Below are 141009 nucleotides of genomic sequence, written 5' to 3' on the forward strand. Positions count from 1 at the left end.
GGCCTGCCACTGACTTTTTACCAGCATGAGGTCTAGGAGCACAGTACGGCTTGCTGGGTGGTTGTTTTCTGCCCTTCATAGGCACACAGCTCCTGGAGAGGTGATCTGACCACAGATGTACCAGTCCAGAAGCCTCCCTACCTATAGTGGGTGTCCCTATTTGATATCACAGCCCAGTCCTCTGCCCATCCAGTGGTTGAGCCAATGTCACATTTCTGGCTGGGAATGTAACTCAGTGAGAAGCAGGAAGCTCTGGGTTCACTCCCAGCACCAGATAAACAAGCTATGGCCCCGTATGCTTGTCATCCAGGGAGATGGAGGCAGGAGAGTCAATTCAAGATGCCCTTGGCTATGTAGTAAATTTGAAGCCAGCCTAGGAGCACATGAGACCCTGTCTCAAAAACGTAAGGATGAAGGAAGTTCCTTCTGTGTTCTCTCATGGCTCCAAATACAGATCTTTCCCTCTTTTGCTTCAGAAGTGACCTCCAGAATCCATGACTGGCACCAGCTGGAGAGCTTGTGCTGAGGTTTGACCTGGCCCAGACAGAAGGCCCCTAATTATGAGAGACCCCTCTGGTTGGTACAGTGTGTCTCGGCCTCAGCTCTTGGACCTTGAAGTTGTGTGATTTCAGAAAGTCCCCACACCTCTTGAGACAGCCTTTGTTCCTGGAGTTTGGGGGCATCACAGGCTCTGAGTGTGCCCCTCCACATAGAGACAGTTGGACTCTGAGAGGTTAGCTTGTGGTAGAACTGGCTACCCTGCACAGTTCAGTCTGAGATGGACCCAGGGTTTTCTGCCCTCTGCCATCAGCTCCTCCCTCCACATGTGAGTATAAGGCCCTGAGTAGACTTGCCTACAGGGGAGCCTGGGCGGACTGCCCCATGGCTGCCCACTCACCCCTCTTGCCTGCCAAGCTGGCCACACGCAGCCTGTGCCTCCCACCCCTGAAAGTCAACAGGCCCGTTTTAGCAAATGTGGAAGCCACAGAAGCAGAAAGGTGTAAATAAGCTGCCCGTTCCCACCCCTGCCTCTTCCAGATCATTCCTTCCCACCGCTGCTGTTCACCATCAATGAGTGCCGCGATGAGCCAGCTCAGTTCCAGACACACCAGGACCTCTGTCCTCACACAACCTATGACGGTGACAGTCATCTCATAGATGAGAAAACAGGACCCAGTGGCTCTAGGGCTCCAGATAGTATACCGTGACCTCTGACCCCAACTATCCGGGCAGGCATGAGAAAACCAAAGCACTAGACCAGTGAGTGTGTGAAGGACGGGAATCCCAGTCTCTAGCTCTCTGTGTGTTAAGAAACTACAGAGTCCCTTGCATTTGTACCTGGGGTGCCCAGTGCACCAGAGTTCTGCGTATGTGAGCCACAAATACAAAGAAAATATGGTCTGGATCAATTTTGACACTTGTAAAATGAACCCAGCAGGCAAGCATTCCTCAAGGGTCCTTCTGGGGATCCGTGACTGGATGCTGTCAGATGTCACATGCAGCCCAAGTGAGACTTTCTATGGTGGTTCTGCAAGTTACCACAGTCCCCAAGACAGCATCTCACCCCCATTTCTATTTGTTCTTGAGGCTGTATCACTGATCACTGCCCATAGCTACATCAGGCAGGGCCACTGCTGAAGCTCCCTCCTTAGTCACCCCATGTGGCCGCAGGGCAAGCTTGCAGATCACACCATCTGACCCCACCTTTCTTGCCCACTGTGCCCCTGGGAAGGTATGTCTCCTTTCCCTCCTGGCTGAGCCTCCCTTCGGTGTGCCTTCCCAGCTCTATTAACCAGATAAGGCTGTCTTCCAGGTGACTATTCCTCAGAAAAATGACTTCATTATCACCTTCAGGGCCTGGTACTGGGGGAGGGAAGCGTGTGTGGCTAGGAGACGTAGGCGGGTGGACACCCCCTCCAGGGGCTCTTCCAGCAGCTGGGCCCAGGGTAACGGGCAGGGACCCCCCACTTGGAAGGCCTGATGGAGACTGATCTGTGGGAGTCAGGGGCTGGAGGGAAATATTACATTATGATAACAAATCACTCAGCTGATTGGAATTTAATTACGTCTCTTTTATCTTGGTGACAGTCTCACACCTGGGATCCAGGCCCTGGCTGCCAGAGATAGGCTAGGCTTGGGCAGAAGGGATGGGGGAACTCACCCTAGGGGATTTATAAAGCAGGGACCTCTCCTGCCCCTGCCCAGAGCAAGACCCAAGCTGTTCTCTCTGCCTCTGCCAGGTGGGGGTACAAAGGGCCTGCCTCTCCAACAGGGGGATGGAATCCTCACAGCAGGCAGTGGTCACATGGGTCTGTCCAGGCCCAGGAGCAAACCCAAGAGCAACAGAGACAGAACTTCTCTTTCCCCCTAGCTGTATACCTCCATCAGTGTCAGGTTCAGAGGGGTTTGGAACCTAGAAGGCCTTTTGGTGTTGGCCTGTGGAGTGGGGCAGACCAGGAAGCGGGGTGAGCAGTTCCAGTACACCTTCCCCACCCTCAACACAACAGACCTGTTTCTTAACAACAGCAACAGAAGATTTATTTCTTTTACTTTGTAGGTGTGGGTGTTTTGCCTATATGTTGGTGTGTCATATGAAAGCCGGAAGAGGACATCAGATCCTCTGAACTAGTTGTAAGCTGTCACATAGATGATGGGAATTGAACCCTGGTACTCTGAAAGAACAGCCAGTGCTTTTAACCACTGACTCATTTCTAGCTTGCATACTCGTGTGTGTGTGTGTGTGTGTGTGTGTGTGTGTGTGTGTGTGCGCGTGTGTGTGTGTGTGTGTGTGTTAGCCTCCAACTCACATATCCACCTGCCTTTGCCTCCTGAGTGCATTAAAGGCTTATACCACCACTGCCTGGCTTAAAATGGCTTTCTTTGCTCTCTTTTTCCTATCTAACATCCTGGTGTGTTTCTACAATGGGTGGAAGGGGTGGATGCTTCTATCCTCGAATGGATGAACCATGACTGTTTCAGTGAGTATGGCCTGGGTCCTTGGTGAGTGGTGTGAGCCTCATGATTCTAGGTTATGTCAGGCCCAGGGATCTCCTGGATTTTGTTGGGTCCTCTCGTGGCATGGGCTTGTTCTACTTGGATCCTTCACTCTGGTGGAGAATATGGTGCTTAGAGGGGCTTTGACACAGGGGCTGCCTGGTCCTGGGTAAAGACTCAGGTCGGCCTGGGCATCCTCTTGACCTTCTGTCAAAGGTTTGGGAATGACCACAGGTGCCAGTGTTGAGTGGACTGTGTTGGGGCCACCCTGCAGCCCTGGCAGGATGACTGTGGTTTCATAGACCGGTCAGTGGTTGATGAATCATCACAAGGGTCTGAGGTGACCCATCAGCCTCAGCTAATGGAAGGGAAGAGAATGATGATATCATTGCTTTGGGGACCGGGAAGAAACAGATGGGCCTCTTCTCCGACCCATGCCAGGCAGAAGTTAGACAGTTATGTGAGGCTGGGGCAAAACTGTGGTTCAGTCTCAAGGTGAGCATATGTGGGGTTCATGTGTGGATTTGTGTGTGTGGCATAGGCTGGGAGAATGGGGACAGGCTCAGGTAGACTGGACAGGGAATCCTTGCCCACCCCTTACTGCCAGCAGAGTGATCTTCTATTTTTTTTCTGTGAAGACTAGGAAGAAGGTTGAGTGAGGCACATGCTTGCTGAGATGAAGTTGAATTCTGCCGGGGAAAGTTGTGGGCTCCAAGCCTGTGTGGTTGCTATATGACTTGTGAGCTGTTTGTTGGAATAGCATTTTGGCCAGGGTTCTCCAGGGAGACAGGGCCAATAGAATTCTATATAAGTCCTGGCTCATAGGACAATGAAGCTCCTGAGTCTCAGGATCTTCTCTGGTTTCCAGGGGAGTCTGAAGTTCAGTTGAGCTGAGGCTGGAAACCCTAAATCAAAGGGAGTCAATGCTGTGAGCCTTGTTCCAATGACAGGAACAGATCCGATCCCAGCTCCAGCAGGCAGGCAGAGAAAGTGGGTCCACTTTCTTTGGTCTCTTGTTCTATCTCCCAGCCTCTGTAGACTCATGAGGCCAACTCCCACTGTAGATTTCATGTAGTCTACAGAGCCATCTTGTGTTTCCTCAGGACCCACCTTCACTCATGAAGAAAGAATGCTTAACCTGCGTTCTGGGCACTCCAAGCCGTGTGCACAAATGTGCATCTGCTTGTGTGAGCTTGCTCTTTGCAGGTTGGAGTGAGTTCCTCAGTTATCCTAGGAGATAGGTGCATATTCCACTACACTGTCTTCATGCTTATGCATATTTGTTTGAGCATGTTTGTGAGCATCTGTGATCTGCTGGGGGTGCATGCTTGCATATTGTGTTTGTGGGCCCATGCCTGTATGCTGGGCTGTGTGTGCAAGGCCTGTCCACATGTGGGCCCCAGTGCAGAGATACTATGTCTCTACTGACCTCTGGATGTCACTGTGAGTGATACCTGCTCTGTCCTGAGGTTCACCAGTGACCTGAGCTTCTCTGTGGCCAAGTGATGATGGATCCTGGAGTGGCACTTGGGGCTTGTGGCTCCAATGGGGTGCTAATACCTACTTGATTTACTTCTGTCACATTTACACAAGGCACGTTGTCCTTCCGGGAGGATGGAGGCTCCTGGGAAGGACCATTTCATCTAGCCCAGGAGGTGACCCAGCCAAATAGAGCAACAGGCTAGGGAAGTAGTTCAAAGCTCTGTGACGCCAAGCCTTGCTCAGCCCTGAGCACCCAAGTCCTATTGCCACCAGCCCCGTGAGCATTGGTCAGTGCTGATCTTGGAGCAGACATAGTGCTCTCCGAGGCCACCAGAAGGGGCAGAGGCCCTTGGAATCAAGATTTCAGTGTCTGGGCTATGCTGGCTAGCTCACCTCCAGTCTCCACTCAGGGTCCATACGCTCAGACGGAAGCCCATCCTCTGTGCCGCACCCCCCATCCCAAGTGGAAACAGCTGTGTGAGTTCCTCCGAGCCCAGCCACTGTGAACTGCCATCAAATCCACATCCTGCTTCTAGAGAGAAAAGTATGAGTGACAATAAGCATAAGAAGAGGGGAATTTCCATTTCAAACGAGCAAAGCAGTTGGCACTCCAGCAAGCCCTGGGGAGTCGTGCAGCTGGGAGGCAGAACACAGGAAAGCCAGGGAGGGGACAGAGGGCTCTTCCTCGATGGAGTCTGGGAGGGGATGGAGGAAGCTTTTTTTTTAACTTGGTGATGATACAGGGGAGTAGAAGGGCTTTATTTTCTTTCTCTCACCCATGTGTAGCATACATGTGTGTGTGTGTATATATACATGGAGCAGATATGTCAACATACATGTGCATGTGTAGGTTGGGCCAGAAGCTGATATTGGTTGCCTTCCTCGGTCTCTCTCTAGCTCATCTTTTGAGGCAGGGTCTCTCACTGAGCCTGGAGCTCACTGATCACTAGACAGGCTGGCCAATAAATCCCAGAAGACCACTCATCTCGGCCCCTAGCTCTGGGGTTATAGGCATACTGCCATGCCTGGCTTCTATGTGGCACTGAGGATCTATATCCAAGTTCTCATGCATGTAGAGTAATATTTTACCGACTGCGCCATTGCCCCAGTCCTGGGAGGGTCCTCTTCTTGATGGTGTCTGCATGCTACCCTGGGGCCTGGATACGGTTTTGGGGACTATTCCCAGAAGAAGCTGTAAAAGGCAGATTGTGGAGGGTCCATTTCCCAATGTGAGGTGCACTTAGAGTGTGCCCAAGTTATAGAGAAGCCAGAGGCTTCTCCTCTCTCCCCTAGCTGGTAGCTGGCCCCTGTTTGTCTCAGAACCCTTGAGAATTAGAAAGGTACAGGCAGTCTGCCATGTGACTGAGCCCACGACCAGAAAAAGGCAGCGATCTCAAGGCCCAAATTATTTATTAGATAAGACTGTGTCCTAGGATAAAGAAAAGGGAAATTTGTGAAGGTGATAAGTCCTGGCCTATGGGAAGAAAAAAAAATGGATTTCTCGGGATGTGGAGAATTTAAAAAATACTGTCTTGAATTAGAGAGATGGCTTAGTGGTTAAGAGCACTTGCTGCTTTTTCATAGCACCCACATGGTGGCTCAAACGCGCCAGAATTCCTGGGGAACCCACGTGTGCACTATACATACCTAGCACAGGCAAAGCATGTACATATAAAATAAGCGTGTCTTAAGAACACTTGAGATTGCTGTCTTTTCTCCATGCCTGTGCCCCTCTCTTCAGAACTGTATATTAAAACCTGCTCTGCCTGCTCTGTTCTCACTAGTCTCTCGGCTTTGTTAGCATCAGCTTGTTTCTGACAGGGCTGAAGCCATCTCTGCTCCAGGACCCAGTGGAAGCTCAGCTTCCTTGTTGATTTTTCCTGCCTGGTGAGCCGGCTCCCATGTTAGCTGCTGCTAAGGATATGAATGTGAGCGAGAGATCCCTTCCAGTGGCCCCTCTGCCAGGGGACGTGGGCTGGGATCCGGAAGTGTGCTGATGTCGCCATATGCCTTACGGAGTCTTGGTGAGCACTGTGTGTCTCAGGTCTCGCCTGAGCTGATAGGTACAGGTGATGGGAAGGCATGACACTTACATCCCTGTACTGATATTCTAACCATCCTGGAAACTTCTTCTGACGCCACCACCAACATGAAAGGCAGGCAGGGCTGTCTCCTGGTGCACTCTGCAAAAGTGGTCCTGTTGTCTCGCGATCTCTGTCTTCACAGCCTGAGATCATTCCTACGAGCTCATGGTGGGAATCGGCTGGGTAGATAAGCAGGCCCCACAGAGAGCCCTGACCTCTAAGAGGTGAGGTGGGTGGGACAGGCCTTTATTTGATACGTGGTGTTAATAATAGACTCCGGTCAACCTAAGGAACCCTACCCTGCTCAACATGGAACTTCTAGATGATTCTCCAGGATAGTTTTCACGGACACCCGATCCCTGAGGACCTGACCTTCCCAGAAGGGTGCAGTCACCCAGGGGTGAGACAGAGCTCTGCGGGCTCTGGTGTGCACACCTGCAAACCATGTCAACCCCAAGTCAGAGACAACAGGTTGGAGATGCAGCCAACAGTGGAGAAGGGGCTCTGCTGGTACCTTATGAGGCAATGCAGCTTGCCACTGTGGCCTTTATGCTGTAGCAAGCCTTGTTCTCAAAATCATGGGGTTGCATCTTCAGAGAGGAAGGGCCAACAACCTGGACACAGAGCTAATTAGATGGCTGTGTTATTTAAGGAGGGACTTGCCATTGCAAATCTTGTACCTGGGCTTTGCCTCCTCCCCTGCTCCCCAGCTGGTCCTACCCAGAGGTAAGACTGTTTGCAGCCTGCTGTCTTGGATCAGCAGGTGGAATGCTGGCTTTTCCTGGAGAAGAGGCAGATGGAAGGCCTTATGTACTTTCCTAGCCACCAGCCAAGAGCCCTCTGACTACACATAGGCTGGGCAGCTCCAGAGGTGGGAGAGACAATTTGCAAATTCTTTACAAGCTCCAGGGGATCACAGAGATGCTCGCTCATGCACTGATCCTCAACCTATCCTTCTGTGTGAAAACCTGTCAAAACTGATGTACCTAGGGGATGAGCCAGGCGCACCTTTCCTTTTCAGGGATGAGCATCCCAATGTGGCCTTTGCACCTAGGAGCCAGCTCTGCAGACTATGGCCCTGGGCCCCTCTGGGTTCTGTGGAGTAGCTCCAGGTGGGCAAACCCTGATCTTGCCAGAGCTAGCCTGGAGGCTGGGATCCTCAGAGTCCCAGGTTCTAGGGCATGAGTTTCTCATGTTGCCAGCAGTCCAAAAGCCAGGCATCCTAAAACACCAGATACAGGAGTGAAGGGATGGGTCTGTCGGGGAAGTACATGTAGAGTAGGTGTAAAGACTGGAGTTCAAACCTTGGAGCCTGTGTGTCAGAGAGCTGGGCTTGTGCCGTATGCTTCTGATCCCAGCTCTCAGCAGAGACAGGACGATTCCTAAGGCTTGCTGGTCCAATAGCCTAGCTTACTTGGAGGGCTCCAGGTCAGCAAGAGACCTTGCCTAGAAGAGCACACTGAACATCAACAAAGGAAAGATAGCTGAGCTGTCCTCTGGTTCTCTTGTGCACTCACCTACACTCATGTCTTAGTCATTGTACCCTTTCTGTGAAGAGACACCATGGCCGAGCGACTCTTACAAATGAAAACATTTAATTAGGGCTGGCTTACGGTTTCAAAGGGTCAGCCGTGCTCATCATGGTGGGAAGCATATAGGAATGGTACTGTAGCTAAGAGACTCACATCCCGACCCATAGACAGCAAACAGAGAGACACTGGGCCTGGTGTGGGCTTTTTATGTTTTATCTTGTTTTGGGAAATAGGGTTTCTTTGTGTAGCCCTGTCTGTCCCAGAACTCGCTCTGTGGACCAGATTAGCCTCAAACTCAGAGACCCACCTGTTTCTACCTCTCAAGTGCTAGAATTAAAGATGCCCACCATTGAGGTTTCTAAAAGCTCAGAGCCCACCTGCAGCAGGACACTCCGTGACTCTTAATACTAGTCTTCTCAAACGGTTCCACTCCCCAGTGACTATAGGAACCTTTCTCAGCACTGTGCAACACACACACACACACACACACACACACACACACACACACACACACACACACAGTGAGAGACACATAACCAAGAACAAAATAGCAGAAGTATCCCAACGCCCAGCTCTGGAAACCAGAGGTAAGAAGCCAGGTGCCACAGGCTTCTTTCTGCTCCCCTCAGCTTCTGGTAGGATTCCCAAACTTTGGAGTCACTTGGTTTATGGTTACCTCACTCCAGTCTCTAATTCTGTGTGGATGTGTTCTTCCTCTCTCTCCTCACATGCTATCTTCTTATAAGGACACTGGTCACCCTGGAGTGGGAGTCCACTCATTTTTTAAGGTGTATGTATGAGTAGTACGTAGGTGTGGGTTCATGTATGTACATGTGTGTGGAGGCCTGAAGTTGAGACCAGGTGTCAATCACTTTTCAGTTTATTTACTGAGGCAGGGTCTCTTGCTGAACCTGGGGGCTTCCCAATTCTGGTTACTCTAGGCATCTCCTGTCTGTTCCTGTTAGTGCTGGGATTACAGGCAGACATCATATCTGCCTGGCTTTTAATGGGTGCTGGGTATTTGAACTCTGAACTCCAGTGTTCGTGCCTACATGACAAGTACTTTTATCCAATGAGCAGTCTCTCCAGTCTGAGTCCATTCATCTTAACCAATATCATCTCCTCTTAACCAGTCAAGCCCACAGTAATAACCCCACTGCTAAGTGATGTCACAGTCTGGGCTCTTAGGTCTAGGACATGGGCGGACCACTTGAAAGTGCAGTGATAGTTTTGAGAGGCCCAGAGGTGATGTTCCTCACAGGCATGGGCTGAGGGGAAGCTGGGTCTGTCAAGGGGCTTGGCTTTCCCGCGGACCATGAGCAGTGTGGGCTGTTCTGCTTCTTCTCTGGGGGCCGTGTTTGTTCCTTTTGTCCTCCCTGACTGAAGAACTGAAAGGAGAAATGCTTTCTTTTGGTTTCAGAGGTCTCATCCACCAAGGCATGGGAGGCATGATGCGATATGATATGACCGTTTAGTGGGTGGGGCCTGCAGCAAGCTCGCTTCACAGGAGATGGGAAGTGAGCCATGTCGAGCCTTGCCTGCCCTTAGTAAAGGACTCCCACCAGCTGGACCCTTAGCCCCCGAAGATACCACCTTGTGGCTGGGAGTGCAGGGTTGAGAATATCACCCACAGGCTCTTCAGAAACATTTACAGAACCATTTTTTTTTTTTTTTATCAAGCCAGCATGTAGTTTCTGTGCCCCACGGAGGCCATCAGAGCCTGCGGCTCTGCCCCAGGTCTCAGAGCAGCTGGCTTGAGGCTGTGCAGCTGCTTCTGTGGAGGGATGGTTCCCTCATCTGGGGACCCAGGCAGCTGTGTGTTTGAGGTTGCTGGTGGTGGGGCAGGCCCAGGCAGAGGCAGCTTGTGCCCCGGGAGCCTCTCTTCCCCACCGGGTCAGCTCAGAGCTCCACCTCCCTGCCCAGACTGCAGCCGCCTAGGGCCCCTTCTCTCCTCCTTCCCTCCCTGCACGAGGTCTTGGATGGGGGGAGGGACAAACAAAGGCCCAGCATCCACATCATTTTTCTCCCCTTCACCCTCTGGCCCAGCCTTTTCTTCCTTTTATTATGTATTTTAATAGGAGCTGACCAAGATGGATGGCCTGAGCCGGGATGGGAAAAACCTCTACCCAGCTCAGCCCTGGAGCTTTGCTGTGTCTGTAGAGTGCATGAGGGCCCCAAGGACTGAAAGCAGGATACCTGCTGGCTTGTCTCCTGGGGATTCCTTGCTCAGGACCTGGTCTGTGGCTCCCTAGTTATCCAAGGCCCTCTGTTTCCTGCTTCCTTCTGTTTTATCAGGAGAAGGCCATTTGCAGCTGGAGGAGCCAGTTCTGTGGCGTGTGTGTGTGTGTGTGTGTGTGTGTGTGTGTGTGTGTGTGTGTGTGTGTGGTGAAGGGGCAGAGAGAAGATGCCTGCCCAACCCCTACTGGGGCAGAACACACTCAGTGAGGTTTTGGTCTTCTGACCATATTCCGCAGGACTGAGGCAGTGGCAGAAAGGTTACCTAGTACATGCATGAGTCTGTAAGTCAGTCCTCAGCACCCGGCACTTGCTGGTCTACAGCAGATTTCTTGTGCGCCTTTTATTTGCATCTGTGTTGAAAACACAAAAGTGAAGCTCCCTGGTGTCACTGCGCACACCCCAGCAGCAGAGCCTCAAGTGAAGCAGCCGTGTCTGCTCTTCCCATAGGAAAGTGAGGAGTCTGAGTCACAGCCCCGAGCTTCTTCTGTGGGCAGGAGCAGGGTCCCTGCCTGGTCCCTGGGGCTCAGGGGCTCAGTGACTGGGTCAAGTGCTGAGGTCAAGAGAAGCTTTGTCTTGACAAGGGTCCTTCCTGACCCCTGACCTATTGGTGTCACTCCATCCAGGCTAACAGGGGGATTTACCATGAAGAAACAAGCTCTTTGCCCATCCTGTCTTTTTTTACTCAATAAAAAAAAAAAAAGTGCCTTTAAGCATCCCTCCTCTCCTAGGCACAGCTCTCAGATTAAACTTGATCAAAATATAAATTTAGATCCATACTATCTTGGCTAGAGAGTGGTTCTGCAGCTTTTCCAACTCTGTGGGTGGGACACCTCTAGTCACAATAACCAACAGCAACATGTGGCTGGGGAGTAGTGTTCAGCACTAAAGGGACACGCATTTCAAGCCTGCACAGAATGTCACTCTGTTCTTAGGAATAAGAACAAACGAATCCACAGTGTACAGTAATAGTTCTCGGAGACCAGTGGGGTGGGGGCAGGATGGGAGTAGTGGCCAGATGTGGAGACTTCTTTTGGGGATGGTGAAGCTGTTCTTAAACCAGGTAGTGAGCATTGGTGCATAATTCTGTGAATATTCTGGGCACCCCTGCCCTGAGCTGTGCTTTGGATAATGAATTCTCTCTCTCTCTCTCTCTCTCTCTCTCTCTCTCTCTCTCTCTATCAATCTTTTGACCACTCCCATGTTATATCTCCATTTCTTTAAAATGTCCTAAATGGGATGCTATGACCATTTTTTTACATGTCTGCTCAGCTGGACTGAAGGTTGTTCATTTACCCAGCAGGAGCAGGGAAGCAGCCAGCCTGAGGTTCTGGGACTCATCATTTCTGGATGAGATTAGCATTTGGATGGGGACAGGGTAAACCAGTGACCACCTACACTGGGTGACATCACACAATCCCAGGAACTGAACACAACAACAACAACAAAAAAGTGAAGGAAGGGGGTGTGGTTTGGGTGTTTACCACCCAAAGACTTGTTTGCTAGAAGTGTGATCACTATCGTAAGGCTTTTGAGAGGTGTGGGACCATCAGAAAGTGGCCTCAGTGATTGAAGTTTCAGTCTCAGAAGGATCTAATGACTTCTCACTGGGGTGGGGCAGGTCTCCTGGGACTAAATTAATTCTCTCAAGAATGGACCTTCATAAAGTACGTTTGATTGTCGCAGCTCTCATGGAGAGTTGTAAATGTCTCACCCTAGTTAATTTTATTCTCAGGGGTTGTATCAGAGAAGCCTGGGCAGAACTGAATGGGGGTGTTTCTAATGGATTCACCCTAATACCCAGAATCTGGACTTTGACCCTTGGTCTCAAATTGTGCAGTTATGTCTTATGGCAGCCATCTATGCAGCTCGCTCGTGTAGACACGATTCCTTTTATGAGAGTGACGCCAAACTGCAGTGACTCATCAGTTTTCCAAGTCTCTGTGGCTCAGGAGTCTGGGGTAGTGTGACTGGATATGTCAGCTGGACTGCCAGGGCTTGACAGATGGAAGACCCTCTTTCTAGGGCTCACTCACGTGGCTAGGTGGCTGCAGTGGGCTGTGCTCTGCGCCTCTACCCCATCACCTCTCCATGGGGGCTCCAGTGTCCTTATACCATGGCACCCTATGTTCTCTGGAGCAGATGCTGAAAAAGAAAAAGCCATATCCTTGTCTATTCTTCAAAGGCCCATGTCTAGTGACCCACTTCTTCCAACTAGGCCCTTCTATCTCCTGTTTCCCATCGGTCTGTTCAGTTAGGAACCCATCTGTGGATGAAGTCAGAACAACCAGTCACCTCTGAGCACTGCTAAACTCAGGACCAAACTTTCAACATGTGAGTCTTTGGGGGAACATTCTAGATGTAAACATAATAGGGGCTACCTGGTGTCTGTGGTTAACACAGGGACACAAGGCAGGAACTCTTGATATTGACCCCGAAAGCCAGACTCTTTTAGAGCTGATATGTGCTGCCCCTTCAAGGCCTTAATACTGCCACTGCTAGAACTTTGGGAAAGATTGACGATAATTCCCCATGATTACCCATGCAGTGCCGATTCCAGGAGCGCCCCAGTGCCAGAGGCAATGTTTTTAAATCTGCCTAACGCTGTCTGCTTAGCAGGCCAGCAGGCTGACAACCCTGAGATGATGGCAGAAATGTCCCCCTGCACGTGGCTCACATAGGACAGTGGCAGGAGAATGAGCTGTGCTGAAGGTGCTCCAAGGTGGGTAGCACCACAGTTATAAAGGGAACACTGACCCCCACACATGTCTCTGGTTCCTGGGGTCTCTCTCCTGGTTCCTTAGGACCTAGCTCTTCAGAGGCTGGGCCTGAGGGTGAAGATGACAGCTCCCTGCCCTCCAGTGTCAGGAGGAGCCAGCAAAGCAAGGTCAAAAGGCTGATTTCTCCAGTTCCTCTCTGCAAGCATTGGCCCTCTTTTAGGTCATAGCATGCTGACAGTCCCATGTACAACACTTTACAGTTTTTGGTGGGAAAGACAGGAACAGGCCCCAGATACCTGGGCATCTTTTGTTTGCCTTGGGGTTACTCTGAGCCTGGATAACCAACCCCTTCCCAACACCTGGGTTAGATTGTCCCTCACATTGTGTCGGATGCCTCCTTCAGGATCATCTTCCACCTGCTGTTCTCTTGAGTTCTGTCTCTGCAGAGCTATCTACACTAAGTCAGGAAGAATGTGTCACCTCGAAGGGCCTGAAATCTTCTGAGCAGAGTGACATCTGGCTAGGAAGACAGTAGAACTCTCTCTGTCCCCAAGAAATGCTGATTGCTGAGCACCGGAAGTCAGAACTTTTCCTGGAAGGAAAAAGAAGCTGAATCAAGATGGAGAAGGTGAGGTCAACAGGCTGAGGGGAAGGTTCATTAGGAAAAAAGCTTCCCATGCAAGTACAAGGACCCAAGCTAGTGGCTCAGCTGATTCGCATCTGTAGTTCCCCATCCTGGGATCAGGGAAGGTGGGCAGGTTCCTGGGGTTTACTGCCCAGCCAGCCAGGCCCAAAGTACAACTCCCAGGTTCCAGCTAGGGACCCTGTCTCAAAAACTAAGGTGGATGGTGACTGAGGATTGGCACCTGAGGTTGACGTCTACATGTACATGTATAGACACACATGTAGATATGCACACCAGAGTGTGCATGTACATACACACACACATTCTCACACTCACGATAAGGTCAACAAGGAGGGGCTGAGTGTTCAGATACCAGGGACAATAATGGTAAGATAATGTCCCATGATTGTGATCTAGAAGGTTAGAGCATGTGGGTGAGGACAAGGGCATTAGAAAGATTTGGTGAGGAGGTAAAGGGGCGTGCAAGGGTTGGGCTGCCATGTGCTGACCAGATATCATGGTCCTAGTTAAGTCCACACAACCCCTCAGTCTCTGCTTCCCTCTCGCCTCAGAAGGAGTTTGAAGGAAGCTCCATTTATTGTCAACCTTCCTAGACCCTCTCAGTCCCCAGCCTTCAGGTGTGGCTCTCCCCAGTGGCAACTTCCCCTTCTTTTCCTTGGCCAACCAGAGGACTCCGGACTCCCGACTTTCTCGGGAGACCTCTATGACTGCCTCGTCCAGATTTGACCTCTTTTCCTTGTCAAACCCCCAACCCACACCCCTGACCCCTAAAGTTAGGATCTTTCCTGGAAGGAGAAAGGCATCAGAAGTTGAACTAAACACCCGTCACCCTGACTCACCCTTCACTGTAGGCCAGGAGGAGCCCAAGGAAGGGACAATAGTGTCCCCCAGCATCATCCAACTAGGGTGTCCTTGGAATGCAAGCTTCTTACCACAGGGGTCCCCAGCCTGAAGTCATGTGCCCTCCCTCCTCCAGGGAGCCTCTGTTCTTACTGCTTCCTCCCTCTGTCCTTTCATGGGTACCCCTGGTCCCCCTCTGTCCACTCCATCTAAGCAGGGGTGTCTGCTGGCTTCAGCCTATGCTTGAGACCATGTCCCTCCCCTTACTCTCATCACCCCTCCTCACACAGCCAATCAGGCCTTGTCTCTCTGCTTCTGACTCATCACTGCTGATGATATCCTATTAAGAGTTGGAAATGTATTTTCCTCCTGCCGATCTTTTTCCTTTTCATTTAGCAAACATTGATTTTTCCCCCCTTCCTGCAGATAGAATAGAAATGAAATCACACCAGTCTCTTTGGGGTGATTTACTTGTCAGAGCCCGAGGCAATGGGTAGTCACTGGGCTCCTTGTGTCACCTCATCCACGGGTCACTTGGTGACCTTAGATGGCCGTTTAGCCTTTCTCCTCTACCATGCGTGTCCCATCAGTGAAAGGAGATATTGGGGTCCTTGGCTTGGGGGAGCAGGAGGCTTTCTTTACCAGACAGAGCTGCCTCCTCTGGAGGTTTAGACAAAAGCTTCTGAAAGAAATCCAAGTTCAAGGTTGTGTTAACACCAGACACCATGAAGTGGCAATTATCCAATTACCATGATTAGTGTAGAGCGCACCAGCAGTGTCTGCTCTGTATCCCCCTGCCTTCCACCTCAGGAGCTCTGTCAGCTGCTCAGCGGAGAGGACACTGAGAACAAGGGGCTGGGCCTCTAGAGACTCCAGACTGCCCTTCTCTGTGCCCGGATTCCTCCCGCTATTGTTTGGAGATAAAGACCTTGTGGCCATAATAAGCTAACTATAGTGGGAGACTCTGAGGAGACCAGAGGTGCAGGATGAAAGAGCTCTCAAGGAGGGGCCGGGTAGACCAACCTGCAGCCAGGAACTTCTCATAGGTGGGGAAGCATATGGGGATGAAATATAGCCATGTTGTGCTTGCATTTTCATGAGTCCAGAGCACACAAGACAGGCTGATTTTGCACAAGGAAAATTGTCACCACAACAGGGACGAGAGTGTTCCTGCCAACGGTGGCAAGAATGGTAACGATGAGGGCTGTGTTTGTGGTGGTGATGATGATGATGATATGATGGTGTTGATGATTATGGTAGTGCTAATGGTGATGACGGTGACGATGGTTATGATGGTGCTCCTGCTGCTGCTGGAACTATGGTGACTGTTGATGATGCTCAGGAGTAGAGAGTGATGTTGATGGTCGTGATGCTCCTGAAAGTGTTAACGGTGACTGCTGGAGCTGATGAGATGTGGATGGGAATGCCACAGTGCTTTGGATAGTGGTGAGGATGCTAATAGCATTAATACAGACAGTGCTGATGGGGCTGGTGTTGATGCTGATGATGCTTATAGGGATGCTCATCTTGATAGTGGGATTGTTAGTGCTGGTGCTGACACCATCGATGGTGATGATGGCGCTGGGGCTATTGCTGATGGTGGTGAAGATACTGCTTAGGTGTGGATGGTAATATGATGATGATGCTGATGGTGCTACTTATGGTAGAGATAATGCTGAAGGAAAGGATGTTTTGGGGGCAATGGGCTAAAGGCCTTTCTTTTGGTCCATCTACAGCCAACGAAGGAAGCAGCCTTGTACAGAGCTCTTCTAGAGTCATTCCTCAGCTCTTAGAGCTGGGGTCTGATCTTTTCCATTAACTCTAGATGGCTTTGCAGCTTGCTGAGCCAATAAGCTACAATGGAAATGATGCCTACTGACTTTCAAGGCTAGGTAAAAGGAAGCTTGAAGTTCCCTGCCTAGGCCTTTAAAGACATTCTATGAGTCCTGAGCTGAGACCTCAAAAGTCCACTTTCCCTGAGAAGGTAGAAACTGAGAAGGGTGTGTCAGGTGATAGTACCCACTGAGCTGAGTCTTCTGATTGTGCTGTAAGGGAAAGCCAAGTCAACCCCTCAGAGCATCTGTCTGCCATCTGAATACCCGTGAACACGAGTTCAGAACGCCATACATATCGGGAATCTCTAACTGAACCTTGTACACTCTTGACCCACACAGTCTTAGAATAAAGCAGAATGTCTTTGTGAGTCCCCATGTTTCAGAGCAGCGGAAGTAAGGTTTTCCTGCTTCAGGTTCTGAGCCATGTCCTGGATTAGCATGGCATCTTCAGGTCACGTTACAGCTCAGCTTCGTAGGCCTAAGCACTGCCTACCCTTACCCTGCCACGGGGGCTCCTTTGCACAAAGAATGCTTTGACCCGTGGGTTTCTCCATGTGAGAGGCCAGTACTCACAGGACTATAAAACATCCCCATAGAAAAAGCCAGTGTGAGCCAAGAGCTACCACCAGGGACACTATAAGGATAAAACATCCCAAGGTTGAGACTGGCGTGAGAGGGACCACCCGTACAGTGCTGGGGTTCTGACGCTAAACAGTTTTGTTCTGCTAATCCTTGAGGATGAGGAGCCCTTGGAGGTTCTGGCTTGTTGCCAACAACTGCCCTAAGTGGGTAGAGAAGCAGTGCTGCTTCCTTTTGTGCCAGCCGAGGGGAGGGTGCCAGCACAGCCTTGGCTTCCGGTGCTCTTACAGCTTCAGAACTTACTTGGGGCAAGGGGCTTGCTCTCCTGATGCAAGTGAGAACTTGGGGTCTTAAAGCTTCAGTCACAATGCTAGGGCTGGAATTTGACCAAGGTTTGCAGGACCCCCAAGACTGTCTCCTTGCCACGTCATGGGGCTGCATTGTAAAAATCTAGTAAGCTTTAGTTAATGAAGAGAGACACCTTTCTGAAAAGCTCTCCTTCCTTAGAGGAGCATGGTTTCCTTAAACAGGCTTCTCCCTGCTGAGGACTCCACCTCCCAACAGGGCAAAGCTCAAAGTCCTTTCTGATTGGACACACCCGGTGCAATAGATCCTTGTATTTTATTTGGGGGCTTAGAAGGAGAATGCAGTAAAGCACTAAGCTGTGGTGTGATGACTCAGAGAGAGCTCTTTGCTTACTGTATTCAGCAAGGTTAGGGGCATCATTTGTGTGCCTATGGGGGCCACGTGTGTTGTGGGCTTCAGATACTATGGGGTACAATACAGAGCCAGGGCTCGGGGGACATCGAGGGCCATGCAGACACCAGGTCTGGTATCCCAAGTATTTTTCTTTCTCTGTTTTGCTTTTGAGACAGGGCTTTATAGAGGTCAGCCTTGAACACACCACATAAGTCATGATCTTGACATGCTCCCACATCCTCCCACGTTCACCTCTGGACTGCTGGTTTACAGGCATAGGCCACCACACCACACCAGGCTTATGTGGGAACTGTACTCAGATTTTATGCAGGCTAGGCAAGCACTTTATCAACTCATCTATAACCCCAGCCCTTAAGCGGCTTTGACACAATACTCCTTCACTGCCAAGGGACTCCAACTACAACCTCCTAAGCTCTGGGTATCTGCTATGTCTGCCTCAGATGCTCTATCTGACAGCTTTTTCTGCAGCCACTACATCCTCTGAGGTTTGAGGTCTGATACACATCTTTACCCTTCTAGGTGTGACTTGGAGTTATCCCCGTCCCTCTCTGTCTGGCTGCTCATCGCTAGCCCTGTTTTCACTCCCTAAGTAGTCCAATGGTACCCCCCCAAATGAACACTACACTAAGGGCAGGTACATAAGCATATACCCACACTGGGTTATGCTCACCATGGACACACACAGGGCACACACTTGCCGTGGATGTGCACTGTGAACACGGGGTCCTGTGCTGTTGGTAGTCGCTGAGACCCCTCGCTCCCATAGGGAGCCCGCCCCTCATGGAGCTGGAGCTGTTGGAGTGGAGTCTTGCAGCGAACACTTGTCAGGGGCAGGGTGGGATCTTCAGGGCCTCCCACCTCACTGACCACCTCGACTTCCTTTGTTTGCTTGTTTGAATGATACAGGTAGGAAAGCCCATGTGTGCTGCAGGGGGCTGCCTGAACATCCCTGTATGTGTCCCTTAGTGGACATTTGTTCTAGGGGTGAGTGGTTGGGCCATATTTCTATATTTTATTTACATTTAGGTTTTAAAAAGAATATCATTTTTTCTCCTGATGTACTTATCCTGTTTTATATTTCCATTGTGAAGGTCAAAGAGCTCTGTTTGTTCTACAGCTTTGCCACCAGTAGGAAAAGTCTTTGAAATTTTAGCTGCAAGGTCTCATGGTGGAGTTTTGTTGTAGTTTGGGGCTATTTGTGCATATTCTTTAATGCATATTTAAGTATATTGCTTATTTTTTAGAAAGGTTTTTTTTAAACCATAGTTGAATTTAAAACTTTTTAAAGATTTACTTTTATTTTGTGTGTATGAGTCTTTGCCAGCCTGTATGTGTGTGTATCCGTGTGCATTAAGTGCCTAGAGAGGCAAAAGGAGAGCGTTAGAGCTCCTGAATCTAGAACTGTAGACGCTGTGAGTCTCCATGTAGATGCTGGGAATTAGACCCAGGTCCACTCAGGAAGAGCAGCTAGTGGTCATAATGACTAAGCTGTTCCTTCAACCGCTTCTTACCCACTTTCAAAAAGATTATTATATTTTTAAATGTGTGTGTGTGTGTGTGCATGCGTGTGCATGATTGTGGGTTCACATGCCCATGAGTATAGGTGCATGAGAAGACCAGAAGAGAGTGTCAGATCCCCTCAAGCTGGAATATAGGTGGTTGTGAGCTACCTGAGATAGGTGACAGAAACCAAATTTCAGTGCTCTTAAGGGCAGTATGTGCTCATAAACTCAGAGTCACCGAGCCATCTCACAGGCCTCCTACGTATCACTTAATATAACGGTTTTTCTTCTACTATTGAATTCAAGGTCTCTTTATATGTTGCACGCACAAACTGCACACATATCTTTGTGATCTATGCCTTGCACATCTTCCCTATCAATATGTCTTGGATTTTCTGTTTTGAATGATGTGCTCTGTAGAATGAAGGTGTCTACTTTTTTGTTTGTTTTTTAAGACAGGATTTCTGTGTGTAGCCCTGGCTGGCCTGAAACTTTTTTGTAGACCAGGCTGGCTTGGAACTCATAGAGATCTGCCTGCCTCTGTCCCCTGAGGCACATCTCAGTGAGTGCTGGGATCGAAGGCTTTTACTTTTGATGAAGTCCAGTTTACCTTGTAAGAAGAGTTGTGTGTCCTATTCCTATTGTAAATTTGCAAAGGCCTCATCTAGTTCTTTTTAGAGGCCTCTTGGTGTTAATTCCTCATTTAGTTCTCTGGGATCTGGTTCAAACTAAGCCCCGTGTCTGATGTTGGGATCGATACTTAACTGTTTTTGTGGCATATATTGGACACTGCCCTTGAAAGCCTCCCAGAAATTCTTTACCAGATTGTTTTGCTGCTGTGTCAACATTCCTGTGGTCTTATTTCAGGATTTGAAAATGCACACAATATCTTTCGTTGCTTAAGATTTCATTTAAAAATGTATGTATGAGCTCCTGCATGTGTGTGTGTGTGGGGGGGGTGTGTGTGTGTCGGGGGGCAGGTGATAGGTGATTGTGAGCTAACTGATGTGCCCATTGGGAAGTGAACCCAGGTCCTCTGCAAGAGCAGTATGCCATTAACCACCGAGTCATCTCTCTAGCCTCTGTCTATTCATTTTAAATTGATACAATATTACTTTGTGTTAATTTTTGTGGACAGACTTAAAATCAGAGTAAATCCTTTGGTGTCATGTTTCTTTCAAAAACTGCTTTGACTGTTTCAGGTAATTTACTTGTTTTTTTGTTTTGTTTTTTTTTTTTCTTTTTGTACAACTACATTGTCAACTTCTGTCAAAACATCACGTAGGGATTTTCAATTGGATTGTGTGGTTTCAATTTAGGAAAACCATAATCTAATGTCAAGGTCTCGGATCTATGAACATGGTATGTCTTCATTTATTTACAGGCTCTCTTAGTTAGGTTTTTACTGCTGTAAACACACATCATGACCAAGTCAAGTCTTACAAAGGACAGCATTTAACTGGGGCTGGCTTACAGGTTCAGAGGTTCAGTCCATTGCCATCCAGCATGGTAGCCTCCAGACAGTTGTGGTGCAGGTACAGTTGAGTTTCTATATCTTTATCTGAAGACTGTTATGAGGAGACTCATTTCCAGACAGCTAGGATCTTAAAGCCCATGCCTTCAGTGAGCTTTATACATGTACTGGAACAAGGCCACACATCCAAATAGTGCTATTCTGAAGGCTAGGCATGCTCAAAAACCACCACACAGCCTTTTCCCCTTCCTTAGTAACTTTTTGTTTTTTGAAGATAATAACACATTTATTATGTAGACATGGCTGGCCTCAAACTCACAGAGATTCACCTGCTTCTGTCCCGAGAGCTGGGATTATAGGCCAGTGTCACCACACCTAATAAGTTATTGTTATTTTTTATTATTGTTAGGTTTTTGAGACAGGGTTTTTCTGTGTGGTCTTGGCTGGGAGCTGGTTGAGATGAGTGTTGGAAATGGAATTTTCAGGCTCAGGAAAAGCAACAAACTCTAGCCCCAAGAAACAATCATATGTTCGTATGGCTTCGCTGCCTCAGTTTGTTGATACAGTGAGGTCTACGGGTTGTTTTCCAAATGGCACTGTCTCCCTGTGACAATGTCCCTTGGTTGTGTGGCATTCCTCTTGATCCACACTGCTTGATTCGTTTTTCCAGTAGAGATTTTGTGAAACTCTTTGAAAATATTTTTCTTAAAGCTTTGGAGGAAAAATGAATTTTTTACCAGCGAAGCCGCTAAGGTTTGGGAAGTTTCTTGATAATTTGGTCTCCAATAGTTATAGGGCTGATCAGATTTTGGCTCCTTAATGTGTTCATTTTAGCATGTTATACTGTTTAAGAAGCATGTCCCTTTCCCAGCATTGTTACATGTTAAAAATTATCTTAGTGTTTCCATGTATATGTATAATGTATGTTCGTGGAGGCAAGTGCCACCACATTTGGGAAGGTCAGAGGACAGCTTCATGGTGTTAGTTCTTTTCTTCCACCATTACATTGGGCTCCAGGGATGCAACTTAAGTCACTAGGCCTGAGCAGCAAATGTCCTCGCTCACTGAGCTATTTGATGGCCTGATTGCCTCATGTCACCGTTAAAGGCTTTTCCTTAGATTTAAAAAAATTATATGTATATTTCTAGGGGATGTGTGCATGTGAGTGTGGGTGCTAAGAAACTAGAAAAGGGCACTGGATTTGCAAGTGCTGGGGTTTCGTTGGCTCTGAGCCACCTAACACAGGTGCTGGCGACAGAGCTCAGGTCCTCTGCAAGACCAGTACGTGCTCCTGACCACTGCGCCATCTCAGTACTGGGGCTGAAAGTTCAATCTCTGGGATCTTCACCAGCGTGTTTCTAGTCTGCAGTGATGTGCTCATCCTCGGTTCTATATGTTTCTGTTCTCAGTCCTTTTCTGTTGGTGTGTCTGAGGAATGTCAACATTTCCAAAGAGGTTTTCTTTCCATTTTCCTGTGACCTGTCCCATGACTGGCCCCTGTTGCCTTGACTTTTGCTCAGATCTTGACTATTTCAAAACTTCCTTCTTCTTACTTTGGGTTTATTTTATTTTTTCCTTCTAAAAAATTATCTCAAGGTAAGCCTTAGTGGGACCGGAGAAGAGATATGCTAAGAGCATTTTCTGCTCTGCTGGAAGACCAGAGTTCAAATCCTGTAACTGCTGTGTGGCTCACAAGTGTCTGTCACTCAATATTAGAGGCATATGATATCCTCTTCAGATCTCTAAGGGCACCACTTACATACTTGAGCATTGTGTGCATGCACACACACACACACACACACAAGAATTAAAAATAAATGTTTACTAAAATAAATAAACAAACCTTTGGTTATTGATTTTAGGATGTCTCTCTTATGAGCTCTGAAATTTTTATGTTTTCCTCTAAGCATGCCTTTGGCCACACCCTCCACATTGTAGCTTGGGTATCACAACTTTATCCCCATAGCTGGAGAGGGCAGTCTGGATGTCAGGACCATGTGTGTGATATTTTTTTGAGGCACTAGGTCATAAATGTGCCCCTGGTTGGATGGAGTCTTGCAGTGGTGGCTAGAGAAAGAAGAGGAATTGTGATGGTTCCCACACGGCTGCGATGCATTCTTCCATCTCTCACCCTACATCTTTCTCCTCTTAGAAAGCGATGTCCCTAAACTATAGTCAGAAACCATGTCTAGCCACGCTCTGTGCCACTAGCACTGTCGTGCTGAACTCCTCTGCCACCACTCCTGGCCTCTGATCCAACCCATCATGTGCCAGACTGTGTTCCTTAGAGACGCTGGCTTCCTCAGATGTAAGCTGCTGTCTGGGTGCCACTATCTTGTTCTATGCACAGCAGAGTCTTTATCTTGCTTCTGCTCTGGGTTGAAGCCTGATAACCATAATACAGCAGGAACCACTCACGCTACTGTTCTCTTCCCACTCCAGCCTCTATATAGGCGTTATTGCCCCAACTAGATAGAGGACAGAAAGCAATGGAGAAACACTATGAATCTTGCCCAGGCTTGGAGCTCAGAGGCCAATGCAACACAGGCCTCACTGATGTGAGAGTTGTGGTCCTTCTCAGTACCCTGGGTGGCTCTTGCTGGATATCTGCATCATTGACTTCTGACTGACATGGATGTAGATATAGCCCGACTCTCTCTTGTTCCAGCTGAGGAAGGGACATACCTGTCTCATTTCCTGTCAAAGGGGCATCACCTACTCATGAGACCTCAAGGTGGGGGGCAGGGAGGCCACCCATGAGGACGGGGTGTGTTCACTGCCTTCCTTGGTCATGCAAAAGGAATTGCTCAAATTTTGGAGTGTTTCCTTTCCTGCCATAGTCAGACTCTATATTGTTTTTTAAAGTGAAAATGTTTGGGGCTGGGGCTGGGGCTCAGCAGTAGAGGCTTGCCTAGCAAGCATGAAGCGCTGGGTTCAATGCCAGGAACTGCAGAAACAAAGTGAAATATGACCCAAACTGTATTATCTGCTTGTAATAGACACCGTGATACACATACCTTGTCTATTATTAATATTGAGTCCGCTGCACCAGAGAGGAGATGGAGGCTATGACCCAGGACATTCAGGCAAGAGGAGGTAGAATCCTGGCCCATCAGTCCTCACAGGCTGAGCCACAAACCCTTCACTTGTATGAGTGCTGATCTATCCCGGGGTGGGGATCCAGACATAGGGACCAGTTGGGGACCTTGAGATAGTGACAACCTAGACACCTGCCTAGAACCTTTCACTCTCCCCAGATGAGCCCTGTGGACAGTTCTAGCACTCTGGGTACCTTTTAGAAGGAGACCAAGGAAAGCCAGTGTTGTCTATGAGGAGTGTTTATATGAGATGTTAGGCTCAGTTACTCTTGGGAGTGTGCTGAAAGGGCTCTCCACACTCTTCAGAACCAACGACCCCCTCTGAGACTGCCTCTTCATGGGGATGACAGCCTCCACAAAAGGCTCTGTAATCCACTGTATGATGGAGGGAAGGGTCTGAGCCCTAAGATGCTGGCCTTGGCCTTGCAGCCACAGGATTTGGGATTTAACCAGAGAGCATCAGGAAAGCCCAGCTCTTTCTGCCCTTGCAGACTGGACTCCGTGGTAAGGGGACAGAGGGTTGGGGGACTCTCAGGAGAACTGACAAACCCTTGTGTGTGCAGCTTAATCTGGAGGGAGGCTCACTGACACAGAAAAATGCCCATGAGTGGCGCAGGGGCCTGGGGTCAATGCTAATTCCTCTTCAGCCTCAGAAGTATAATCACAGAAATGGCAGAGCCACAAATCCTGTTAGTGCTTTGTCTCTAGAGGGCACATGTCCAGCGGTTCCAGACAAAGCAGCTCCAAGACTTCCTGGGGGCAGCTACAAGACAGGGCAGCCCAGGGGAGGGGTGACAGCTGAGGTTGCTAAGGCCGGGTATGGCTGGGGACCCTACTCCCTGGACTGCTTTGGGAGAGTCCCTTATCCTTTGGGCCTCAGTTTCCATGTGTAAAATTGGAGGGTGAGAAAGAACAGACCTTCAAGGGCCTGGGAGCTTGTGGGGTATCCTAAGTCTTTCTTGGGCAGGAGGACCCAGAGTCCCCCTTGGGTGTTACTTTGCCCTCATCTCCTTGTGTGTTGGGTTCCTTATCTGTCCTGGACAGGACCTGGCCCACAGATTGTGTCCAATACCAGTATATAAGCTACGGTATGTCAGGCAGTGGCCATTCCTGGCTGCACACACCCTTGTTCGTCCACACTCTCCTGGGAGGTGTCTATAGAGTGCTGGGCTTGGGGATACTGAGTTTAGGGTGCTGATATCTGAAGTACTGGGGTTCCTTCTGCCTGAGTCTAGGATTGTGGGATTGGGGGTTTTAAGGTCTGGGGTGCTATGGTAAAAGGTGCTTGGTATCTGGAGTTCTTGTGTCTAACATGTTGGGGTTAAAGTACTAGCTTGGGGGTACTAAAGTCCGGTGGCTCAGACTTGAAGTGTTAGAGTATAGTCCTTGGGTCTGATATGCTAGTGTCGAGGGTGTTGGTTTGCGCTGCTGGAGTCTGGAGTGCTGGGGTCCAGGGTGTCCTCCTCCTGGAGGTGCCAGCTATTAACTTGTGCTGGCACGAGGCAACTCTGAACCAAGCCAAGCCACCTCTGCGTCAGCTCTTAAAACCACTGAAATGAGCTCACTTGTCATGCTGTGGTCCAAATATTTTGGCCATTTAGATGCAACCTTCTGTGCTTGTGAAATTAAGTGCATTATTAATCTTGCCTGGCCCAGTGACAGGGTAGGCAGATCAGATAAATCTCGTGGTGCAGAGAGGGAAGGAGGGGCACTTTCTAGCTGTATGAGGAAGACTCTGGTTTCTATGGGTTCCTGGTGGAGGGGAGCTGACTCCTGGGGAGGACTGACCAGGTCTGAGGAAGGCCTGGGGTGCTGGGGGTGCTTTTCAAGAGAGGAACATGTCGTATGTGGTGTGTGTAGTGTGTGTGGTGTGTGTGTGTATGTGTAGTGTGTATATGTGTATGTGTGTGCATGGTGTGTGTGTGTGGTGTGTGTAGTGTGTGTGGTGTGTGTGTGTGTATGTGTATGTGTAGTGTGTATATGTGTATGTGTGTGCATGGTGTATATGTGTAGTATGTATATGTGTATGTGTGTGCATGGTGTGTGTGTGTGGTGTGTGTGTGTGTGAACACTGCTTCTGGATGTCACATGGGTGACATGGGATAAGGACAATGCAGCTGAAATGAGGAAGGGTGCTGTCCTGCTGGATCTCATACTGGACTTGGTGGTGGTAGTTGAGACTATATTTGATTAGGAAAGGAATAAAATCCATTGGGGAAGGGAGATGAGAAGAAAGCACAGCAGAGGCTGCACAAACTCGCCCAGGCTCTCTGTAGAGCCTTACCATCGTCAGTAAGCAGGGTGGGTGCATTTCTTTCCAGACTTCGCCGTGTACACTGGGGTTGGGAATCCTACCATCCATGCATCTAATATGCTTTCATCTCCCTCACGCAGCAGAGGCTTGTCTGAGAAACCGGGCGTCCTGTTGCTGGCCAGATCCTCTGCGCTGCTGATCACGGGGCTGTCTACACAGGGCCATCTACACGGGGCAGCGAGAGATAGTCAGCCGTGTTAGACACTCCCACCCATTCCTCAACTGAGCCGTGAATCTGTGTGGCAGAGCTGAGTTTACCTTTCTGCGGCTCTCCTGTGGCCACCTGACAGGGGGAACCTGTGCCTTTCCTAGCCATTCAGAATCTCTCAGTGGTTTCCCAGACCTGCAAGGAGGCACTTGGGACCCCCTTGGCTTTCCAGGTAAAGAACTTCTTAAATGTTGAGACCAGAGGCCAAACAAGCTATGGGGAGCCCCCCTTGCACAGCCCTGAAAGGCTACATCCTTGGATAGACCTAGCTCACATGGACCTGCATTGTCTGGCTGTCATGGTGCCTTAAAGTTTGGTGCAAGAGTATCAGCACTAGAATAATCTTGAAGCTTCCAGACACAAGATTTAGATGTGGCCCATCTCCAGCAAAATTTCTCTTTCGTGAAGCTGCCAGCCCTTGCACCACAGAAAACTTCCCACATCCTGATCCAGATCCTGCTGCCTGTATCATGTGTAGGACATATTGCTGAGGCCAGGTTCAGAGACTTTACATCATGTTATGGAAAGAGTGCTACATGGTCAGCCCTGTCCAAGGTAGACACTGATGCCTGAAACCTGACTGGCCAGGAGAAGAGGGCTACGTGCTCCGATAGGTCTGATCCTGAGCCCCCTAGAGCTGGGATCCCAACATTTCTCCACTGTGTCTGGACTTAGCATGGGATTTACTTGGTGTGGTGGTTTTAACAAGAGGTCCCCATAGGCTCATAGATTTAAATGCTTAGTCACTAGGGAGTGGCACAATTTGAGAAGGATTAGGGAGTGTGTCACTGTGGGTGGGCTTTAAGGTTGCAAAAGTTAATGCCACGAAATGTAAATACAGAGATTATCCAACAACAACAACAACAACAACAAAAAAACCCCAAAAAACAGCCAAACCAAAAAAAGTTAATGCCAGGCCCAGTCTCAATCTCCCCTTCGCTCTCCCCCTCCCCCTTCCCTCCCCTCCCCCTCCCCCGCCCTCTTTACCTTCAGATCAGGATGGAACTCTCCGCTACTGCTCCAGTACCACGAGAGCCACCATGTTCCTACCGTGCCTTCTACTTGATAATAATGAATAACCATCTGAAACCATTTGCAGTTCCCCAATTGAATGCTTTCTTTGGTCATGGTGCCTCTTCACAGCAATAGAACAGTGACTTGGAAAACAGCAACAAACAACAGCAGCATCAACAACAGAACTCAGCATCCATACTGTTTCGAAAGCTGAACAGCCCCTGATAACTACCAACTTCCATACAGTAGTGCACGGCCTTGTGAGGAGAGCCGGCTGTCAGGATGTGCAGAGCAGGCAGAGCACGGCTCTTTCCCTTCTACTGTTGTGGAGGATACAATTGGAGGTGTGGTTTGCCTTCTTGAATGTCCATAGCCTTCCGATCATTAAAGCCATGGGACAAGAAGCTGGGATGTTAGGATGCTGTCTAGATTTGTTACTACCAGGCTGTCCATCAGAGACAAGTGTATACTAGCCAAGGCCTGAGCTCCTCTGGAAGCTTCAAGCAGAATGTGACCTTTCTACCTAATTCCTGCTTTCCATGCTAAGGACATTCATAAAAAGGGTTGGTTTCTGAGCCCCTGCACAGCCCACGGACCCAAGGTGGTTTCCCTCCTATCTCTCTCTTTCCTTTTCTGGGCTTCCATTACTCTGGGGCAGGGCTCTAACAGACTATGGAGGCAGCAGAAGACCTCTTGAAGCCTACGGTGTCCTGTCCAAGGGAAGTCCCAGTTTAGGACAGTAGGAATCTTAAAGTCTTGAGTATTTATTGAGTATAGGGACCTCATGCTCTCCCCCCCAACCATGTGAGTGCTTCAGAGTAGGAGGTGAGGTATCCTAGGTGATCAGACCCAGTAGAGTGTAATGAAAGGTAACATGTTTGGCTTAAGACAACCCTCAGCTTCCCAGTGATGCTGTGGGTGGTTAGAGGCCTGTCTTAGGGTATAGAGCTGTCATGGTTTCCCTTGTTTCAGGGTGGCTCTGAGGCCTGAAGCTAAGCCCTCAGGCCTACTGGCTGCAGGCATCTGTGTAGGCTCCTCTGGGTGACCTCATTTCCAGGACAGCCCCTCCTGTGTCTCAGTTCAGAAGAGGCTCTTTTGGGGGAAGCGGACCCTTATTAGAGGGACAAACAAAGGCCAATTGTCACCATGAGCTAGTAATTCATCAGCTTAGGGACTGGGCTTCTCCAGGGATTGTGGCTGTCTTGTCTTCTGGAACTCAAGATGGGGGGATGGACTGGGGGCCCAGAGTGAGGTAGGATGGGGGTAAAGCCACACCCTCTCAGAAATTGTCTCAGTTGCAGACCATTGGCTGCTCTCCAAAGCAAACCCCTAAAGTTTTCATGAGTGAATGAGCCTTTGTCTCAGAGGGACCTAGATCTTGAGGCAGGGGTTGCCTGTGTGTGTAGGGATGGGGGTGGGGGTGGCACACCACTGTACTGATAAACTGAGGTTCTAGGGTACAAAATCTTTTTAGGGGTGGGGGTCTAAGTGGAGGAGGACTGTGATATAAATAGGATTTTAAAATGCCTGCCTCAGGCCCCTTCAAAACAATGCCCCTGTGTCCCTCCATGAACCTTCTGAGTGCTGGGATGTTGTCCGGTACAGACATGAAGAGCTATGGATAGAAAGCCTGTCCCCCAGTGAGCTAAAAAAGATGGACGTGGTGTGTGTATGTGTGTATGTGTGTGTGTGTGTGTGTGTGTGTATACTCAAGCACGTGCATGTAGTTGTGGGTATACTGGCAAGTGGGTGGGGCCTGTAGACTGTTGTCAGTGCCACATGGAAGTTGGGCCTTCAGGTAAAACGTGGAAGGGCCAGTGCAGATGAGGTGTGGGACAGCCATCCTTCCTCAGCTAGCCCGAGGAGGGGTGGCTGTGGGTAGGGCTTGTGTGCAGGAGGAAGCTGACTCAGGGAGGGAGGGAGAGGGCAGGCCTGGTGAGTTTTGCTAGGAGACTGGACTTCATCCCCAGGGCAAAGGGAACTGGAGAGGGGGATAGAGCTGGGTAATCTGGGTGGGGGTAGACGGTACTGCTCGCTCTGTGCTGGGCAGAGGTTGGCGATGTCCTGATCAGTGGGAAGTAGAGTGTGGGCCTTCCGGGGTCTTTATTCCCAAGGCCTGCAGTTGGTCCCAGACCTCCAGAGGGGATGGCAGTCTCCCCAGGCTGAAATGCAGCCTGGAGGCTGGCCAGGACTCCTCTCCTGGGCCATGTGAGCCAGCGCTGGCTGGATGATGTGTGCTGGGGTGTGTCTTTGCCTCATTCGTTGGCTTGAGGGCCGGGCAAGGGAGAACAGGACTTAAAGTACAGTTTCTTCTGCACAAGCCCTGAGGAGGAGCACCCAGCAAACTCCAGGGTACTTTACCCATTCTTCAACGCAAAAGTGACACTTCTTTATGATGCTATCAATAACCACTTGCCTCTCCTGCTGCCGCAGTGGCCACATACATAATATTTAAACCACATTGGTGGATGACAGAGATAGACGGATATTTTTAATCCCAACAGACTATTACAGTTCATATCATGTCTGTCAAATAAATATTATGAATCATTTCCCGTTATCTTTATGGGGGCAGGTTGGCGACATCAGGGGATTCGGTAGGGAGGCTTTCTCTGAATATTTATCCAGTTGGTATGTATATGTATGTGAACAGGAAATTTATGAAGCAATTGTCGATAATAAATGCCCCGATAAAACACATTATCTCTCCGTTTGATGGGCTGCATGTGGAGAGGGGTAGGGTGAGGGCAGTGCAGAGAGTGTGCTGCCTACACACAGGTGAGGTTGGGCCCCTGTCCCTGGCTGAGAGTCTCCCTTGGCATTCTCAGCTACTGGGATGTGCTCAACTACTGCCCACGGTCATCATCTCGTTACCAGCCAACTTGTCTTCTGTGATCCACTGGCGCTGTCCTCCCATCTTCCAGAGGACGAGAACGAAGTTCACAGGGGCCCTTTGTTTAGTGGTTTGGGCCTCCTCCTGCTCCTGGTACCTCCCTGTTTCCAAACTTTGTCAGCTGTCCTTTCTCTCTGGTCTCCAGTTTTACCTGCCATCTTCTGCCCTGTCTGTCCAACCCACACCCTGTAGGAAGGCAGGTGCTGTGGCTCCCTGGGTGTAGGTGTGTGAGGCTGACAGCCTTCTGGGGGGCTTTGCGGGAAATCTGGCCACCGGCTGGTACCCATGGGCCCCAGCTGCCTCTTCCTCAATCAAAGCTCTACCAATGGGCTAGGGCAGAGGGTCTGACTTTGCTGAGAAGGCACTAGCGGAGATGTGGGCTGCAGACCTGGTATCTGGAAATATGAGCATCCTCTTCTCTGGGCTCTGATTTGCCCTTGTCACCCCACTCTTCCACAGTACCCCTGGAACTGCCTAGGTTGTGTTTGGGAGCTCTGGAGGCTCCTGCGGCCCACAGGGTTTTAACTGTCCCTTCCCTGCTAATCCTGGTCCCTCCCACAGAGGTCCTGATTGTAAGCATTCCTTATCTGTTTCTCCCTGTGCTTCTCTACCACCGATGACAGGCATAAGGGTCCCGCTAGAATGAACACATCCCCCCTCCCCAAGGCCCTGACCCAGAGGTACCACTGTCCTTTGTGGCCACCTATCAGGACAGATAGGAGTCCAACAGGGCCAAACAGTGTGCTCTCTTATCCTCTAGGGAGACAAGCGTGGACGGGGGGGGGGGGGATGAGTCTGGACCCTTGTGCTAGACACAGCTCCATGTAACCATGCCTCTGTGACCTTTGTCCACCACCATCTAGCTTGGCTCCCTGTCACTCCAAACAGAGCCACAGGGGAGGTGACCAAGGGTTAGGGTACTGGAGTTTGGAAGTAGGACTGGCAGAATGCTAAGCTCCAGTTTATCTTGTTGAGGGCTTAGCACTCCAGGCCCTCTGCTAGTTCAGGAGCTCAGCTGATCAAGAATATCCCACTAGAATGGACTGGGGACTGCCTGCTCCTCCTTGAGTCCCAGGATGAGCTAGATCCCAGCTATCTGTCTGATGTAGCCTCAGGGTGCCTAGCAACACTGGCCTTTAAAAACCCCACCCACTAGGTGACCCTTAGGCTGTTTAGGAGCAGAGGCAGTATGAGAAAAGGGCCAAGATACCTTAAAAAGTGTCCTTCAAGGGGGGGGGGGGCAAAACAAAAAGCCAAACAAAATCAATGGCTCTCCAATTGTAGGCCTCAGCAGAGGATAGTAGCGTAGAGGTTTGTGGCTCTGTGAGCACATGGCACAAAGTTGGTTTTGCCATGGTCGGCTGTGCCTGACCACTCTGGGACAGCCCCTGCCTTGGGCAGTTTTGTATGGGTTCAGTTGAACCAAGGGTCCAAGATGAGGGGGAGTTGAAATCTAGTGGCTGCAGAAATATCAAGCAACCTGGTTATGTTTCCATCCCCAAACTGGGGGGTTTGTGGTAGGGCCTCCTCCAGCACCCTACCTGCCCTTTCCTGTGTCCCTGTCCTGTACTAGGGACAAAGCGCAGAGGTCAGGCTCTGTGGCTGCTGAGGCTGGATGTGAGTGATCCTGCAGAGGCCAGGTTTCTTAGAAGCAGATACTACCTCTGGGAACTGCCACTGTCTCTGTCCCCAACTGAAGTCCCCACATGGAAACTGGTCTGCCTGGGCCTGTCTCCCAGCACTTGGAGCTCTCCACAGCAAGCAGAAAGGTGAGGGTGGGGTTCAGATGGGGTACCAGCAAGTCAGGCTGTCCACCGTCTGAGGCAACCTCAAATGCCATTGCCAGCTTTGGCGATGGCCAGGCTGGCTGGCTGCTTCTTCCTACCTGCAGGCCACAGCCATGCCAGCCCTCCCACCTGGGTGTGTCATTCTGACCTAAAGGGACAAACATGTCCTTTCTTTGTGGCATAGCTCAAGGCTGGGCCTTGCCCTCTTGTTCCTGTGGACGGTGCTTTGGTTTGTACTGCTTTCTCCTTAACTATGGCTTTCGCAGGCAGAGTGTAGCCACTCTTGCGGTAAGCCTCCTCTTGGCTGAATAGTCTCTATACTGTCTAGTCATTTCAGTGACCCAGTATGGAGGATGGGACTGTCTGTCCTTTACAGTCAGAGAACTGAGGGCAAAAGCGCAGTGGCCTGCCTTGGCCACTAAATAGTTGCAAGACAGAGCTGGGGTGTGCCCTTGCCTTGCCTGTCTTGACCACACCTTCGGTGAGAAACCAGGGCCAAGTCTTCAGTAGACTGCTGATGTTTGTTGAGAGAATGGATGGCCCACAATCCTGGAGAACAGGGATTATTGAGGTTTCCCATCCACCCCCAGAGACCCTTCCTCACCCTTTCTGATCTGAAACTTAGCATGGGCAGGCTGTGTGCAGCCCATAGAATTCACTGGCCAGGCTAGAAAGGTGGTACTTTATTGTTGGCCACCACGTGTGGCCCTGGCGAGGGTGGCCCAGGAGTTTGAAAGCAGGTCTTAGCTCTACTGTGATAACAACTCCGTCAGTGTTACACTGCTCAGTCTGCTCTCTGGCCCTTCTGTTGACACAGGGAGTTAGTTCTACCCACTGTCAGAGGATTCTCAAAATGGCCCTGTCAAGGAAGGAATCTTGGGACTACCCTCTGGGTCAGTGGGTCCGATGGAGCTGTGCTCTCTGATGTAGGCAGCACCTCAAATTGTGTGCCACACTAAGGGAACCACCCAGCTGACGGGGCAGGCCTGGGAAAGGTTTGTAGCACAACCCAGGGCATTAGCAACCCCATTTTGTTTCCTAGACTCCACAGTAGGGCCAGAGATGGCCTTTTGAGACAGGCCTATGGTTTTTCTGGGATGCTAAGAAGCATCTTTAAGAGAGCCCCACAACTATTTTTCTTTACAGAGAAAAAAAAGTGCAGTCCCGGAGGGAGAGTGGCAGTAGTGTGCCCACACAGGGCTTTCGCTTTTTTGTCTTAAGAGGAGGTGCTCTCTTTGGGCAGCACCCACTCTGTGCAGCCTGTGGACTTTGGTAAACCCCTCTGCCAGGGCCTCCACGCTGGATTTTGGTCTGGCAGGCACCCGCTGGGAGTGGAGGGAGGCGGGACTGCCGGTTGCCTGGCTTGGCGCAGGGGGAACATTGCGCTTAGGGAGGGAGGCTGGCTTGGCTCCGCTCAGGTAGCTCACACCCAAATCCGAATTCCAGCTGCCCAAGTCGGCTGGCGGGTTGCGGAGGAGGCCCAGGCTCTCCCTGGGTCGGAGTGTTTCCTTTCGTTTTTAAACAAACAAATCATGAATTTAAGTCAGGGCAGAGAGCTGCCCAGGGTATAAAAATAGCCTGGGGCCACGGGCGATGTCCGAAGCGGGGAGCAGCGCCTCTCAAGCCCGGTGCCTCGGAGGAGGGTGGGAGCCGTCGGGTTAACGTGGGTACCCCGAAAAGTACCCCTAATCCCCTCCGCCTGTCTGGCCTGTGGTCAGACACCCGGGTTCTCTTTGGGCCTCTCGCGTGTTAAGTGGGAGGGGACTGGGGTGTCCAAAGGGCAGCATCTCCCTGCCCAGCTGCTTGCCCCTGGCTCACCGCCCCTCCCCGGCCTCAGTTTCCCCATGTGTCAACCGGGGTGCGCAGGGCCTTGGTTCTCCTACAGTGAGCCCTGAAAGACAAGGGTCCTTGCGCGGCCACGGCCGGCCTCTTTGTGTGTCCGCGTAGACAATGGCCGGGCCGCCGGTCTCTCCTCCCGGCCGGGCTCTTCTCCTCCTCCACCACCACGGGCCGCCGGGTTTTTGGGCAGCCGGAGAGGGAAGGCTGCTTTACCCCGCCGCCCCGCCCTCCTCCCACACCGCCGCCCCACGGCTCCCGGGAACCCTTGGCAGACGCAAACTTGCAAGTTTGCAGGGCGCTCACAACTCGGGGCCGGGCTGCGAGCGCGGGGTGGCGGCGGCGGCTGCGGCGGCGGCGGCAGCAGCGGCAGCGGGCGGGGCGCGCACCGGTGGCGGGCGGGGCGAGAGGCGGCGGCGGCGGCGGCGCTGCGCCGAGTCCGCGCCCGTCGCGGGCCCCCCGCCGCTCCCCCCGCTGCAGGCCGGGCCGGAGCGGGTCGCGGGCGCGCGGCGGAGGCGCGGGCGGCGGGTGCGCGCGCGGGGCGCGCGCAGGCACAAGTAGTTTACATTGTTGGGCGACTTTTGCAACAACTCGCCGCGCCGCGGCCTCCGCGCGCCGCCGCCGCCGCTGCTGCCGCCGGCTCCCCGCCGCCCGGGCCCCGGGCGGGCCGCGCCGGGGGCCGCCGCGCTGCTGCCCCGCTGCTCCGCCGCCGGCTGGGCATGAGTTAGTCGCAGACATGGACACCAAACATTTCCTGCCGCTCGGTGAGTGCCGGCCGCGGCGGCGCGGGCGAGGGAGGGGGCCGGGGCCGGCGGGGCGGGGGCGCGTGCGCAGCGCGCGCGTGGGGTCCGGCTGGGCCCATTGGCCCCGCGCCGTGGCGGTACCGAGAGTTAGCGCGCCGGGCCCGGGAAGGCGAGTGGGCACAAGGCAACTTTTCCCGGGCCCGGGCGCGCGGCCGGAGAGGGCGAGGACGCCCGGCCTCTGACTTAAGGAGGAGAAGGAGTGGGCGGCGGGGCTGGCGCGAGCGCAGGTTTGCTTAGGACGTGGAGAGGGTCCCTCACGCTGCGCCTCGCGCATCCGCGGACCCTCGGGGCGCCCAGCCGCAGCTGCCCGGGAACCCGGCCGCGCCGGAGGAGCAACTTCTGCGCTCGCTGGAGGGCTCCGGGCCTCCCTGGCATTGGGATGGGGACGACGCGCTGGGCTCCGGGAGGCCACTGCTGTTCCCAGCTCGTCCGGCTGCCGCTTGGAGAAGGCCGCTGGTCCCTGGCTGTCTCTTTGCCCAGGACGGAGTCTGCGATCTTGCCGTTCCCCGACAGCAGACCAAACCTAGGTGGGCACGGTCACTCAGGGGGTCTCTGATCAGGAGCATTACCCAGAACTGGGGTCCCACGCTCTGGCACCCCTAGTTGTACTTGTCAGGATTTAGGGGAAGATAGCTCATCGGTAGAGAGATCGTTTTCTTGTCCTGCAACACTCCCGCCAGCAGCACCCAGCTCTAAACAGCCTGCCAACTCCAGGAGTAGAACCAAGCAGGGTCATTCCTCTCCCTGGGGTTTTGGGAGCCAGAGGGAAACAGGGTAGGGAGACTTTATAAATGAGCTCCGGGAAAGATATTAATTTGGTGGCGAGGACAGCAGCCAGGCTGTCAGGCTGGTGAAGAATTTGTGCTGAATGGAAATCAGGACAGCTGATTATGGACGAAGCTCCAGGATGATCATTGCCTCTTTGCCTGCCCACCCGCTATGAGGTTTGGGTGCCTTTTGGCTGCGATGAAGGGTGATCAGAACCCAGCATGGTTGCCAGGACTTTTGGTGATTTGGGGAGATGGCACCTCCTTAACTCCCAGCCTTCTCACAGACAGGTCTGCGGTAGAGTGACAAGTCTGTCAAAGCTTCATACGCCATCCGCCATCCGTATGAGTAGTGATCGGGACGGTGGAGGCACACCTGTGCTTGGGTCTAGCTCCCAGGCTGCAAACTCCTGTCCAGATTGCAGTTGAGAAACTGACTGGGAAAGGCCTCACTTAGAGGCTACAAATGGTGGATTTGGCATTGGAACCCCCTGCCAAAGTCAGCCGACAAGAAAGCTTTGTTACTGTGGCTTGTTGCTGTGGGGCCTGTTGTGGGGTTTGGGGGACCCCTGAGCCATCTTTCTCCTCCACCCAAGCCTTCATGTTCACACAGAGTTGTGTTCTTTGGGACGGAAATGCTTTGCTCAGTCTCTGGCCTGGAACACGGCTAGGGCCTGGCAATACTTTGGCTAGCTCTTGAGGTGGGAACAACACCCCAGGAGAGACAGCCCCACTTTCAAAATTGACATACACAGAACTGGGAGGTTGCAGGGTGGCTGGGCTGGGTCTCCATGAAGAGGAGTTGTGACTTGGACCTGCTGTCTTGGCTTCACAGAGTGGTGGCTCTCAGGACCAGCTCATGGCCTCCCAGGCAGCCCATGCCCCAGAGCTGAGGGCTGAGTCCTGGGCTCTGATTACGTTTTATTTCTTACTAAGCTTGTGACCAACTCTGAAGTCCAGTGCAGTTGAAGGTCCATTTAAGTGGCTGCTTGCCTAAGCCCTTTTGTCAACACAGCCCAATCCCTCCCAGGGGCTGAGTGTCAGAGTATCTGGCTCATCCAGGGTCCCAAATGACTGCTTGGATATGACCTGAAATGTCTAGGAAAGTTTGGCCATCCCTTTTTCATTACCTTGCCACTTTTGGGGTCCAGGACTGAGGGCTCTTCCCAGTATGCACTGTGTGGGTTTGGTGGTCCAGTAACCTCCAAGCTGCTGTCATTTGAGCTGATCTGCATGGGACAGATGTGGGAAGGAAGGGAGGTTGGGGAATTTGCCCCAGGCAGGCCCTGTTTCCTGGACCTTCTGCCCAGGGCTGGTCTTTCTCCATGCCAGTTGGGGAGTTGGGGTAAGGGCTGGCTTCAGCCTGGATGGTGGGACTGGAAGGCTGAGCCTGCAGAGTCCAAAGGTCTCAAGCCTGCATTGACCCTCTCAGCTGCTAGTGGCCCATTTGCTTGTGAGGGTAACAGGTTTCCAGAAGCAGGGCTCTAGACCTCCAACTACCCTCTTGTGTGGTACTTGGGGACCTGGTGAGCTTGGGGCCTTCCTGAGGGGGCTTTTAGTAACATCGGAGCCCGTGTGACCCAAAATAGAGCACATTCCGGGAGTCCCGAAATAACAGGGTCACATGACTCTCAGGAGGCTGGGCTTGGAGTCCAGCTTGGGCCTGACTAGGCAGTTCATGTTTAGGCCCCCGGCTGCCTACTGATTTGGGCATTTCTTTTGGGAAACTCCAGAGGAGATTCTGTTTTTGACTGAGGAAGTGTTAGGGTGAGAAACAAGTGACCCCCCTCTTGGTCTAACTGTGGTGGTGGCCTGGTCTGGCTGTATTCTTTTTTGGGCTGGCACAGACTATTGTGCTGGGCATAAGCATTTGTCTCAGATGTGGGCTCAGAGAGCTAGGCCCACAGGAAGGAATCACTGAGGGTGGGGGTGCTCTACACACAGCCCAGGTCTGCTCTGCTCAGAGTCTGTGGGGTGTGTGGGGTGCAGAGTCGAGCCTGCAGCCTGATCACATGGGGCAGCTGCCGTAGGCAGGCTCCCAGGTCTGCTAGGGCCCAGGCCGCTTTTCCAGCTGTGCATGTCCTTCAGGGCTGGGGCTGGGTGCACCTCCTCAGGGAGGCCCCTCTGATTTCCTCACTAGCATCTCCTCGTGCCGTCCAGGCTGCAGCTGTTCTGGAGGTTGAGTGTAAGAGTGGGGACCTCAATGCCATGCAATAGGAAAAGGAGTGTTCTAGAGGGGTTGTCACTCTGTGGATACTGTAGGGGTGCTCAGGCCTGTGTTTCTCCACGCAAGGGCTGGCTGCACATACCAAAGGTGCTCTGGCATCCACATGGGTGGGCAGAATCAAGTGGCTCAGAAGGTGGTATGAGAGTCTTTGGCCCACCAATGAGGCCACCTGGAACTTCCTGTTTCTAGTGGAATGGCGTCTTGCTGTGTGCGTGTTCAGGCCAGGGTCTATATGCTGAGTGAGGCCTGGCTCTGAGGAGAATGCTAGACCTGGATCAGCTGTCTTAAGACTTAGGCCTGGAACCTTGCAGATGGCCTAGGGCCAGGACGAGCCAAGACCTGCCTTTCTTCCCTGCTCCTTAAGCCTAAAGCTTGTGGGCTGGGCAGGGCCTTGGGGTATCAGATTGGCTGCTGGGTTTTCATGGGAACTACTATCAGCCAGGCCAGGAGTCCTGGTTCTCAGAGTACAGGTATCTGGATTGTGGCTGGGAGTGTGTTCATTTGGGGAATCACCTTCCAGATCTTTGTCCCAATGCTATTTAAAAACAAATTGTGTGTGTGTGTGTGTGTGTGTATGCAGATACATGTGCCACAACATTTTTGTGGATGTTAGAGGACAGCTTTTGGGAGTTGCTTCTTGCCTTTGACCACCATGTATGTATGTTTCTGGGATTGAACTTGGTCCTTGATAGCATGGTTTACCCACTAAGCCATCTCCTCAGCCTCCAGTGCTTTTAATAAAACAGGCCGTCTCAGGGCTGGGGAAGGGTTGGGGGAGATGGACTGCCTGCCTGCGCATGGGCCTGCAGTGTGTTCTTGTTATAAGGTATAATTGTTCCTTCTCTGTTCCTTCTTTTCATTCAGACTCTTCCACGGCCATATTGTCCCTCACACCGCAGAGGACCCTGCAGGGCAGATGAGGCTGGATGATTGATATTAGCAATCTGCATCTATGAAATGGGCACATTCCTTGGTTTTAAAGGCTGTTGGACATGTAGCCTGTTTTGTCCTAGGCTAGTTGGGAGTTCATAGAGCTCTTTTTGTGGGGTGTGACTCCCTCTTTCCCAAGGTGAGGCCTGTATCCAGGTCTTCTCTGGGCCTCTGCCTCAGGATAGGCGTGGGTCACCAGTGTTGGGCCCAAACCATTCTGAGACTCCTGATGCCATTGGGTCTGGGGACAGGTGAAAATTGGGCATCAAGACAACTCAGCTGCAACCCTCATCCGGCGGGGCATCCCTGGCCAGGCTTCCTCTTCCCTGGTAGGCTCCCTAGACAGACCCCAGCTGCTGCATGACTCTCCCCAAGGCTCCGTGAGTCTGGAGGAGCGAGGGACTTTTTGTGAGCACACCCACCCGTGCCTGGTGCGAGATGTTCTGAGCAGTCGTGCCCCAGCGCCTCACAGACAGGGAAATTGCACCCTAGAGTTACAAAGCAATTGTCTAGCTCAGCATCTGAATGAGTGTGAAACGGAGCAGAAAGCAGCTAAATAAAATTGGCCCAGGATGTTTGGGGAGCAGCCTGGGTGTGCACAGACATATACACACACCCCTGACACTTACCTGGTACTGCCTTCCACCCCACCATGGGGCAGCAGGCTAGTGCTGTGGGCCTCCTAGGGCATCCTAAACTTCACACGAGTCTGTGAGTCTGGCTGCTTCTCACAACCACTGCTCTTTTCAATCTCTCCTGACTGGTTCAGGACCTGCCCATCTGGAGAGGGTGCTGATAAGTATCCATTGGGTGCTTGCTGTGTAACTGGCACTTAATTCAGGACCTCATGGCTGTCCCAGGGGCAGCCTTGATTAGTGATGGGAAACCCTGTGGTAGGGTCTGTTTGCCTTGGCACTTTAGTATCATGTCTCTGCGTGGTTCTCTGCTCTGCAAATTGATTTCCCAGACAGGCCCAGCCCTGATCTTCAGCTGGGCCAAAACTTGTTCTTGAACTTGCTCACATCCTGTTCTATCAGGACTTCAAGAAGCTGCCTACAAGAGTGGGGTCCATGCCTAGTCCAGTTCCCCAGGAGCCCTGAGCTGCTTCAACTAGGCCGAGTAGCTCTTTTGCCTTTTGCCTGGGAGATCTGAGGTCTCACTATGAAGGCTCTGGACCTTTGACCCAGGGAGGCTTGCCCTCCTTCTTCAAGAGTCACTGGAGAGTGGGGACTCCTTGATTGTCAAGCTGAGAGCTTTTTGGGATGCTGGGACAAGTTACAAGGCTCCGCTGGGCTATCAAAGGTTGGGGGTGGGGACAACAAGTGGTACTTTTTACCCAAAGACCCAGTGGCTTGGCTACTCTGCCTCACCCTGCCAGGGCCAAGCTCTCTTGGCTTTAAGATCCATAGGGGCCCGTGGCAGGGGACCAGAGGAAGGCAGCCCCACATAATCCCCACGTCGGGGCACAGATTTAGTTATATCTGCAGTTCCTGTCTAGAACATGTTACATGTGAACACATGCATACAAGTGCACTATTGCCTGGCCTTTGGGAATCCAGCAGCATTGTGCTGAGTTCTTTCTAAGAGGACTCCATCCCCAAGCAATTAGTGTGCACCTGCTTGGCATAGCCTCCTTGTCTTTCAGCCCATGGTGAGGTTGGCAGAGGAGGGGTGCATTACAAACATAGTCAGAGCAGAGGCCATAAGGCAGGCAAGCCTGGATGAGGGTGCTAGGTGGAGCCATCTCAGGCCCTCTGAGTATGTACAGGTGGGGTAGAGGCAGTGCATGAAGCTAAGGGGGAAGTGCCTCCCGCTGGCTATGGAGTCCCTGGTTGGGCCCATCCTCTCAGTATTTCGGCTGGGAAGGAGGCTTCCACAGACCCTGGAGGCCTGGACTGACCTGGACTGGCCTGTAGTTTCCTCCTTTCCTGGTTAGTGGCACTGCTTTGAAGGAGAGGATCACTTTCTTCCTATTTTTTTTCTTTTTTGCAGTTTACTTTCTTTTGCTCTTATGCCTTTGGCCTGTTCTTGGGGAAGTCTCTTAACACCCTGGCTGATATATCCCAAGACCTGGGGCTTGTGATGTCAGGGTCTCCCAGAAAGGCGAGGCAACAGCTTTAGTGGTCATAAATTTATGCCCTGGTCTGGGAGGACTGACAGACCCAGTGTATTGGATGGTGCTAGGGACCAGGTTGACCCTGAGGGTGAAGAGAAGGCTTCTGGGCTTGGCATTGGGGCAGTGGGATCTCTTGGGGAGGGGTCAGTATTGAGGCTCTAGGCATGTGTAGCTAAGGGTTTTTCTTGCCCAAGTTTACGTCTGTCCTTCATGATGCCCTATTCCAGAGGCATGCTCTTCCAGATGGGTTAGGGACTCAGGAGCTATAGGCTCAATGTTTTATCTTCCATGGAGACCAGACCATATCTTAGCTTCCCTGGACCTCTAGACCCAACTTTCTCAGATTGCATCCTGGAGCCCAGGGCTGATGCTGATGGCTATCAGCAGAGAGGCTATAGCATCCTGAGCAGGAGGGGAGGGAAGCATGGTAGGTTGGGTCTAGGCTAGGCCCTGTTTTTGTCTGTCTGTCTGTCTGTGTTTGTGTGTGTAATTCCTGCAGTGCCTGTGGATAAGCCCTGCGGAGTTCAAAGCCACTGGGTGTACTCTGGCTGTAATGAGGTTACTGATTCAACTGGCTTCCTGGTGCTGCAGCCCAGAGTGCAGGGAGGTTGGGAAGCCCCGTGAGGGATCTAAGTATCCCATAATTGACCAATTTAGCTTAAGTGTCCGTGCTAGCCCCGGGCAGAGGTCAGGCGGTGACAGTCCAGGTGGCTGGAGTAGCTGCTTACAGGCTCAGAAGGTACTTCATTTGTCCAGGCCCTCAAAAGTGAAGCTCTGGGCAGCTTACCTGGGCCTCGGGGGCTTGATGGCCACCCCCCTCCATTGTCCTCTCGCTAGCTGGCTTTCCACACTGGCTACTGACTGCCCTCTATGTTTTTGCCTTAGGTCATGCAAAGGGTAGCCATCAGGCTGTCTGGGGTTTAGTTTTGTCTTCAAACTAGTTGCTTCTTTGCCTGCTGTCTGGCTCTCCTGATGGGGGATCAGATTCCAGGCCTCTGGCTGACTGGCATGCTTAGTCCGTGTGGCTTCTGAGTGGCCAGCTTCGATCCTGTATCTCTTCTGAGACTTTCTGAGGGCAGGGCCAAGCATGTGTTACCCAGCTCGAGCCGATGGAATCGACCTCTGGCTTTGCTGGAGCTGGAGGATGCCCAGTGCTCTGGAGAGGGGCCTCTCATTCTTTGGAAATTCAAGACCTAGTGTCCCGATGCTTCACCATACAGGTGCTCCCCAGACAGCACTGGGCACCATGCATCATGTGTCAGCAAAAACATAAGCCATTCCTTCAACTCGGTATCCCCATGGGTGGGCCATGAGGTGAGAAATCTGCACTGAAGGCCTCCTTCAGGGGCCTCGGTAGAGTCCTTCCTTCAGACTCCTGGTGTCTATTGCACACCCTCTTGTCCTGTAGCTGAACAGCATGGCCTTGTAGAGATGATAGGGGCCTCCTCCTGAGCTGATTCTGCCCTGCCAAGGCACTCGCTGCTCTATGTGTTCCTAAGCAGCTCTCTTCTTTCGCCCCTGGGCCTGGGCCTCCTGGCTGCTAGAGGCCTTTCCCTCCTGGTACTTTGGCTTTGTTCTGGATTGGTGGCCATTCAAGTCACATACCACAGCTGGGGACCAGCTCCTCAGGAATTGTGTTTTCTCTCCTAGCTGAGGGGGACAGGAATTAGGTTGAGGTGTCCCGAGACCCAGGACATGAGTACTTAGCTAGCCATTGGTGACGGGGCTGGACATGGCTCTGGATTTGAACTGGAGACATTAGGCACTTGGAGGGTAAGGAACATGCATTGCAGATATTGTGACTCTTAAGAAAGGGGTGATGACAGATGGGACATGAGACCCAGAGATGAGTGGTCAACCTCTGTCAGTCTAAGTTGGGACCAGCTTTCTGTCCTTGGGCTCTGATCTTACCTACCTAGACCTTTTCATGGCTCTCCATTGCTTCATGTTCACCCCAGTAAGCCCTACGCTTGGGGTCAGGTGGCTCTGTAGCCTCTCCTGACCCACCAGGTACCTCCCATTCTCTTCCACCCAGCTTCTTCATGTTAATACTGGTGACTAGATAGCCCTGTGTGGTGAGCAAGTGCCATCTCTTAGTTTAGTACAGTGTGGGCCATCACTGGCAAAATCATCTCTTTGGCCTTCTTCAGTTACTTCACCTATAAGATGCTTGGGAAATCGGGGCACTTGGAGGAGGTGTTGCAGTTAGGTTTTGAATCACAATTCTCAAGTTTGCTAGACAAGCCGTGGAATTAAAGCAGACCTTTTCCCAGGGAGTTATGCCCCACCTCCAGATGAGGGTGTAGTGATGAGTTGCCCAGGTGGGCAGGGGCATAAGGCTTCCCCTCAAGGGCTCCAGAAGGGCCCAGCTGCCTAGGCGGGCTTTTCTAATCTGCCTCTCACTAGCTGGGTCACAGGTGTGTGCTGTGGAGACCATGTAAGCATGTGTGTGTGTGGCGGGGGTTGGCTCATGTAGGAATGATTAACTCTTTGTGGAGTTGAGGTGCAACCTGGTGGGGAAGTGGTGGCTGCAAAACCCTCTGAACTGTTCCCTTGATGACTGTCCCCTCTCCTGGTTCTCAAGACTTCCTGGGTATGGGATATGACTCTTCTGGCACAGTATAGGTCATTGCCCACTGGAGGGTGCTAGCTTTGTGGTTCAGGCCCCGTAGGGTTGTTCCTACAGCCAGCCAATCTCCACATCTCTAGTTCATCCCCATTTCTGTTCCCATGGTAATTTTTGGTGTCATCTGCCAAGGAGACTACAAGAAGTATTGGCCCTGTTCCTCCTGGCTGGTTGGAGGAGAGCTCTGACTGGGACCAGAGTCCAGGAGAGATGGCAGAGCCACCCCAACCCATCCTGTTCTGGACTTTCTGCCAAGGATCAAGGTTGAAGACGGTTGAGAAGTGGGGACTTAGTCATTGTACCAGGAGCAGAGCTTTCTTCCCTCTTGGGCTCCCCGGGCATGATTTCTGGGCATGCCATCACTTGAGGTTGGAACCCTGGGGACCTGGCCTAGAAAAGTTGGGTGATGGTGGTCTCCAGCCCTGCAGTTTCTTAGGGGCTGCTATCCCTTGCTTTTTGCTGCATGTCCTTTCTGAATTAGGATGTGTAACTCTCTTTCTCCATTTATTTTCTTGGTGGCAGGCAGGAAGGATGGTTTTGGCCAAGGGGTACATGCTTGTGGTGCCCTCCAAGATCCGTGAATGTTTATGGCAGAATTGGGCTCAGCCCTTTTCTCAGGGCCCAATACCTGAGTCTTCCTGGGTAGGGCCAGCTCTGCATGTCCTGTCCTTCAGGGCATGTGGCTCTTGGGCTGGTTGTCTCAGAATCCCCAGTGCTATGTGCCACAAACACTGCAGGGTGTTTATGGAGTGAGTTAAGGCCCTCCACAGAGCCCCTACCCCAGAATTAGTGTGCTGTCTTCCCTGGCTTCTGGGGCAGACTGTTCTGATGTTGCCATTCCTGAGTCTGACAGTAACATGCTTTCCCCTGTGGAGATCAACTTTAAGACTTCTGGGTGTCCCTTGGCTCTGGCTTCCAGCAGTTGTGTTCTTGGCTATAGCACCAGTGGGTAGTGTCAGAACTTCAATCCCAAAGAGAAGTCGGATGGGCTGGTTTCTTGTAGCTTGGCCTGCTGAGTGGCAGTCTTACAAGAGGCTCAGGAGCTGAGGTAGGGCCATTAGTACCCAGCCATAGAGGACCTCTCTGGGGTGCACAGGCAAGGCCTCCTAGCTGCCAGGGTGTAGGGGGACATGCAGGAGCAGGCACATGGTGGCCCAGCAGGATATAGTGATGTGGAAGAGGGGAACGTGTTCAGGAGGAGCTTTAGAGAGAGCAGTGGTAACTATGTGGTTACAGACATGTCTAGGAGTGTGGGGTTGTGTCTGAGTGACTTGAGGACAGAGGGCTGGAGGGTAGGTCAGAGGACACTGGGATCTGAGTGCTCTGAATCTCTGTGGAGGCGATGTGTGATAAAGACTCCACTCTTGTACAAGGGGCAACTGTCAAAGGCAGGTAGAAGCAAAGGAGATGAAGTAGGGAGGCCTGGGTAGGGCCGAGGAGGGATGAGGTCCTCCCAGCTGTCCAGAGGATCCTGCTGTGAGTCAGATTTTGGGTGGACTCTATCCTATCTGTATCCTAGACTTACAATGCCTTTTGGGCATCACGGATTCTTGTCTTGGTGGCTCTGTATAGCACTGGGCTAAGCCATCTCTAGCAGGGTGCTCCCTGCCCCCAGGTCTGGAATGAGTAAGAGGAGACATGGCTCTAGATTTGTCTTGGTGTTGAGGGGTCCCTGGCCCCCTGTGGTTCTGGCTTCTCACTGACAACACTGCCTGTGGTTTTTGGACTGCAGAAGTTTGACTGACCCGGATGGGGCATGCACGTGATGATATGGCCTACAGACAGCTTTGTGACTCAGGATGTCCTCTTTAACTGTGTGTTCTTCCTTCCTCTGATGGCCCATGTGGGGAGGGCTGGCCTGCTCCGTGCCTCATGAGCATCCATGATGCCACTCTGGCCTGCCGTAGGCGCTGGCAGCATCCGAGGCTGGCCTGGCCAGTGTTATTTGTAAGACTTCTCTGGGAAGGTGTTTGGGGGCCCAGCTACAGCCAGACATCTGACGTGGTTGGCTCATTCTGATTCCCTGTGACTGGTGTGTTGTGGTCTGTAAGGGAGGATTTTGTAGTGTTTCAGGACCTTGTGTCGGATGTGATTTCTGTCCACCTGGCTGCAGGAAATGAACACCACTTCTGGCTCATAGCTTATACCAGCCGATACCTTTGCTTCCTCTGACCCAGGCTGACATCTCCCAGGTCATAGGGTCACGGGACAGGTCAGTCTGCCACCCTTGGATAACTCACTGGTGGGTGGTGTGTACTCATGGGGCATCTGGATCTTGAAGCTGTGGTAAGCTGGTTTTGGCTTGCTGGTGTCGTGGGCTCTTTGCCCACAATGGCTTGGGAATTATCTGCTTGTGGAGAGTTATTGTGTCTCCTGTGCTGGGTATCAGGACACACGGTCACTCATGGGACAGAGGAGAGGATGGCTGTTGGGCTCACATGGCTTTGGACATGCCCGATAAGCTGCGAAGTCATTATCAGAGGGGGCTGTGCAGTCTTTACCCTTGGCCCTGCTCCCAGCCTAGGGGGCCCTGTACCTGCTGGGACTTGTGAGTGAAGTGGTGTGGGAGCTGGTCTTCGGGGCCCTCTCTGTTCCCAGAGCTCAGGTTCTACCAGGATTCAAAATGGCTTCTCCCCCCAGACCCCTCTGCTGCTGCTGGCTGCTGGCTGCTGGCTGCTGGCCGTCCCCTGCCCCCCTCAGGTTTCCCTGGCTGAGAACAAGACTGTGACTGTTGTCACTATCCTCACGCTGTGGCCTCACTTGGTGTGGGAACCTGGGGACTGAGGGACTTGGGTCGTCGGCTGCAGGGTATCGAGCAAGACTGGCAGTCAGCACATGGAATTGGCCCTTGACACGTGGGAAACAAGAAGGGTGGAGGTTCTTTTGTCCCTTCGTCCTCAGCCCCCACTTATTGTTATCTTGTTCACGGGGACCTGAGCCTTGCCAGGCTCCTTGCCAGCGTGGAGGGTCTACAGACAGCAGCCCACTTGGCAGAAAGCCTGAAGCTGGTTTGTAGTGTGAGTTCACCTCCGCTAGCCTTCCTGCCTGTATCTAGGCCATGCTGGTCACCTCAGACTCTCCCCTGGGCTTTTAGAGCCCAGACTACAGTGAGCACAACTGGGTGCTAGGCAAAGTGTGAGTGCAGAACTGTGTGTGTGTATGGCACTTGTGTTCACACCCAACCCTCTGTGTGTGCATCACAGTCCTGGTCTGAGTGTGAGGTTCTATGTATTATCCACATGTGAGTGTGCATGGCCATATGCATATGTCTGAGTGTATACTCATGTCTATATATGGGGTTCTGTGTATTATCCACATATAGGTGTGTATGGCCTATGTGTGTGTATGTTTGTGTTCATGTGTAGGCTCTGTGTATCAGCTACATTGAGTATATGTGGCCACACATGTGTGTCTGTGTATGTATGTATCTGTTAATGGGTTCTGTGCATCATCCATATATGAGTGAACATGATGTGTCTGAATGTGAAGTTCTGTATATTAGCCATATGTGAGTGTGCATGGCTATGTATATGTGTCTATATGTACTTTATATATGTGTTCATGTATAAAGTTCTGTATATTAGCCACATGTAAGCATGCATAGCAACATGTGTATATGTCTTCATATGTGTGTCCACACATGTGGGTCTGTATATTGTCCACATATAACTGTGAATGGCTTTGTGTGAGCTTGTGTTTGTGTACACTCTGTGTCTATGCATGAAGTCCTGTATATTATTTACTTGTGAGAGTTCCTGGCATGCGTACATATGTCTGCATACATGTGTCTGCATGAGCTTCTGAGTATTATATATCTATGAGTATGCATACTCATGTTCATGTGGAAGGTACTGTATATTGCCTGTGTATGGCGTGTATGTGACATACCTTGTGTCTGTGCATACCTGCGTCATACATGAAGTTCAGTCTGTTGGCCATGTCTGAGCATGCATGGCTGTGTGTGTGTTGTGCACACCTGTATTCATGCATAAGGTTCATGTATTACCTGTTCATGTAGCCCTATATAAATGTGTCTGTGTGCATACCCTTGTCCATGTGTGAGACTGTAGTGCCCACATGTGCGTGTGCACGGCAATGACTGTATCAATGTGTAACTGTGTTCATACATGAGGTTCATGTATGGGGACTTGTCATGTTTCATATTCTACTGTCCCCAGGCCTAGACCATAGTAGTCATCAGTAGTCACCCTCAGCACCTACATGTCCTTTCTGAGGCACCCTAGGCACCCTGGGGGGAAGAAGTTAGTAGGGCCTAAAGCCAGGGTCAGTTGCGCACACTTTAGTGTAAAGGAGCCTGGCGTGAATGCTGGCAAGGCTCAGCAGGGAAGGGTAGGAAGGAAGGCTTCCTCTCATTGTGTGATGAGGAAATTAGGTCTGAGAGCTGCAGGCAGGCTGTGCGGGTGGGGGAGACAGGGCTAGGCTGCCGTGGTGCTCTCTGGTGCCTTTCTCTCTGTCCACTTGAGAAAAGCAGGCGTATTCGCAGATGGTGAGCAGAGCAGGGCTCTAGGAGGCTCCAGCACCCTGCGGTACAGTGCTTACTAACTCTGCCTCCCTCGCTTGAAACCACACTGAGGCACAGAGAAGTCATGCTGCTGGTTAGCTGCTGAGCCAGAATTTGAATCCAGGACCCCAGGACTCCCCCTTTCAACACTTCCTGCTGGGTTCCAGGCAACCCAGCTAGCCTTGGTGTCAGCAGGGGTGGGGACACCTTGTATCTGAGAGGCACTGGAGCCAGCCTGCCTTGCTAGACAAGGAGATACCCTGTTTCCTTCACAAACAACAGGGGCTGGTCAGAGCAATTTAATTTTTATTTCCTATTTTTACTTCCTCGTGGGCTCTTTTCAGAAACTCTGGGTTAGATGGACTCCACCCTCAAAATCTCCACCCGGCTTCCTGGCCCAAGCCTCAAACCCTGGACAGGAGCTCGTACACATGTTTGTGTGGCATTGGGACAGCACACCTGGTGCTGGGACGGGAGGGGTTGACTTTCTGCTCTTCTCATATTCTGGGCAGTGGGTGGTGGCAGGCTTATGCCTTAGTGCCTGGCTCAGTTTCTCTGCTCACTTCTCTGGCTCTCGCTGGAGGTGTAAGTTCTTGGCAGGTTGAGACATGTATCTTTGGGAAATGTATCAATGGTGTGTCCAGCTGAGACATAGTGAAGGTGGTATTCCGGGGGCCCAGCCCCAGTCCACAGTGGTGTGTGCTGTGTTAGGGACCTGCACAGCTCATCCTGGTGTGGGGTTCTCACCCGTCAGCTGCCACTGCAGCATGTCATGATTTATGCTGGTGACTGGCAGATATGGGATCCTGAGCTCTCTGTTCAGGCTAGGGCCAGCAGGCACTGACTCCCAGGCCCGGGGAAGGCTGTTGGCTTGGACTCCTGGGTTCACTAAGCTCTCTCGCTTTAGCCTGCTAAGCCTTTCCACCTCTTAAGAGTTCTAGGGAGCGAGTGGGAGGTTGGGGGTGGAGGGGGAGGCTCACAGAGTTGTCTCTGAGCCCTGAAGCTGCTTAGTTTGTGGGCAGGGTAGTAGACAGCTGGACTTACCGTCTCTGTGCTAGACTGTCCGTCAGGCATTTGGCCAGTAGGAACAGAAGTTCTCTAGCCTCCCTCCTAGTCCTTCCTGCTCTGGCTGGCTCGGTGCTGGTTCAGGTGGTAGTAGTGGCTTCTCTTCAGTGTGAGCCACATGGGCATGTGGCTGTAGTGGTGTTGGCAGAGCCTGCCTGTGTAGGTGCTGGGGTTTTCAGGTAATTCTTTGATTAGAGGCCAGGAAAGAGAACCTCACAGTGTGTGTGTGTGTGTGTGTGTGTGTGTGTGTGTGTGTGTGTGTGTGTGTCTGTCTGTCTGTCTGTCTTTCATGGAGAGGCCTGTCATCTTACAGATTTCCATGTGTCTGCCAATGGATGCCTGGACTCAGGTATTTGGCCTGTGGAGATGAGGGTGCTCCTGCCTCAGAGCAGTGTAAGCCATCAGTGGGCTGAGGGGCCGGGCAGTATTTACCCCTAGGGCAGTGTGCGTGTCCTAGATGGAATGCTAACCCCGAAGATCATGGGAGCCAGTAGCATGGAGACCCTGGGCAACATATGTGTCTTAGACAGCATGTGCAGCTGACTAGCATATCTCCTTCTCTGAGTCTTTGCTTTCTCATCTCTCTGCGTGGGGCCAGGCCTCTCACTTTTAGAGTGGTTTTGAGAGTTGTTGAAGTAGGGCTTATCTCTGGGTTCTGGGCCTGAAATAGGAAGTGATGGCCGAGGGCCTCTCAGAACTGCAGTCCTAGTCCCAGGGGCAGGAGAGGAGCTGCCCATGGGTCAGTAGCCTGGGATAGCAGCAGTCACGATAGGACTGGGGAGGGCGATGTGCTGTGAAGATCCGGGACAGAATTGTTTCTCTGGAGGGGCATCTGGAATGGCTGCTTCTAAAACCATCCTGAAGTGCAGGGGTTCCCAAGGCTAGGAGAGGAGACTCACACTGATTGTAGCCCCAACAGGGACTTGAGGTTAAAGTCATTGTCCAAGCCCCACTGGTCTTCTAGTGACCCAGTCTCATTGGAGGCAGACACCCAGTGGGGTCCCCATACCTTGGAACTTATCCGCACTGCTACTGCACGGAGCGTAGCCATGAGCCAGGGTGCTCGACGCCGGGTTTCTTCCTCCTCTGCACAAGTTTTTTGTAACTGTGGGAAAGAGTGCTTCCTCCCCGAGGCAGCAGCCAGGGGCATGTTCAGCAGATGAGATGGATCTGGTGCCTCAAGCTCTCTGGCCTTTGTGTCCTACTGATGTATGGCATGCAGGATGTAGGACTGCCTTTGTGCTGGGTCTGCTGAGCCAAAGGTACCTCATGCCTGCGTCTGTGCATTCCCACCTCCGGGCCTTCCCTCATGTCCTCCTCCTGGTTGGTAGCCTCCCTGACCCCTGTGCTGTTTGCTCTCATCCCTGGGGATTTAGACTAATATCTTTGGGAATGGAGTGGCCTGAACGCCATCTCTGTCCTCATGAGTTCATCAGCTCTGGATTAATGGGGACCTAGCCTTTCTGGAGTCTGCAGCATAAGTATAGATAAGCCCGCTCTCATACCCTCTCCAGACCTTTTTGTGTGACAGTGTCTATCCTGGGCCTATAGGGGGAGGGTGGCTAGTTTCAACAGTCTGTGTAGACTGGTACCAGCTAGGCCTCATGCTTTCTCTTGGGGTTCAGTTTCCTGCCTCAGCACTCACCACCCACCGGAAGGGGCTGTGATTGGGGTCCGCCCCATGTGCCTGACTCAGCAGCCACAGGGTGGGGGAAACCGGAGGTTTCTTGTCTAACCCCAACCCAGGCACCCTCCCACAGCTGAGATTCCTCTTATGAAGGTGGGTGTGGAGTCCTCAGTTCCTAGAAGAACAGGGTAGGGCTAAATCCTAGGTTTCAGACTCCTCCTGGGTCTCTGTGGATGCCTGGCAGACACTACTGCACTCTTTGGTGCCCTCCAGGCTCCCTGTTTCTGATAGGTGTCTACTTGTGTGGGAATGCACAAGACATAGGCATTACTTGTACACTGCCTCCACCAGGCAGCCATCCTGGGTTAGGTTTCTCCCATTCTCCCCATGACTCTTGTGTTTTTAGGGACTAGTGCTCGGCCAAGGCCTGGTATGGGCCCTGAGACAGTGGATGTGGAGTTGGAGGCAGAGGAAATGACACTCCCACTGTGGTCTTTGCCACTTGGGAGACAGCCTTGTGGCTACATTTCAGCAGGACAGAGGTGTCTAGAGAGAGTGGGGTTGGAGCCCTGAGGCCTTGCCTGGGTAGCTGCCTGGGTGGCTTGTTCCGGAACTGCTTCCTGGTGAGCTCTAGACCAGAGTTGGTTGAGAAGACAGAAGGAGTGGGTGTGTCCAGTGACTGTGACTTTAGTGAGGCCTTGGTGTCCTCAGGTGGCAGATGCTGGCATAGTCTGACATCTTCAGGAGATGAGTCTCCAGACATATTTCAGTGGTTTAGAAGAACAGTTCCTCAGTGGTCCCGAGCATTGGTGGGATGAGGCCAGTAACTGAAAGCCCAGCTGGACAGGGTTTGGTGACTGACAGTGATGTATCTGACTGGGTCTAGCTCTGAGCCTCCCTGGAACTGGATAAGGCCATGGGGTTTGGTGGTTGGGTCCCCTGACCTGGCAGCTGCCCGGTGTCTCCCCCTGGTGTTGGCTCAGTAGTGGACAGTGTTCATCCTCAGTTTCTTGTGGAACCTGCCTGAGTCCTCAGGAGCCTTGGGAAGCTGAGTCTGGACAGCACTGGGCAGCAAAGTGGGCAGCTGGGCCTAGATAAGACTCTTCTGCCTGACCCTTCCTGTTTGCCTGATTGGCCTAATGGACAGAGGGGCAGCTGGAGGAGCTGTGTGGCCTATGCCCTGCTCATAGCCTCCTGTGAGGGCACACTCAGCCCTTAGAGAGCCGCCAGGTGGATGCTCGGAGATCTATAGTTTGAATCCTCAACAGCATGCAGCAGTAGTGTGGGCAATGGGCAGAGGAAGGGTTAAGGAGCCTAGGCAAGTAATAATGTCTCTAATTTCCCCGTGTGATTTAATAAAAATGTAAATCGCTGGGTGGACGGCCGCACCGCCACAGTGTTGACCGAGATGAATTGCGGGCGCTCAGTGGTCAGCCTGCCTTTGTCTTGCGCTCCCAGCAGATTGGTGCTTCCTGTTGTCCAGGAGGTCGGACGCTGAGGGACAGACACATTCCTCCTTCCACCTCCCTGGCTGGATGGGCATCTGGAAGGAGCTGTCAAGAGGGCTGCAGAGGAGCTCTGGGTGGCCTGGCTGGACAGATCACCCTTGTGTCACCTATCCCTCACCTTTTGGAGTTCCGGTGTGTAATCTAGGATGGCCTGGAGCCTGCACTGAGCATGGTCAAGTCTTGGTATGTAGAGAGGTTACTGGCTACTGAAGCCAGGGAAGACCTTCCTCAGGGCGACATTTGAGCAGGGGTAGAGAGTAAGGAGTAGACTTGTGGGAATGGAGAGGAAGTGCCTTCCGGGCTGAGCAGTGGTGTGTGCAAAGGCCCTGAGGTGGGTCTCACCGGTTCTGAGGGAAAGAACAGACAGGGAGGGGCTTGTAGACAGCAGAGCCAGCTTTGGTGTCACCGGGTCCCAGACGGCTTGTTTGTAGAGTCTGGTGGATCCTGCTGAGAAGAAGCCCAGTGGCAGGAGTGAGTCCAGAGGCTGGGGCAGCCATGTGTTTGGGGTCCGGTGGCTTGCAGTGACATGTAGGGTTGTAGGCTTGGAGTGTAGATGTGGCGTGGCCACACAGTTGGCATTTGCTGGTGGTGTATTTGTGGGAACAGAGATCGTCAAGGGTATGGGCAGGAGCATGACTGACAGGGTTTAGGGAGGCTTGGAGGCCTCCTAGGAGGTGAACTTGTGTGTCTGTGGTCAGGTGGGACCTAACAGGGGGGTTAAAGTGGGCGCTGATGTTGTAGTACACATCTTGAATAAGTGGCTAGGTGCTGACTCTCAGTAAACACAGGGCAGTTGCCTAGAAAGGTCCTTGGGGAATGACACTGGCCAATTGTGTCAGCTGCCAATTTGAGGAGCATCATTCTTAGGTTTGTCTGATCTCTGAGAAGATGAGTGGCCAGCACACATGTGAGGTTTCGCTGTGTTCAGGTGAACTCAGGTGGCCCCTCACTGTCCACTGAGGTGGCCCCCTATCTTCCACCTGATTCATCTGACTACATCTACTTATCTTTGTGCTGGATGCCACTGGGTGCCCTGTGGCTGATGTGCTGATACGGAGACGGACTGTTGGGCTAGATCATAGTCCCGAGGAGAGTTTCAGTGCATAGCTCAAACCTCCAGCCTCCCCGGCCTGTGGTCAGCAGGCTTCCATGGGAACTGTACCTCATGTGAGTAGAGACTACAGTTCTGTGTGAATCTCTGGAAGGAGCCGATGCCACCTAGTTGTAGAAAAGACTGGTTCTTGCTGAGGATAGTGGCCAGTAGGGCATGCTTGCAATTTCCCAGGAGGGGACTGGGCCATCCTGTGTCACTCAACCCACCGGAGCCTCTCCCTGGGGAAGACCTGACTGGTCATGCAGACACCAGTTTCCCCTTCTGTAAGGGGAGAATGACTCTTCATTTGGAGGCGGTAGCCTAGAGTCTGGCACATCAGACAACAGCAACCCTGGCTATGTCCTGTGGGGACTGCTGTAGTTCTTCCTGTGGTTTCTGTAGTGTTTTCCCCTGAGTGAACCTGGTCCAGGTAGGGCCACGTGAAGGATGGGGTGAGGCTGTGTGTTCCACCTCAGCTCACTAGTGAACCCCTGAGTGGGGCCCCCTAGTCAGGTAACTACCTGGAGCAGTTTGACTGTGTGTCTAGAGCCATCCCGTCAGGACAAGATGCAGAAGTGGGAACAGATGGGAGGAAGGCTCTGCCTCCCTTGCCATGCCCGGCATGAAAAGATGCAGTAAAGAGGCTGAGGGGTTGAGCTGGGGCCTGTCCCTGTTCTGGTGAGTGTCATGGTCCTCTTTGCACTTGGTCTCTGGTGGCCATGAGAGCCAGTGTCCAGCCAGGCTGATAGTGGCTTTGGATGAACTTGGCTTGACTGACACTGCAGGGCCTGCATACTGTCTGCATGTATTTGACCAGGCCCTCGAGCCTGCAGTATAGGCAGAGTTCTCTCTTCACCATCTCAGCGTCATTGCCTACAAATGCCACCTTACTGAGCTTTGTGCAGACATGTGTGGCCTTGAGGTGTAGATGACCAGCCATGGAGAGGTGTTGGCACTTCAGCCAGGCCCTGAGCCAGGCACTTTGCTTGGGAAATTAGCATACTAGGGCCTGATTGCTGTTGGTAGGGCTTAACATAGGAAACTCAGACAGGTGTCAAGATGAGCCAGGAGACCTGGTGGGTATCACTGGGGCATGTAGTCCCTCTGGGCAGTCTTCTACTTCCTCAGATATTGTTGAGGAGCACAGAAAGACCTGAGCTAACAGTGGGGCAGTGGAATAGAGTGGGGGACAAGTATGATGTGGTAGCTGAGCAGGCCAATATCAGTTGCTACCCATGTGGGCCCCCCATCTTCCAGACTGCCTGACCCCATCACCCTAACTTGCTATCTTACCAACATGGGGAGTCTGGAGAGGGCAGTGATCCCATGCCTCAGGGAAATGCAATCCTTTTGTGGCCCCTGAATATTTCATCAGCAGATTAAAAATTGAAGCTGTGCGTCCGTCTCTTCGCTGGGAGGGTGGGGGAAGGGCTCGCACCGTGTCTCAGGCAGGTTTGAGTATTTTTCTTGGTAATGGAGCCGTGTCAATTAGAAAATGACATTGCTGTTTAAAATGTCGTTCTGGGGCCCTCTTTAATTAAGTCCGAGATGGAATAACCAATCTGTTGCCGTGAATGAAATTTTAAACATCAGAATGAGAGGTGATGACGTGGAGTAGGCTTTGTCACAGAGTGGGTGCAGAGCCCAGGGTGATGGATGGAGGCCAGGGCCTGGTGCAGGATGCACTAGTGTGCGTGTGTGTGTGTGTGTGTGTGTGTGTGTGTGTGTATCTGTCTGTCTGTCTCTGTAAGGAAGAGTGTTGTTGAGACTGATACTAGTAAGTCCAGTGGACTCTGGCTCCTAGGAGCTTAAATGATAGGTGTGTGGAACACCCTGGGGGAAGGTGTGTAGGAGGTGGCAGAGGTGGCCAGGGAGGTGTGGCCTCTAGGTGAAGGATAAGAATGGGAAAGCGCTGCATGGGGGCCCCTGGGTGCCTGTAGGACACTGTAATTGTCATACATTTTAACTCTGTGAGCAGGGGCTCCTCTGCATGCCCCCAGATGGCGGCACAGGACCTGGCTGGAGTCCTGTCTTCCTTGCCTAGCCCCTGTCCAGCAGCAGGCACAGTGGCCACTTGCCAAGGCAGCAGGCCGTGTGAGGGGAAGCGTCTGGGCCTCCCGGCCTCCTGCTGCTCCGTGCTCAGAGCAGGCGGATGCTTGTTTTGCTTTGGCGGGGCCGGCCAGGCTCACCCTGGCTGCATCCTGCAGCTCCCAGGACATGGGCTTGACTCTGGAGTCAGCTTCCCTGGCGATACAGTAAGCAGCTGCCAGGACTGACAGAGAGGGAGCGTGTGAGGGCTAGGCCCCACAGCATACATTGTGGGTTTGTGGCTGCCGGCTGGCCCAGGTTGTACCCATACTCCTGTGTGGTCAGCTGGGAACTCAGAAGCCTGGCTCCCTTCAGGGACTTGAAGGACTCTCATCCTCTCTGGGCTGGCTCAGCCAGCAATGCTCTGCAGACCTTGGCTTTTCCTTAAGCCTTCAGTCATCCTTTTCCCTTGGGGACACTCAGCCCTTCTCCCAATGCTACTCGGAATGGCGGCCCATTGATGCCTTTAGGTTCTTTATTGGGCTGGATTCTGGAGCACAGGTGGAAGGCAAGCAGCTTAGATCTTCTGTGTGTCTGGAGAGTTGGGGCACAGGGTACTCGTGTAACTGGGGGATGGGATGGTTGGGGTTTCTGGCCCGAAGAAAAAGACAGTATTTAAGTTTTCTGAGAACAGACACAGAATTGAACACTGTGGCTTGGGAAGATGTGTGTTTATCTTCTTCAATAGATGTGAAGGGCTGCTGGGTCCTGCCCAGAAATCTTCCCAAAGTAGAATTTGAATTTCTGATGGCTCTTGATTGTGGGAGTCCCTTGGGCAAGTGAGGCAGAGAGAAGAGAGACCCTGGTGGCTTGGGCTATGTGTGCATGTGTATGCTGACCCACTGTGTAGCTCTGCCTTGTGTGTCGCGGTCACAAGTGCTTCTCACTCCAGACCCTTAGTTGCTTCTGAGAGGTGCTTGGTACCCCTGTGTCCAACAGGACCACCTAGAGCATTCTGAACGTGAAAGCCTGTGCTTAGCCCCCTTGAGGTTTGTTTGTGTTGTTTATACTCTTTTTTAAAAAGAGATTGATTGATTGATTGATTGATTGATTGATTGATTGATTTAAGTACACTGTAGCTGTCTTCAGATATACCAGAAGAGGGCATCTTATCCCATTACAGATGGTTGTGAGCCACCATGTGGTTGCTGGGATTTGAACTCAGGACTCTGAAAGAGCAGCCAGTGTTCTTAACCACTGAGCCATCTCTCCAGCCCCACACCGTTTACTCTTCTCCAGGACAGGAGGAGCAAAATATTTCAGTGTAGGGTTACCAGGTATCTGGGGTTGAGGTGGAGGCCCAGTGGTGCCTTTGAGATGTAATTCAGGAGACTGAAGACAGTTCAGAACACCTATACAAGTCTCCCTGGGAACGGTTATGGAAAATGTCTTAGAGAGGCTGTGGACTGGGTTGGGACATGTGGGAGGTGCTGCTGTGCAGAGCTGTGCACCAGGGTGCAGAGCCTGTTCGTTGGGCTCAGCAGTGATTAGGCTACACTGGTGATACTTGCGGTGTGCGAGCTGTGTGGGCAGGGCCAGGCTGTAGTCTCTGTGGGCAGATCTCCTGAGCCCTCCCACTTGAGGGACAGCGGCTCTCTTTTTATCAGGTCTGTAGTTCTTGTTGATGCCTCTCCACAGGCCATCATGAGCAGTTACGCAGTGTTGAGTGGATGGTGACCATGCCCCAAGGGCCGTGGCATGGCTTGTCTGGCTAAGTCGCTCTTCCTGCCCTCTTTGTCTTCAGCATTATTTAAGATGCTTTGCGCTTCTGGAAACCAGGCCATTGTCCAGTATATACAGGCAGTAGTATTTGGGGCAAGACCTGGCACTAGGCCATTCTCCCCTTCTGGTACCCCTGCTCTGCAGTCAGGGGCATCCCTGTGCATGAGCTCAGCCATGAGCTCACCTTATTCCATTGCTGCTTATGGGCCCAAGTCTGGGTCAGATTTTCCTCACACTCCTTAGACCACAGCTGTCACCAGGCATGTGTGCATAGCTTTTTCCTAGACAGAGTGCCCATTGGCTTTCACCTTAAGGTGGACGTGGGGGATAGAGGAGCCAAGAGGCGGCCAGAAACCTCTGTTGGCATTAAGGGTCCTGCTTTGAAATTCTGGAATTCAAGGAGCTCTGCTCTAGTCCCCAGGGCTGAGATTATAGACAGACTTTAAGATTTAGAGCAGAGGTGAGCTACTGTATGTATCCCTGCAGGCAGGAGCCCAACATTGCTCTGCATCTTGTGGGCATCATCTGGGTACACAGAGCAAGGTATGCTGGAAGACAAGAGGAGAGAGGGCCTGTGTTGTGAGATCTTTGCCTCTGTCCCTAATTTTCTCCCACAGGTCCCTAGCCACCTAGGGAGATGCAAGCCGAAGTATATAGAGTCTCTGTTATGGGCCCTGGATCTGTCAGTATTGCCCTGTGGGCCACGGCTGTCTTGGGGCATGTTTTTTATATGTGAGCTCACCCACTGGCTAGCCTTCCACAGTAGAGCTGAGTTCTAGCTGCCTCTCCATCACTCTAGCAGGTCAGGAATCCCAGGTTTCTGGCCTGCTGTACCCAGTGAATGAGGTTACAACCACATGGTGCTCACTTGGGAGACTGCCCAGCCTGGCCTTGCTTGTGCTCTTGTGTTCACTTTTTTTCTCCTTTGGGCTCCACTTTACAGAACTGAGGTGGGAAGGGGAAGCCTTCCAGAATACAGGGGCAGCAGGGACCAAATGGAGGACACCATGGTTGCCCAAAGATTTCTAAGGCCTAGAGGCTGCGGAGCTGTGGAACTGTGGGACCCTGCTGAGGGTGGGGAGGTCCTCTCCCAGAGTATTCTCTAGCCTAGCAGGGCTGGAGAGTCAGGTAGCTCGCCCCCCCCCCCCATTGTGCAACCCGAAGCTGGCCAGGGGAGCTCCTCCCAGGCTAGGCTCACCCTGGCCTGGAGTCTGCGTTCTTTGGAAACCATCCTGGCACCTCCTTCCAGTGGAGCAGAGGCTTAGAGGAGGCTGGGGGCTGCTCCCAGGCAAGGGTGGGGCAGCTTCTGCTCTTAGGTGGTAACAGGGCCCCGCCCCTTTTGTAGAATCCAGGGCTGTGCTATGGGGCTGTCCTCATGGGAACCTGGGTCAGTCTAGCCTCTTTGCCCTGGTGACCTGGAAAAGCAGGAGCCCGGCCTCCTCCAGCTCCACCTCCCCAGTATCCTAGCCTCGACACCTGACACCTGCATGTGAGGAGCCGATCAGAGTCTTAGGTGGCAGAGGGGGTTCGGGGGTCTTGCAAATGTCTTCATTGCTTGAGCCATCAGTAGTGAGAAAGTAAGTGGGGAGTTACTGCCCAGCTGGGTTTTGTAAGAACAGCAGTTAGCTCACGTCTCAGGCATACAGGACTGTGGTTGTGGCTCGGGTGGGAGTAATTCATCTTGCTAGCCAGGTTCTGCAGTGGGGCTGCATTTGTGTGGGCTTCTGGGCCACCATATTTAGAGCCATTGATCACTGCATCCTGACACTGGAGGATGGGAGAACCTATGACTCGCCTTGTGCCTTCCCTAGTGACGGCCTTGCTCAGTGGGCTCTGATGGTATACTTGTCGTGTTGTACAGGGGAGGGTGGGAATCTGACTGGCCTCCTGATGGGCTTTGTGGGCCTTGAGGTTGGGAAAGGGTTTTTTTCCCAGGTAAAGGCAGCCCCGCCCAGTCTCACCCTGCTTGGGGTCCTACTGAGCCACCACCCTTGATGGCTCTGATAGGCTATCTCCTCCGGGCCTTCTCACCCTACCCATCTGCCCTGAGCACAGCACCCCCAGGAAGCTTGAGGCCCCGAGTGGGCAGAGAAGTATGAAGGCACAGCCAGAGTAGAAACAAAGCAAAGCTGAGCCAGCCACACCCCAGCACACCCCCAACCCCCAGCCCACACCAGCCCCTGCTGTTTCTTATCTGCCGGCTGCAGGCCTGTGGCAATCGCCTGCTCTGTGTGGTTGAGAAATTCCATGAGCAGATAGCCGCGGGTGTCAGGGCGGTTGGACAGGTTTGGTACCTGCCTGTGGTGAGAGCCATTCCAAAGCCAGGGAGAAACCTGGCCAGAGTTCACTGTGCAATGTGCAGGCGGCTGCAGCCTCAGGCGACCACAGCCTCTGTCTGTGGCCGAGGCCCCGGATCCTGGGAAAGGGAGCTTTGGGGTCTAGGGCCGGGAGTGTCAGGCTAGGTCGTCGGGCCCTTCCTGAACTTTAGTTTCCTCATCTGCTCCACGTGGACATCAGAAGTGTGCACTGTATTAGCAGAGCTTTGTGTCTTCACAAGGGTTCTTCTTAATGTGGTGTCCCCTAAGAAGTGACCTGTGGGACTGTGTCAGGGTGAACTCCTAGGCTGTAGACTGGCAGCGCTGTTTCTGACCAGGCAGGTCAGCTCTGAGGTAGGGAATGCTTGTCCTTCCTAACTAGAAGTCAGATTCTGTTAGCCAGAATCTTCTGGAACAGTAATGGACAGCGGAAGTGGGCCCTTTAGGGCAGAGTCTGTGTTCTAAGAAAACTCTGTGCACCATGGCTTCCTCAAGGCCTTCTTTACCCCTTTGCCCATAGCAACCTAACCTGTCTTGTCTTGGAGTAGGCGACGGTGCAGTTTGTGGCCTTCCCTGGCAGAGGAGAGAAGTCACAGTGATGGAGGTATAGAGTTCTGCCCTAGGTCTAGGGTGCAGCGCTGAGGACACACAAGGACACCTCTAGTGTCCCTGAGAACACAGGGAAGTGGCAGGGATTGAGTTCTGGGTGGAGACAGTTCTGGGGTGTGGCAGCCCAGGTCACAGGCCCTAATGGCTTTCCTACTTGACACTAGTTCCTTCAGAGTTAGAGGGCTGCCAGTGGGCATGTCACCAGCTGGGGAATGGCCAGGAGCAACTGCCTGCTCAGGGCACAGCATCCTCACCTGTAGAGTGGATGTCCTGGCTGATGTGTGTGAGCTGGGCTGTCACCAGCCCTTGCAACAGTAGGTGGGTGGGGACCTGACGGTGTAGTGTGGTAGCTGCTGTCCAGGGCACAGGACCTCCCTTAAGCAGAGATGGAATGGAGCTGGAGGAAGCCTTCTTGGAGGAAATCGCACCATGCGGGTTCAGACGAGGGAATGCTTGGGAACAGTGTGTGGTTAGGCCCAGGGGTGTAAGAGACTGGGAAGTTCCCAGGGGTCTTCCGTAGGGTGTGACCTTGACTCTGTGGTATTGCGGAGCTGTGGGAGTGCTGTCCACAAGGGCAGCGGGATCCAGTTCTTCGTCTCCAGACATTTGGGTGACCTGCTTCCCAGACTGCTGTTTGGATGCTGTTCCAACTTAACCCTCCACTTCAGATGTCAGAAGCCTTGGTAAGCAGGGATTTTTGTAGTCTTGGGTCATGCTGAGATTTCAGGCCTGAGCTTGGTGTGTGTATGTATGTGTGCATGCATGTATATGCTACATTGTGCATATGTACACACATGTACGTATGCATGTTTATGTGACAACCTCAGAGTTCACTCTTTGTTAATTGTCTGTTTTACAGTGTTAGCATTCCTTCTAGGCTCCACCCCACAGTTACCTGGCAATAGCCAGGTAGGCCTGGCTTACTATTAAAGGGGACTGTTTGCTCCTCCTCACTCTCTTATTCTCTCCCTGACCCCTTTCTCCCTCTTTCTCTTCCCTCTCCCCTCTCTCCATGTGTTCCTGGCCAGCCTCTCTTCTCTCCTCTTTGATACCTCAGGGGGAAAGGATGCCTCAGCGTGGGCCCAGCTCATCATACCTTGATCTTCAAACATATCCTTGGCTCATTTTTAATAAAACATAACAATAAGTAGCTAATTAATTGTTGCAGGTGTGAGGGCCCGAGTCTCCTCCCCCTCCTGTATTGGTCTGCCTTTCTTTCTTCCCTCCCCTCCCCTCCCCTCCCCTCCCCTCCCCTCCCCTCCCCTTCCCTCCCCTCCCCTCCTTCCCTCCCTCTTTCCCCTCCTCTTCCCTCTTTCCCTCCCTCCCTTCTTCCCTCCCTGTTTTCTTCCCTTTCCTCCTCCCCTCCTTCCCCTGCCCTCTCCTCCCCTCCCCTCCTCTCTCCTTTTTTTTCTTTCTTTGACAGGGCCTTATGTAGCCCAGCCTGCTGCTGGATGTTATGCAGTACAGGGTGGTTTTTAACTCCTGATCCTTCTGCCTCATCTCCCCAGCATGGGATTGCAGGGATGTACCACCATGCCTGGCTTTTCAGTCTTCATCCCCCAGCAGGTCTGTGTAGTCCTGTGTCGCTAAACCCCAGTGGGGAAATCGAGCCCACAAATTATCTACTTAACAGATCTCCAGGCTCCTGGCGTCTCAAGGGATATTGACTGTGGCATTTTCTCTCCAGGATGGCTGCAGAGACCCCCAAAATATGGCTGTCTACCTGCATTAATGGATCTGGAGTACTTTCGCTTTACTCGATAGATAGAACATGCCCTGCCGTCTCAGAGGCCTTGCAGTTGAGATCCAGGGTGTGTGATCCTGGAGACCAGAATGAAATGGCGTGTGTGCACTCTGGCCAGGGCAAGTGTGGGCGTATCAGGTCTTAGGCTACCCATCTCAGAAGGGCTGGTCTGGTCCTGAGAGCTCAGGCCCCCCTCCACCTTCCTGAGGGTTGGACCCTTGCTCTTTACCTCTCTTGTCTTTTGCTGCCATGGTGGGTATGATAAGGGGTGGCAACTACAACTTCAGTACGAGTCATTGGTAGGTTCTGGAGCCGGGTGGTAGCGTTGGCATGGGCATATTATCCCAGGAGTCCCTGAACCCTAACCCGAGCCTCTGCTTTCATGTTGCCTTGCCTTGGGAGACTTGGCGTCCCTTGGAGGGAAATTAGAGCGGTCTGTTGTTTTGGTGGTCTGGGTGCAGGTCTTAGTGCACTGGCATGAGCAGGTGACAGGAGACAACTGTACCTCAGCCCCTCAAAGCATTCGCTTGGGTTGCTAGAGCCATATGGATGGTTGAGCCCCGGGTTCAAATTCTGTCCCTTCAAGACCTGCCCCATCTCTGAGCTCCAGCTCCCTTTTCTGAGAGGCTGGTGTTGGGAGAGTGGTGGGCAGCTAGTGCTGGCCCTGTGATGTTCTTCATCTGGCACCAGTCCCATCGCTGTCCCTGCTGTGGTCACGGCTGTACTCGGTTCAGGGTGTGTTTGTGAAGGCAGACTTTGAGGCCCTTGATGTGAGCCTGCCGTGGTGCACACTGTTCATGAGTGTTCCCTGGCTCACAGGCGAATCTAGGGTTTGAGTCCAGAGGAGGACATCCTGGCTGGAACTTTGAGAATGATACGGCCCACTGCAAGTCTGGGCTCCTTGTGAGTGGGGCTGTCCCAAGTGGACTCCGGAGTTCCCTGTGGACTGGAGGTGGCTGTAGTCAAGCTGAGCTTGCAGGTTCTGGCTGTGGAGCAGACAGAGCCCTGTGGCTTGCCAGTAGGGTTGGGAAGCATCTTGGTGAGCCCGAGTCCCTGGATGGGCTCCTGTTTTCCCCTGTAGCTTGGGTCTGGGAATCCTTGGGTAATCAGGAAGCCCACAAGGGGCAGCACCCTGCTATTGTCTGGCTGCCTTATCAGCCCTGCCTTGCCATCAGACTGGACCTTTTTCATGCTGCCATTTGACTCAGTTAAACTGGTGGCTATATTGCTAATTACTGACTGGTTTTAGAACTTTCTCTGGGCCCCATTCTGGGCCTAAGACCCAGAAGGAAATTTATAATTCCCCCATTTCCCCATCCCCCCTTCAATTATGGGGATTGAACACACACAGGACCGGCATACTGTAAGCAAATGGTCTATCTCTGGGCCCACACTCCAATCTCTTGGCGATATTTAATTATTCTTGCTTTCTGAAACAGGGTCTCACTTTAGCTTGTATTGGACTTAAAGTCAAGGTAACCTTCCTGCCTTAGCCCCCTCATGCTTGGATTGGATATTTTTTATATAAAAAAAACTTATGTGTCAATATTTTATGCTCATGGGGGCCAGAATGGGGCATCGGGTTCCCTGAGAACGGAGTTACAGATGGTTGTGAGCTGTCACGTGGCTGCCGGGAGTTGAACCTGGGTTGTCGGAAGTGCTCTTAGCTGCTGAGTCCTCTTTCTCTGGATCTGGAGATGGCATTCTCCTTCTGCCTCCCATCCCATTCCCTCTGTAGCCTGCATGTCCCCATCGCTGCAATCTCCCTTGTAAGGTCTGCTGAGGACCTGCCCATCCCCCATTGAGTTCACACCCTCTTTCTTCAGTGGCCTGGCCTGCGTCCTTGCTGGCAGGGATGGGACAGCAAGAGCAGTGGCAGGGGGTACAGGTGACACAGGAGGCTTGGGCAGTGACCCAAGTGTAGTTCTGGAGACCAGATGCTTCCAGTCCTGGATTTGTCAGGCCTGTAACGTCCTCTGTGTGGCTGTCGCCCATCTTTTTTATGCTGTAATTTGTGTCTCCTAATTACCTAACAAGTACTTAATGGTTCTGATTAAAATCAGAGGGATTCCTTATTTGGGAGCAGGATGTGGATTCTAAGGCTGCTTACTGCCTGCCCAAGTGACCAGACACAGGTAGAAGTTTCCAGAATAGTACCTTAGAGTGAGTGCTTTGGTTTTCTCTTCTTACTTGATAAGGGTTTTTCTCACCTGTCCCCAGTGAGACGAACAAGGGCAGGGCTCCTTTGTCCCCCTCAGAGCCTTGGCTCTCTGATTTTCTGAACTCATCCTCTGGCTTGTCACTGCCACCTGGGCTGGTGTAGCAGAACCCATTTCTGTATACCTGCCTCCTATTCCCACTCACCATGGCTGGCTCTTGGCTGGCTCCTGGTTGGCTCCTGGTTGGTTGCTGGCTGGCTCTTGGCTGGCTCCTGGCTGGTTGCTGGCTGGCTTCTAGCTGCTGCGAATGCAGGGCAGGCTTTTAGGCAGAGGCCTCATGTCTGAGCCTGTGGCAGCCTCCCTCCTCACAAACATTCCTCCAACACCCCTCTCAGAGGAGCCATCCTGGCTCTTTCCCATGGTCTACATTCTCCTGTGCACGGCCTTGTCTCAGCCCATCAGAGGACTTGAAGGCTCTGCAAAGCCGGTGTCTTCCCTCTTACTCTTCAGGATTAGGGACAAGTCTAGAGCTGTAGACTCAACCTATGGGTAGGGAAGTGAGCACTCTGTCCTTTCCTGTTTTCCCTGCAGGATGGGGACCTTGTTGGGGACACTGTGACCCTAGACCTGAGTAATGGTGATAGGCTAGTGGGTGGCAGGAAAGGTCACTGTTCCCTTCCAGCGTGGTGGGCCACAGGGCTGCTTGGGGCTTTGGAGGTGTACTCCCTACTGAAGGAGCTACTCGCCCATTGATTTCCCTGTGCGGGAGGTGTCCTTTTAGGCGGTCATCTTTCATCCCTGCCTGGTTCTTCTTTGAGTATCAACCCTCTTTGGCCTCATAGGACCCTCAGCTCCTCCTGTGGGACAGTTAGTGGGTGGGATGCCTATCCAGCACTGTCCTTCAGTGGGCCCCCCACTGGTGCCTCTGGTGGAAGTCTGGGATCATGGTGGTGGTAAGAATGACCATGTACCCTCATCCTGTGCTGTGCTTAGGGACCAAGTGCAGATTTTGCAGTGACTGGTCCAATTTCAGCAGGTGCCCCCACCGCCTCCCCACCCTAACCCCAGCCTTTGCTCTAAGCATTCAGGGATAGCATCTTCAGGTAGCACTGATCAGAAGGTCCCCTGCACAGCCTGGGGCTTGGAGCCCTGAAGACCACTTAGGTCATTGAATACCTTGTGGACCTACTCATGAAAACCTTGGGCTCCTACTCTTAGTTTTCAGGTCTTTAGATCGTCATTGATGACCATCACAACTGTCAAAAGGGAAAAGAAAGAAAAAGAGACTGTTGAAGGCCTGGGGGCTAGGGGCTTACCTGTGCATCCATATGGGGTTTTCTGTTCTGTCCACTTTTCTAGATTTTTCTGTAGTGTAGTGATGCTGATCTTTCTTGTACATATCTTGGGCAATTAAAGTAGCCCACTGTTCACCAAGTAGTCAAGGCCTGTTTTGACTCTTAAGTATGGGCTATAAGGAAAGGGCTAAGAACATGGCTGGTGTGTGCTGATGAACACATGTACAGTGGCCTGTGTGGAAAGTGGGTGCTGGTACCTGAAGGGAAGTCTGTTGCTAGATGGGGCAGGTAACCGTAGGAGACAGACTCCAGGCAGGGCCTGGCTAGTGTTTTTGGTAATGTTAGTAGCCCTTCTTGGTCAGCTACCTTACTGCATGTAGGAGCAATGTACATTTCTCAAATTGCTACGGAGATCAGCACCAGTGCCTTTGCAGCTACAGAAACTGAGGCCCAGACTGGCCAGGCTGAGACCTCACTGGGGCTCCGCTTTGCCTGCCTTGCCCTGTTTCCTGCAGGTTCTCTGGATCCCTTCCTGTTGGAGATTTGGAACAGACAGCTATGGGTTGGAATGGGCAGCATAGGCCCCCAGTCTTAGCAGAGAGAGAGGCCTGCTGGCCAGGCTGGGGCTGGCCTCTACCCTGGCTGTGGCCTTGGCACAGTGATCACTGTACAGGATTTCTTCCTCTTCCATGTGAGGATCCTGCAGCTGGGGATGATTACTATACACTGTCCAAGGTAGCCTGGTGAAGGAGGAGCAGGCCCGCGGGAGGAGGCTGAAGGGTGAACCCAAGAGACAAGGCGGCCCAGTGGGTGTTCTGTCAGGGGTCAGGGTTCAGAGGGGATGGCCCTCCATGCTGTCTTTCAGAACAGTACAGGGAGGGTAGGTGTTAATCTGACAACTACTCCTATTCCTCTCATCTAGGGGGTCAGGGCCAGCATTTGATTAGCATCTCTAAGGCCAGCCCAGTACCTCAGCATGGACCCAGGGAGTCACAGTTTCTGGAGACAGGCTTTAGGGCTCCTCCAGGTTTGTTAGCTATGGGACATAGTATTGCTGAGGAGAAGAGGGAGGAATCCATTTTCCTTTGCTGTTGCCTGCTGCCATCCCCACCCCCCAGGTCTATCAGGCTTTGGTATGGGTCCAGGAATGGCATGTGATTGGCTCTTCCAAGCTTCCTCAGAAGGATGCTTGTTGCTCCTGCGCCAACCCATCTGGAATGAGTTACATAGGGTGTTAGCTGTAGAGTGGTCTTGTCATGGCATGAGCAGACTCCCCCAATTCCCCCTATTCTTGCTCAGCACCACTAGAAGCCGCACCCTGGGCTGTGTCCCATGTGAGCAGCTAGCAGGGCCAGCATGGCAGGGTACAGAGGGGTGGGGTAGAGGGAGCTCTGGGGCTCCTCTGGATGGGGCTGTCCAGAACTTGTCCCATCAAGGCAGTGTGGGGTAGGAAGGGCCTCACAGGCTTCCCACAGAATCCTTTCCTTTTCTATCTGCTGAGGTGGTTGAAAGGAACCTCCGGAGTCCCACATGGCAGACACTGGGAGACAGGAGGTTGTGTGAATGATAATTCAGAGGCCACCAGCCAAGCAAGAGATGCTTAAGACCTTTAGGTTTTTGGTTTTCCCTTGAAGGGAGGAGCTGTTGGCAGTCCCTCAGGGGGCTCCTCTGGGACTCAAACCTGGCTAAGTGTTTGCTAACCGTGTAGATCCTGCTCACCAAGCCAGCTCCCAAAGCTCTGAGGTGTGCCTGTGGTGACTGCCTTGCTGGAGACAGAGCTGACAGGCAGAGATTCTGTCTGGGGGAGTCTGCCTGCACATCCAAGTCTGCTGGCTTGGGCTGCCTGCAAAGGGAGGGACCTGGGTCCCAGATCCATAGATCCCATTCTCTCTGAGTGGGCCCTGGGCTCTCCTTAGCTACCCCCAGAATGAATTCCGATGGCGTAAGGTTTCCCCAGTGGGTGATGGGGGCCCCATTAGCCATGCATTCTCTATTGTGCCCCGCTCCTGCTCTCTGGGAAATGGTCTTGCACCGAGGAAAGTTAGGTCTGCCTGTTCCCCTATGAATGATTCCTTGGTGGCTGCCACCAGGTCCCCTTGAGGAGTGCCAGCTACTGTGAAGGTGATGAACCTGGAGAGCTTAATGCCTGCTCTTTGTGAGAAACCAGGCATGTGGTTTTGTGTGAGCGCATATACAAGATTACATGTGTGCTTGTGTGTGAGCATGTGAGAATGGGTGTGCATATGTGTTTGTGCCTGTGTATACATGTAATATGTATATTTTGAAAGCGAGCACGTACCTATGTGTGCTCGTTGGTCTCTCTGCTTGTGAGAGCCTCTTGTGCCTTGCATCCTGTTCAGTTCCCCAGGACCTGGACTTTCTGCCTCCTCCATCGTCAAGGACCTGGATTTTGTGGTCTCCCTGGGTTCTAGCCTAGTGCTGGGGTAGCTGGTTCTTCTCTAGACAAGTGACCAGGAGACATAGTCCCTACCTTCCTCAGGACATCTACCCCAAAGCTTTTTGGTTCCCCTACTTTCTGTGTTGTGTTTTGGAGGTGTAAGAGGAACAGCTGGGTTGGGACATGGCTCTGTTGGTTCAAGGCCTAACTTAGCCTAAAGCTTTAGGGGCAGGGTTATCTGTCATGGTGTGGGGCTGTGTACTTACCTGTGTGAACTTGATCTCCCTGGTTCCAGATCCCAGCACTGAGCAGTGAGATCCCAGGACTCTGTATACCAGGCAAACACAAGGCTATGTTTTCCCCATTGTGGGGATCCCTAGGGTGCCTAAACGACACGGAGAGAGTACCCGATTGCATGATTTCTTGGGACACAGCAGGGTGTAGTCTCTGTGGAAACAGGTTCTTTCTGGAGGAACCCAAAGGGGTATGTGGGGTAGAAGCCACAATCTTCGGGGCAACTTATGCTTGGATATTTTCCTGAGATGAGTCCTACTCCACCTCCAACTGGCTGTGTGATTTGGGGCCATGTCCGGTGAAGAGAGCTGCATGAGGTTGGGACAGACGCTGTACCTACAAAGAGCTCTTGTCTTCATGCAGCTAGGAGAAAATTAGCAATTCTTTACTGTTTAGGTCCCAGCCAGGCCTTTCCTGGCCTCAGGGTCCAGATTGAGCCTCCTTTTCGGACCCTCACGTCCCCTGCTCTCTTTTTACATGCTGGTCCCTCCTTCTCTCTCTCTCTTAGCGGCACTTCATTTCCATAAGACAAGATATGCGACTTCCCAGATCTCTGCCACGCCTTTAGATCCAATGCAGTGGGTGTGCGGGGTGGTGCTGGTGATATCCTTGGGTGAGCCTGGCTGTGCAGAGGCCCTCAGGGAGCTGATCACCTCATTACCTCCCAAGAATTACCCCTGTGTTTGTTTGTTAAATGCTAGAACGGGGGACACCTGGACAGAAGTGCTTGCATGTGGAACCTATCAGCCTGCAGGGCCTGGGCCAAGCAGAGACTGTATCGGGCTGTCACTGGGCCATAGATATAGCTACATTTGGGCCTCAGAAACCGGGTGGGTGGCAGTGTGGACACGGTGGCTCTGGGTGCCCCATTACAGCGTTCTGCTACCACCTGGGTTGGGGGTTTGGCAGTAGGGGAGACACCGCTTCTAACTCAGGCTATCGGAAAGTGGCTAGGCTGGTGTAGTGGCTATTCCTGGTTGTCAACTTGACTATATCTGGAATGAACCACAATCCAGAATTGGGAGGCTCACCTTTGATCCTGATCTTGAGACATGGAGTCTAAGAATCTTAGGAACACTTAGAAGGAGGTCTCTGAGCTCAAGGTCATCTGGGAAAAAGTTAAGTCCCAGATCCAGGCGTGGTGGTACACACCTTTAATATGGGGCACACCTTCCATTGGAGACCTACATAAGGACATTGGAAGAAGGAAGGCTTTCTCTCTTCATCTGCCTGCCTTGTGGGACTGAGCATCTGCTAGATCCTTGGACTTCATAGCTGCTGCTGACCATTGTTGGGGAGTTGGACTACAGACTGTAAGTCACCAACAAATTCCTTTATTTTATAGAGACTACCTGTAAGTTCTGTGACTCGAGAGAACCCTGACTAATACAACTGGAAACCTGTCAGATTTTCAGACTGGGATGTCAGTTCTGGAGATGAAAATGGAACATGGGTGAGGTTGGCTACCACAGGGCTTCAGTTGTTGGTGGGTCCCCACCCCTATTCTTGGGGCTTCAAGACTGTAGAGCTTTCTAGCAAAAGTCTTGGGTCCAATGCCAGTCATCTAACTCCCATCCCATTAAGTCTTTCCTCCTTCTGGGTGTGACGTCCAGCTCCTCTCAGGTTTGTGTACTGGGAAAAGTACATCCTACTTACTGGGCCTCAGTTTCCCTTGTTGTCTGGTGGGTAGTTGTGTGGACTCAGGTGTCGACTTTGAGTGGCTCCTGCTGTTTCCAGGGGTCTGACTTTCAGCTAAGGCCTCTGGGCAGCCTGGAGTCACCTTGCGTACAGGGAAAGACCTCTCTGGTTTCTGGTATTGGGTGCTCTGGGTGTTTAAGGTGGGGGCCACAGGGTTGTTCTTCCTAGAGTGTGGCCTTCTGAGGCATCCTCCTTGGCAGATTGCAGGATCTCATTCCCATTTCTGCACAGGGTATCTGAGGCATAGGGTAGGACAGAGAGGTAGGACATGGGCTGTGGGGGAATGCAGCTTTGCTCCTTGGAAGTGGCCTCATGTCTCCGCCTGTCTCTTTGTTGGGCAGTCATGGGGAGCACAGTCTTCCCTGTGTGTTGGGCATGCAAGCAGGCCAAGATGGCTACCGTTCTTCCTGGGTGCTGTGCATGTCGAAACCCATCTCTGACGTGGTCAAGATGTTGAAATAAGTTCTTGTGAGTTTCCCAATATCCTGCCAGCCAGTCACAGGACTGGGTGTCAGGTGCCTGGTGCCAGGCCTGGCCTGCATCTCCCTCATGGGGTGCCCAGGCCTCATTTTCCTCCTGAGAAGAGAGGCCACATTCCCCTACTACTGCCGAGAGCACCTGTCAAGGTTGTGATGTCAGGGCAACAAGATTCCAGACTTAGAAATCCTAGTACCGGCTCAGTTTTGTGGAGGGGAAAATGGATTTGATGTCAGGCCTGTGTGAGTGGATGGCAGAATGGGGTGGGGCACCTTAGTAGCGTGGTGCTCATGTGTGCTGGCTGGAGAGATGAGGGCAAGAGACGAGACACAGCGTGTGCCCTCCTGAGGAAAGCATGGACTGGTCATGTGGACCCCCTTCCGTGTTGATGGATGCTAGAGGTTGTGGGATGTAGGAGCCTATGGCAGTACCCAGTGGTGTCACTATGTCCCTGTGGCTGGGGCCAGGGAGGCTGAAAAACCCATTGATCACACTATGCTGCAGACCCTTGACCTGGAAAGTCTTCCCACCTCACAGGAGGTTCCTGTGCTATGTTTAGAGAGAAAATAACTCAGGGAGGCCCTGTGGCCACCCTGGTGTACATGCAGTCCTGTGACCAGATGTCCAGGGGCTGGGGCATGAAGATCTAGTCATTAATTTGGGGATGGCTCGCACACCCTTGGTGCAGATGCTAGCTATGCCCAGGTGGGCTCTCCCTAGGCCTAGTGCTTTTTTTTTTCTTCTTTTTTTGGTTGAGGACTGACTGTACTCTGGCCGTGTGAGTGAAGGGGCAGGGTACAGAAAGGCTTGAGACCATCCTCTCAGCTGGCACTGTGTGACTCAGTGACACAGTTAGGTGTGTGTGTGTGTGTGTGTGTAACCTTGGTTCTAGGAATCTCATAGTTGAACCTTCCCAAGCTGTGGTGCCCACCCTGTGAGGGGCCCTGCAGACGAGGAAGCAGACCCTCTGAGAGGGCAAGGGGTCTGGGCACGGCAGCCGCATCACCAGGGCTGTAGTGGAGGGAAGTCTGAAGATTGCTTTCTGGAAAGTGGAATTTTTGATGCTCAAGACTGGGAAGAAGGATACTTGTTCAGTTGGCAGACATGACAGCTTGGCAGAACAGTGACCACAGAGGTCTCCTCACTTACAGGGTTACAACCTATTGTGTATGGGGACCTGTGCCTTGTGATATGATGTGTCAGCTCTACACACCTCATGTCCTGTGGCTGAGAATACCAGGCTTTTATGGCCACCCTTAGTGAGGATATGACAGTCCAGAGAGGTGACATCACTTTCTGGCCTCGGACTGAGGCCTTCTGTGTCCTGTTGCTGGGACCTCTAACATCTGTCTGCTGGCCCTACGACTGTGCTGGGGTGACTTTTCATAGTGACATGCATGCAGGTTTGTCCTGCCCACCCTGCCAGTTGTGCAGGTGGCTTAGGGCAGGCTTGGGAATGTGGAAGCCTGCCGTGCTGTAGCTGGAGGGGATGAGCTGTGCGGTCAGGAAGCCCTCTCTGATGTCTGCTTCCGGCCACCACCCTGCTAGATGGGCTGGGGCTCTAGACAAGGTTGTCTCTCTAACTGAATGGGAGTCACTGACGGGGCCAGCCTTGTCATTCTGTTTCTTTCCGGCACATTGCTGATGGTACTGGTCTTGAGGATCAGGACCCGTCGCCACAGAGAGTTGAGTCAGATGTCCATAGCTCTAGTTAGCTGTGTGTGACCCAGTCAGAACCTGAGTCCAGACTTGCTGATGGTAGATGCCTTGATAGCAGTGAGCGACCCGTGGGTTCTCCACACTTGTTGATAGAGTCAGCAAAGCCAGCTTTGCCGTGGCCACAAGTCCACTTCCCCCGTGTGGCTCCAGGCTGTCTGCAAGAGAGTGGCTCTGGCCCCCAGCTGGCCAGAGAGCAAGTGACTGGCAGGCTACCCTCCTGTGGGTGGGCAGGCTCTAGAGCTTGTGGTCCGATGATGGAGCGTACCTCAGTTCCTTCGGCCTCACACGTTCAGCCTTAGGAGCAGGTCCAGAGGGGATAGCGCCGGAGGAGCAGCTGCTTCTGAAGCTCTGCAAACGGGGGTATAGGAGAGAGACATTACAGTCAGTCCACTTCCTTAGCCTGCAGCTCTTTGCAGAAGAGGAAATAAGTTCCAGAGGGTTTGTTTGGTCAGCCCGTGTCAGGTCACACAGCCTTACAGGCTGGGCCTTAGTTGGAACATAGAGTATGCTTGCCTGGTTCCTGGTTCTGATGGCACTGACCAAGGTGCCTGACTCCATTATCCTGTCCCTTAGCAAACCTCTATTTGGCAGCTTCTCTGGGCCAGGCCTGATGACCTGACCGGAGCTGTGGGTGAGCCGGCTGACTACTGCTCTTCCAGCAAAGGCTTTTGAGGGGTGGGAGAGGGAAGGGCTTCTTTCAGGGGTGCTGTGTTGTTATAGGAAAGCCACCCAAGGCCAGTTTCAGGCCCAAGGAACAGCATGTTCAAGGCTAGAGTAGTAGTTCAGTGGCACTAGGCTATCCCTGGGCTGTGTGTTTGTTGGGTGCTGATTGATTTATTGATATTGTGTGTGTCAGTGTGTGTGTAATGAGGTGGATCTGTCTTCCTGTGTGTGGTCACTGTTGACTGGCTCCTGGGAAAGCCTTGCTCCAAACCCACAGTGGGAGACCATGGACCTATGGAGAGGGCACTTTTTTGGACCTTGGTTGGCCTCCCCCAACACACACACACACACACACACACACACACACACACACACACACACACACACACACAGTGGACCAAGAAAGCTGGCTCTAGGCAGATCTTGGTTTGGAAGATGGTTAATACATCCCAGGAACATCTCAGTGATGGGCCCAGCTTAGAGCTAGGGTTGAACCAGACTGAAGTCAGGTGGTGCTGGGATGCTTAGAATGGGCCCTGGGGGTGGGACACCATCTTGGGTTTGTGAGGCCAGGGAGCTTCAGAGTGCTTAAGGACAGCCAGGGTCCCTGTGATATAAGAGTATATGTCAGATGTCTGTTCAGCAAAATAAAACAAGCTCTAGCCACCCTGAGACTATCATAGAAGCCAGAGGGAAAACAGACCTGCCATGTAGACAGAGCTACTTGGTGGCTTTGGCTCTGCTTGTGGACAGTGGCTTGCCTGGTATGTTTAGGGCTAAAACATTGGAAGAACTCAGTGTGGCTTCTAGCAGTGCTGGGAGCTTCAGTGGGAGGCAGCCCCTACCGGTATTGGGTGCATAGTAAGAAGGGGGTCCCAGGCCCCAAATAGGTGCCCTCTGATGCGCGGGGGGGGGGGGTTTCCTGTATCTATATAGCTACCCACTCAGTGACCCTGCCTTGTGTGGGCTTCCAGAAGCTCTGGATCCCTAGAAGGCCAATGGGTTTGTATCCCCTTCATTCATCCTCCTGGGAGCAGGGCCTGCCGGGGTACCTGGCTTAGCTCTGCTGTGTCCCTGCTGTCCAGAGGCCTTTCTCTGCCTGGGCCCCTTCCATAGCTGCCTGTCCTTCCCTTTGCCCCTCTTCCACCTCCCCACAGTACCTCTTCCTTTTTCTGCATACCTCTACTTCCCCTCCCCCTCCCTCCTTTACACCCTTTCTGCTCCCCTTGCCTTTTGTGCTGAGGTGGCCTTGGGCTCCTGACCAGCTAGCCTCTGGCCAGCACAATGGCCTTGGGCAGTTTGCACTTCAGAGTCTCTTCATCCTTTCTGCAAAAAGAAGTCAGCCTCTCTGGAGGTGTGAGAGAGCTGGAGAGGTCCAAGTTGTCAGCTGCAATGGATGGAGCATACTGGATCATCAGGGGGTGTGGGCAAGTCTTTTCTGGTTACTATCTACCGGTAGAAGGCAGGTGTTGTTCATGTCCATCTGTGGATACCGGGAGTTGGGGCTCTTCCTGACTCCTCGTAGCTGAGTCTAGTGAGGAGTCCAGGCTCTGAAACATTTGTGTGGTATGGCTCAGGTGAATACAGGGTCTAGAGAAGGAAGCATCATTTACTTCACTGGGCACCTGGCCAAGTGGGCAGGCCAGGAGGAGGGCTGGGCAGTGTGTCATCCAGCCTTCCTTTGTCCTGGCCCCATGCCCTCTGTGCAGGCATGCTCTCTGCTGCTGTGACTGACTCTTACCTAGGCTGGCTTCAAGGCTGCCACATGGCTGCAGAGATGGTGCAGACTCCAGATCGTTGCTCAGCCTCTGGAGGAGACTCAGATGTTGGGACCTTTAGGGGGACAGAGCTCCGGCTTCTGCTCTTTAGAGATAGGTAACCAGTATGAGCCTTGACTTCTTTAGTCCTTACCGTCTGCTTCAGGGAACTCTGGGCAGTACTGAGGGTGACTGTTGAACCGGCTGAGCTGGATGCTTTCCCCACATCTCACCACACTGTCACCCAGGTGGAGGGTGACGATAGTCCTGTCATCCCTCCTGATAAGTGGTACTTATCAGAGTAGGAGGCACTAGGGCAGCATGTGTCTGGTACATGGTTGTAGCAAGAGGTAGAACCTGAGGGGTGTCCTGACTGGGGTTTGAGTCCTTGATGTGTGCTGGGTAAAGTGAGTGTTAGATGAGTTTTGAGGTGTTGAGCAAGCCTGTGCTCAGAAGAAGCCTGATGGGAGGAACCATGTGGTTCCTGTGAGATGTACACACCTTTCCCATACAGCTTGAAGTTTTAACCAATGAGGCTACCAGAGGCTCCTCTGAGTCCTCTGTCGACCCCCACAGTAGCCCCTTCCCCACACTGATGTTAGGATCCTTGCTTGCAGTAGGTTTTTAGTCCTGTTGTGAACGGGGGGGGGGGGGGGGGAAGCTGATGAAGTTCAAGATGTAAACTTCATTCTTCTGTTTCTTGTATGAATGTGCCCCGTTACTGGTCCTTGCAGCTGCCGTTGGCAATGAGCCGTTAGGACCAATGCCATGATGACTGCTCCCTGAATACATGATTCTGAGTTATGGTTGCTGCAATGTGTTTGCTGCTAACAGTGTTCCCTGGAGGTGACAGGTTGCACGGCATAGACATGTGCCTGTGTCCATTGATGAAGTCAGTAGGTGCCAGCACTTTTAGAACTAGGACCAGGATCTTAGCTGCTGAAAGCTGAACAGCAAGTCTCTGTGACCTGGGCAACACATTGTTGGATTTTAGAGAGTGGGGGGAATTCAGAAACTGTCCATGTCTGACTCTCTACCTTTGTCCTCTATGTTGCCATTGGTTGGATGGTTCTTCCCCCCAGAGCCTGTCCTGCCCTCTCACATGAAGCAGGCTATCAGTAAAGTATCAGGGTGTCTCACAGATAGATGGGCTTCTCTTTGTCAGATTCTCCAGTGTCGCCTTCCTGTATGCAAAAAGGGTCTGGTGCTGGTTTGAGTTGAGCTGGAGGTGGCCACCCAGGTAGGCCGAAGCTCTAGTGTACAGCTTAGTGTTGGTGCAGGCTAGGCCTGTGTAAGCTGCTACCCTCCAGAGAGGTGTCTGCACGGGCCAGGGCGGGGCTGAGGGCGGGGAACAGGCTTTCAATGACTTTGATGGGATTAGAAGCAAGCCCAGCAGGAAGCCTGGTTCAGGGCCAGGCCAGGGAGGAGAGCTTGTGAGGCCCTGAGCTCCTGGGGTATCTGGCCATCCCAGGGAGCACTGAGAACTTGTCATCTCAGGGTGAGTGGCACATCCTTTCCCATGGGACCAGCATCTGGAAGTCCAGACAGCTGTGGTGTGATATGTGCAGAGCCCTGTTCCAGGATTCTTGACCCACACTTCTGTGTTCAGAAGTGGAACAGGGAGAAGTAGCCTGGCCCTGTGGCCCTGTGGATTTTAGGGACATGAATGCTTGATAGCTTATTAAGAGCTAAAGTGCAGTGTACCCAGAGCACAGGCCTTGGCCCCCATTTCCAAGGAGTGGGTTCACTGTCCCTGTGGATCAGTCTTGTAACAAGAGCCACAGAAACAGCCTTTAACGTTCTAGTGGGTCTTTAGATGCTACCGTCTGAAGTCCAGTAGATGGCTGGGCACAGAGAGGGGGGCATTGACTCTATGCAAAGTTTGATAAGTAGGTGTCCACAAGCGACAGGCTCCAAGATGCCTTCTTACACCCTGCCTCCAGAGTCCTCGCAGCCTGGCTGTGGCCTTCTGCCTGCAGGGATCCTGGCTGTGACTTTGTTTTGTTTCCTCAGTTAGATTTGCTCTGCCCACTTCCTGGCCAGAGAGAGGTCCTGCTTTGTGTCCAGGTGAGGACAGTCTCTCGTTTGTCCTCATTTGTCTTTTCTGCATCTGTCCACTGGTTAGCAGATGCAACTCAGCCAGGTCACCTGCCTGCTGGCTTAGTTCTGTGGCTTCCATCCAGGTTCCTCAGCCCAGCCCGGGGGCCCTTCCACCTCGGACACACCTGTGCACAGCAGGACTGATGTCATGTCGTCCCCGGTTGGGCCTGCTTGTCATTGCTTGGTTATGTCCTATCTGACTCCTTCTCTTTGGTTTCTCCTTCAGATCCCTCCCTACGCTCATTCATAGGCACTGGATGAGAGTTGCTCCCACAACTCAAGAGTGTGTCCCATGTCCTGGAGATTCCCAGAGTTGCAGAGACCTGAGCCCACACCCTTAATTGTACCTATGGCTCTGGGCAAAAGTACAGTTGCCTTAGCATGATACTGGAGGATAGATGGGACTGTGAGCAATGCAGGCTGCTCAGAGGGTACTCAGGCCAGTGCTGAGGTACTGTGGGGTACTGAAACGGCATGTTCACTCTGCCATCTGTGGGGCCTATGTCTGGGCCCTGGGTTGGTAGCAGCCTCCACAGGATAGTGAGTTGGTCTAAGCCAGTGTCTGGTTCTGGGTTTTACATGCTACTTGTACCGCTCCTGCAGTTCCAGGACTCAAGGTGTCCCTAGCCTCCCTTATTCCTGGGAGACATACAGTACATCTTGGTTTTTCAATGGAGGGATACCAGGCTCTGGCTGGTTAAAAGTGGAACTCTTGCTGGGCCCTTCCTCCCTGTAGCCTGTGCTAGACTGCAGGCCAGCCTTGCCCTAGTATGGGAATCAGTATGAGCTTCCTCAGGCTTAAACCTCTCAGAGGGAGGGCCAGCATCCCCCTTGATCTAGGTTGGAGGTTTCTGTAGGCCCACGGGCATGCAGAGCAGACTCCATCTGACTTCAAGGTCATGTCCTGGGGATAAGAAGGTCTGCAGCTCTCATAGGCTGTTCAGCCTCAGAGTCGAGACTATAGCTCTGTTAATCTGTCCATGGGTGTGGAGTGCCGTGTTGTGTGTAGGCTGTGCTGTGCTGTCCCCCTTGTCCCCAGCCTACCGGAGCATGACCTTCAGGAATCCTTTTCTGAAGCCCCTGTCTGTCTGTGTGACTGGATGGCCTGGTGGGGTTCAGGACACCCTGGTTCCCATCTCCTATCTTGCCTCTCAGTGGACCAAGCTTGGCTTTGGCACTGCTGCTGCCTATCGGCAGCAAGCCTGGACAGGTGAGTGTTCCATGGATACCTGCGGTGTGGGCCGGAGGTGGTGTGCTGGCCTTGTGAGTCACTTGGATCCCGGAGTGGGGGTGGCAGGGTTGGCTGCAGCTGAGGCTCAGGCTGACAGGCCAAGGCTTGCCTATAGCTACTTGACGGAGCCAGGTAGGAGCCTGCTTGAGACGTGGTTGGACAGGGCTGTGTGGTCACAGGAAGTGAGGAGCCTCCTTTGGGACAGCATCCATAAGGCCAGACTTAATGGTCACTGATGGTTGGGCCTAGTTTGTCAAATGGTCGTGAGGCTAGCTGGGTCTTCCAAGAGAAGCAGGGAGGGCTTCTTGGAGGAGGTACCCTGGGTGGGAAAACCTAGAGAGAATGACCATGCAGGATTAACCAGGCAGGACCAGATGGGCCCTGATGGCTGATGATCATGTAGCCTTCTGTATGTGGGGCCCACAGGGTCATTGACTCTACTCTCTTAAGTAGGCGCTGTTCAGGTAGAGGTAAGTCTACTGGGAGCCAGGGAAAGTATCTGATGTTAGATGTGGCACTTAGTGGGCGATCCCAAAGTTCTCCGCTCTCCTTTCTGCCCTGAGGCCCAGACTAGTTGGTTGACTGGGCCTTATGATAGCTTGTGGTGTCTGTGCCGAGGATCCGTCAGTATGTCAGGTAGAGGAAGAGAGACAGTGGCCACATTATCATGGCTAAATTTAGCCTATGGGAGCTGGGTCTGTCTCCTGTGCCTCCCAGCACTCTGCCCTCCCACTTGTGCTCAGCCTGGCTGCCTGGGGTAGGACGGAAGTTGAGGTCTGCATGGTGGTGTGTGCCCTGATTGGGCACAGAGGCTCTGGCTGCCTGTGTCCAGACTAAAAGGGGCGAAGCCATGGGTAGGCCCCTATGCTTACTTGGAATAGTGGGTTTGTTAGGGGGGTAAGAGATGGGATCTTTAGGTGGTGATGGGTGCTCATTTCAGCCATTTTGTTAGTTCTTTTGGTGTGAGCCCTGCCATGGCTCACCCAAAGCCATCTACGTGATGGTGATGTTATGTCACCGTATTAGAAACAAGTGACTGCAGAAGAACTGGTCCTGCTGTTGTGCCTCCTCAGAGTGGTCATGGTGTCCACAGGTCCGCTCAAGTGCTGCGCTGCTAAGTGTCAGAGGACCTATGGCTGGGCTTGGCCCAGGCAACACCACATAGATAAGACCCGACTAAGAGGCCTGGTAGGGCTGGGCTCCCCTGGCTATGTCATGGGTATAGATAGGCACTGGTTAGATCTTAGGCCATGTATGATCTACACAGACATGGCTGGGTTCATCACAGAGGTGAGGACACATATTCCTGTTAGAGACTTCTCCAGCACTTGACACTCTGGTGGGCCCGTGACTAGTCATCTGGACTCACTTGGTAGGGTCTCTGCATTTTCAGTGAGTTCTGTCAGTAGAGAAGACAATGGATGGGGTTGTGTGGACTGTAGTTGAGGTGTATTCAGAGCTTAGCATGGAACCATACTGAGGCTGGAAGCAAGTCTGCTAGCTTTGAGAGGTGTCCCTGCAGTTCTGGATTTTACCTCCTATGGAGCCCAGGTTAAGCCCTGGACAGGTAGGAAGGGTGACACTGAGCGTGGCCATCCATGGCTACTAAGATAGCAAGGGTCAGATTTCTGAGTGGGTGGGTACAGATGGCTGCCAGATGATCCTATGAAGGGCTTATCACCTCATCCCTACACTAGCCTGGGGTACAGGCCTTGTTTACATACCGGACCCAAGGCAGGGTCATAACTGTCCACAGGCACAGCCATGGTGGCATGGCTTAACCTCTTGTGCTAAAGCCTTGGTCAGGGCAGAATGGGATTCAGACATGTTGGCTCTGGTAGTCCCTCCAGTCAGGACTGCCTAGGCTGTTGGCTGTAGGCTGATCTGGGTATAGTCCTGTCTGAGCCACATTTACAGTGTTTAGAGCCTTCGAAGCAGATGCAAGAAGTGGTCCTGGCTAGTATACAGGAGGGCAGTAGCCTGGGACCTGGCTGGGTGTTGTGTCATCATGAAAATAGCACAAAACCCAAGCCAAATAAAAACACAAAAATCTGCTATGTTTTCTCTGACTTGGGGCCAGGGTCCCAGAGGTCCTCTATTGTAAAGTGCAAACCCTGATGATGTCTCATGGTGTCCCCCCTCATCCTGGGGTGGTGTGCATGGGGCTTCTGATCTAGGTAGCTGGGTCTGGGAACAGAGGAACCCTGGCCAGTTCCTCCTCCAGCCCCAGATCCCATCAGTGTTTCCAGACGGGTGTGTGTACCTGAGTGTGCCGTGAAAGACTTCTGGCGCCCCTCCAGCCTTGATGACCTCTTGATAGTCTCCCTGTTTGTGCCAGCAGCAAGCGCTCGCCACTCAGAGCTGCCCCGACAGCTGGATTGTACTGCGGACCCCATCGCTCCAGCAGGACAAGCCCAGTGTGACAGCCTATTGGGTCTTAGACTTGTTTGAGGGTCGGGTGGAAGACAGTGCTGTGTCCCCATGCTCAGCCCCCATCACTAGGCCCGGGTTTGGCCCTTGACCGGAAGGCCACAGAAGGTGCCTTGTACCCCGAAGAAGTCCTTGCATGGATAGAACGTAGTTGGGGTACAAAGGCCTCTTTCCTGTCAAGCACCCTCATGTCACTTCCATAGACTCGGCTCCTCAGGCCTGGTCTTCCCAGCTGTTGGCCACGCTGCTGCTCACACCAGATCCCAGCACTGGCATTTCCAGGACTCCAGGCCTAGCCTTGTCTCTGCTCTGTGGGATTTCCCTAGGACTTGAATGCCTGGCTTGCTTTTGAGAGTGCTGCTTGTAGGCGAGTAGAGGCATAGTGCAGTGTGAGGGTATAGACAAGGAGCAGGCCTCCCCCGGGGCCCAGGCCAGGATGAGGATAGATAGGCACATTGTAAGATCAGGAAGCACACTTGAGTGCCAGCTGGCACTGGGTCCCGTTGTCCCACCAGCGTGCAGATGGAGAGCAGGCCCAGCCAGGTAACCTGATCTGCTTCTAGTCAGGTATCTGGCTGGAGGTGGCGGTAGATTTGAACTCGGGTCAGCGCATCTGGGCCCTCGTCAGGTGGAGGTCTTTTTGCACCAAGCACTCTCTTGTTTTAGTTTGAGGAAACGAGTCTGGTTGCTAGTCTTCTTCCAAGAAGCCCTTGGTTTCGGCCATCGGGAGCTGCCTGTGGTCACAGGTGTCTGGCTGAGGGTGGAGGGCCGGGCGGGTCTTGGGAAAGGGGAACTGGGCTATAGGGCCAGTGCCAACGCCACTTGTTCCTGAGAGCCCAGCTGCCTCCAGAGACTCACCCGGCTTGCTGCCTTTCCCTCCTAGGCTCCTGCTCACTGACCAAGCTGCATCGCCTGAGGCTGTGGGACCCTGAGCCGGCAGGCCGGGGACTGATGGGGCCCCCACCATGGTGGGACCTCTCACCTGCCCTCACCATGAGGCTGCGTCTTCTTGCCTCTTTCTCAGGAGGGGGCCTGGCCTGGCGGGCAGGGGACCACAGGTGGCTGGCAGGTGAGGGTAGGGTTTGGTGTGGTCTAGGGTGTAGGAGTTTAAGGGAGGGAGAGGGCCTGGGGACCACAGGGGAAGAGAGTCTGGTTACAGCCCTTTTTATGGCTTTTACCTGCAGCCTGTTGTAGCTCAGCCTGCGACAAACAACCTGAGGCCTGCCCCAAGAGTGCCCACATATCTGTGCCTTACCTGGCTGTTAGGGCCAGGAAAGTTTTAGGGAAAAGATCCAGGCTTTAGGTTGTTGCTAAGTCAGAGGGATTGCATTTATCTTGGGGCCGTAGGCAGGACCTCTCTCTCCCGGGTCTGGCTTATTCTTTCAGATGTGGCATCTGAGGACAGGTAAATGGTGGGGTTTGTGTAGCTGGAGGGAGGTGGAGGACTGGGCCTCTCTTCCTGGGCCTGGCACTGATATACCTCTGAGCGGGCACTGGAGCTCTGGCCTGCCTGATGCTGTGAGACACCTGAGGTGACAGAAATGGGAGTCTTTTGGTGCTTTGAGGGGCAAAGGGGCTACCATAAGTCTCCACAGCTGCTGACTTGGTAGTGGGTTGACTGGCTTTGGCTTTCCTCTTTCCAGTAGCAATGGCATCCTTTGTATAGTGTGCCCTGGGATATACTTTGTGTTCGCATATCTTTATAGATATTCTGAGGACACTCTTCTGCCGACACTTGAGGGGAAACTGAGGCTCAGAGGGGGGAATGTAACCTTTCCAAAGCCACTGGAAGGCTCAGATGTGGGCCACAGCATTCACACTGGACCTTGTCTTTCTGGGTCTTTGCAGAGTCTTTTTTGTGGTTTGTAATGTGTAAGTGAGACAGTTCAGCAATGTGCCGTGGCCTACATGCAGAGATGAGCCCAGAGTCCTTGGATTTCTCTGTCAACTGCCCTGGCCTGCTGAGCCTTTCCCCCACTTCCTGCTGCCTTTTTGGAGGACTTTGATTTTATGTGTATGCATGTTTTTGCCTGAATGTATATAACTATACCACATGCATGCCTAGTGCCTACAGGGGCCAGAAGAAGCCATTTCCTCTAGAACTGGATGTGTAGATGGTTATGTCACCATGTGGGTGCAGGGAACCAAACCTTGGTTACTGTGTGCATGCAAGTACCCAGAGGCCCGAAGAAGGCCTGGGATCCCCTGAGGCTAAAGTTACAGGCGTGCGTGAACCACCTGACGTGAGTGCTGGAAACTGAACCTTGGTCCTCTAAAGAGCAGTAAGCACATTAACATGGTGTATGCAGGGAAGTCGGTAGGTTCTGAGCCCAGGCCTAGTGTGTTGTTCTTGTGCTTCTCCTCTCTGACATGGTAAGAGTATACTTTATTGTCCCTTGGCACATTCACCAGATGATGCTGGGGGCTTCCTAGGGGTGGGTGGGCAGTGATCTCAGACAGTGGAGCTCTGGACCATGTGGGTTTGGGTATGAATGGGCTTGAAGCCTTGGAAGCCAGTTTCCAGAACCCTTTTTCTTCCTGCCAAGTACCAGAATGGAATATCCTATTCTGCCCAAGGTAAGGCCTGGTGGTTCCTTCTGCCTGGCCTTCTGGCTCCTGGGCTGTGGCTATGACCTCCCTTCTCATCCCAAACTAGGCCTTCTTTATTGAGCTTAGCCTCCAGAGACACGTATACTTGCTCATCCATTTGTCTTTTGCATGGCCCCATCCTTGGGTGTGGTAGGCCAGTGCCCTGGCTGGCTCTATTGAGGATGGTCTAGCCTATTCCCCTCTCTTTCCCTCTGGGTTCTCCCATTGCATGGTATCCATACTTCATGGTGGAAATGCCATTTCTTTTGGTACCCCTCCTCTGTCACTGACTTTGGCCTCAGTCACTGTAAGGGTTGCTTGGGGAGCATAGCAGGGAGGAAGTTAGGAAGGGCCAGCAGAGAAGATGAGGCAGCCTCCCCCCTTTCTCAGAGGGTCCAAGGCTTTGGTGTCAGGGGTTTGTGGAGCATCATGGGTGGCTCTTGTGGCAGCAGAGCAGACTGTTACCTCCTGCCTAGTAACACGTGGAGGGAATGGCAGTGGAGAAGGTATGCTTAGCCTGGCTGGGGCTGGAGCTGTGTTTGCCTGTTGTCCCTCTCACGTGAGGGATAGAAAGCTAATCTAAGTGCCATTTGGATGGAGGTTTTGGTCCCCAGAGTCTGCTGACAGGCTGTCCTGTAGCTTGTCATTTATTCTGTCCCCAGCCCTTCTGTGCTGGTGGCTGACTGCGCACCCTCTCAGGTTTTGGGGCATGGGCAGTACACATTGCTGCCTATCTCCTGTCCAACCTGTGCTGCTGCAGCCCTGAGGTGCAGTGAGCAGGTTTGGAGTGGGAGGCTGTGAAGGTGATGACCAGGTGGGACATCCTGTCCTATACTTGCTGTTGTCACCACTTGCTGGGGGATGAGCAGGAAGTATTGAGAGCCTGACCATGCAGCCTGTGTGCAGAGATCCACTGGGGTGACATCCTTGCTGGGGGTTCAGCCTTATGGGCATTACAGGCTCTGGCCAAGCCAGACATGGGGTCCTCAGGCTAGGGAGGTTTCTGGGGCTTAGCCTGGGGCCCCAGGCTGTGAGTGGCATATTATCTGTTCACATACCTCACGTGGAGCTGGACAGTGGGAGGGATATAAGGTTGAGTCCCATGGGGGCAGCTCGGTTATCCTATGAAGAATATGGTGAGCAGGGTCTCTGTTGGCTTCCATGATCTGCAGTGCAGACTCTGTCCATGTGGAGTTAGGGACAGTGAGGGTACCTGGGCTGTGGATGGCAGTTGGGAAGTCCCATTCCCACCCTCACAGATGAAATCCTGTCCCATTGGCAAGAGGCTCTGCTTGCATTGTATTCTCTGCCAGTCTCAAGGACATGGGCAAGACCCTGTCGAGGGGAAGATAAATGTGCTGTCGTGGTATGATGGTGAGTCACAAGGGCCTGGGGCTTCTGGAGAGGTTGTGGGCGTTGGGGAGAGCTCGATTTCCAACCCTGGTGCCCATCAGATGCTCTGCCTTCCAGGCTCAGCCCTGCTTCTGTCTATCATGTGGCTCTGAACGCTACCCACTACACCACATCATGCTTATGTATGGAAAATATCAATGCTCAGTGGGTGTGGGAGGATTTGGGGATGTCCCCATGGGGGCACGCTCTACCTGGGAGTATCTCTCTGTCCTGACCATTCCAGCGTCCCTAGCATCTGTATCCCATGAAGCCACATCACTTCATGGTAGGTGGGTGGGACCTGGGTGGGTATGGCTCAGATCCCCTCCGGGTGTGATCTGAGACCATTCAGGAATGCAAATGAAGGTGAGGACTGTGAGGGAGGACAGGAAACCCAGCCGGAGTTCCGTGGGTTCCACGACAGAGCTGCGGTAGGTGGGCGGTGGGACCTCTGAGCCACCAAGAGCGACGTGGCTCAAATTGAAACAATCATTTCTCTTCCTGTTAGACAGAAACTGCCTTCGAGAGTCTGTAGCCTCCGGGCCCCCTCACCCCACCATTGGGGTTTTTCTTGAAGTCCCCCCTCCTCCTCTTCTGCCTACTTACTCTCCTTCAAAGTCTAGGCACCATAGAGTGCTGGGGACAGGCAGACAGCTCCAGGGTGTCCTGGAAGGGAGGCTTCAAGGGACCAGAAAGAAGCCCTGCCTGGCCTCAGAGAGGTAAGCACCCTTCCAGGCTCCCAGGATGGAATGTTGTCACTCCTATCCCCAAGCCTGGGACATCATGACTGGGATTTTCAGGGTCCAAGCTTAGGGTTTTTCTGAAGGGCTGGGCTGTGATAGGGACAGGGTTGTCAGAAAACTGAGCATAGGCTGCCTGGCAGCTCCCCCCCAGCTCTCCCCCCCCCCCAGCTCTCCCCCCCAGCTCTCCCCCCCAGCTCTCCCCCCCAGCTCTCCCCCCCAGCTCTCCCCCCCAGCTCTCCCCCCAGCTCTCCCCCCCAGCTCTCCCCCCCCAGCTCTCCCCCCCAGCTCTCCCAGAGCTGAGGCCTTGATGCAGGACAGAGCAACAGGTTCTTCCTGTGGTATTTCCGCTAGCACACATGGTACCATGCCAGCTTAGAGAGGACACAGGATGGGGACCTGAACTGCAGTGACTGTCACCGAATGTGTCTCCATCACTCTGCCGTCACCTGCCCTGTGTGAGTGTGAAGTGATTCCTGTTATCAGTGTCTGGCCTGGTACAGAGTAGGGACGGGTATCACACAGTTGCTCCTCAGTGATCCTGTCCCTCTGGTCACACCCTCTGTGGCTTTTCTCCTATTCAGGCAGCCTGAGGATGGGTGGGTGTGACTCCTACCCTTTGCCTGCTCCTGCCCAAGGCTCCAGGACAGGAGGCTTGGCGTGGATGTTAGGTGCAGGCTGGAATGGACTGCTTGCTTAGGGAGCGCTGGCCACCTGTGGGCCTCTTGCTTGAGGTTGGAAGCCAATTCACAGGACTTCCTAGTGTCTTGGAATTGAGGGTTACCTATTCCCCAGCTCTCCTGACTTTGAGTAATGGCTGGGGTACTGAGGCCACCGACTGTTGCCCCGTAACCATTCTTGCAGCAGACAGAGAAGGTGCTTTTCAGTACAGTTATGACTCGTCAGAGCTATCTGAGAAGAACCAAGTTCAAGTTTGGGGTCCTTTTAGATAGCTCTGAAGCACTTAATTGTATTGAAAAGTACCCATCTTTCTCTCCTACAGGGATGGATGGCTCTGTGGCCCATAGACTGGGGAAAGCATCCATTGAGCCTTCTCCCCTGGGAAGGTGAGAGAACAACACCCAGGCCAAGAGCCTGGTGCCAGACTAAGCACTCTGGAATGATAGTCTTCCCCATAGCTTGCTATAAGCCCGGTAGCACCCCACTGCAGGCCTCTAAGGACAAGCCCACCCAAAGGACTTCACCAGAGCCCACCTCACAGGTGCTCATTTATCTTTGCCAAGCAAAGTACCTTGCTCTGGACAGATACCTTGAACTCACAAGAGGTGGTAAGAGCAAAGGGGCCAGAAATTAGGCATGTCTATATAGTATGCTCAGGTTAGAGCCAGGCAGGGGTGGTGTCTGCAGTGGGTGCTGGTACCTCATAAGCTTGAGGCTGTGAGCAGCTGGGGGACGTCTGCTGCCCCCTAGTCGTATTCAGGCAGAGGAGAAGTGTCATACAGAGAGTCCAGCTAGGCCCACCCAGCTCCTGGCCAGAGTGTGCCTTCTCTATACCCATGGGCGGCACACAGACGCATCTCTAAGCATGAAGAGTTTGGGAATGGAGATGGCCTGGTGGTTTGGACAGGACTGCCCTGGGTCATGAGCACCTCAGCAATTAGATGTCCCAGACAATGGCCACCATGGTTGGTCCAGAAGTAATGATACTGACCAGCGGGTATCAGGGGTGAGGTGGAGGCCTTGTGCAGCAGCCTGTATGGACTGTGAGCTTCCGGAAAGTTGACATGGTGGGTAGCCACCTGTCGGCAGCTTGGTCTTCACACCTGAATACTGGTATCTTCACTTCTCAGCTCTTGACTGAATGCTGCCTGGCACAGACAGGCTGGGCACAAGGACTCCTCCTTACCTCCTTGGTCCTGCCTTTGCTTCCCTTATCTCTTACTGTGGTTTGATTCTAGCCATACCTGTCACCACCAGGCCCAGCCATGGTGCCATTCATGGTGTGTGGGAGGTAGCTGCTAGACTAGGTTCTACTTCTTCTTTCTCCAGGTGCCCCTTCCCAAACAGCCTCAAACTCACCAAGTATGATCAAAAGAACACAAAATACCATCTCTTTGCCACCACCAAAGAAGCAGGACTCATCAGCTTCTTTGGGCTCCAGACTCCATCTGCACAATGGAGTAGAGCGAGGTGTTCTTCGGGTGATGCTGGTGCTGATAGAGAGAGTGGTGTTGGGGTGGTGGTGATGGTAATGGTGATGTTGATAGCGGTATTGATAGTTATGATGGGTGGTGGTGATTTTGATGTTGATGGGGAGGGTGTTGATTGGGATGGTGGTGGTGATGCTGATGGCGATGACCATGTTGATGATGCTGAAGATGATGGTGATGATGCCAACATGGATCGTGATAATTGTAATGGTGATGGTGATAGTGTTGATTATATTAATGGTGGTGATAGTAATCTTGATGATGGTGATGATCCTGAGGTAGCAATCATTGGTGCTTCTTAAGGCCCTCACAGCCATCTCCTATGTTGAGGTTTCTAGTGGATGGTCCTTAAAGAGGCTCTTGCTAGGTCCCCTGCAGGTCTGGTTTGTAGATTCTTTGTTCCTGATGACAGGCTACACAACCAGTCCTCTGCACTTGCTATAATCCTCCCTCAGGGACCAGAGGCTTTGAATAGTACCCCAGAGCCCCTCACCTTTACCTCAGACTGCACTGCCCTGTGTTTCCCAGGCTCCCACTCTGAGCTAGTTCACTGGGGAAACTGTAGTCTCTACCATCAAGGCCTCCTGGCCTAGGAGGGTAGGTGGTGGTGGGAGCTGAGGTCAAGGAGGATAGCTCAGTGTGTGACAGCTCCTAAGACAGGGTGCCTTTATGGCTAGTGACCACAAAGGTGGGTTTGACATTCAGAGCCTCTGAGGCCTTCTGGGTCAGATGGACTCGGGTTGGAGTGGAGCTCATAGGAGCAGTGCAGCCAACACCACAGACTGGTCCAGCTCCCCAGCTCCTGTGAGGCCTGCATACTTCCATCTCTTTCTGAGCTCAGCCTCCTGTGTCCAACCCCCATGTCCCACTCTATCCTTACCTCTTTGCTAGTGGCCTGGTGCTTAGCTGCAGGGACAAATGTTGATCTCTTGGGATGATCATGGCTGACCCTCCCACTGGGTCTCTGGGGCATCTCTGCCGTGCTAAAAAAGGTTGGTTGGATGGGGCAGGATCAGAAAGTTAGCTTTGGACTGGTCGACCCTTCTCTGTGGGGCATGCAGGAATAAAGCCCGAATGGGTGCCTGGGATTGCTGTTGTACATTCACTTCCTGTGGTTAGCCATGGGTGGTGGGGGTGAAGGAAATACACTTCTGTTCACTGCGCCTCTCTTCCTCTCTCTGCTGCTTCTCTCAGAGCTTTGTGGACTGGGGCTGCTGCAGGCTCAGAAACAGGGTCTACTGCATTCTGGTCCCTGTGTGCTGACAGACTTTCTGGGTCTGGGCCTATGAGATTCCTTACTGGCTCACTTTTAACCAGTTCAGCTCTCTCTGCTTGAGGGCCCTGTGGTGGGCTGCCTGTACTTAGTTGGGTTGGAATCAATCTCACTTTCTCTAACCACCCAAGAGGGTCTAGCTGGCCTGAGGCTTCCTGATAGGAGGCTGAGATATTGGCTGGGGCTTTTGAGGGAAGGGCATGGTGATCCCAGAACAGGTCCCTAGAGTGGTACGCTGACACTGGGAGGTCACAGCTGGAGGTGACCTGGGCAGTCCCTCCTCAGAGAGTGGAAGTCAGGCACACAGGGCTACTGGGGACTGTTCTCTGGGCTGGCACAAATGCCCCAGCCCATTTTACAGAGAAGAAAACTGAGACTCAGCAACATTGAGGGGGTCCCTGTTGCCTGCCTTCCTCCTTCCTCCTGCTCTGACCACCTGTAGCCTCCCTCAAGCCCTGGCACCATGCCAGATTCCCATTGCTGCTGTCCAGGGTCACCACTTCTCCCTCCCAGGGCTTCAGGGGAAGCAGTACTTCCAGAAGGTGGAGGCTGGAGGTGGGCAGCCCAGGAAGCTCTGGGGACCCATGAGCTACCCACTGCGAAGTTTCAGTTCCGGGGGGTGTCCCAGGCGAGGATCAGGGCTCTGTGTTTTGAACATAACAGCTGTCCTGGTGCTGCCTCACCACGTAGGCTTTGGCTACATGCTAGGCACCCTCCTCAGGCCCCTCCTTGGTGGCCCCAGATTATCCACTTCCCGTCTGCTCTCCTTTGGACCCATCTGCCCTTCCTGCCAGACTCTAGATGGAACAGCCACATGGTCCACTTCTGCTCACTCAGACACACGGACACATGGACACACAGCCTGCTTAGATCCTGCTGTAAGGAAGGGCTGTGCATGATTAAGCTTCCCTCTCCAGGAGCTGGGGTTCCCTGGCTGCCTTGGAAGGGCTGTGAGGCTCTCCCCACCCCAGCTGCAGTAGGCTGCAGTTTCCTGCACCCTTCCTGCCAAGCAGAGGCTGGAAGGGGGTTGGTTGGTGGGGGGCTCCCTGGGCCTCTTACTGTTCCTGCTGCCAGCAGGCGTTCTGTAGACATTATGGCATAGGACTGGTGGGGTGGTGCTCCTCACTTGCACATGACCTCACTGGTGCCCGGCATCATGGAGTCAGTATTTCAGCTTTATTGGTGTCCCCCACCCTCGGAGGTTTAGGGAATGGTCCTGGGTGCTGGGCTGGGGACAGTCCATCCCTGCTCTGTGTTGGCTTGCTATTTAAACCTCCAAGCATTCAGTGTGTTCAGTTTTGTACCAAGGGTGTACTCTCCATCCCCTCCTCCTCCCACCCTTCCTGGACTGCAGTGCCAGCTGCCTGTGACGTGTGTGGGATGGTGGGCACCTTCCTTCTAGTCTTTGTCCTTGAGGCGTGTGTAAGCCCCCTGGCTAAACTCCTTCCCCAGGGTCCCTCGCTACGTTGGTGGCAGTCCTGCAGAGGTGTCTCGGATTGTAGGGTTATGTATGGGATCGTTGTGCCTCCTGATCTGAGGTTTTGGGGTTATGTGATTCATTTGCCCCACAGTCATGTTTCTGGGGCCTTTCTGCCACTTCTTGTTCAGGGAGTGTGTGTGTCCTGTGATCCCCAGGTCTGAAGCTGGTACTTTGCAGCCCCATCCTACCAGCCCAGATGCCAGAGGGCTGTGCAGGCTTTCCTTAAGCAGTGGAGATGGCTAGTGCTAACACCCCTGCAAGTCCAAAGTGAACCTGTAAAGAACTGTGCCTTACGGGGGCCACGGTTCATCAGGGTGCTGACAGCTAAGTGCTAGACAAAGCAGAGCATGCACACAGCACGCATGCACATTTACACACATATGTGGCACACATGCACATGGTTTTCGTGCATGCAGGATGAGCCAGGCAAGGATGTAAAGGCATTTCTTGCTCATTCCCTTCCTGAGTAGAAAGTTTCTCTCTCCAGAAGGTTCCAGAAAACACACCCAGTCCATTGTCACCCAGGCTCTGGGAAGGTGTCTACAGTGGACATTCTTTGTAAACAGGAAAGCCTGGGGTGGAGGCCTGGGGCTGTGGGGACCTACCAAGGTAGGCATTGCTCTGGCAGCCCCTCCACACTGGAGCTCCAGGGACTCCAGAGGCTTGGAACAACAGTAGTAAGCCTGGCTGCAGGCAGGCTGAAGGGCTGGGGGAGGGGTGCCTAGGGGAACCTTCACACCAGGACAGCCACATTCCCAGACTAGAGGCTTGGCTCTTGGTCCTGCTGTCTCCCTTCCTTCCTGAAGTCTTTGCCTGTGCCACCTTGGCCTCTTTTTCTCCTCCATTGGTTTGGCTCCCCTCCTTAGCAGTTTCCAACTCGAGCCAGGTATGGGTGGTGCCTTGAAGGGCTGGAGGAGTTTTGTGGTACAGCCGGTAGGTAGCTGGCAGCCTTATAGTCTGCCTCCCTCCCTCCCTCCTTCAATCTCTCCTGCTGAAGCTTTCTCCAGCTACTCCCATAGCAAAGCCCACAGCCAGCAGAGCAGCTCTGGCTTTCGGCTTCTTACACAGATCCAGTTGTGGCTGGAACATCCCACCCCAGGTGTTCCCTGTGGCTGCAAGAATTCCTCCATGGCTCCCTGGGCAGAAACGCTCTCATTCAGTGAACATAGACAGTTTGGGACAGTTAGCTAATGAGAGCCACCCTTAGTGTGACAAGCTGTCCTAGACCCTGTGTCACTCCTGTTGTCCAAGTTCTCCCATGAACCGAGGTGCAGAGAGTCCGAGGAATCAGGGATTTCTCTCTGGTTGTAATTCATCTTGTTCTCAAAGACCAGGAAGGGTTGACCCTCCTGGTCCCAGCCCAGCTCCTTCCTGGGTAGCCACAGCCTTGCCCTGCCTTCTTCTGGAACCTGGAGAAGGTGCTCAAGGTCAGGGAGATGTGCCTCTCAGCCAGGCTAGCAGGATACAGTGAGGGCCTAGGTTGGTGCCACGCAGGGTCTCACACTGGTACACCTCAGATGACAACACAATATAGGCAGGGCACAGGGGAGAGGCATGGCTGTGGTGGGTCAGCCCAGTGACCTCCAGGCATCCCATCGGTTTGGAAATGGTTGTGGTTGCTTGGCCTAGGGACAGCTGCAGACGTAGTAAGTTTGCCTTTAGGCAGCTCTTATCCGTGAGCCTTTGCAGGTCCTTCCTCTGTCATAGGCAGGAGGTGGGGACTTTTCTGCCTGTGTCACAAGAATTCAGTTGACGTCAAAGGCGCAAAGACATTCTGGGCTTGTATAAGCAATTGGATTTCTTCCTTTTAGACACACCCTCCATTCCCTCTGGTTCTTCTAGATCCATATGGAGTTCAGTGGCCTGCAGAGCTGGTTCATACTTGGTGTCTTGGTCACTAGGTGCTCATCACTGCTTGGTTCCGGCATTAAAGATTTTTTCTTTATGTATTGGGTGTTTTAGCTGCATGTATGTAAGTGTACTCTGTGCATAGAGTCCCTCTGGAGGCCAGAAGAAGGTATCAGATCCCCTGGAACTGGAGTTACAGACGTGAGCCATCATGTGGGTGCTGGGAACCAAACCCTGATCCTGGGAAAGGCAGGTAGTGGCTCTTAACCACAGAGCCATCTCTCCTGCCCTTTGTTTTTGAGACAGGGTGGCTCTTTATAAATCAGGCTGGTTTTGAACTCAGAGGTCCTCCAGCCTCTGCCTCTCTAGCCCTGGATTAAAGGTGTGTACTATTTCTAGTTCTGGATTTCTTAAATTGATCCCCCCCCCCGCCCCAAAGTTCAACAAGCTGGTTTGTTCCTAGTTTTGTGAATGGCAAGGGTTTCTGACAGGTGAAGCGAGGCTCATTTGCTGATGGAATTGATCCCTCTGTTAGTCAGGGCAGGCATAGAAGCCAGGGTGGCTTCACCATAAGGGACCTGGCCACAGTGGGGCCTCCTTACTGCATCCTCCTCTTGAGGTGGAGTGGGGAGAAGTTGTAGGAGCCTTGGGGATGGGAATTGGTTAGGTTTCCCTTGAAGGGATGGTCCTTGTGGCAGGGCCTCTGTGCTGTTACCGGCAAGTGCAGCTGCTGGGCTCACCCTGTACTGTGCTGGTCACCAGGTTCGGAATGGGCTTACGAGCTCTGGCCAGAGTCAAGACTGCCACAGTACCAGTGTTGTCTTCAGGGTGGCGGGGCATCCTCCAGCATTTGCTCTGGGCTTTGTCATGCTCTGCTCACATGCCAGGATGTGTTAGGTTCAGAGTGGCGAGGTCTTCCCTAGGTGTCCACACCTAGGGTGGGTTACTCACTCATTTCATGTGCCTGGTGCTTTTCTCAGCTTACCAGGAGCAAGCCCATGCCTGATGGCAGGAAAGGCCAAGACTGAGAGATGAAGGGGCGGGGGGGGGGGATTTCTCAGAGCACCAGCCTTGGAGGGACCTGTAGCTCCCAACATGACATGTGTCTGCCCTGTGCAGGGTCCTCACTGTCTTCTCCATGGCCTGCCAGGCCTGTGGGCACTAGATCAGACACCTGGGGCCTCCCCAGCCTCTGGAGTTAGGGAGGCCTGATTGAGATTTTTGTTACGTGTTTGGAACCCTGCGTGAAAGGCTGGCATGTGGGAGCCCCAGCCCTGCTTGGTGGGTTGCCAGTCTCCTGCTTACCACACTCAGCCCCTCCACAAGGCCACCTGGAAGCTTCCCACCCACATGGGAAGTGCCAATACCTTCCTTTCTGCCAGTCCCTTCCTTCTTTAGGCCCCACAAGAGTCAGATGGGTTCCAGTGCATAGAGGGAGAGAACCGAGGGCCTGCAGTCTGGATTGCCCTCCGGTGGGACCCAAAAGTCCACATCATGGGGTTTAGAGGGAAGGGTCACAGACTTAGCGCCTTCAGCTTGCTGTGCTCGCCCTGCCTCGGCACAGGCAGCGTGAGGACCTCAGAGAGTCTAAGATGGATAGCAACAGCTTTTCTGGGGCCCTCAAAGATGGTCTGACTTTCAGTGTATGACAGAGGAGCCCTGGCACCCTAGGCTTGTCTGTGCCTTGAGTGAGGAGGAGGGCGGGCACTTTCCAGGTCCTAGAGGATGCTCTGACCTTCCTTCCTGCCAATTCTTGTCTTGCAGACTTCTCTACCCAGGTGAACTCTTCATCTCTCAACTCTCCAACGGGTCGAGGCTCCATGGCTGCCCCCTCCCTGCACCCCTCCCTGGGCCCAGGAATCGGCTCCTCACTGGGCTCCCCTGGGCAGCTGCACTCGCCTATCAGCACCCTGAGCTCTCCCATCAATGGCATGGGTCCACCCTTCTCTGTCATCAGCTCCCCGATGGGCCCGCACTCCATGTCGGTACCCACCACACCCACATTGGGCTTTGGGACTGGTAGCCCCCAGGTGAGTGCTGGGCTGAACTTTGGGGACATGGGACAGAAAGTTAGAGCTTCTCCTGTAGGCTGTGAACCAATGGGTCAGAACTGAGATTTCTACTTGTTCTTCATGGAAGTGGGCTACAGAGCAAAACTCAGGCTGGTGATAGGGCTGAGTCAGTTGAATTTCTTTTGGTGGTCTTCAACTCAGCCTGGAGTCTGTCCCCATGACTATGGAACTCTGGGGTATCTACTTCCTCAGGCTTGGGGCCATCTTCCAGGGATCCCTGAGGGCTCATAGGTTTCTCTTCCCAGGACACTGAACTCAGTGTCCCTAAGCCTTTAGGGAAAGCACATCCTGGCCCCGAGGTGCCCATCCCTGGGTCCTACAGAGGCCACTGGTTGCAGCCTGGGCTCTGGCTTTCTGTGGCTCTGTGGATGGTGGCTATCTGCAAGATGTGCCTTTCTTTTCCGTGGGCCTGGTCCTGCTGTGGGCACTCTAGGGGTCTTGCTCAGACTCTTCCTCCCAAGGCCCTGAGTACCTGTTGGATTCTTTATAAAACCTCATCCTGCTTCTATATCCTCGAGGGTCATGGTGAGTTTACACCTGGGTTTTTGTCAACAGTGTACTGGAATCTCTGCATCTGGAGAGCCAGCTCCTTGGGGTTTCTTTTATCCTTTTTGAAACAGGTCAGGGATCCTTCTGAACTTCTTAGGTTGAGTTTTGTTCCCTCCTCCCCCGATAGCTTTGCTGTGCCACCTCCCAGTGGCATACCTGGATCCCTCACTAGAACTAAAGGGCCAACAGCATCTCTGTGTTCCTTATTTTCCAAAGCCTGTGCCCTGAGCCATGCTGTCTCCTGTGCTGGGGTGTGTGGAGAGACCACTCACCTCATCAGGAGCCTGTTGAGACTGGTCTGAGCCTCTTAAGCTTCTCTTCCAGACAATCTGGCTGCTTTTTCTAGGTCAATTCCATCTAAGCCCCCTTGCCCTAGCGTGTGTGTGTGTGTGTGTGTGTGTGTGTGTGTGTGTGTGTACATGCTAGCACAAAGCACCTGAACACATAAGAGCTAGGGTTCTTTTTATGAGTAGTCTGTTACTGTACCCCACTCCCCACCTTGCATTTCAGAAGCAGACAGAAGGCCTGAGGTGCAGCTGGCATGACCACCTGAGTGTAGGCATGAAGAGGCCTTATCACCCAGCACCTCCCCTGGCTTAGCCATGTTATTTTTATAATAGCTTCTCTATACCCCTGCTAGCTCTGGAAGCCATGAGTAGCCAGTATAGATGAAGAGCCGATCTCTGAAGTTTCCTGGCTTTAGTGTGGACCCCCTCTTGGCTCTCAGCTCCGTGAGGCTCCTTGCCCGTCTGGATATAGCTCTATCAGGCCACGGCCACCCAATGCCCAAGCCACCTGGGTGTCACCTTTGTTTTGGGGGCTCTACTAGGACAGGAGATGTTCCCCACTACTTCCCAAACATGACTGTCTGGCCATGCTGGCTTCCCTAGGTAATTTACAACTGGGAAGCACTTCTGACTGTCCAAATGTAGAGTGAGTCCGAGGCCTCTAATTCTCCATATGTACAGGGAGGGTCTCGAACTGTTGGGCTACAGTGACTTTGTAAGCAGGGTGTTTGATGATACCTGTAGCCAGCCAGATGGGGAACAAAGCTGTGGGGAGCGCGCAGAGCCTGAGAGCAGGTCTGCTCTGGGTATCTCATCTGAGTTCTGGCCTGGGCTTGAGAGGACAGGATGAGGGATACCTGAAGGGTAGGTAGGGACCCAGGGAGGAACTGAAATAACGCCAAGGATATGAAAGGAGAAATGGTACGGCCCCCACCCAGGGAGGCTTCGGGCTCCAGCAGAGGGCTGCCCAGTCGGGAACACAGAAGTCCTAGTAGGATGGGGTTGTGGTTCATGGGAGATGTTGAGGAAGGGGAGAATAAAAACTGCCCTGGTTCATCAGCTCAGGTTTGGGAAGGGAAAATAAAAAGCTATCTCCAATCCAATGGATTCCCGGATTGTCCACTAGTGGAGCTCTGAGGAACCTCCCCCCCATCTTAGGGGCCAGTAGGGGTTTCAGTGCTGCAGCTCAAACTTTGCTTTGTAACCCCCCCCCCCCCAGTTGTTTATTCTGCTCAGAGCTAAGACCTCCAGAGACCAGCAGGGTTAGGCTTCCCGTACAGTGACTGGAGTGGAGGGAGTCTTGCCAGCAGAAGCCAGGGCCTTCAGCAGTTGTCCTGCCTGCCACCAAGGCCTTTCTCGTCCTGACAACTCTCTGACATACTCAGGCTTCTCTGCATGGGCCTCCGGGCTTCCCAGCAGCCCACCTAAAGCGAGGCAGAATGAGCCATCCTTGCTGACCCTCACCGTCTCACAGTACTGGCCAGCTAGGGCCGCAGAATCAAGGATGCCAGGTCCTCTAATAGAAAGCTTCTGGTGCCTCTGCTCTTTTCCTGTCCTGTGAGAAAGGGGTGGGGGATGGGGCAGGAGGCTCTGAGGAAGGGGGTGAGGTTCCCCTTGCAGGGGGCAGGCAGCAGGGGCTATACAAGGCCAGTGCAAACAGAACAGCTGGGCTTTCTGCCTTGGTCAGGAGTTTTCAGAGGTGGGGGGACTACCCAGCTGGGCTCTGCTGCCCGCCCGGCAGATAGGCAGGCAGAGGGAAGCGCCTGTGGGCCCTGAGCTTACTGCAGAGCTAGGCTGGAGGCTGCGGAACCAAAACTGCTGTGTCATTGCGACGCTGCAGCTGTTGCCTGGGTGACAGGGTGAGTTTCCCACGCTTGCCCCTGGCGGCCAGCGGGCAGGGAGAGGCAAGGGGTGTGCAGAGGCCAAGATAGCCACACCGGCCCTACGGCTTGATGTCCCGGGTGTCCACTTGCTTTCCTCTCTTGTCCTGCCCCCAGATACCACTGTCATGCTGGGTGCTGGAGATGTGTGTGACTCTGGAGGAGCCCAGCCCATTTGCAGCCATGAGCCTGGGCCTCTTGTCCTCACCTGGTTGGTGGGGGAGTGCGGAATACCTGGGCTCTCCTGTGTCCAGGCTCATGGCAAGTGTTAGGTGACAGCTGGACCTCCTTGCAGGGTGGTGGAGAGTGAGTGAGCCTCTGATATAGTGCTGAGAGGTCTTTGGTACCCTGCAGTGGCCTGAGTCAGCTGAGAGGGGTACTCTGAGGGCTGGATATAGCGGTGGTCCCGCTGACCTTTAGCCTTTCTGTCCTGTGAGGCTCTGTAGAGGAGTTTTTCCCTGTAGGAAACCCAGCTCTCCTGGGGTCATCACCAGCCTACCAGGGCTAACCTACCCCACTCTTCTTGTAGCTCAACTCACCCATGAACCCCGTGAGCAGCAGTGAGGATATCAAGCCCCCACTAGGCCTCAATGGGGTCCTCAAGGTTCCTGCCCATCCCTCAGGAAATATGGCATCCTTCACCAAGCACATCTGTGCTATCTGTGGGGACCGCTCCTCAGGTAGGACTGCCTGGTGGGCAGGGGCACGATAACCTGGGCAGAGCTCACTGAGCCTCCCTAGATTTTCCCACTGGGCTGGGTGCAGGGAAGCAAGAACCCAGGGCAGCCCCCCATGTTCATTAGAATAAGGGGTGGGTTGGGAGCTCCTGGGGTCTCACTTTGTCTTCAAGTGAGGTGGATACCAGGATGGAAAGGGTGGTCTAGAGGCATGCCAAGAGGAGATGTGTGCATGGACGGCTGAGGTGCAGTGTCAGCTGGCCTCCCTGGGCCAAGCCTGAGAGCCAAAGGAGGACAGTACCCGTCCTCTTCCAGGACACAGAGAACACAAGACCACCACTGTTGGTGACGATGGTCCTCAGGGTTGGTGACCCATAGCCCTAGTCTATAGAGAGAAGGGTGGACCTGTTCTCTGAGCAGGGAGGGCCAGGCAGAGTCCAGCCTGAACCCAGACAAGGACTCTAAAACCTGGACGCAGAGCCCTGGCCTGCAGCAGGCCACCTGGGCGAGGGCCTTGTCATTAAGTTCCCCCATCCTCCGTCCCCACCCTACAGGCAAACACTATGGGGTGTACAGCTGTGAGGGCTGCAAGGGCTTCTTCAAGAGAACAGTGCGTAAAGACCTGACCTACACCTGCCGTGACAACAAGGACTGCCTGATTGACAAGAGACAGCGGAACCGATGTCAGTACTGCCGTTACCAGAAGTGCCTGGCCATGGGCATGAAGCGGGAAGGTAGGCTTCAGACCCTGGGGGCCTCCACCGCCCCTTCCTCAGCGTTCTTCGAGTGGAGGGGTTTGACTACAGGCCTGCAGTTTGCCAGACTCTGGTATGGCCTGGTGGGTGTGTCTCCTGCTCAGCAGAGCTCCTGCCTGCACCGTTAAGATGGCTGTCTGGATAGCTTGCCTTCATGCTAGCCCTTCCCCCAACCAGGTTTTCACTGAATGCCTGCTGTGTGGCTAGGTCTAGGGAATTTAGAACAGACAACACAGACCTGGCCTGTCCCAGTGTCTGCATGGCCCCTGGGACAAGAACTGAGCAAACAGGCTGAGGTATGGCAGGTGTGAGCCAGCATGTGTCAGGGAGAGGTGAGGCTTGGAGACCAGGCATGGAGCAGGAAGCACAGTGGAAGGGGTGGGGGGTGTGTGGCGGGGAGAAGGTGGGATTGATGCCTACATGGTCTCTGACTGCCCAGGGAGGACATGGGAAGAAGGGAGGAGTGGGGGAAGGAGCCCCCAGAAACCCCAGTATCTCCCAGAGCCTGTTGAAATTAGAGCCATCTTGGGCTTACCTGCTTCTCGAGGCCACTTCCAGTTCCACCCCTGGAAGGGTTACCTGTCAGCCTTCAGGACCTCTGAGGAGCAGGATTCCCAGCCTGGAAGGGTTACCTGTCAGCCTTCAGGTCCTCTGAGGAGCAGGATTCCCAGCCTGGAAGGGTTACCTGTCAGCCTTCAGGTCCTCTGAGGAGCAGGATTCCCAGCCTGTTTTGTCAGCAAGGTATATATGTATGAGGTAGGGCGGCTAGGTGACAGTCCAGGGACTCTCCAGAGGTCCCAGATGTCAAGCTGTGCAGCTCTCTGGGCTACACTGTATCCTCCTGGCCCTACATGTGGGAGAGCAGTTCTCTGGTTTGGTGTGTGTACGTCTGTCTGTCTGTCTGGGTGGCTGGTCTTAGGCCCAGGCCTCAGAGGGCTGGGCACACTCAGAGGCAGGTCCGCCACTGTCACAACACTGCCCCTCCTGCTTCCTCTGTCTGGGTTGTGCATTGGTCTGGGACTAATGCCTACTGTGTGTCCTTCCATCTTCCCACCAGCTCTTCAGTGGCCCCTGTCTATTCAGCCTGAGTAAGGCCAGTGCTGAAGTTTGCTTTTCCCTTCACAGTGACCCCTTCTTTTGCTATATTCTGGTCCTCTTGTTCTTCATGAGAAACTCTGCGCTCCTGTGGGATTCTTCCATGCTGTGAGGTCAGCGCAGCGTGCAGCGGGTTCCAGCAGTGCTGGCCGCAGGGCAGCACATAAACAACTGTATGCTGTGGAGCTAGACGTGTGTGTGTGTGTGTGTGTGTGTGTGTGTGTTCCAGCCGGGGCTTCCTGCCTGGGCATATGTTTAGAGTGTGGAGTTCTTTTACATCTGACCTTGACTATGCCGAGAGGTCATGGCCTCTAGGGCCCAAGTCCTAGCACAGTTGTCTAGGTGAGTTAGACCCCAGCTTCTGGCTCCCCTTCTTTTTATCTATAGTGAGAAGGCAGAGGAAAGGAAATGCTCTGCCAATGGAAGGAGTACCCCGTCTGTCCTTGAGGACATGTCCTTAAAGGAGCACTTACTGGGAGTAGCTAGCACATCACACCCTCCGGAGGACAGGTGCTTGAGTGGGTAGACCTGGGGTGGGCTGTGGCCATGTATGTGCCTGGCCGGAAAGTAGAAGTCAGGCTGTGTGACCCTCTCAGGAGCTGAGCTCAGCCCAGTGCTATTGTTCCTGGTGATGAGCTCCTGTCCCCTGAAAGGGACCACCAGGTAAACAGGTGGTCCCTTTGGTCAGCATGAGCTTGGGAGATGGTACATGACCCAGATGAACATGGCTGACAGCTGAGCATGGATGGGTTAGGTACCAGCTCAAGGGAGTAGTGCCTGTAAAAGCCAAGGCTACCAGCAGACCTGGAATATGCTGGATACTAGAGTTCCAACCCCAGAGAGGGACTCTCTAGCTCACATGACCCCTTCTCTCCATTGCTGCCTTGGTTGCCTTGGGTGTCGGTGTTCAGACTCCAGCTGCCTGGGCTTCCAGAGGTATGGGCATTGTACATGATGTCCCCTAATCCCAATGGAACAGTAAATCTTGAGGCAGGGAGGCTGGAGATGTCTAGGTCTCACTATGTACTTCCCGTGGGTGGGGCTCTGAGCACCCCATCTAGTTCTTGCACATAAAATGCTTGCCCCCCATGCCTGTGCCTAATGCTATGTACCCTGCACAGAAGTGGGGTACAGAGAAGAGGACCCCACTGCAGCCTTCTCTGTGCTCTAACCATTCCTCTGCAGAGATTCACCCAACCCCACCCCAGGCCTCTTTGTTACAGCTAGATTTATGAGTGTTTAGTATAAGTCCTGTGAAGCCCTGTCTTGCCCTAGTCACAGAAGCTGTGCAACTTGGCCCCTTGGGCTGCACAGCCATCTGTGTGCAGCTAGAAGATGTCTGGAGGTCCTCAGGCCTGGTAGGCACAGCCATTCCATGACTGGTCCTTGGCTGAGGGAAGGGACTTATTCTTGCCTACCTGAGACCTGTCATATTTCCCAGTGCCTGTGGCTGTAGTTTGTGGCCTCACTCTTGAGATGGTTGGCCTAGAGCAGCCTGGGAGCCCACCCTGCAGGGGTCTCTTAGAAGATTCTGCCTGCATTTAGGTATTGGGCACTGCCCCCACCCTATCCTGGGGTCTGGACCAGTCCCCAGAATGAATTCATATTCATCGCTTCTGCTCTTCTGGGTTAACCACTAAGAGGAGAGTTCTGTGAGTAGTGGGTGGGGCTGTTGGCTGTAGGAGTTGGATAGTTTGACAGCCTTTGGGGAAGCTGTGAGGCCAGCTGCCAACCCAGGGCCTTTGGCCCAGAGAATGCAGGACGTGCACGGTCGGCTCCCGTGCTAGCTCAGCCCCCAAGTGCCCAGCCCTGGCAGGTAGCAGTCAATGAGCCTGGGAACCCAAATCTAATGATCTTTGTCCTCCAGGCTTGGTCACACATAACCCTGGAATCTGAGGCTGGTGTAGAGGTGCTGTGAGGAGGGAGCTGACCACAAGATGTCTCGCTGTGGGGTGGCCCTGCCCTGGGAAAGGCACCCTGTCTTCAGGCTGATGCAGGATACTGCAGGCTGATAGTATCTTTGTTGGGCAATAGCAGGGGCCTGCGTGTGCAAGCAGCCACGGGGACTTGTTTGGCAGCATTCCCCAGTTGGGGGTGGGCAGTGCCCTTCTCAGGCTGAGCCTGGGCCTGTTGGCTGGGCAGGTGGTGGTAGGGCTGGGGGGCCTGCAGGTGTGATGCAGGCTGGAGAGGCTGCACACTACACACCCCATCCTCAGCTCCCCCTGAGGCCTCTTTGCATTTCCTTCCTGACTCTCTTAGCTTCCTGCACCCTGTCCTCTGGCTCTGGAGCACTTGCGTGCGGAAATGGCAGTTTCGTGTGTGTGTGTGTGTGTGTGTGTGTGTGTGTGTGTGTGTGTGTGTGTGTGTGTGTGTGTGTGTGTGTGTGTTATGCACAGACAAGGGTGAGCCCACCATTTCTGCTGTAGGGAAATGGCCCTGGCTTAGTTGTTTCTCTAGGTTTACGATTTGACCTCTCTAGGCCTAGTGTCTCTGTCCGATCGTAGAGCTTCAGTAAGGACCCCTGAGGCTTATTGGTGGAAGAGAACAGACAGCTCAAGCCCAGCTGGTAGTGAGGTTGGAGCATGGCAGCCACAGTGTGCTTTTGTGCTATATCTGTGTTTGTGCATGTATGCATGTCTTTCTGTGTCTTAATTCTTCTTGTGACTTGTCCCAGACTTGTCCTTGAGAGAGGGAATACCATACCCTGAGTTTGGGACCTTGGGAAGAAGACACTAGCTCATGTCCAGTGCTGCCTGGGTATTAAGAGGTAGTGAGACTGGCATATATTGGTAGAACCTGGAACTGCCTATTTCACGGACCAGCTCTTTGCTTTTAAGGGGCATCAGAAGGCCATGGGTTCCGGCAGAGTCCCGAAGGGATCTGGGATACTCTTTTACCTTCTTCAGGTCTCTCAGTTCTACTTGGGCCCCGTGGCTGAGCAATCCCCAATACTCCACTTTTGACTGTGTGTCCTAAGCCAGGATCCCGGTGTGCTGGAGGAGGGTCATCTCCTGCTCAGCCTGCGTCTGGATCTTGGGAGGGCTGAACCACAGGCTTCAGGCACCACTGGCAGGCTGAGGGAACCTCAGTCTCTGAGGCAGCCACCTCCCCCGCAAGGCCTGCGGGCTTGGAAGGATAACGAGGCTCTGTATTTACAGACGCCTCCCGCCCGAGGCTTCCCGGCGCCAGTGGAGCATAAGTCAAACATGAGTGTGTCTAAAAGGTGATTGAGCTGGCAAAACATAAATCCCCCACTCCCTCTGCCCCCTCCGCTGTCTATAAATAAAACGATAATATTTATAACGATGCTGCCCTGAGCTGCTGGGGCCTTTGGAGGCTTCAAAGTGCTTCACAAAACATTTGCTAATTAATTCTCAGCTGCCCCCCCCCCCCGCACGGGAGGCAGGTGTGAGGAGCCCCTCACCCGCCCGCCCCTGTGACCAGGCTCTCAGGATAACTGGCTGCTGCCAGGGTTGCCTCCTTCTGGGCTTCCCATATCCCAGGGCTGGGTCTGAGAGCAAGTCCCTTACTGGGGAGTGAACTGAGCCAGCAGGGTAGGGCCTAGCCTGCTCAGGTGCTTCCTTTAGGGTCCCCTGGAGGACAGGATCTGCACTGACATTTTACAGGAAGTGGGGTACAGAGATGCTAGAGGAGTTACCCAAAGTACCACAGCTGCTCAAGGTGAACCTCTCGTCCCAGAGCTGTGGCGCTTGACTCCCTGAGTCTGTTTTTCCCATCTGGGAAGGAGAGACTGTTAAGTTGACATTGTCCTAGCCCAAAGCTGAAGAGTTTTGTCATCTGGCTTTGGGATGGGGTGGGGGATCGGCTACAGTTGGTAGCTCAGATGACTCTCAGTATTGGTGGGCTGAGTCTCCAGGCCCTCCCTGTGCCAGAGCCCTCAGTGACTTGTGGAGCGACCCTAACCCAGATGCGCTGGCAGCCACATGGAGGGCCCGTAGAAACCCAGCTGGAGAGGAATGGAGCCTGGCAGCCTTTTGCAGCCCCCATAGACTGGGCACCATCTGCCTGTGGCATCCAACTCTGCACCAGCCCCAGCCTGCTGTCAGATTTTCCAAAAGAGCCAAGCTTGCAAAACACTAGCCTCTGCGCAGCTCCTCAGCCCACCTCATGTTCTGCAGGCCTCAGAGCAGCCTCCTATCCTTGTCTTGTTCACAGGTAGAAAGTCTCTGCTGCAGCCAGGCCATTGAGTTTTGGGGAGCTTACCCCAACATGGGAGAGCCTCAGCTGAATGGTGTTGGTGGGCCCAGCAAGGAGCAGTAGCCAGGGGATTAAAAAGCCACTTAGAACAGAGCGCGGCCAGAAAGGGAACCACTGTTGGCTGAGCATTACAGGGGGATGCCCGGGAGGAGTGAGGGGAGGTGGGCACAGATGGGAGGTGGCTGCCATCTGCTCTAACCAGCAGCAGTCTGTGAACCCCTCTGCCCTTCAGCCCTTCTGTTGGCCCTGCGTTTTACTCTGTAAGCCATTTAAGGAGGTTGTGGGCCAGGAGGTAGGTCTGGCTGTAGTGGGGGAGGCTGGTGCTGCCCTGCTTTGAGATCCTGATACTGCTGGGCTACACTCAGCCACCTAGGGAACTCAAGGGTTAGGGGAGCTCTGACCAAGGTCCTGAGGTAGCACCAGGAAGATCCCTGGGCCACACTCTTGGACCCTTGGAAAGGTACCCTCCTGGGATACTGGTCTGGAGACAGACCATCCAGGTCTCCACCTAGCCTGCTGAAGGAACCCAGAATGGAGAGAGGCCTGTTGGCACCCAAACGGGGACAGGGACAGTAGAATAGGTCCTCGGGAGCTGTTAGAGGTGGGCAGGAGGAAGAAAGCTCTGTCCTCCTGCCTGAGGCTCTCCACTGGACCTGCTCTGAGGAGGTGCTGCAGCCTGGGCAGCTGTCGGAGTCAGTCTGTCCTGCCCACTAGCTTTCTCCTTCAGTGCTGCCTCTGACCATCCCGAGATCCAGCCTGTGGCATCATGGAGGAAGGGGGCCAACCTATGGGTTGTGTGAGGCTGGGATGCTTCTCGCAGAGGCAGACACGGAGAGCAGGGGACAGTGGCTGCCTTTACATTTGCCCAGTGTGTCTGTGAGTGTGATTGTCCCTTGCTCTGGCTTATCACCACAGTGGTCACCTGTTTGTCATGGTCACCACCCCTGCTCCTGACCAGGAGCATGTCCTGAACTCTTCTGGGCATTTTTATAAGTTGCTTCTTCCATTGAACTCTACTCCCTCTGCCAGGCTCATTCCCACTTCTTCCAGGAAGCCTTCTTGGGTTTCCCCACATCTTCAGACTACTAATGTCTTGAGAACCCATATTAGTATTCCTGTGACTCATCAGCTCCAGGAAAGACCATCTGCCTTGATCTCAGGTGGGCTCTGGTGTGTTTGCATTGTTAGCTGAGTGTTCAGGGTCTACAGTCACCCAGGGGCAAGGTACAGGCAGGTATTAGTCTGGGCTCAGCCTGAGTCTCCCTTAGCTGGATGCACTGGCTTGGAGCTAGCCCTGCCTGGCCCTGAGCATGTGGGGGACCTCCTAGGAACTGTGGAGCTGGCCAGCCCAGGTGACTGTCTCCTGTTTACAGCCGTGCAGGAGGAGCGGCAGCGAGGCAAGGACCGGAATGAGAATGAGGTGGAGTCCACCAGCAGTGCCAACGAGGACATGCCTGTAGAGAAGATTCTGGAAGCCGAGCTTGCTGTTGAGCCCAAGACTGAGACATACGTGGAGGCAAACATGGGGCTGAACCCCAGCTCAGTGAGTGTCAAGATGCTCACCTGCCTCAGTTTCCCCCTATACTTACCCTTCTGCTTGAACAGCCAATGCATCCGAGCCCTTTGGCTGCTGTGGCCTTTGTTCCCACCAGTGGGACCTCTGCTGGGTGACTCTGAATGGGGGGATATACCAGCCTTCCTGCTGGCCTTGCTTGTCTGCCTCATCCAAATACTCAGCAGGGTCAGGGCCAGGCCCAGCTGTCGTTGTGGGGTCTTGGCTTATGTCCACAGTGAAGCTTGAGCTCAGTGCAGGGGAATCCTTCAGAGAAACCATGAGGAGCTGAGCCTGGGCAAAGCCCTCTACAGCATCTGCTGGGTCCAGGCTGGCCTCTCCCACCAGTGTGTGGTCACCAGGGTGACTCTCTGGAGCCTCCCTGTCCTACCCACTACTTTGAGAAGGTGGAGGTGTTTGTGGGTGGCCACTGTTGAAGCAAAAGTGTCTCTTGGTCACCCATAGAAATGGCGCAGACAGCCACCTGCCACCTATAGCTGCAGACAAAACTGGAAGGACCACAGTTTCCTCTGCTGTCTCTCTCCTGGCTGCTTGCAGGGTCTTAGTTTCAGATCTTTTTGGCTTCCATGCCTGTTCCTGGACTTTCACCTGAACTCTTACCCCAGCCCTCCCCTCCCTGCTCCTGCTGTCACTTCAGGGGCCACTGGCCAGTGTGGGTTTGTTTGGGTGGGAAACCCGTTTGCCCAAGACCCCAGTGACAAGTCTGCAGCCAAGTCCCAGATTGGGATATTTCTTGTATAAATCCAAGAACAGGGCCTTGCACAAACCCACAGGCCTCATGTTGTCTCAAGCGTGTGGCTTAGCTATGGCTGCCCTTGTGTGCTTTTTCTTGATATCCTGACCTCATCTGGACCTCCGTGTGGGCCTCAGATCTGGGACCAGAGTCTTGCCATTAACCGTTGGACACCCAGTTCAGGTGGACCTCAAGGAAGGCTATCGGCGTCTCTCTCTGAAGCTGGTGTTCTCTTGCATCTTAGTGCTTTTGTCTCAGCCTGTGGCTGTGGTGGACAAGAGTAAACATTCTTTTCCTTCAACTCCAGGCACAGGGCAGTGGTCTAGTGCCTCAGGAGTCAGTGGGGCGTATGAGTTATGTGTGGTCAGCAGCTTTGCCCTGTCCCAGGGGCCCAGACATGTTTCTTCCTCTCTGTAGTCTGTGAGTGGAGCTCTCCCCTTGGGTACTTTTAAGGACCTGTGACACAGTCTCTGTCCCACTCCTGTTAACCAGAATTCCTGTGTCTAATCCCAGAGCTGCCTTCCTAGGGACAATGCATAGGGTCTTTCAGGTAGCCTTCCTTGGTGGACCCAGTCCTGGTTGTGTTATGACACCTCCCAATGGAGACCACAAAAAGCCTTGCCCACTTGAACCTTCCCAGTGCTCTGGTTGGAGTCTCTTCCCTAAGCCCTCTTAGGGGAGAGGAGAGCAGCATCAGGGCTCTGAGGGTGATTGGCTGAGGTTTGAGGTTTGACTGGGGTTTTCCTTTATCAAGTAAGGCCATTGTTGGAAATGGCCTCAGACATGGCCTTTGCTGCTCTTCTGTGAGGGTTCAGGTCTACAGAGTTACACAGTGGAAGGTCACTGTCCTCCCAGTGACTGGCCTCGATCTGGTGGTCTTTCCTCATATGCAAACTAAGGAGGCTGGATAGACAGCACCTAGCCTGCTGTCTCCTGGGCCCTGCCTGGGTGGTCTCATGACCACGCCTAGCTGGCAAGCAGTAGCTCATTAAATGTCTGCTGTGGAGTGTGCTGAGAGGAGTGAAGCCACACAGTAGGATGAACAGGGCAGAGCCAAAGCGCGCTGAGCCTCCCTGCCTTCTCTTCCAGATGGCCCTCCAGTGGTGTCTGCGAGGCTTGGGGCCTCATACCTGTGTGCCCCCTCCTTCCTTCCCTGGTTCTCTGTTCTAGCCTTCTATCCAGTCCTGGCAGACGGCATGTGTGCTTGTGGCCACAGAGGCCATAGTCATCTCTGGAATAACTTTGAGCTCTTTCTGCCAACCACAGTAGCATTGTGGCAGTGGAATCAGAGGGTGGCCCAGGAGAAAGGTGTTTTGGGCAAGGCAGAGATCACAGCTTGGGTTTCACAGTCCCGGCCATGCATTCTCACGACTCCTCTCTTGGGCTGCTCCTGGGTAGATGGCAGCAGGGAAGACATCCATGGAGCAGCCCCCTGTAGCTGAGAGGGAAAACCAGCTGCAGACAGCCTTCATGCTAAACAGTCAGTCCCAGCCCCAGGGGCTGGGGCTCTCCTGGCCTCTTTGCTGAGGGTCCTGTGGCTGGGAATGCCACCCATTCCTTTGGCCTCTGTCCTGGGATCATGTGCTGACATCACCTGTCCTCGAAGCCCCGGGCTTCCCCTGCAGCCAGCCCTGCCAGGCCAGTGGTGTGAAGCTGATTTGTCAGAGCCTTTCACTAAGCTCTTCACGGGCCTTTCACACAGGGCCGGGTGTTTAGACTGAACGTCACTGCTGAGCAGATGGTTTCTGTCAGCTGAAGCCCTTTAAAGCCGATTCTCTCCTTATCCGATGCTTGGCCACTTCTGTTTTTAAAACCAGGAGTCCTGTATCCTGCTCTTGGGAACTCTTACCCACCACAACCTGAGATCAGAGGGCACTGGGATGGACTTCCCAGCCTACTGTAAGGCCCACCTGAGCTCCTCACCTATAACAAGGACTGGGTGCTCCTCTTTTGGGCAGAACTTTCTGGAAGGCTTCTAGTGATGTCACCTCTACCTGTGATTTGGTATCCAGACCAAGCAAGGACCAGCCCCAAGCTTATATCTGCATGGTTGATAGGGTGGGCTATTGCTACCTTTAGAGATGGGGTCTGGCCCTCCCTCAGCTTCCTCACCTGCCTGTTAAACGGTCCCCCTTCCTTTCCCCAGCACCTTTCTCTTAGGGGTGGGGAGGCCTGACGAGCTGTTGCACACATTGCCAGTGACTTCCATGGTACAGATTCCGTTTTCTTCAGCCATTGAGCGGTGTGACCATCATCTGTCTTAGTAGACCCCAGTCAGGCTGTTGGCAGTACTGACTCTTCTCTTCCTGCCTTTCCTACATTTGGAGGTTCCCCAGCCCCCTGACTTGGGACTTCTGCCAGCTTTAGATCAGCCATGTCCTCTAACCTGCTTTTCTTGATACATCCCTTCTGACTTCGAGCCTCCTGCTTCTGACGACCCCTGCCATGATTCTAGTCCAGCCCCCAATAAATCAGGTTCATTCCCCCGTCCCTGGTTCTATGGTAAGCCTCTTCTTCAGAGTCCTTTCACTGTGTGTGCCAGGTCTCAGAAGCCAGAGTTTGGGATGAAGATTCTGGGACTCCACCCCATGGATGTCTTATGTGGGGTGATGTTGTTCCGTTGAGGTGTCAGAGGCTTGATCAATGTCCTTCCTCTACTCCAGCCAAATGACCCCGTGACCAACATCTGCCAGGCAGCAGACAAGCAGCTCTTCACTCTTGTGGAGTGGGCCAAGAGGATCCCACATTTCTCCGAGCTGCCCCTGGACGACCAGGTCATCCTGCTCCGGGCAGGTGAGTAGCCTGGGCAAGTGAGGCTGGAGCGGGAGGCTGCTGTGGTGGGGTGAGCTGCTGCCTGCTCCTGCTGTCTAAGGGAGTCAGTAAAGGGTCTCCTCAGGCTGCCCACCAGGTCGTGTGACTTCTGCAGCCATGCCACCTTGGAAACTTCGGGTCTTTTTCTGAGCAGAGGTCTTGATACGACTCTGGAATTTAAGAGTGTCTCTCTCATACTCAGCCAGGGGACCATTGCAGGGATCAGGGATGGAGCTAGGTCTGCAGGCTGCCCTGCTCCTTCTTTATTAACCGGGCATTGGGGCATGCTGACTGTTGCTCACATTCCACCAAGTCACCAGTAGGGCGACTAGGATTGGGAACCTTAGCTCTCCAACCTGTGGAGAGACAGGGATATATTGAGAATGGCATCTGCAGCTCTTGCTCACTGACAGTCAACACTGCCCCACTTCGGTGCAGGGCTCCGGAGACCATGCTGTCTTGAGGGGCCTGAGTGCCCTGACTTGCTTCAATTTTCTGTTTACACCAAGGTCTCCCAGCCTCAGCTCAGCCTCAGCTCACCCCAGCAGATAAAATGAGCAGAGGTGGACCCCTGTACGTCATGGAAGCTACTTAGTTGGGATGAGGTTCACATGGGCCCTGACCTCCCTGCCTTCCCTTTGAAAAGACCTCTTGGTAGGCACAGATTGTCGAGATGAACAAGATGGATCCTGCCATGTGGGCTTGTGCCCTACTGGGATGTGGCATGTGACCCACTTTGTGAACACAGGACTTCTGAGGCTGTGGGAAACATTCTGTCCGAACATCACTGTCTGTCTGGGTCTTTGCTGCAATGACTGTGAAACAGCAAAGCCGCCTGGCCTTCTAGCCTTGGACTAACTGTTCAGCCCAGGTGTTTCAATGCACTGAAGCATGCCAGCCCACGTGGAAGGGACAGCTCCAGAGTGGAGCATCAGATGACCTGCTCAGTGTAGGGCAGGTGCCTAGATAGAAGCGAGGCAGAATTGGCCCCGCGTAACCTTGTGGGCCCCATTTCTGGGGATGATCTCCCCCGTGGCAAGAAGCGTATTATGCCTCACCTCTCACTGCTTCCATTTCCCCTTGTAAAATGGGTCACCATGCTTGCAGCCATGATATAGGAACCACAAGGCCTGGGATTTCAGGATACAGTGTTTCTAGACCCGTTAAAAGGCTCATGTGCACCTCATCAAGAAGCCCCTGGCTGTTCATGCAGGGTCCTCTCTTTTCTTCTTCAAGGTCTCTTTTTAGCACTTTTCTATTAGCTCTGGTAGTTGGTGCTGGAGCCTGGGGTACATGGCATTGGGCTGGTGGCTCCAAGGTGGCTCTCCTGGCATTCGACATGGTCCAGACCGGCAACAGTCACCTCGGCCATCACAGGTCTCCCAGTGAGTCTGAGGCATATACCCTCTTCATGTACAGAAGGAAGCTTCCGCGCCCTGCACTTGTTAGAGGGAGTCCTTGGGGCAGAACTTCCCAGGCTGGCACCAGGCTGGCACATTGATAGATGTGTACTTGACAGAAGGAAGGTTCACACCCAGGTGCTCAGAACCTTTCTCCAGGCACGGTCACCGTGGAACCCGCACGAGGGTATGCAAAGAGATGAGTCTGGAACATGCTGCTTCTGGAGATCTGGCTGTCTTAGAAGCAGCAGACTGACTGTGTGCCTCCTCCTCCCCAGGCTGGAACGAGCTGCTGATCGCCTCCTTCTCCCACCGCTCCATAGCTGTGAAAGACGGGATCCTCCTTGCCACCGGCCTGCATGTACACAGGAACAGCGCTCACAGTGCTGGGGTGGGCGCCATCTTTGACAGGTGGGCTGGGTGGCACCTTCTTTGATAGGTGGGCAGGGTAGGTATTGTCTTTGGTAGGTAGGTGAAATGGATACCACCTTCAGCAGGTGGGAAGAGTAGGTGCCATCTTTAACACGAGTGGTGAAGCACCATCTTTGGTGTGTGGTACTGTCTTCGATTGGTAGGCTAGGTATAGATTGTGTTCTCACCACTTGGGCCATCTTGAATAGGTATGTAGGGCGGGGACTATCTTAGTCAGGTGGGCACAGCCCCCTTAGCTTCTTCCTGCTCTGTTGGATTTAGCCTCTGGGTGGGAAAGACATTAATGTTGAAAAACGCAGGCCAGACATATGGAGACTGCTGTCAGGGGAGTCGAGGCCACAGGCACTGCTCTTCCTTTGTGAGCTGAGCATCCCCAAGTATAACAAAAACAGATTATGCCACTGTCACTGAAAGCTGGTGTTTCTGATCTGCTGCTCTTTATGCCCCATGGGCCTGAGTCTGGAAAGCACCTTAGCTGCTTTTTAGAGTGCTCAAAAGAGTAGGGCTGCTTGGAGTGCAGCCACATGCAGAGGCCTCCTGGCCCCAGCCAGTTATGCTCCTGAAATGCCTGTTTACCCATGGCCACCAGGTGAGGAACTGTGCCCTCTGTCTGGATGTCAGTTGCTGCCAGCTGAAGTCTGGGGGCTGGTGATGGTGCAGGGGCATAGGGCAGCGGGTGGGAATGAGCAGGCCTATAAGAGGAAGTGGGGAGGGGGGTGAAGGGGGTGAGTCCCCGAGCTCCTGAAATTGAAGGTGAGCAGAGCCACCAACCTGGGACAGAGAGGACAGTACATAGATTGAGCTCTTCCCAGGGAAAGGCCAGTTAGAGCACACAGGCAAGTTGTATAAGCACGGGAAGTTTTGTGACTGCATATGGGACAAAATGCTCACTGCCAAGCTCTGTGCTTGCAAGCCTTGGACAAACTAACACACGGGGCCACTCCACGGGGAAGGTGTTGGGGCTTAGCCTTCTGGGGTCTGATTTTGGGAAATACTGCGAGATGCCCAGCACGGAGTGAAGTCACAGTACTGGAGGCTTTGTGCTTCTGTCTCCTGGGGATGCCAAGTGCTAGTTGGAGAGGTTCTTCTAGCTTATCCTCATTGTCCCAGTGAGTGGACTGTGAGGTCTGACCCCTGGTGGCAGGACTCCTTGCTGCTGAGGTCAGAGAGCCTCTGGTTCAGGTGGCTGACATGGGAGTGGAGCCTAGGATTCTTCCAGACTCCGTACACGTTCAATGGTCTAAGGGCACGTGAAGGCCCTTTGAAGTCATCCCTATCTTGCTGCGGAAGCTATATGATATCTGCTGATGGAAAATGACTCCTACCAAGAGGCTTTGTCCCAGGGAGAAGTCTAACCTGGAGCTAAAGGAAACAGCACACAGCAGGAGATCTTGTCTCAGATCTCCCTGGCTCATCAACCTTGGGGTGTCTCCTCAGGGCTCAGATTCCCACACAGACCCCGTCCTCCACGGAACTGTGGGCTCATTGTGATGCTTCCTTCCTGTGGACCTGGCCAGGCCCAGTGTGTCCAGCTATTCTTTGTCTACCCTGGGCTTCAGGAGTCCAGTGGCTCTTTGGTGGGGCCTTGAGAAGAACGTGTCTAATGTGTACCTTGGCACCTGCTTTTTCCTGCAGGGTGCTAACAGAGCTGGTGTCTAAGATGCGTGACATGCAGATGGACAAGACAGAGCTGGGCTGCCTGCGGGCCATTGTCCTCTTCAACCCCGGTACGGCCCTCCCGCCTCCCGTGTGCTCAGGGGCACTCGAGTCTTCCCGGCTGCTCGGCCTCATGCTTTACCCTTCGGGCCCAGTGTCCCCATCACAGAAGATACCAAGCCTCCACTTGTCTGGAGACTGAATGGAGAGGCTCAAGTGGCACTCCATGCGGCCAGAGTGTGCACTTGACGTTACTGCTCTCCAGCTGAGCCTCGTGGGCTCTGATGTCCGCAGTGGTCTTCTGTTAGAGTGAGCTCCCAGGATGGGGTTGGTGGTCAGTCCATCTTGTTAGGTGTCCTGAGGGTAGCTGTCTCATGCCTTGGCTTCAGGGGTGTTTGGGGGCCAGGGCAGAACAGCCTCTGTGGATAGTAAACCCCCCATGGCTCTGGAGCGGCAGTTTCTTCTATGTGGAGCATGGGAGGCTGGAGTGTGAGGAGTAGCCTGTCCACATGGCGATGGGAACATATAGCCGAGGGTGTGGGATTCTTGCTGGGAAGAGATTCAGGGATTCCAGGGATGGCCCATGGGCTGGTGCGTGCTCTGGGGCAGCATCGTATGCATGGGCTTCTGTGTTTGAGAGTTCATCCCTGTCTGCCCAGGAAGGGGTTGAATGTGGGTTGGAAACTCACCAACACAGCCCATGATGAGTAGAAGATATGGGGGGGGGGAGACATAGGCTTCCACTCCAGATAGCTCACTAGGCTGTAATTCCTGAGCCAACCTGATAGTTTCCCAGGCTAGGTCTGAGTGGCCTGGCTGGAGGCATGGAGAACCAGGGAGACCTGGGTCTGGGTCTGGGTCTGCGAGGGATAGGGTGGAACTGTCAGGGACTAGGTCAGTTGAAGGTGTCTTATGTATTCTAAGGAGCCCGCAGACCCAAAGCTACCCCCAGCATTCTTACTGGCACACTGTACCCTAATGGGGTTGACTGTGGTTGTGGCTTTTATGCAGCCTGTATTGTGGCCAGTGTCTAGGCTCTAAGGAGGAGCCTCCTAGACTTACGGTGTGGGGAAATCCTCAGGGAAGGGCTTACAGTTTTCTTCCTGTCACTGGGGCCGGGGCCCTGGGGCAGTGAAGGCATTGGACATGGCCACCTGGAGAAAGAAGGGGAAACTAAGTCCTTGAATGACAAGTCACTGGTTCAAGGTCACTTGACTTCTAAGTGGCCGAGTGGAGGCATACATGATTAGAGTACCCATCCTCCTGGTGTGGGAGCTGTGGATCTTCAGGGCAGCCATATCTAGTTGTGTAGCATAGACACTCTCTGCTGGGCTTGCATGTGTGTAGGACATGGTCTGGGGGCTCTGACTTGAGGCTGCTTTTCTCTACAGACTCTAAGGGGCTCTCAAACCCTGCTGAGGTGGAGGCGCTGAGGGAGAAGGTGTATGCATCACTAGAAGCATACTGCAAACACAAGTACCCCGAGCAGCCGGGCAGGTGAGCTCCATTTCTGCCCTCGGACAGCCCCCTGCCTCTATCCCTGGGCTCAGCCACACACCTCCACAAAACAATGGTGTCCTCCTTAAGACCAGCCTGGGATTCTTTGTAGTCTTTGAGCAGAAGCTAGGCTCATGAGCTCTGAGGACAACCCACTTTCTCCTGTACCTAGTTGAGAAATTGATTCACTTCCTAGTGTACAGTAGGACCTTGCTATTCACAAGTTCTGTTAAGTGACCTGGAAATGCCAGCATAATGTCTACAATTGTGCATAGTCGGTGGCCAAGGCTGTTGGCCTTGGAAGACTGGCGTCTAGTCATGTTCAGGTCCACAGTGCTGGGTGCACACAGTAGGTATTCAGGAGAAATGGTGCGTTCCAAGGATTCAGTTCTGCTCCAAGTCTGCAGACTAGGTGTGAGAGGGGTAGTGGGAGACGGGGCAGACGGGGCGGGCACACTAACTCATCTTGTTGCCTGGCACACACATGGTTAACTGTCCACACTGCTGTTTAGCCCTCATCTGGTTTGGTTTAAAGTGAAACCTCCCGGAGGAGGACAGGAGGGTGGCAGCGGCTTGTTTTTCCTGGCTTCCTGCCTTAGCCCATCTCGCCAGCTCAGCAGAAAACAGCCTGTTCTCTGGCGCCTCTCCAGCCTCCAAGCTACGCTGTGCCTTTAAACTGAGGACTGCGGGGCAGCCAGCCACAAGGCTTCCTCCCTGGAAATGAAAGACATTGTTAATAATTAATGAGGCCCAGAGCCCCCTCCAGTATATAGGGAGGCCCGAGCAGACACAGAGGTCACATGTGGGACCCCAGGTCCTGTCCCCACACCACACTGTCCTCTCGTCTGTCCATCTTCCTGAGTTCTTGGACTCCTTTCCCATGCCTATCAGTCTTTTGCCCAGGAAACACTCCAGCGGTAGAGGAACCCCAAGGCCTCCGGAGTCCTCCCCAGGGAGGTGCTTCTGCTGAAGCACAGAATTTCCTGTCACTATTGGCTCCACCTCCAGAGGGGGTCTCCACCCTTGTCAGTCACCCCATGCGTATTACTGAGGCTACCCACAGGTGTTTCTGTTGCCTCTTCCTAGGACATGCCCCATTGCCTCTAAAGGGACAGCTGCTCCTGCAGAGGCCTCTCCGACGCACAAAAACACGTTCATGCTCTTGCCTGTTGAAATTTCTGTTGGGGCTCCCCATGGCCTTGGAGCAGGCCCACACTTGTAACTGCTCTCTCAAACCCTGTCGGGCCTGTCCTGGCCAACAGTAGTCTTACCACTGGCTCTTCCTTTCATTTCAGGGCCTCATGGATCTTGATGCACCTCACCCTACCACACCCCTACCTTACCCTTGCAGCACCCCTGCCACACCCCTACCTCACCCCTGGCCTTGTGCTCTTTTGTTCCCAAGGAGCCTCCTTTCTCTAGTTCCCCACCTCTTCCAGAAGGATCAGCGTAGGCAGCTTCCTCTGCAGACCAGATTCAGGTCCCAGGTACTGGGCTTGGCAGGTCTCCAGGGAAGCTACTAGTCACCAAGTCCAGTGGGGAGCACTCCCTGCCTCCTGGCCTGTCCTCACTCTCTACCATCCTGCAGGTTTGCCAAGCTGCTGCTCCGCCTGCCTGCGCTGCGTTCCATTGGGCTCAAGTGCCTGGAGCACCTGTTCTTCTTCAAGCTCATTGGGGACACGCCCATTGACACCTTCCTCATGGAGATGCTGGAGGCCCCACATCAAACCACCTAGGCCCCTGTCGCCAAAGTGCCGGTCCCGCGCCCCACCTGGACACAGCTGCTCGTCTCCAGCCCTGTCCCTGCCCTTTCTGATGGCCTATGTGGATCTTTGGGGTGCAGTGTTCCCTATGATCCCAAAAGATGCATCGTCATCTTCGCCATCTTTATTAATGCTTGTCTTTGGCGCAGGGCCGTGGCAGAGCTGGTGTGACAGCTAGCCAGCCCCCTGCCCTACACCAGGCCCTAAGGCTATGCTGATGTTACCTTGAGGGCCTTGGGGTACTTCACGGTGTCTTCAGCGCCTGGAGCTGCAGGCGCTGGGAGAAGGGCTTGTTCCGGCTGCTGTTTGCTGTCGCTGGTTCTCGACATGCCCACATGGCACCTCTGTTTGGAGTGCCCCATCTTTGCCTGTGCAGAGTCCTGGTACCCAGCTAGGGTGGGAAAGAGGGAACAGGTGGGACAGGTTGTATCCTCCTGGGTCATAGCTAACCTGTAAAATCTGTTTCCAAAGATACCCTGAGATATCATCCCAAGCAGGATTCTGGGACCACCTCAAGGCCACGTGGGCTGGAGGTCCTCTGTCGTGTCCCTCAGTTTCTTTCTGTGTCATCGTCCCCCGTAATGTCTCACCAACCCGGGTTAGCCAACTCTAGTAGCCCGCTTTTCCCTACCACAGATCTTTCTTTCTGGTCTGCACAGTGACACCATGAATCATCCTGGAGGGCTGCCCTGGCTCACATAGAATGGGTTTCCCACCTCAGTGGTCCTGTGGGACACCGGATGTCCTGAGACTCAGGGAAGAGAGGAGGGATGTTGTCTGGTTTTTGGAAAGGGGGCCTGAAGGACTTGGAGAGGAACCATGTAGACATGGCAGGTGACTGTCCAGGCTCTGTGTGGGACTCTAGCGTGGGTTCCTTCTTGGACTGGTCAATTCTGTTAGAATCCTGACAGAGACTTTCTGGGGCTCCCCATGGTATGGTGTTGTCTGTGGACAGTGTTTGTTCAGAATCTTACCTAAAAGCTCTGTCACACCTGCTCAGGTGGCAGGCTGCAGACTCGGGACTTCAGCCTGTTCCCTGTGGCTCTGAGTATGCCTCTCCTGTCGACCAGCCTTGTTTGCACCGTGGGGCCTCCTTGGGTGCCAGTTTTCATGATCTAGTCTCAGGCTCCAGGGGCCCAGGTTTGTCAGGAACAGGTGCCTTAGTGGTTATGGCCATACTGCCTCCAACAGCTGCTCTCCCGTTGGTGTGTGGGGTGGGAGGAAGGCCCTCATGAAACGGGCCATCTAGGGGATTAGACCTCGAGGTGGTGAGCGTAAGGAGCCAGGTTTCTGTGGGGAAGGACACATTGATTTTTCACCTTTTCAAAATCCCAAACTATAGTCAGCAGAGGCACTTATAAAATATTGCAGAAACACCTTTCTTGTACCGGTTCTCTCATGTGGCATGGGAGATGTTCATGGGAGACATCGCAGTCCCCAGGAATAGCTGGCTGCCCCTCTCCTAGGCTTTCCTAGAAAATCTGCACGGCCTTTGGGGCTGGTAGCTCCAGGCAGAGGAACCGTTTCCCGGGTCTATACTTGGCACTGTGCCTTCTGCAGACCTCCTCTCCCATTTGTTCATGTCGGCCCCGTTCTACACTGTGCTCTGTCTCTCTGACCCACCGAGGATGCTCAGTGGCTCCAACAGAGAAAGTCCTGGGGCTGAGCCATGTCTGGGCTTGGCTGGCTGCTGAGCACCGGGGCCTTGGCCGAAAGCCCCACTGGCCCACATAGCCTTACCTGCCACTGCTTGTCACTGTATATTCCCTGGTGAGCTTCCCGCTCCTTTAGCCTCATTGTCACTGTCATGGGGCACCTTGCTGTTTACAGTGATGGTGTGGGCATGGTGTCACTAAGGAGAAAATTGGGGCTTCATTTAACCAGACCTGCAGTTGTGTTACCAGTCCGGCTCAATTAAGGTGATTGTAATTATCATTGTTATTATTTTGGTGGAACGATCTTTAATTTTCTAAAGATAGCACTAACATCAGCTCATTAGCCACCCTGCGCCTATCCCCACCTCAGCCTGGTTGGACAACAGCTGCCACCAATGGTCATGTGACTTCCACACTGCAGCTTCTGGGCCATATTCCTCATCTGTGTCACCACCCTGCTTGGAGATTCAGTTGGGGCTCCTGTGACTGAGAAGCGAAGATGCCCGCAGGGCCTGTGGCAGCTGCTGGCCTGTGTCACCCTGAAACCACAGTCACTGGGGGAATTTGGCCCCACACCCTCAGTTTTCCAAGCTACAGCATCCCCAAGGATACTGGGCAACTTGGTGACAGTGCCAAGAGACACCCAAGTCCCCTCCCCTGGCATCCCAGGATACCCGGCCAAAGCAGGCAGCCAGTGGCTAGTCATTTGCTGTCCCTATTGTAGGACTGGGGCATGTGACCTGGTCCCATGCACACAGGTGTGTGGTGAACACCGAGCTGTACAGAGACTGGGCAAAGGCCAACCACCAGCGACGTGAGATGCGGCACAGTTACTGATGTTTCGTGTTCTTTTTAATCAAGACTTTCCCTTTTTCCTGTACATTTGCTTCTTGTGAGCAAGGACCCAAGGCCCCCTTCTGTGGGGAAGTCGGGCTCTGGTGACTCTGGAGGCAGGGGATGCATCTATTTTCAGATGCTTCAGGGCTGGAGTGCCCCGATCTCCAGCCATGCCTTAGCTGGGATGTGCGGCCACCATGGGGAGGATGCCGCGTCCGCAGGGAGTAAAGATAGAGGAATGTTTAACGCACCGGGAAGGGTAAATGAATCTATTTTTGTACAAATGTAATTTTATCCCTCATGTAAACTGGATGGCATGGCGGGGGACCTGTTTTGTTTCTGCTTTGAGTGTCAAGAAGCGTTGGGACACCCTGACGCCGAGACAGCAGAGGCCCTTACCAGAAGTCTGAAGGCGCCTGAGAACAGCAGACAGAAGCTTCCTTTTGTGGGAGGGAGGGCCACGGGGCAGGGTTTCCTTCCCCTCGGTGATTTGAACAACCTTGCTCTGTCCTCGGTGCCTGCCTGCTGGCCTTGCTGCAGTTCATCTGACTGTGAACTGGCTTCCCTGCGTAACTGCTCTCTGGACATGGCGGTGCAGACGCTGGGGGTTGATGAACAACAGTCTCAGGATTGTAGAAAAGAAAAACGTGAGAGGAGAGACAAATATGAGAGTTTCAAAATATATCTCCATTCGGTTCTCATCTGTCCTGTATTGGGGAGTCCTGTCTGGGGAGTTGAAGACTTATGGGGCAGTTGGGAGTGGGAGGTCCCCAGCTCATCTCTTCCATGGCTGCTCTGCTATGATGTTCTCCTGGGGCCCCTTTTGAGGCCTGTACAAAGCCATTCCCCAATCCATGTGTTACCTGCCCAGCCCTGGTTTTCCTGCACCCAGCTTTTTACTTATCTGCTTGCTAGAGTGGGCAGGAGGTTCACACGGAGGGGCCCAGATATGTGATGTCATTTAACCGCCCGATTAATTACAGGTTAACAATGCCCCATCTGTGCCATCTACTGTGATAAATGCCCTTTGTCTCCATGCTGTCTGAAGATTGGGCTGCATCTGACCTCAAGTTTGGTGACACTGCCCTATCATCTCCCGCTCCTCTCTGCTGATGGGTCCACTCCTGGGAAACACTGAGTACCAACCAGTCTGAGGCTGGGAGCAGCGGGGTCTGAGGGGCCTTGTGATGTTGGACAACTGTTTCTAGCTGTGGTCAGCAGCCTGCAGAGCCAGGCTCCTTGAGATCCCTGCCTGGGAGCACTCTAACACATGTGTCCTTCTGCACACATGTAACTGCAAATACCCTGTGCATTTCCCCCTTGGCTGCAAAGGGCAGCAAGAAACCAGGCCCAGGCTTTTGGGACTTAAGTCCTTCATACTGCCATTCCCACTTCCCTGGGCGTGCGCATGCACGTACACACACACACCAAAAACCCAAACCCTAAAACAAAAAATGGCTGTTCCCTGAAATAGCCTTCCCCAGGTCCCTAGTTAGTGAGACTTTGCAAGACGCAGTTTCTCTTTACTAAGAGGGACTTTGTCCTGAGCCAGCTCTTCCCCCAGCTTCAATGTGGACCTTTGGTAGTTCACTGGTAGGGGACCTGGAGGGTCTCTGATTCCCTAAGCTGCCTACCTGATGGGTGAATGCAGCCCTTTTGCCAGCCCACTCCAGTCCTTCGTGATCACATTTTTGTGCCCAAGGGTCATGCTGGCCCCTCCTTGGTCTGGAAAGAGGGTCACCTCTGAGGACTTCTGTGTCCCCTCCGTACTGACCTCACCATGCATTAGAAGCTAGGTTGGTCCTCCATTGATCCTCAACCCTTCTACAGAAGTCTGAAAGGACAAGGGACTCTGTGAGAGGCTTCAGGTCAGGGGCACATAGCAAAGTGACAACCAGCTGAAAACAACTGCAGAAAGAACAGTTCTCAGGGCTCTTAGTGCTGGATTTAAGTGACCCACACCAGGATGAAAAGGGACTGAGGCAGGCAAGTCCTGGTGGGGCAGGGCTGGCCCTAGCTCAGGTCTTCCTGGGGTGGTACAGAGGACTAACCACCTCTAGGGACATAGTACTACAGAATGCTCCACCAACTGAGCAGACCCAGGCTGCCTGCCGGTATCACTTGGCAACCTGGTCTAAGGCCTCCTTGCTGCCTCTGGTTGCCATGGCAATGCCTGCTCAGGGCAGTCCCTCTGGACCAGAGATGCTGGGCTTGATAAGTTTATCAGCAGCAGAATCAGGCAGCGGCAGGCTGAGCCAGCCTCTAAGTCTGTGTAACCTGAGAGGCCAAAGTGAGGGTAGGGCCTCAGGTCTGGGGACACATGATGTTTGCATGGAATATCACTAAGTGCCCATTTTCTTTCTCTGGTCTTATGTCCAGTACAAGGAGCCAAGGGACAGGAAAGAACAGACCTGCCCATCAGTAAGCAATAGTGGGAAAATGACTGTGTGTGGTGGTAGTGGGTATATTTTGGAGCAAATATGTGTCCAGTTCTGAGGCCAGCAGTGACATGCAAGTGCTAATGTGTCAGGAAAATTGGGCAGGTAGGGGTCAGAGCACTGAGGGAGTCAAGGGAGATGTCATTCTCAGAAGGGAGTGCATTCTGGTGAACTCAGTTCAGAGCGAAGAAGTGGATGGTCAGCTGATGCCGAGGCTCAGAGAAATGCCAGGAGATGCTCTGTGGGGTTGAAGATGAAGGCCCAGCTTGCTAGTCCTCCCAGAGCCCTGGGGGCAAAGAAGCTGCCTGGAGTGCTGTGCCAATGTGGATTAGAAGCCTGAGGCTGTGGAGGATATCCTGGGTCCCAGGATCGACCTCAGCAGAATCAGTTCCCAAATGTAAGGTGGCACTGCCCCCTGCTGGAGATGTTTGGACAATGCTGATTCCCTTCAGGACCTAAGGCCTCGTGCTCTGTAATGTACTATATCTACCCCATTATTAGAATGCTGGGGGTGCTGGCCAAGGCAGACAGGTTACCATGACAACAAGAGGGTTGTAGCTCGGCAGGGTTGTAGCATCTGGGGTGTTCACCAGGACCTGGGGGATGTGCAAGGCTAGGCTCATATCGCCAGTACTTGATTGGCAGCAGGGGCAAACCTTGGGTCTATTTCCCCATCTCTGATAAGGACTACACCCAGGGCACTGGTCACCAGTCCTGACTGCCTAAGAAGGCCTTCAGGTGCCAAGTGCTCTCCCACCGGTGAAAGAGGCTCTGACACTGGCATTGGAGTAGGACAGTTTGGATTCAGATACCAGCCTTGAGACCACCTTGGGGAAGACTGGGGCTGAGGGCCCAGGGCCCAGGAAAAGGCACCATGGCACCCTCAAAGGTGAACAGTAAGTCTTGGAGATCCGAGGACAGGTCAGAGCTGCTTGAGGAGGTCAAGTAGGGGAAAGCTTGGGACTGTGAGGAAACTCAATAGCTCCCCCTCCCTCTTCCCCCTCCCTTCCTCTGTCCATCCCTTCTTCCCTCCATTTTCTCTCCCTCCTCCTGCTCCCTTCTCTCCCTCCCTCTGTCCCTCCTTTTATCTCTCCTTTCCCCTCTTCCTTCTTTCATCCATTTCATCCTGCCCACCCTGTTCATCCAACCGCTCACCCACCATTTACCCATCTGTTCTCCTCTTCCACGCGTTCACCATCCATCGCCCCACCTCCCCATCTATTGACCATCTGTCTGGACATTTCCTAGGCTTAGGTCCCATCCTGAGGAGGCTTTATCTGTCCCTTCAAAGCAGGAAGGCATCATCGGCTGGAATCCCTAAGACCCTAGGTTGTTCTCCTTCTGGCCCTGTCACCATCAATTGGTGTGACTGATGCTGTGAGAACCACACCAGCTCCAACATCCTAGGTGCTGAAAGATGAGGAAGCTCTGTCCTCTAGAGCATCTGGCTGGAGCATCACCTGTCTTCCTGCTGTCAGCAGCTGTTAGTGTGTGGTCCAGCTTGTCTAGGGGGTAGTGGTACCCCATACCCTGGTGTGAGGGTCAGGAAGTCATGCCTGGGGCTCAAGTCCAGCTCATGGAAGCAGACAATGTTATTTCCCTGGTTTCAGACTCCCACCTGTGGCTGCTGTCAGCATTGCCACAGTCATTGTGTTCTGTAGGCTCAGGAGGGCAATACACAAAGATCCCCTGCCAAGGAGTAGGGTAACAACTTCATAAGGATGGTTAGTCAAGAGCTCAGGCTAAAAATTGTCCAGGGGAAAGGGTCACTACTCTGGGTCAGCTAGTAGGCCTCTGCTCCCAGGCCAGTGCTCTGGGTGAAAGCAGGCTCAGGCTTCGAGGACCTCACAGCTTTCTTGTTGCTGCGGGTGTGTGTGTGTGTGTGTGTGTGTGTGTGTGTGTGTGTGTGTGTGTGTGTGTTACATACTCTAGATTGCCAAGATGCACTTGAGGACTCAGAAAGAGGAGAGGCTTCCAGTAGTCCCACTAGATGCAGGCCTGAGGGGCAGCCGTTGGCTAACAGGTTTTGAAAGGGTGTAGATGGCCTGACAGTCACTACCTGTCGTGTGCACCCTCAAATTTACATCTACCCCAACCCTTGCCAGGGAACACTGACACCTTTCCCCTAATAACTCCAAGCTAGAAGTGACCAAGATGCCCGTTGATGACTGTCCCTCTGCCCCCGTACCATGCCATGCCACTCAACAATAAATGGTGTTAGGGGTACCATGGACACACATGGAAGCTTCTAAATGCTTCACATAATGAAAGGGTCAAGGAGACCACTGTTTTGAGTGTGCTTGGGGCTCTGCTGAGAGGAAGGCAGAGCTGGTGAAAGCCAGGGGCCTTTTGTAGAGCAGCAAAGTTATATGGGGCTATCCAGGGTCAGTGGGCACTTGTGAGCACCTCAGAACCTTCTGGCATCATGCGACAATCTACTGCACACAGGAGGTCGGGGGCTCCCAGAGTGGAGTTGGAGGAACGACGTGGTTACCTGTGCTACAGGAGTAGAGCCTCTCTGAAGTGGCTTGGTGGCAGGGGTTGGTGAACCATCGGGGTCAAGGGGGCTATGCCAGAATCATGCAGTAATTGGGTTGTAGCTAGAAGTTTGAAATCCACAAGGCTGTGCTCATATAAATAAATGATTGAATAAACAAACAAAGAGCAGGGAAGAGGAAGGGAAATTCCAAACAAACTCCTCCGCCCTCAGCAGATACGGAGTGGAAGCTTCCGTTTGTGCCTGAGTGTGGGACCTGCATGGTGATTTCCCCGGAGGAGCCTGGGTGTGCAAGGGAGAGAAAAGTGACACTATCACCCAGGGCCACACTGATAGTCCATCCACCATCACCTGCATGGATATTAGCCCTTCTACTTGACCAGTACTGGAGGAAACAAGTAGAAAGATTAATTACTAATCACTCTTCGACGTTTGCAGTCTCAGTCCAGGTGTTGTGCTGTTTCTGGGCTCGTCACGGGGAGGGGAGGGTGTGGCAGAGCGCGCTGTGTGGTAGAGCTGTGTCCCTCATGGCAACTGGGAAGCAGAGAAGGAGAGAGGGAGAGAGAGGGGTCCAGGGCAAGCCATGCCCTTCAATCCAGACCCCCTGTGAACTACGGCCAGCCACCAGCGCCCTGTTAATCTAGTTGGTTAATTCAATCACAGAGTTAGTGGCCTCAGTGTCCACTCAGCCCTTGGCAGCGTCACTGGCCCAGGAGGACCACACCTTTAACACGTGAGCCTTTGCGGGACATGCTTGCTATAGGAAAGCCAGAGCACTCCATTCAAGGCCCATGTAGGTCCGTCACTCTGGGCATGGCGGAATACTCCTGTAATTCCTTCACGCGGGAGGCCAAAGCAGGAGCATCACATCACAGCTTTGAGGCCTAGCTGAGCTATATACACCAAGACCCTTTCTAAAAAAACAAAACAAACAACAACAACAACAACAACAACAACAAAACCCAAAAACTCCCTCAGCAGAGGCCCTGGTAGAACCTGAACACAGTTCCAGCATACAGAGGCATAGCAGAAACTGACCTTGAGGAATACACCAGATTAACCCCACATGGGGTACTCCAGTCACCTCAGAGACGTCCCGAGAAAGCCAGGGAGATAGGGCAAGTTTATGTGAGACAATGGCACAATCAAACCATCAGTACTACCTCAATTATGGGATGTGATACAGACAAGCCAGAGGGGAGAGACTGAGGCAGGAGGAGGAGGGATGGGAGGATGAAGGCCCGAGAGAGGAGAAAGAAGGGAGGGGGCTGGGTGGAGGGGGGACACTACAAACATGAAGAAACTCTGTTGACAGTAAGACTTCAGCAGACCTAAAGCCATTCTCAGGTTTAAACACCCCATGTATCATGGGGTCTGGTCATGATAGAACACCTACTGCAGGCCCTGTTGGGGCCACCAGGAACTCGAGTACATGCGAGGCCAGGCGATTTTTGTTTAATGTTTTTATTAGCATATATTTATTCTATATAATAGTAGGTTACAGCCAATGTGGTGGCCCAGCACGCGGGAGGCAGAGGCAGGCATATCTCTGTGGGTCTGAAGCCAGTCTGTCTGCATAGTGAGATCTAGAGAAATTGCTGCCTGTGTTTCCTTAGGAACAGTCTGTCAGCAGAAGGCCTGTGAGACTCCCTAGCTATAGTGAATAAGGACATGGCTTTTCTAAAAACACCCGTGGCTTTGCCCTATCCAAGAAGAAGAAGAGAGGAAGAGACTAGAGCTTGCATCCTGTGGTGTGGTGAGAGAGAGAGCATTCCTGGGATAGCGCATACCTTCTCTCTGTCCCCCAACTTCTAAACAACCTGCTCACTGGGACACCAGCTGCTTTGTAAAGTTACTGCTGGCCCACAGGTGACCACAGGGCCGTCTCATCACCTGGTAACTCAGTGCTCTCTGTGTGTGTGATTAGTACACAGAACCTACTACACACCAAAGCGCCATGGCGAGGGGCTAGGAGAGTTCACAGTGTGAGACACAGTCGACTTCAGCACAGCACAGGCTGGGGGTAGAGAGCAAGTTGGCTCTCTGGGGCTCAAGGGTCCTGGTGACAGGTGGAACTTCTCAGAGGCTTGAGGGTCATAGAGGACTGCGATTTGCCAGGGCCCTGGGCGGGGGACAAGTCAGTGGGAAAGGTCCAGGAATCTGACAGTAAATACAAATCAGGTAAGCTTTGGATTCCACTCACATGACAGTCTAAACAGCAGAGAAAGATGTCGCACAATAAACAATGGGAAAATGCACTGTGGGTCAGGGGCTACTTCATTCGGCAGCAGTGGCCACCATGTTGGGAAGGAAGATCAGAGACCCTGTCTAAGCACAGATGAGTGCCAGGTGACTTCTATGGCATTAGGACTGGGGAGGGCATGTCTGATAGCCAATCAAAGAACAGCCACCAGCTGCCTGAGAAGGGCTGAGTGGGGACAGGAGTATAGACAGACAGACAGGAGTATAGACAGACAGACAGGAGTATAGACAGACAGACGGGTGTAGACAGACAGGGGTATAGACAGGAGTACAGACAGGAGTGTAGACAGGAGTAGCCATTAGTACTGCCTGAGTATTCCAGGTTTCAGGTCTGACTCTGCCACCACCCTGGCTCTGGTAGCCACTTCCTGTTGGCTGGATCAAGTATCAGCCTTTATCACCTCCCTCCCAGAAAGCTCTAGAAACTCCAATACCCAGTCTCTGCTCTTTCCCTGGCACAGACTGGCTCTTCTGTCAGCAGAAGTTTAAGTCTGTCAAGCTGGGTGCAATTCTTGGAGTCGACAGCAGGCTGTGCTGTCTCCTCGAGCTGGACTGAAGACTACTTTAAAGGGGAGTGTTGCATCGAAATAATTTTGAGTGGAAGAGGGTCTTCACAAACTCTTTATATCCTGCAACCAGATTTTCCCCCTTGATGTCACTAGGGGCAGAGTGCTCCCTAGACTCACCAAACCCTATTTTATTCTGTTTCTGTCCTTTGTGAATTAGGTATTTGTGGTACACCTGTGAACCAGGGAGGGTACTTGAGGCACCCATGTACCATCTGGCAGCACCCATACTCACCACCAGAGGACAGCATCACCTCACTAAGAGCTGGTCAATCACATACACCCTCTTTCAGGTCTCCTAGCAACCATTTCCTAGACCCTCCTGCTCTAAGACCCTGAGTTCACCTATGCTGCCCCAGATTCAGGAGGCCAAGGTCCTGCCTGAGAATGGCCTTAGAGGATGGCAGAACCCCTGCTTGCTCCTTGATGGTGTGTTGGGCCAAAGGGTGGGAGAGGCGGGGCGCTGAGCAGGATGGCTTGAGCAGACCTTCTGTTCCTGTGTCCTAGAGCACCAGTCCTCCAGCATGGTTAGAAGTGTCCCTTGCTGTCCCAGGCCCCCGGGGCCCCAGTGGGAACAATCAGATGACTAGGTTGAGTGTAGACCCAGAGAAGGGAGCTTGTGGTTCTGTGGGCTTGACTTGCTGTCTGTGCTGGGCCAGGGCAGAACTGTGCGGCAGTTAGCCAGGACCTCAGGCGATGGGAGACATTTGTCTTCAATCACGGCTCCTCCATATATGCATCTGTTTGCCCAGCTATACACACACACACACACACACACACACACACACACATATCCATGCATACCTCCATGTGCCCACCACCCATCATGCATCCACTACTCACTTATCAACTCAACCATTCGGTCGTCCATCCATCTCTCCGTCCACTCGTCCATCCATCTGTCCATTTGTCCATCCTTATGTCTGTCTGTTCGTCTATCCATTCATCCATTTATCCATCTATCTGTTCGTCCGTCCATCCATCCATCCATCCATCATCTATCCATGGATCTATATCTGTCCATCTGTCCCTGCACTTATCCTCTACCCCGTCCATCTGTCTACCCACCCATCAGTTGTCTCCCAACCTACAGTCTGTCCATCTAGCTACTACCTATCCATATTGCATTGACCCACCCAACTGCTCACACATCCACCTACCTTCCATCCATCCACTATCTACCCACCCCTCCACTGACCCATCCTCCATGTGCTCAGCCACCCAGCCATTTATCCACTCAGAAAACGCCACTGGAGACGTGTGGCCAGGTCATGTGCGTGACTGCAGGCGAATGCAGAGTTTTTGTTCAGCAGAAAGCTCACATAAACCAAATATGCAACTGAAAATTGAAAACTCCCTGCTAGCCACATTAAAGCCAGGTGAAATAAATTGCATATTTTATTTAACCCAGTATGTGAAACAGTTTCCTTTTCCACATGAATTCAATATGAGCCATAAATGAGACACTTTTTACTTGAATTCTGGTACCCAGTCCTCGAGACCTGGTGTTTACTTCAGCACACCGGCACATCTCCATTGGGTCATGCCCCAGTCCTAGCTCTCCAGACCTACTCTATCATCTGACTAGGGTCTGGAGGGGTCTCCCAGGCTGCATCCTGGTGGCAGATACTATAGTCAAATGATGGTAGGTACCTGCGGGCAAGGGACTGGCAAGTCTTACCAGCTGATGTGACCACTGATCTTGGCACTGAAGGGTGAATAGGAGTCCTTCAAGAACAAAACAGGGCAAAGAAAACCTTCAGTGTCGTTTCTGGTTTCCAGATCGCCGGCAGCCGGAGGAGTCGGGTGTGTTCAGTGGCCCTCCCACCCGGCTCTGCGAAGAAACCATAAACTGCAGTCTTCTGCCACAGCTAAGCTCCACGCCCCTACTGTGTGCAGTGGAGGCAGGAGACCCTGTTCAAGCACCTCTTCCGGCTGCTTGGGAGGCCCGATGGCCTGTCTTTGGCTGCCTAGGCCACTGCCCTGGCCATCTGGGTAGAGCAGACACTCAGTCTTTCTCCTGCAGGTGGTGCTCTAGAGACCCTGCAGAGCCATTTGTCTACTGTGGTTGGAGCAGGTCCAACCCTTCCTTTCTGCACTTTGGAGGGGGCTGTGGCTCTTCTAACTGGTTCCAACTACTGTTTCCTAAGGATTTTCTGAGATTGCCAAGGCTGTTCCCAACCACCATGTTATGCTTGGGAAGCTTCCAGAAACTTCTCCCATGTGGTTCAGACACAGAGGGAATTCCTGGAACCCATCTGTAAGCATACTTCTGCTCTGACAATCTTCCTAGGGTCTAACTGAAATACTTCTTGCTGCTGATTCAATGCACTCTTCCTGTGGGGCTGGCTCCCCCCAAGAAACAGGAAGGTGTTTGTCCCTAATACAGCCCTCCTCCATAATAGGGCTCCCTCAGCTGGGAGAAGCACTGCCTGAAAATAGGGCATAATAGGGCTGAGATGGTCCGTCTCCACTCCCGGGGTGGGAGTCCCAGGAGGAACAAGTCCTTAAGTGAAACAAAACAAAACAAAACAAAACAAAAATCGGTCCTGCTCAAGAGGGTCCACACTTCTTACAGCCTTGCCAGCCTTGATCCTGGAAGCTGCTTCTTCTGGGGGAGGGGTGTGCAGTGGGAGACCAGTTGGATCTAGGTTCTGTCACAGGTAGTCTTGGGCCCTGGACATGTCATGGCCCCTGCCATTACAACTCCCCCTTCCTCCTACAGCTTGCAAATTTGCTCCAGGCTTTACCATCTTTCTCTCCTGCCGCCCCCACAGGGCTCATAGCAGATGAGGTGATTGCCTTCCTCCCCACCTTGCCCTGGGAACACTATCTAGTCAAGGGTTAACTTGGCAGGCTTGGTTTGGCCACACCCTACACAGTTCCCAAAGGCATGGCTCCTACCCAACTTCTGGTAAGTGACCTCTGACCTCAGCCCACTTGGAGAGTCTGGCCTGACAGTGTCTGTGTTTGCCTGGAGGTCTCCAGTCTCCTCAGTGTCCTGGCCGACAGTGTGATTTATGGTGGGGCCTTGAGCCATGCTAGGTCAGCAGAGCTGTGACCGAAATTTTCTATACAGTGTTTAGGCATGTTAGCGAAGTTCGTGCCCACTAACACCCTCCTCCCTAGAATGAAGGCTGCATAGGCTGGCCTGGCTCGCTCACACATTCAGGAGACAGTGCGGGCAGAATGCCTCCTCTGGGAGGGAACCTGTGACAGTGTAGTCTCTCCTGGGCTCTGTCCTCTCTGCTAGGGCTTGCATGTGTCCTGTTTCTAAGCAAGCCCCAAGCATTATGGCAACTGCCAGGTGCTCCAAGGCTCTCGGCGTATCCTTGGGTCTGAGGTGGTCCTGGAGAAAGCTTCAGGGCTAGCATTTCAGTGACTGGTTGAGAGGGCAGGAGACAGGGAGGTGTCACAGGTCATTCTGTCATAGCCTGGGGTTCATAGGCCTTGCTTTACGCTTTGCTGACCCCTTTCACAGCTTGCTGACTCCTTGCTAGCCTCAACACTTTCTCTACTCTGCCTACTTGGGTCAGCATCCACGGCAGGATAGGGTAGGGCCAGCATCTCTTAAGAGAGCACTGGGGCTTATTGTTTTGTGGGGCAGTAGAGGCTGGCCATTGCTTCCAGAAAGGCTTCATTGGCCTCAAGGAATAGTGAGACACAGCATGTGACTCTGTGGACAGTTCTCCCAAAGTGCCTGTGGCTTAGTAGTTCCAGTCCCAGCTCTTCTGTAAGGAATGCCTGCCCCCGCATGCTCCTGTGTGGCCCTTGCTTGCTTTGGAGGCTCTGGTGATTGACCCCCAAAGCTGTAGGGCACCCCTCTCTTCTGCTCCAGTATCTACCTGCCAGGGACTGTATTTGTCTGCAGGTGTTCACATCCAGGTGAGGTGACCCCAGCTGCCAGCTCGGATGAAGACTGACCTTAATTAAAACCCTAGCCACCACCTCGACGGCATGGAGACCTTAGCTACACGTGTAGATGGCATGATGCCAGGTTCGTCTGAACATGGGCCTGGTCTTGACCATAGTGCCTCGGTCTCTGCTCAGTCACAGCCTGGCTAAGACCTCCCCACCCGAGCCAGAGGCAGTGTGGATCCCGAGGCCCCTCAGCCATGTCTCCAGGCCCCAAGGCAAGGGGTGAAGAAGACATGGACTTTAAAGGGTGTCTGATGTGCCTGATTCTTTGACTGTGGCCACTCCCCCGCCCGCCAGGCCTGCAGACGTGGCTGCCCCCACACTGCCACGTCGCCACTTCCACCCTAGCCGGCAGGAAGCTGCTCGCTCTCGCTCCCTTTTTGTAAATTTTTGGAGGGTTGTTGTTGCAGGGAACATCTGGATGGGGCCCAAGGAACATAATAAAAAGGAGAGAGGCCTGGGGGAGGAGCGGGGGCTGGAGGTCGGAAAAACCATCTGACTTCGCTTTGCGGAGACAGCTGCAATTATGCCGCTGAGGCTTTTGCAGCCGCTTCAGACCACGCCGCTGACGTCAGTGGGAAAATATGAAGCTCGCCATGGTTTGGTGACACAGAACACGAAATACATCCCAAGCTCTCTCCTAGCCCTGCTTGGAGTGAGATGGCTGATGGGTTTCCCCGGAAGTGCAGGGCCCGGGGTCTCTCTCTAGGGATGTGCACATAGTTTCACCCCCATTCGTACATTGCTAGGTCCGTGGATAGCAATCCTGGCCTTTTCTCCAGCAAGCTCTGTCACCCCTCTGTCACCCCTCTGTCACCCCCAGGGTCTGACAAGGGATATGGCCATCAGGATTTCTGCCTTTTGGTGTCCTCCGATTCCAGCAACTTTTTGGTGCTTCCTGTGGTTTTATAGGACTGGATGTCACGCCACCCGTGCTGTCTTCAGATCTTGGCAGCTGTGTTCCTGTGGGGAGGAGTGAGGCTCACACAGTCCTTCTTTCCCTCCTGACCCAGAACAGTTCTGAGCCAGGTGCCTTGCCCACGCGGTCTTTGTTGTAGGAGGTACTGCAAAGATTCAGGGGCTCCCAAGGACACTGGCACAGGCAATCATAGGTCCAGCCCTCCGGGAGGAGCCCACTGCCTCCCTTGTCGGCCTGCTCACCTTCTGCCATAGCAGTCAGGCTCCGCCTAGGTAGAAAGGCTTGCCGCTTGTGAGGATGTGTGGAACACAGGTGCTGCCATCTTTGTGCATGGTACAGACATAGGTCTGGCAAACAGCCTCCTTTTGGTTTTGAAAATGTGGCATAAGATTAAGTCTGATGGAGATGCTCAGTGCACAGGGCAACAGTGTGAGCGTCTGTGTAGGGCTATCCTTGGGGACCCAGCCCTGCAGGGTTCAGGCCCCATAGCTCTGCTAGGTTGAATAAACCTGTGGGTTTCTAGGGTCCTGTGAGCCATTACACAGCTTGACCGTGCACTTTTTATGTGGGAAGCTCGGGGCATATCATTTGTCACTGGATTTAAACTGGCTGGCCCCCACCGATTCCTGTTTCTGTCAGAATGAGAGGCCTGGCTTCTATAGGCTGGGTGGCTGACCTTAGGGCCCTGCCTGGAGCAGCCCTCACTGTGACATGTGCCAGGGCCCAAGCAATCTGACAAGAAGCCATCTGGCAGCAGGGACCCCTGAGTCACAGCTGGGATGTGAGCCCTTAGGAGGCCTGAAGGCATTTCCCCCCATGGAAATAGCTGTGGGCCTCTGAGCTCTTGACCCCGCCCACTGCCTTCGGGCCCCTGGTGTAGAGCTGTAGGTGGGGCTGACCACCTTTGTGGAATTTTCAGTCAGCCTGAGTTGAAGCCAGAGCACCACTCGGTGGCAGGCAGCTGGACTTGGGGCTCATCACGCCTCAAGAAAGGCTTCTCCTTGTTCTTCTCCTTCTTCTTCTCTGTTCTGGTTCCTGTCTGATAGAGCCTCCTGGTCAGGCAGCACGGTGGCCATCTTAGTCAGGCCTACAGGAGGATTAACCTGACTGTGCTAAAAGGCCTTTCTGTCTCCCAGAGCCAACTGTGGTTCCCTAGCCCTGCAGATGCACGTTGGGTGATACTGAGGTTGTAGCAGGGCCTTGTAAAGGTCAGGAATCTGCAGGAGGGCTGAGGCACACTCTCACCCACCTGTGACTCTTAAGGTTTGCAGGGGATAATGGGCTAAGAGGCTGTTCCAGGCTACAGGTACCCATGGAAGCCATGACCATGAGAGGAAAACAGAGGGGAGTTGGGCTCTGCTGCTACCACTGACTAAGGCAAACCCTTCTCCAGGAAGCCCTGTCAGGCCCAACTTCCTCCTTTGTAGGGTTCTGCTGAATTCAGCGTTTGAACCACAGGGACTGAAGGGTGTCCTGTTAACACAGGCTCATCTCTCTTCAAAGCTGTGCATGGTACCACACTGGGTATAGTTAGCTCTGCCCTCTGCACTGTGGACTCACATTTATGACAATGTCTTCGGGTCTCTGGCTAACTGCTCACCTCACTTTGGAGGACATCCTCTAGAAAGCAGGGCTTGGATTGAGACTGAACCCACAGCTGGGGCCTATTTTTGGCCCTTGGGAGCAAGGACATCAGAGATCTGTCCATAGGCCTCTGATCCTATTGACCCTTCATGAAGGCCATGCGTTCTGAACTTCCCAGGCCCCCATCTGAGAGATCTGCTGAATGACACGAGATGCTGAGGCCCAGGGCGGGGAGGTGCCCGCTGAGTAGTCTCTTGACTCAAACTCAGACTGGCTTTCAACTGGCTTCTTAGCCTGGTGGAAGTAGCACAAACCATGTTGGAGTGTGTGTATGTGTGAGTGTGCACGTGTGAGTACATGTGTGTTTAAGTGTGAATGTTGACTGTGTGAGTGTGTGTTTGAGTATGAGTGTGTGTGTGTGTGTGTGTGTGTGTGTGAGTGTGTGTGTGAAGAGGCCTTCTGGAGCTGAGTCCTTAAAAGACAGCTTTCTGTAGCTTTGCATCCAATCCTTCCAGAATGTTCCATCGCTTATCCTACACATGATAGCCACGCAGTGTCCCAAAGGATTCTGACGATTCACTGTGTCCTTCTGTGGTGGTCTTCTCCATGCCCAGAAGCAGTGTGTGGTTGGCTGCAGCCAGACGCCACCAGGCCTACATCACCTGAAGGTGAACCAGGGTCCTTCCAAGTGGTCATCTTGCTGGGTCTCCCCACACAGCTGCATAGAGCAGTTTAAATCCACCCACAATATGGTACTGTCCTTCCTGGCTCAAGACCTCCATCTGGCCAAGACAGATCTGCCTGATGTCAAACACTGTCACCCCAAAGGGTTCTTTTGGTCACCTGACCCCTCAGATTGTCTTAAGCTCAGTCAGGCCCTAGTAGTGGCATTCTCTAAGGTGGCCTTTGTGGCCATGGCCCATGTAGTGGTGAGTGCCTGGACCCCCTTTGGCAGGAAGAGCCAGGTGTGTTTGGGTTGGCTTGAAGCCCAGGCTTCCCCATGTGCCTTCCCTCCAGAGCAATCACTGACAGGACATGCTGCGGCTTAGGAGGAAAACTCAACCAGAGGGATGTGCGGCTGGAGTGTCCTCGGCCTCCTCATATGTAAGCTGAGCAGAGTGACAGAAAGCCGTGTGACATCAGAAAGACACCTGGCCAGGTACATGCACAGTGTGATCCTTACAATTCCAGGAGCCGTGCTGTTGCACATCTGCGCTCTGGCCTTAGCCTTCGGAGAGCGGTGTCCTTGTAGTGGAGACTGTCATGGTGTGAGAACAGGGCTGGGCTCCTCCCTGACAGTCCGCCAGCAGAACCTATGGGCTGTGAGGCGCTGGCAGGCCCTACTGCCACCTCTGCCCCATTACTCCTGTCCCCTCACACAGTCATGGTGGCTCTATGCCTGCAGGTGGATGATGGCTTGACAGAGCTGGGGCATCAGTTTTGTTGAGGCAAGATAAGAATATACCTCTATAGTAACTTAATACCACAGATACACAAGCCAACAGGACATCCGCTAGCAGGAGGCCACAGAGTATGAGACCAGGCAGGCTCTGGTCACCCAAGGACCCATGGTAGACCACACCCTCCAGAATGGCCTGTGTCCGTGCCAACTACAAGCCTCTGCACCTGACTCTTCATAGTGGGGACTCATATGCCCTGCCACTCAAGGCTTCTTTTCATTAAGATAAACAACGACAACAAATCGTAAAGAAAGGCAAGAAGGCTCAGATTGTACTGCAAGACAGAAACCCTGTGATCTCTGACAGGATCTTGAGACCTCTTATTTCTGTCTGTCGGATCACCTTCCCGGAAGTCACTATGAAACAGTAGCAATGGTGGCTGCAGTGCCCTTGTTTCCCTTCAGGCCACAAACTCCTCTTCCCAGGCCAGGCTGCAGGGACAGGCTACTGCTTAGAGCCCTTGAAGACAAGAGTGCAGCTTGGCTCACCGACCCCTTCACAGTCACTTTTAGAGCATGCTGCCGTTTCTGGCTGTATTTCTGGGTTCTGGCTCATAAAGTGAAGTTAACATTGGATATTCTCATTTATGAATGGAGGCAGGTAAGGCTTCAGGGAATAAAACAAGTTTCCCATCAGGATTTGAGGCTGGGCTGCATATTCTTACCATGGGTTCCAAACCCCAAAGGCTGAGGCTGTGGCTACCTGCATCTGCCTGCATCTGTTAGATGCTCAGATTGCCCACAAGGTCCAGGCTGATGGGCCTTGACACCAGTGCCATGGAATCTCAGCTCTACCTAGGACCCTTCCCCAAGCTTCAGCTTCTAATCTGTGAAACGGGGTGACACTGCCTTCTTAGCATGGGGTCAACACAAAGGCACAAGAGTGAAGGTGACATAAGTTCTGGGTACCAGGCTGGTACTGCCCCGACCAAGTCTGACTTGCTTTTTGAAGCATGGTCAGGCCACCTCCAGCTGGCTATTCTTGACTCTGGCAAGTTCTTTCTGGACTTAGTTCTTAGCAGCACCATCACTCCCCAACTGGACTGGGCCCTCTTCTGACTCACGGCAGTGGCAGAGAACGAAGTCACCAACCTGGGCATCTTGTCACATTCAGGATGATGTGCTATGCCAAGCAACCTTGGAAACTTCTAAAGCCACTGCCAGGACTGACTGGTCTCTCCTGTCTGTCCCTGTGTCCTACATCTGGAGGAGGGTGGGCAACAGTTGGCGAACTGGCTGGCTAGTAGGTGGGGTGTGGCTCTGGCTACCGGCCAGACCACAGACTGGGACCAAGACTCTAGGTCAGGCTTGCCTAATGTCAGGACAGCTTGGGCCATAGAACATAGACAGCGTTGCCAAAACAAGGTTTAAAACATCTCGAAAAATATGTGTGGGACTGTTTTCCATGGGATTCAGGCCCAGTACTGGTTTGTTTAGAGGGAGGTGAGGGTCTAGGAGAATGGGGTGTAGGAGGAAAAAGAAGAGACCCCGGGTCCATTGCAAACCTGACCTGTCTTCTTCCCCTCTTTATTGGGGTCCTACCATCTTTCTAGGATTTGAGAGTCCTAGTTTTGTCTCTTCCTGACCCCGCCCATCCCCAACATCTTGGGAACAGGGCCCTACTTTACTTCCCTGCTAGGCAGCTAAGGTTAGAGGCAGGGAGTAGCTGGGTCTAAGGGGAGTTTGGGGAACCCAGCAATATTTAAGATGAGGCCCCAAATCCAAGGAAACAGCACCAAGAACATCAAAAAGGCGGTTCTGAGCACAGAGACTGGACAGGGCCTCCTATGCTTGCATCTCTTGACACAGACCTTCTGAGCAGCACCTAGAGGCCGGTGAAGTTCATAAGATAGGACAGGGTTTCATCTGCTCCTGTCCATGTGCCCACTCTTCTGTGCATGGCCTCCGATGCTGTGAGGCTGACAGTGAGCCCCAAGGTTGTACTCATGTCCTGCTCTCAGCCTGTGTGTGTGTGTGTGTGTGTGTGTGTGTGTGTGGTGTCCTGGGTTCTTCTCTGCCTGGCTGTTTCTAGGGAATGGGCAAGGCTCCATCTGAGCCATGGTGGGTCCCCCGAGTGCTGTGGGGTCCAGCACAGAACTTGTTTGGAGTGAGGAGTCTAGGGCAAGCCTATTCTACATGGCTTCCAGTGTTCCTATAGACTCTCCCTCCACTCACCGACTGCTGCTGCTGAACAAACATGGCTTCCAGTGTTCCTATAGACCCTCCACTCACTCACTGCTGCTAGTGAAAATTCATCTACAGCCTATAGCAGTGATGCATCTATAGTTCAGGGACTCAACACAGAATAAACTCAACAACACATCTAGCATCTGCAGCCAGAGTCTCAGTGTGGGGACCTGGTCCTTCTCTGTCTCTTTGGCCTTTCTCATAACACTAGTGACCTGAGGGCTGAATGTCCTTAGTTAAGGGTGTGGACTGTGTTAGGCCATGGCCGGGACTTTTCAGGTCCATTTCAACAGTGACTGATGACCACCAGATACATACAGGCCCCCGGTCTCATTTTACCCTGTGCTTATTTTCCTTGGCTGAGATAGGCTAACCTCTCTGAAGTCAGGTCCTACCCCCAGTGCCATAGGAAGGAACCACTTGGGTCTGGACTTTGGCTTTCTTGTTCCTCTTGAGAGATTGTGTGGGGAACAAGCAAACCATCCCAGCCAGGCAGGAAACAGGTCATGGGGGTTCTAAATGGCATGGAGGAGGCCCTCATGCCTCAAGGTGTGGCTTTCCACATGCCCTGGTCTCCCCCGTCAAATGAGCTCCTATTGGCTGATGCTGTGTCATGGGCTGCTGCTGCTGTTCCGTCTCCCCGGTTAGGAGGTCTAGCTTCATGTCAGTTTGATCTAGAACTGAGTGATATTTTTACCTGCTGCTGTGTGCCTTGAGTCCTGAGGCCCAATCATCCAGTTTCACAATCATTTCATTTTGGTGTTGATTGGTGGGGTTTCTGGGTCCCTAGACAGCCCTCTCCATTGTCCTTGCTAGGGAAGCCACTGGGTAGACAGCCCAAGTAAGCTTGCAGGGCAGTTGGGAGGCTGAGCATGTGCAACATGCACAGACACAGGGCAATTGATATCTCTCCTTATACTTTCTCCTCTCTCAGCCGGAGGTGCATGTGTAACTCTTCCAATAAGCCTACCTGGACAGTGGCCACACTGGTGTCCTGGCCTCTGCCTGTACACTCTGTCCTGTGGGAGCTATGGAGCTGGTGGCTGTGGAGTGAAACACTAGGGTAGGACCACTGTGGTCTTTTTCTTGGAGCTACAAGGACCCACGTGGCTCACTCTTAGTGCAGGCGTAACGGAGGTGTGAGGGTTAGTCATGCTCGTACCTGGAGAGGAGCGGCAGGCAGGGTACCGGAGGTGAGTCCACACTCAGAGAATGCTGGGTGTCTAGGCCATTCCCTTTATTTTGTATTTATCTGGGGTAATGAACAAGCAGGCCAGGGTGACAATTGACTCTGTGGGAGGAGAATCAGAGGCCAAGTGAGACCTGCTGCTTTCCTTGAGATGCCATTGGAGGTCCTCCTGTCTCAGGGCTGCAGAGATACCTTTGCCACTACTGACTTTATGAACTGCCATTGGCCCTGGGTCTTAGTTACTTTTCTTGTTCCTGTGACAAAATATGTGAGCAAGGCAATTTACAGGAGGACCTCTTTTGGCTCCTGATTTAGGGCGACGCAGCCATTATGGCAGGGAAGACATGGTGGTGGGAACACGAGGCAGCCGGTCACAGTGCATCTGCAGTCAGAAAGCAGAGAGGAAGTGCAGCCAGTTTGTGAGTACTGAAAGCCCGCCTCCAGAGACCTACTTCCTCCAGGAAGGCTCCGCCTCCTAGCAGTTCCACAGCCTCCCAAACAGAGCCCACTGCTAAGCGCCAAGTGTTCAAACACACAAACTCACTTCTGAGGACCAAGTGTTCAAACACCACCTATAGGGAACATTTCACATTCAAACCACATCATTCTGCACCCAGCCTCTATGGAACCTAACAACCTGCCTTGAATGGGGGCCACTTGCAGATACCATGGAATGGGAGATATCCCAAGCAGATGCTCTAGTGTCCCTCGAGGGCTGCTTTCTGCTCTCTGTCATTTGGCTTCCAAGAGCATGCCTTACTCTGAGGTGCAAGAGTGTCAGCTGCCCCAGGGAAGCCAGACAGGTCAGAGACACATTCTGTGATATGCAGAGCTAGTTATTGAAGGCCATATTGACTCATGGAAGAGAAAGAAATACTCAACAAAAAGCAATTCAATGAAGGAAGGGATTCATTCCTTCCTAATTGTGATTAGCAATTTGAAAGTGCATGACCTATCATGGAAGAGATGTCTCTATGGCAGGACATGGGTTTTTCAGATGGCACCAATAGTCAGGAGGTAGAGGAAGGTTCTCAGCTCACTTTCTCCTTTGTATTAAGTCCATGGGCTGGTGAAGTAGACACTTAAGGGTTCTTTGGAATGTCAGTTGTGTTGGATGGTGTTTTGCTGGGGCAAACATGTGAAGGAATATTTTCCTGAAGTGGACATGGGGTGGGGGGGCTAAGGCAGACTCATGAAGGAAAATTTAGCTGAAGCAGACACAGGAGAGAGGGTGCTCTGCTAAAGCAAGCACGTGAGAAGACACATGATGGGGTCTTTGCTGACGGCACACATGCACTGGTCTGCCTTACATTGTGTAGTTGAGCTCCTTTTGTCGGGACTCCATAGAGAGAAACACACCAAAGAACTTCTGGTGGTGTGCCTGGGCTGATTGGCAGAGTGATGTCAGCTGAGACAGATGCACGTGCTGAGGCAAGGCATATGGAGGACACGTGATGTCTGGAGGGACATCAACAGACAGTGATGGAGACAGAGCTAGGCTTGCTTGTAGAGCTCACTGTGCAACGCTCCTGGGTCTTAGGTCTTCACTGATCTTCGTGTTCCATAGAGGGGCACAGCTGAGAACTTCTCCTGGTGTCCCTGTTGGTCCCTCCTGCTGACTCGAGCAGAGGCTGAGGCCTGGCTGCCTCTGGTAGGCAGGGCCACTGCTGCTGATTCATGTTTGCTATCCCGACTCTACCAAACTGGACTGCTGGTGTATCTGTGAAGTGTTTGTGAGTGGATCGCGCTGCTGCTATGGACCTGTGAACTGAACTGGTCCCCTGCCCTCCCCTGCATTCCCCCTGTATCCCACCTCCCTCACGTTCCCCTCCAAACCTTTCTTTTCCATTGCCTCTGGTGGGTGGTGGGTTACAAGGGAGGTTAAAGCATTTAAGAACCATCATTAAAATAGTTTTTGAAAAACATTACAGTTATAGGATGATGCTGTTTGGTTGATGGTTTGGTTTTGTTGTGTTTTTTGATTTTTTTTTTTTTTTTTTTTGAGTTCGGAGATCTCTTGCTTTTCCCTGCTAGGATTCCCCCCTAGCTTTGGCAGGTTCAGCTGTCCACATTGAGACCTTGAGCCTGCTGAAGAATCAGTCTTTTCAACTGGTGTACCGAGAAGGCACAGAGCCAGAAGATTCTACCCTGACACTTGGCAGCTAGGTGTGAGCTCTAGACTGCTGTCTGTGCCCTCACAGGACAAGAGGCAGGAGGAAGATCCAAGGGGTAAGGACCCTGGATGGAGCCTGTATTACTTTGGTTTGGCCTCTTATGCTGGGAGAACCTCCACTGGGATCTATACATCCACCTTTACATTCAGGTTCACTTTGAGTGGGCCTTTCTCTGGTGGTACCCCACCAATACCCTTTACCCTCATGCCAGAGCCTCTACATTCCCCCTGGGAAACATTATATGGGGTGACACTGAACTCATCCTAGAGGCAGAGATAAAACCCAAGTGTAGACTCTCGGGCAGGAGCAAGGAACCCACTCTGAATTCCCAGCTGGTTTCCAGTTCATGGTCCTCCTTCCTTAGCCTTTTGAATGAGCTGAAAGTCCAACCCTACGTCCTTTTATTTGAGGAAAGGGGGTGGGGTGGGTAGGGAAAGGAAACACTGAATCAGGGGAGTTGGGCCACTACTGACAGAGAGGAGAAAGAATTTATTGAGTGTGGAAGGGGTGCTACCAGGAGTCTGGCTATATTTAGATAACTTTTCTTTATGGCTCAACCGAGATATGGACAGACTAGTGCTGCATCCTGTGGTTGACCTGCTTATTCCAGGAGACCTCCTGGCCATGTCCTGCGCCTGGCAGGCTTGTCCCTTGTGATCAGGTGAGGAGAATAGAACCAGACCCAACTGTCATTGTTAACAGGGAGACAAAATCTCCACTGTTTGAGGAAAACAGGCTTTTGTAGACCAGGGACCCTTTTGTCCCCATGAGCACATCTAGTTTTTATTTCAGGAATATGGGGAGGTATTCAGAATGATAGTAAGAGAAGCCTGGTGACAGGTTAGTCAAAGAGGACCTTGCCCATCCTTTTAGGACCTCCAGTGGGCAGAGGCAAAGGGCTGTTTGGAAACTGTGACATGCCTGCAAGGAGCCTTCCCTTCTCCTGGGCTACTTTCCGTCTTTCTGTCCAGCTCCTGGAGAGCCTGTAACTGCATGAATAACCAACACTGGTGGGAAGTTGGTGGGCAGAGGGTCTTCCCTCTCCCATCTTTTCCCATGACCCTCCACTGAACTCCAGCCTTGCCAGGCAGTTTGTCTATCCTGCTGTTCCCCAAACTAGCCTGTGTGTGGGTATGCTATGGGTTGGAGCTGGGGTGACTTTGGGGAGCAACTGTGGTCAGAGTACTTGGAACACCCTGCGTAAACTCAGGGCTGGGTAGGTAGGTGGGCACTCTGAAGGACTGAATGTCTGCCTGCGGTGAGCAAGATGGTCCATCCTGACAGCGTGGGGGTGAAGGCAGGGTACAGGCCTCGGTGGATGACACACAAGGCCTGACTCCCAGTCTCAGGAAAGTAGCTGCTTTTCTCTTAGTGCTTCAGTCTCCTTGCATGCACAGAGGGAATGTCATACCTTTCTTATGTTTCATGTTCGGCTGGTGGTGGCTACTGTCCTGTCCACTCTGTTTAGAAGGCTCTAGACTTCTCCCCACAGACACAGGCAGAGGACCTGTGCTCATGGGCTTCTGGAAGGGAGAGAGATGGATAACGATGCCTCTTCACATCCCGCAGCTACTTCTCGGCTGTCACCCTGAGATGGGCTGTGCTTGCCAGCCTGGCCACCAAAGGGCTATCTGTGGATGTCTCTGACTCAGCTGGGGGAAGGTGGCTGGGCCTGAGGAGCCACCGCACCCACTCCTGGCAAGCTCTGGATGTCCCAGAATCTGGGTAGGAGCAGCTGATGAAATAGCCTGAGTTTCAGGCTGGTCCCTCCTCTTGGAGGCAGACACATGTTCTTCTTCTGTGTCTCTCTTGTCCCCTCCACCCTCTGGCACTGTTCAACTCACCCCGCCCTGGTAAATGTGCTCTGTAGCTCACTTAGGAATGGAAAAAAAAATTCTAGGTCTCTGTGAAGATTTATTTAGGAAATACATAAACCAGGCAGACAAAATTAGCGGCGTGTAGGTTTTTTTTTATGATGCTTGCTACGTGCATTTTAAAAATGCTTTGAATGTGGTTCTGCATGCTCCTTTCCAGGGATGTGAAACATGGTCCTTAGAGACAGAACTTGAGGAAAGTTGAAGGGAGGGGCCCCAGGACAAGGTCTGGGCTCTGGGCTCTTTCCTGAGCTTTGCTTGGAGAAGCTGGGGGAGCAGACGGGACCCAAATCTTCCCTCTCTAAGGCCTTTTGATGGACACTTTTCTGCAGGGTCAATCAAGCTAAATCTAGGTGCAGCATTGCAAACTCTGTGCTGCCTGCTTTCCACTCTTCCTGCAGAAAAGCCCAGCCACCGAGCAGCCCAGCTTGGAGAGACCTTTAGACCCAGGAATGGACTTCAGTAGGACAGAGATGACCTCATGCAGCTTGCTTGTCCTGTGTCCTGTTCACCCCATCTCTGTATAGGAACTAGGGGCACTACTACTTTCTGTCTACCACAGGGGCCTTGGAGACTTTGCAAAGCCTGGTGTTGCTCCAGAATGTAAGGTACTGACGAAGTGAAGACAACAGTTTTGTAATCTAAATGTGGGTCCTTCCTCCTCTTCCTCCTCAGCTGAGCAATCAGGAGAGCCCAGTCTCACATGCCACATGTCTTTCCCTAGGATGCCCATGTTTTTTCTTAAAGAAGACCATGTGCAGGGGCTGGAGAGACAGCTCAACA

The 141009-nt window shown here is 53.0% G+C and overlaps 1 protein-coding gene across 2 annotated transcripts; it reads left to right on the forward strand.

Annotated features, from left to right (window-relative positions):
* The first annotated feature begins 34396 nt into the window (after nucleotides 1-34396).
* On the forward strand, nucleotides 34397-118132 carry RXRA (retinoid X receptor alpha). 2 transcript variants are annotated; one of them, XM_080927511.1, is made up of 10 exons: nucleotides 34397-34557; nucleotides 93034-93299; nucleotides 96587-96737; nucleotides 97289-97468; nucleotides 104176-104345; nucleotides 107772-107901; nucleotides 109598-109730; nucleotides 111387-111478; nucleotides 112799-112904; nucleotides 114493-118132. In XM_080927511.1, exons 1-10 carry the CDS (start codon nucleotides 34530-34532, stop codon nucleotides 114638-114640), a joined length of 1404 nt encoding a protein of 467 aa, XP_080783637.1. In that variant the 5' UTR covers nucleotides 34397-34529; the 3' UTR covers nucleotides 114641-118132. The 2 variants fall into 2 exon arrangements, with proteins under 2 accessions (XP_080783637.1, XP_080783636.1); XM_080927510.1 differs by lacking the exon at nucleotides 34397-34557 and adding an exon at nucleotides 34763-35123.
* The last annotated feature ends 22877 nt before the right edge of the window (nucleotides 118133-141009 follow it).

The sequence above is a fragment of the Micromys minutus genome (genome assembly GCF_963924665.1).
Source record: "Micromys minutus genome assembly, chromosome: 13".
In the NCBI taxonomy this organism is placed as follows: Eukaryota; Metazoa; Chordata; class Mammalia; order Rodentia; family Muridae; genus Micromys; species Micromys minutus.

What these genes read in the sequence shown, in the direction of transcription:
- RXRA (XM_080927510.1), top strand. Translation starts at nt 34,976, where the DNA reads ATGGGGACGACGCGCTGGGCTCCGGGAGGCCACTGCTGTTCCCAGCTC. An exon ending in CGACAGCAGACCAAACCTAG is followed by an intron (nt 35,124 to 93,033) that starts GTGGGCACGGTC and finishes CTTGTCTTGCAG; the next exon opens with ACTTCTCTACCCAGGTGAAC. An exon ending in TTGGGACTGGTAGCCCCCAG is followed by an intron (nt 93,300 to 96,586) that starts GTGAGTGCTGGG and finishes CTCTTCTTGTAG; the next exon opens with CTCAACTCACCCATGAACCC.